At 41.5% G+C, this 110,000-nt stretch overlaps 1 protein-coding gene across 1 annotated transcript; it reads right to left on the reverse strand.

The window, feature by feature from the left end:
* Positions 1 to 41,223: 41,223 nt before the first annotated feature.
* Positions 41,224 to 91,528, reverse strand: LOC122810515 (receptor-type tyrosine-protein phosphatase beta-like). Its single transcript, XM_044082096.1, has 5 exons — positions 91,263 to 91,528; positions 78,312 to 78,578; positions 65,065 to 65,331; positions 48,695 to 48,961; positions 41,224 to 41,504 (listed from the first exon to the last, which is right to left on the reverse strand). Exons 1-5 carry the CDS (start codon positions 91,390 to 91,392, stop codon positions 41,224 to 41,226), a joined length of 1,212 nt encoding a protein of 403 aa, XP_043938031.1. The 5' UTR covers positions 91,393 to 91,528.
* Between the last annotated feature and the right edge of the window lie 18,472 nt (positions 91,529 to 110,000).

Consider the following 110,000-nt stretch of genomic DNA (forward strand, 5'->3'; position numbering starts at 1 on the left):
AAGAGGAACAAACATGTTAGATCTGGTCCTCACTATTATTTATTTATTTTATTTTACATTTGTTAACCGGGAGAGTCCGACTGGATACATGTCCATTTTCAGCGGAGGCCCGGGAGAAAAGCTCCAGGTACATAACAGACATATGAACATTGTTAATGCAAAGGATCGAAGATAGTTGACTTCTAATTACAATATAAGGATACATCACATCTTGGGAAAAAATAACAGCAGCATATAAAAACATAGGTCAGTTACAAAGGTGAGGCGCCTTGTTAAAAAGCGGTTAAGGATAGTGAGGTAAGAGAAGGGTAAATGATAGTGGTTAATCAGGATTGGAACAGGGACATTGCCAGAGAGTATTGAGATGGGGTTTAAGCTTTTGTTTTTAATTGTAGGAGTGAAGGTTCTGAGGTGATCATGGTCGGTAGGGAGTTCCACATTTTACCTACAAAGTTTGAGAATAGAGAATCCCAGCAGAATTATTGGCTTTGGTAGTTTGAGCTAAGATCTTATTGGAGGAGCGTAAAGATAGCAGGTTAATATAGGGGTGAATGATGTTTTTCAGAGCTGGTGTTTTCTCTGGGTGATACAGTATCTGGTGAGCCATTTTGAGTTGGTTGAAATGGAGTTGGCTGGAAAACTCTAACCACCCTAGTTGCTTCAAGTTAGTGCAGTGGTGCGTTCTAAAGGTGGAATTTGTGGCAAATCTAGCTATGTGATTGTAACAAGAAGCAAGTTTGTTAAGGGTTGTCTTGTTTAGGTTTGTAAAAAGGGGGGAGGCATAGAAAAGAGTTGATAGTAGGTGTGTGCTGGCAATTGTAATTTTAGCGTGAGGAGTGAGAAAGTGTTTTACTTTATAGAGAGAGCCAAGCTTTTTATTGACTGTTTTGATGGTTAGATTGAAATTGGTGTCATATTTAAGGGAGTTATCAATGGTAACACCTAATAGCTTTGTGTGAGCTTCTGGTGATATAGTGATTCCATTGGAGGATGTAATAGACAAGGTGGGGGGAAGAGTCTTGTTAGTGGGTGGGAAAGTAAGTAGTTTTGTTTTGTTGGGGTTGAGAACCAGTTGACGCAGGGGCGGCTCGTGGCATCGGGCTGCCGGACTGCAGCCCCCTCAAAATAAAAAAGAGAAAGAAAAATGAAAAAAAAATTATTTTTCGAAATTCGCGGACTTCGCGCATGCGCAGTAGTCCCGACTACTGTCGGTCTATGCGCATGCTCAAGGCAGTCCGGCCGTCCCCATAGGGGACACAGGAGACGTCTGTGCACTTTTACAGTGCACAGACTCACCAGGATTATGGGTCGCATCCGGACTGCAAGAGCAGCAGCAGGACTCGGGACAGAGCATTAGGGATCTCGTTGGGAAGGAGCATTAGGATCTCGCGGGTCTTTCAGTATTGCGCGGGAAGGATGTACGTTAGCTGGATATATTCAGGTAAGGTGCTTTTTAATTTACAATGTTTATTTGTGTGTGTGTATGGTGCTTATACTTTACTGGAGTTTGTGTATGGTGCTTATGCTTTACGTGTGTGTGTGTGTGTGTGTGTGTGTGTAAATGCCCCAGGTGCTTATGGTGGTGTGGTAGGGAATGCCTCAGGCTTGAACCCTGTACCCTGTATGCAGGTGTTAAAGACTTGAGTTCCCTACCCACCACCATTTGTAAAAAAATTTCAGATTTTTGCCTCATATTCGATCTGATCTGTTCCTCATAATATCTGTGGTTTGTAAATGTTGCAATGCTTGATATTTGATGGTGTAGTAGTAGCATTGTTGCCTCACAGCTGCAGGTTCTTGGGTTTGATTCTTGGCTGGGGTTCCTTCTTTGTGGGGTCTGTATCTTCTCCCTGTGTTTGTGTGGGTTTGCTTTTGTGTCCTCCCATGTTACAAAGACATGTCTGCATTATTTCTTCCTGGGCCTCTGCTGAAAATTGTTTATTTGTTCCAAGTCAGACTGTCCTGATTAAAAATGTTAAATAAAATTGACAGGCATTTGAATTTCAGACTTAAGGGTTTCTGAATGTTTAATTCCTTGCATATTTGATGGTGCAGTGGTAGTATTGTTGCCTCACAGCTATAGGTTTTCTGGTTTGATTCTTGGTTGGGGTGGCTTCTGTGTGAGTCTGCATCTCCTCCATGTGTTTGTGTGGATTTGCTCTGGTGCCCTGCCATTTTACAAAGACGTGTCTGCAGTTTTAATCCCTGCTGAAAATTGGTTTTGTTCTGTCCGCAGTAAAATTGACAGGCATTTGAATTTCAGACTTCAGGTTTCTGAATGTTTAATTCCTTGCATAATTGATGGTGCGGTGGTAGTATTGTTGCCTCACAGCTATAGGTTTTCTGGTTTGATTCTTGGTTGGGGTGGCTTCTGTGGAGTCTGCATCTCCTGCCTGTGTTTGTGTGGATTTGCTCTGGTGCCCTGCCATTTTACAAAGATGTGTCTGCAGTTTTAATCCCTCGTCTCTGCTGAAAATTGTTTTTGTTCTGTCCGCAGTAAAATTGACAGGCATTTGAATTTCAGACTTCAGGTTTCTGAATGTTTAATTCCTTGCATAACTGATGGTGCAGTGATAGTATTGTTGCCTCACAGCTATAGGTTTTCTGGTTTGATTCTTGGTTGGGGTGGCTTCTGTCTGCATCTCCTCCCTGTATTTGTGTGGATTTGCTCTGGTGCCCTGCCATTTTACAAAGACGTGTCTGCAGTATTAATCCCTACGTCTCTGCTGAAAATTGTTCTTGTTCTGTCCGCAGTAAAATTGACAGGCATTTGAATTTCAGACTTCAGGTTTCTGAATGTTTAATTCCTTGCATAATTGATGGTGCGGTGGTAGTATTGTTGCCTCACAGCTATAGGTTTTCTGGTTTGATTCTTGGTTGGGGTGGTTTCTGTGTGGAGTGTGCATCTCCTGCCTGTGTTTGTGTGGATTTGCTCTGGTGCCCTGCCATTTTAAAAAGATGTGTCTGCAGTTTTAATCCCTGCGTCTCTGCTGAAAATTGTTTTTGTTCTGTCCGCAGTAAAATTGACCGGCATTTGAATTTCCAACTTCATGTTCTTCAGAATACATAGTAGCACAACCTTTTTTTTTTTTTTTTAGCAATTTTCGAAGTTTATAAGATGGATATTTTAAATTTGTCCCTATTTTTGGGACTGCATTCCCCCATTATTGGCTTTGTCCAGGTTTTTGTGCTAAGGTTGACAGCTATGGCAAGAACTGAATTCACTGAATATGTTTGAGGGCTGTATTCCCTCATTACTGGGTTTGTCCAGGTGTTTTGTACTAAGAGGTTGACAGCTATGGTGAGAACTGAATTCACTAAATGATAGCCATTTAAGTTTCAGTGTTCCTCTCTTTACAAAGCAGCTGATGTGGCGTAGTGGTATGTTACTCTGACTGTTTTTGCTCAGGGACCTTGGCAGTAAAATATATGGTGGCAACACAACATTTTATTCTAGCAACATTCCAAGATTATACAAGCAATGTTTAATGTGTCCCTGTTTTTGGGCTTTGACCCCCAATACATTTTGGCTTTTTCCAGTTTTCTTGAGCTGCTAAGTTGAGATGCAGTTGAGTATTGAGTAGATTTTACAAGGAACTGAGAGCTGCAGGGGAATAGAAGTTTAGTGCTTTGCCAAGTTAATACTATAGAACAACAGGCTGTGTACTTGCTTTTGATGCAGAAGGTTGTGGGTTCTACTCCCACAAGGGGTAGATGCTGCCGCACTGAGAATGTTCTCCTTGGTGAAGATACTAACTATGAGTTCGTTATCAGTTTGCCATCCATTTCCTCTTGCAATATTATCACTAGCTTATCATTTTTTAATGTAATATAGACAATTTATTCCTGAGGGGCAACAGACACTTTATTTTTCGATGAAACCATGAAATATAAAGGTGATTGCTAGCAGCAACCACTTCATTAGTTACAGATTTCTTTAATGTGGAATTATTTAGATGACTGACTTCAGAGATTGTGCATATTTACTGATAATGGACTGTAGAATTGTGCATATTTACTGATAAAGGTGGACTGTAGAATTGTGCATATTTACTGATAATGGTGGACTGTGGAATTGTGCATATTTACTGATAATGGTGGACTGTGGAATTGTGCATATTTACTAATAATGGTGGACTGTGGAATTGTGTATATTTACTAATAATGGTGGACTGTGGAAGTCTGAGTAGACTTGTTTTATGATAAATGTTCTCAACTGGGCAGTTTTGCCATTATGGGTGCATATGGTTTGTTTCATTGCTTACTGGAAAAAATGTTCAAAACAAATTTAAAACATCCTGTAACAAGTGTACTGTATTGTACAAGGAATATAATTTTAGTACAATGAGGAAGGTGTATCAAAGAGCACATGTATGTTTCATATGCAAGGAGCCTATGATTCAAAACAGCCCAAAATTAATCTTTATCTGCCACTGGCAAAATGTATTTTCTTTGAATGTGGGTTTCAATGCTGTTTCAATGAATGTGAGTTTCAAGGGCAGAGAAGTTTTAATGCTAAGTTTTCATTGTGAGACTGCATTGCTTTGTTTAACAGATGACTTAGTGTTTGTGCTGTAAAATACAAAATAAAACTTTCAAAGGAAGTCCAACTCATCATAGAAGTAAAGCAGTATGCACATTAGTGTTTATGGTAAATGGAATGAAATAGCCAAGTATAATGGTTCATTGGAATGGCTGCAGAGGCTCCATTCAACCATTATTTTGTCAGGGGGGGGGGGAAGGGCAGCAAACTCAGACAGGCCCAGCTGAACTATACCTCCCAACTGTCCAGATTTTCAAAGAATGAATAGATTTTTGCTTCTTATTTTTGGTTTGTTCATAAAATTTGTAGTTTTAATTCCTAAATGATTTGCCAGAAGTCACTCTAAGTTTCAGACTTCATAACCTTCAGAAAAATGCATGTTAAAGTAAGAGCTGTTCTATCAACTGTCTCAATTTATACAAGAGCAATTTTTAGTACTGTTTATATGTGCCCCCAATATATTTGGCCTTGTTCAGATTTACTGCATTAACAGGTTGAGAGGTACATGCAAATAAATTGCTTTATAGAATTAGGCATAGCCAACCTCTCAACTGTCCCCAATTATTGGCACAAAATGTTGCTCTTCCACCTTATAATCTCTCCGCAAAATAGCAATTTTGGAAGAAAACATGGAGGGTTTACAATTAAGAAATAACTGTAATAATCAAAGTTATAGATCACTTGAAATGCATGTAGATTCTTTTATATTTTGTCAGCTGCTCAAGGTAGCAGTACTAATATTAAAGTGTCCCTTCTTTGACAGGTAGCAGCTGTATTGTGTGTCTATTTTATATTTTTGCATCACGCTTTTGTCCATTTTTCATAAAATTGTGTTTTTGGCAAATTAGTGACATCACTAAAGACTGAAGTTAGAAAATGACAGACATTTGAGTTTCAGATTTTATACCCTTCAGAAAATTCATACTAATGCAAGACCTATTCTATTATCTTTCTAAGTTTATTAGAGCAATATTTAAAAATTGTCCTTATTGTTGGGCCTTTGTCCCACTTCTGTGTATGGCTTTGTCCAGATTTCTTGCTCTTGAGGTTGAAAGGTATGACAAATGTGTCAGGGCCATCACAGTCAGCCAGAGAGATTTCAAATTGTGACATGCTTGTTGCAACCCACTCCCCCATGTAGTGACTCTGGATGTGTCCAAGCAAGGCAAGGAGTAGTTGTATCTACCTTGGATGGGGAGGACACACTGCATAAGTACTACAGTGGCTTTTCATCTGTCCTTGATTTTGCAGAATGGTCTGGTTTCTGTCATATTTTGTACTGTTGATTTATGCTTATTACTCAAAGTGCCTGTTGCTCTGTGTTTTTAAGTAGCAATGCTTTAATGACCATAAGGTAAGCTTGTCTGAGATCGTAAGATGCAAGTAAGCTTTAATAAGCATACTGTTAAAGAATTGCCAACATTGAAAGCCTTTCTGTTGTTGCCATGCAGAGAATACTTGACTAGATAATGTATAAGCCTTGGGTATTAAAGGACAGAATTCCATTATTTTAAAAAGCTCATTACACTTGTTGGAGACTTCCAGTCATCTCTACAGACTTTACCCGTAAACTAAACAGAATGCAAATCAAGTGTGGTCCATAACCTGTACAGTAATCCTTTAAGCAATGTATCTTGAGCTTGTTTCTTGTTTGCTTTTCATTTTTTACTTTTATCATGTTTTCCCCATGAAACAAGTTGTCAGGCAGCAGGTCTTTTTTGGATAAGAAACATTTTTACAAGTGGGGGCATCACATAGATTTCTACTTTCAGCATGTTACTTGGTACTTTAATAAAGCTGAATATATTATAATTAGGACTGCAGTGCAAGGAGAAGTGGTTTGAGCTGAGTGCTTCTGGTTTTTCTTATACTTGATTTTGACTGGCATTCCAGTAATGTATTTAAAAGTAATTTATTTTTTCATGCCTCACAACCTTTTGTTTCCATCTAGATTTTAAGTAAGCTGTCATGCAGCCAATGCATTGAAATATTTTTATTCTTCTACACTTATTTTTGTCTTGATTGGACTTTCATAATGATGGTTTGCCACCCAGGGCAGCGTATTTAATTAAAGTTAGTTTTTTGTGGTTTTGTGCATAGCTCCTCCCCTTTCTGGTTGACCACACCCCCTCCCCTTGACCCCACCCATTCAGCTGTCTCCTGCAGCCCCCCTGTGATTTGAAGTCACCAGCCGCCACTGGCGACTTGAGAACCATTTTTCTATTAGGTTGAAGGTGTCTTGGGTTGAAGCAGTGAGGTCTGCCAGGTTGGAGGCAGTGCTGATGATAGTTGAATCATCTGCATATTGAATGAATGTGGCATGGGGGTGATTGTGGGCAGGTCATTAACAAAGATGGTGAAGAGAAGAGGGCCAAGAATAGATCCTTGGGGAACTCCAAGTGTAACAGGTAGGCATGTGGATAATTTGTCCTGCCATAGAACAGCCTGTTGCCTATTGGACAGGTAGGATTGGAACCATTTCAGTGTGGAATTGCTGAGTGATAGTTTTTTTAATGTATGGAGGAGTTGAATGTGGTTCACCATATCAAAGGCCTTGGAGAGGTCTAAGAAAAGAGCAGATGATAGTTTATTATTGTTTCTGAAGTTATTGATGGTATTAGAAAAGGATAGTAGGGCTGATGTGGTACTGTGATTTGGCCTGAAGCCATATTGGGAGATGGCTAGAATTTTATTTTTGGTGAGGTGTTCCATCAGTTGTTTGTGGACACACTTTTCCATAATTTTGGCCAGGAGTGAGAGTATAGCTATAGGTCTGTAGTTGGTTAGCTCTAGTGAGCTACCACCTTTATGGAGAGGAATAATGTGGGACATTTTCCATATGGAGGGGATGAAGGCTTCTGACAAGGTACGGTTTATGATTATGGAGACGGGATAGGAAATGGCCTCAGCTGCTTTTTGCAGAACCTCAGCTGGGAGAAGGTCAGTTGCTAGCTTAGTGGGTTTTAGTTTTTTAAGAAGAGATGTTATAGAGGATATGGGTACTGGATCGAAGGTAAATAGATGATCTGATGTAGTTGTAGTATTTTGCTGGCATGGGTAGTGGAGTGGGCTGGTTGTTTGTTTGAATTGTGTGGCCAGGGATTGTATAGTTTCTGTGAAGAAACTATTGAATGTGTTATCAATGTTTACAGGGCACTGTTGTTTGCAATATGTTGGAGTGGGGGTGGTTGCCTGGCCTGGGTGCAGGAACTTGTTTAAACCTGCCCAGAATTTTTGTGGATTATTAAGGTGTTTGTGTTGGAGGTGGAGGAAGAAGTTTTTTTTATCATTTAAGATCATTCTTTTAGTTTCATTTCTAAGTTGCCGGAAGGTTTGGTGGGAGTGTGGGTCTTTAGAAGTACGCCATGTGACCCACATCTTGTTTCTAGATAAGATTTTGGATTTTGTTTCCTTAGAGAGCCATGGTGCAGTTTTAGTTTTAGTTCTAATGGACCGTATTGGAGCATGGGAATCTAGAATCTTGAGGAAGATGGTGTTGAAGTAGATAACTGCCTCTTCAAGAGGAAGAGACTTGAGTATTGTCCAGTTGTGGGCTTTAAGTTCAGTTTGAAAAATGGAGGCGTTGAATTTATTATTGTTCCTGATTTTTTTTATGGTTGTAAGAAGGGGGGTGATTTTCATGAATTTGATAACATAGGTGAGTAAGTGATCACTCATGTCCTCTGGGTGAGTACCTGCTGAGTACTGGTCAGGATCTTTATTAGTAAGGATCCAGTCCAGGATGTTGTCTTTGTTTTGGGGTTTACCTAGTCTGGTAGGAGTGGATATGAGCTGAGAAAAGCCATGTAGATTTATGCTGCTAGATGGGGAGCTAGATGAGAAGGAATTCCAATCGATGTTGAAGTCAGCTAACACTATGGATTCTTTGGGTGAGTTTGAGTTAACCAGTGGAGAAAGTCCTCTAAGGTTTTGTTATTATTGTTGCTTGGGGGGATGTAAATACATGCTATATTTATGCTTTTATGTTTGTTTGGTTGACGTTTTACAAGTAGAATTTCGGCATTGTTTGTTAGGAGGGGTTGTGGAGAGGCAAGGGAGATTTGTAATGTATTTTTGTAGAGTATGGCTACACCGCCAACTTTACGAGTTATTCGGTCTGCTCTTAGTATATCATACCCTGGTGGGATTATCTGTGTGTCTTTCGTACTTGGTTTAAGCCAGGTTTATGTGAGACATAGTAGGTCTGGGGAACAAGTAGCTAAAAGGGCATGTAGGTTATAAATCTTATTGTTTACACTTCTGATGTTTAGATGACAGGTCAGAAGAGAGTTAAAGGGTCTAGAGTTTAGATTGAGAAGTGGAGGGGAGGATAGGGTGGAATTAGAATTGAGTGGAGGGGAAGGGCCAGGGTTGGGGTGGATATCACCATCTGTGGCTAGTCTGTGATTCAGAGTGGTAATGAATTTGAGGGCTTTGAGTAGAATTTTGTAGTAATGTTTATCATTTGGCCTAATATTGGTAGGTTTGATAATTACATAGCGTTCGAGTTCTAACAAGGAGGGTGAGTAGGGAGTTGAGTCATGGCCCCTGTTGTTAATTATGGGGGCGGGTTTGGTTTGGTAGCCTGGGTGGTGGAAGCCTATGTAAGACCAGGTTTCATATAGGGTAGCTAGGTAAGGGACAAGTAGGAGGGGAAAAAGAGTTAGTATGATAAGCTTCCTGGGTGGTGTCATATTCCGTTTGATCTTAGAGGGCGGTAGTGAGGTACAGGAAGTCAGTGGACAGTAGGGGGAGTGGTTTGAGGTTATAAAAGTACGAGTACTGGGGGCGGGTGGAAATAGGGGGCAGGGCGGGGAGCGGAGCGAGCACTCGCTTCGCTCGTGCTCGCGGAGCGGGGTTTACACTAAGCCACTAGAGCCCAGGTTTCAAGATGTAACTCCTGAATAATTAACTTGCAGGTGAGTAATCTCGTCTAAACAAACATCAAGTTCAATTCCTATGCTTTGGGAGCTTGTTTTTAAAATTTTATAGCTGTTTGCCTTAGGGTTGCACTAACATGTCAAATGGATGCATTACAGCAACTATCGTACCCTCATTAGTCAAAGTGACCACAAGTCAGTCACCTTCGAGCTAACACTAACACCAGAACTCAAAAAGGGTGAAATCAGACAAAAAACTTTATCAAGGCAAACTTTACTATCCTAGGTTCATAGGTTGGTACTAGGCTATCAGCCCTAGGGCCTATATAAGCCTAGCCATAACAATTCCCTGGCTATTTCTTCCCACATTATTTACTTTCCTGGACCCCTGTCTAGCAGAGCGACTGACGTGATCCCTGGGGTGAATTTCCTTTCTCCCATCCAATCATCAAGGTTCCTCTTGAAGAGGTCCAAAGAGGCACTCTGCTTGACATGTATGGGCAATCTATTCCAGAGTCTGGGGAGTCTCTGGGTCAGGAACCTATCCCTCCAGCATGTTTTGTTTATTGTGATGACAAGGTTTAGATCCCTGGAGCGTGTAGCTCTGAGGGATTGGGATTTCTTTAAGTGTAGCATGTCCAACAGCTCTGGGTTTGACATGGCTTTGTATGTTATGCAGAGATCGCCTCTGAGTAGACGATATGCGACAGAGTATAGCTGGAGTTTTTTAAGGCAGTCAGTGTAGGGCATCTGCTTTAGGCCTGTGATTCTTTTAGTGAGGTATTTCTGAGGCCTTTCCAGTTGTTGCAGATGTCTTGAGAGGTACATACCAAATAGGGTATTGTATTCTATTAAGGGGCTAATGAGGGATGAGTACAGTGGGACAATGACCTCCTTTTTCCTTTTTTTCTGGATGAAAAGCCCTTCGTGATGAGGTGTGCCACATAGAAGGATTTCCTGACTGTTGTGGCGATGTGGTTATCGAAGGTGAGACCACTGTCCACCTGTGTCCCTAAGTCTCTTATCACACTTTCTGTGTTTAGTGTACTGCCACCTATATGGTAATTCATGGATACATGTTTTTTCCCAAACGGGATAACAATACATTTCTTGGCATTGAGCTTGAGCCCATGGCTCTGGCACCAAGCATCTGTTTCTGTAAGGCCCTTTTGTAGAGTATCCACATCATTTGGAGATTCAATAATGGCTCCCAGTTTGCAGTCATCTGCAAACTTTGTTAGCCAGAGTCCCTTAATGTTGACCTGTACTTCAGAGAAGTAGATGCCAAACAAGAGCGGCCCCAGGACTGAATCCTGAGGTACTCCACTTGTCACTTGTCTGGAGCTGGATTTGGAGTCGGCTACTTTTACAGTGTGGGGTCTATCAGTAAGCCATTTAGCAACCCATTGGGTGACATAGGGATTAATGCCCAACTTAGTAAGTTTATCTGTGATTCCAGAGTGGGGGATGGTGTCAAAGGCCTTGGCAAGGTCTAGATAGGCTGTGTGGACTACCTTACCCTTGTCCATGGCTCTGGAGACTGATTCAAAGAAGTCAATCAGGTTCAGGAGACAAGATCGGCCCTTCACAAACCCAAACTGGGTGGGGTCCAGTGTTTGAAGGTTGCCAATGTCTTTGTTTATAAGTTCCATGATAATACGCTCCATGGCCTTGCAGATAAGGCTTGTCAGACTGATGGGACGGTAGTTTCCGGGATCCAAGGTGGATCCCCCCTTGTGGATTGGGATAACTGTATCTCTGCGCCACTCAGTGGGCATGAAACCTGAGGTGAGGCTATGATTAAACATGACACTTAGGTAAGGTGCCAGTTCATGTTGTAGTTCATGTAGTACACAGCCCGGGATGTCATCTGGTCCCATGGATGCTGTATTCTTGGCTTTAGAGAGTGCCTTTTGTACCTGTGTAGCCGTTATTACTGGAATTTGGCAATCTTCCGGTATTGAGATGGGCCATTTAGGGGGTGAGAGGGGGGTGAAGTTGGCACTGAATCGATCTGCCAGGATATTGGCAATATCCTTCAGATCAGTATATTTAATGCCATTCTGTTTTAGCTCAGAGCAGATCTGAGCATTGCCATTTAGATTCTTGACATAGTTATAGAATGCTTTCTCGTTGTCTTTGGAATCTTTGGCAATTTTATTTTCCTAACTAGCTTTGGAGGATTTTATGAGGCATCTCAGTTTCTTACTGAGGCTAGTAAGGGAGTTTTTTGCATCCTGGGATTTTCCTCTTTTCTGCAAAAGTATCTTCCTTTTGTTGTAAAGTTTGTTTATGGCAGGGGACCACCAGATTGGCTTCCTTATTTTGGATGAGAGCATTTTGGTTCTATTTGGGATGGCATGATTCATGCATGAGTGGATGTGCTCGTACAGTGCCTTAGTGTAGGATTCAGCAGTTGAACTTTCAGTTCCTGTATGCGTGGGTGTCATGAAGTTTGTCACTTCTGACTTGAGTAGCATGAAGTTGGCTTTGGAGAAGTTTTTTATGGTGGTTTCTTTACTGGGGGGTGGGGGTGGGATGTGGATGTTAAGGGTGATTAGCTTATGGTCAGACCTGACTAACGAGGGGGTGACCATAGGTATGGAGCATTGATTTCCCATGTTGGTAATGACCAGGTCTAGGATATTGGAGCCCCTGGTGGCACTATGGATTAGTTGATCCAGGGCGTTGAAATTTATGAATTCCAAGAACCGTTGCGCAAAGGTGTTGGGACATGAGTAGTTTTCCCAGTTAATGGCAAGGTTGTTAAAATCACCCAGTATTAGGGTGTTTGGTTCTATCTTAATATTTTCCAGTATGTTTAGAAAGGTGTAGTGAGAATCTTGGGGTATGGTGGGGGATCTGTAGCAAGCTACAATTTGGATTGCAGTCTTACCTAGTGTTAGTTGCACTTGGAGAATTTCAGACACATTGTGTTGGCCAACTAGCCTGGTGGTGTGAATATCCTTGGTGAATTTTGACACTCCTCCACCTTCAGTGTTTCGGTCCTGGTTTGGTGACCGAAAAGTGTGGTAAGAGTTGTAGCCTGGTATTGCAGGGGTGCTCTCTGGAGCCTTGAACCAGGTCTCAGTTACTGCACAGATATCGATGTTCTCCATTTTTAGGAGTGCCTCGAGAGAGTGCATTTTGAGGTTTAGACTTCTAGCATTGAGTAGCATTACCTTCAGATTTTGCATGCTTGTACCTGTTACGGTGGTGGTTTTGCCCTTTGAAGTTTGCCTAAAAAAGGCACTATAGGGGTGGCAAGAGCCTTAGCCAGTAACCTGAATCCGAGGGGTGAGAGGTGCAGACCATCTCTGGCAAAGCATCGTGGTCTGTCAATCATGTCATCCCAGGCAGACAGATACTGGATCCCCTTTGAACGACACCATAAGCTTAGCCAATTGTTGAAGTCAATCATTTTATCCTTATATTGTGGTATCATTCTGGGCGAAGGCAGGATGCTACTCAGGGCTAGGGTCATACCTGCCTGGCCACATGATCCGAGAGCTCTTCCATGTCTCTTTTCATGTAGTCCAGGGAGGTACGTCTCAAGTCATTCACTCCAACATGGACAATGACAGAGTCATATTTGTACTTGTTGTGGAGTGACTTGAGTGCATGCATTATGTGGCGGATCCTGGCACCCGACAGGAAGCTGACTGAAATTTTCTCCTTATTCAACCTGGTGAGAGGGACATCAGTGTGCCGGACTATAGAGTCACCTATGACTAAAGTGTTAGGTACATTGTCTTGCCTTAGGGGCTGTTGCTGGGTGGCACACTGGTGTTGTGAACTATGTGACACATTGGTTGTGATTGGTGTTTGTTTGCGGTTCAGCTTCAGAGGTCTTTGTTGCTTGGGCAGGTTACAGTTAAGGGCCTCTGCATATGTGGATTTAGTGTTGCTATATGTGGGTGTTGGTGGTGCGGGTTTAGAAGGGCTATGTGTTGCTTGAGGTGTAGTGTGGGTGTTAACCTTCTCCTCTTGACTCTTTAGCACAATCTTGGGTGGAGAGAGCTTTGCTTCCATTTTGGCTATGTAAGTGCATCTCTCACAGGTTGTAGTGTTGGGTGGTAGGAGGAGAGGGTTGTCTGTGTACATGAGGCAATTGCTGCATTGCCCCAGTATGCCCAGATTCACCAGGTGGACAGGAGAAATCACCGGAAGCTGACCCTTCGACATGCCTGGTTTGGGGATTTTTTTTTTCTTTGTAAAGTATATGAGCTGTTTCCTTAGCAAGGTACTTTGCAATTATAGGCTGTTTAGTGCCTACTATTAATTTCTCCTTGTTAACAAGGAGAGTTCAGTGTTTGTATGAGTTTAAGGCTTCCTAGTGCTTTCCAGCAGGTATTAGAGAAAGTGCTAGTCACAGGGATGCTTAAAGGTAAGATTGAAAAGAATGCACTCTGCAGTGTGCACTAGAGAAGTTAGATGTGAAAGTAGGTAACTTGAGTTTTACCTGTTTAAAAAGTTAATGTTTAGTGGAGAGTTACTATTTTTAAAACAGCAAGATGGACTGAAAGGGGTGGTCACTTTTGTATTTTTGTACTATGAAATACTGTAGGATGGCCAATAAATTTAAATAATTGAAGGGGTGGGATTTCAAAAATGATGATTTTGTGATTACTCACATAAGCCAGTGAAAGTAGAGAGAAATGAGATATGTGGTCAGATTAACATAAGAGGCGGGCAACTAGAAAGACAGTGGTATTTAACAAGACAACTTAAACGGGTGGGAGGGTAGGAAAAAATTCTGCCTGACTCTGAACAGAGAAAGCTGTGGTCTCTTTTGAAGTTTTAATATGATGTTAAAACAGAATGCAAGCAAAACACAAGGTAAAGAAAACAAACTACAGTATTCAAAATATAGAAAGGCAATACAGTAATACAAAAAATAAAAGCAAACTAACCTTTCCTTCACAGCAAAGTGTACCAGAGTCTGGATGAGGTATAAATGCATTCTGAGACCCACCCCAAGCTGGAAGTGGTAACTTCACAGAAGGCTGCACTAAAGCCCTGTAGAATCAATTGCATAAGTGTATAGACTCAGCTGTACCAGAAAGAATAAAGCCAGAGCCCCAAATAAAAACAAGCTGCTATGGTATAAATCCACACACTTTACAATAAATTCAAAAAGTTGCTGTCCATGAAAACAAAGGCGGGACCCCCAACATTGGTAGAGCACCCTCCTCAGCCTCAACCGGCAAATAAGGCAACTTTTCAAATCCCTTAAAGGCCTCTTTGAGAAAAACTTAGCTAGCACAGTCAAGGATAACCATAAGGCCTTTTACAGCTACATACATAGCCTAAAAGGTAGAACCAAAGCATGTGCAGAACTAGTGACCGACGGTATCACACACACAGACCCCACAGAGATAGCAAACCTGCTACCAGATAGGTTTGGTGAAAATTTCACCCTCTCTATCCCATCCAAATCTATCACAAAAATTGCCCCAACTACCCCACCCTACATATCTGAAGAGCAGGTCATCAAAGCCTTGTCCAAGGCAAAAACCATGGCTAGTCTGCAGAGAGGGAATGAGTGGGTTCCCCCCTGCTTGCTTATGTACCACATAACAGTGGTGTTGTCCGTCTTTACCAATAGTTGTCATGGAAGAATGTAATCCTTGAAGGCTGTCAGAGCATTCTGTACAGCTAACATTTCTTTCTGATTGATATGCAGGTGCATTTGACTCGGGTTCCATTTGCCCTGAATGCACTGCCATGCCAAGTGAGCACCCCATGCATAGTCTTATGCATCTGTTGTTAGGGGGTAGAGTGAATGGCAGACCCTTGTTGTGGTGGCAGGCCTCTGCCCAACAAAGGAACTCTGTCTGTAGACAAGGAATGATAGGAATCATTGATTCTAGGTCCTGAGATGGTTGACACCATAGGTTTTTTAGATACCATTGTAGTTTCCTCATATGCAGTCTTGCATATGGAATTAGTAGAATGCAAGAGGCCATGAACCCCAGGGCTTGCAGTATTTTCCTTGCAGATAGCTGGGTCATTGGGGCCAGTAGTTTGAAGTAGACTGTCAAATAAACTTGTTTCTCTGGCATGAGGTTGGCCATCTGGGAAGTTGTATTCAAGCTTGCTCCCAGGAATACAATTTGTTGGCAGGGTACTAATGTGATTTCATTTCATTTATGGTGTCCCCAAGAGAAGTTAGTAATTTCTTTACAAATGCCAGATGATTTAATAGTATGTCCTGGCTTTCTGCCTGAGTTAGGCAATCGTCCAGGTATGGATATATCTGAATATTTCTTTGCCTGCAGTATGCAATGACTGGAGCTAGACACGTTGTGAATACCCTGGGTGCAGTAGATAAGCCAAAGGGCAGTGCAGAGAACTGACAGTGCATGTAACCTACTCTGAAGCGCAGGTATTTTCTGCAAGATTCCCTTATTGGGATGTGCAGGTACGCTTCCTTTAAATCTAGTGTTGCCAAACAGGTATTTTTGCCTAGCATGGGAATCAGCTTTTGAAGAGCTAGCATTTTTAATTTTGGGATTACCAAAAAGGTGTATAGGATAGGCAGGCAAGGATAGGATGCCAGGAATTGTCTTTTCTGGGTACCAGGAAAAGTCTTGAGTAAAAACCTTGTCCCCGTTCCTCTTCTGGAACAGGATGAATAGCTCTGATACTTAGAAGAGAGAGAACCTGCTTTTGAGCCTCTGCCCACTGATTTGGGGGGTAGGTCTGGCCAACAGGTTGGGGTTGGTAAGGAGTGGAAGTGGAATCTTTATCCTTGGGAAACTATATTTAAAATCCATTTGTCTTGGGTAATGAGTTGCCAGTTTTTTGCATCCAGAGCAATCCTTCCCCCTTAAGGAACAGTCAGTTGAGCAGGGCTTGGAAGGTTTAAAGTTAAGTCATTGTGACAGTTTACCATAGGGGTGTGTATTACTACTTCCAGCTTTGGAAGTGGGAGCCCCCCACTGCTTAGACCTGTGAATACCTTGAGACTGAAGCCTGGGTGGTCTGCTGGTCCTGAGTTTCGACTGAGAAGGCCTGGAAGAGGCAGGAAAGGACCAATTCTTAGAAGGTCAGTGCCTACTAAAGCTGGGAGGCTGTACTTGCAGGAAATCTTTAACAGTTTTCATAGATTTATCTTTTTCCTCCATCCTTTTAAGTACTACTTCTGCTTTGTTGCCAAACAGGCGGTCTTGGTTTAAGGGAGCATCCAGTAATTTGACTTTAACATGATCTGGCAGTGTTTGTTCCTTAAGCCAAGCATGCCTTCTAAGTACAGACCCAGATACAGCAGCCCTGCAAGATGCCACTAATGAATCAAAACCACATTGCAAAGTATGTTTTCCAACTTGTTCAGCAGAAATCATTAAATCCTGTAATTCTATATTTTCAGAACAGTCAGGAATCAACATTATTTTCTGTTTAAGCAATCCAATAATATGCTGCTGATACTTGAACATATGAAACTGGCAGTTTAAGGCCCTAATGGCCGAAGTAGCAGAAGTGTATACTTTCTTACTCCATCTGTCCAGGGCCCTGGAATCTCTATCAGAGGGGGTAGGGTTTTTGGCAGTAGTAGCCTTAATGCTATTGGGTCCCTGTGAATGGTCTCAGGATCTGCAGTCGGAGAAACTTGTGAAAGTCAGGTACTCTGTAATACCCATCAGATTTTCTGGGAACAGGAGGTAAAGTGTCAGGGGCCGGGCTAGATTCCAAGAAGGCATCATTTACAATGTCCAGTACAGGAGGATAGCTAAAGGCCTGTTTTGAGGTAGGAGTAAGAATTCCCTAAGCCTCTTTTTGGAGTCAGAGTAATCCTGGCTTTTCCAGTGGAAATGCTCCCTAAGCGTATGCAAAGTTTCACCAAAAGAGAAATCCTCTTAAGGGGAAGCAGAGGGAATGGAGTCCTCTACATCAGAATCCTCATAGGTAGATAAAGGCAACTCCTGGTCATCTGAGACAACAGAAGTTTCAGAATCCTGATTAAAAGAATCAGAAGTTAAATCAGTTCTAGGTCTCTTAGATGGAGAATGGTGGCTTCCCGTCATTAGAGTAATAAGGTCTTCAACCATTTTTATCATTTGTTATGTAGGCACAGGGGCCTGACCATGCTTTCTGGGCATGGATCGAGTTTTAGGCCTTGATGAAGAAGATGGCATTGGTTTAATATCCAGATCAGTAGGCCAAAACACTTTCAGAAGCCATTGCCTGTACAGCGGCTCCGGACCCATCCAAGGTAGAGACATCTGCAGGTTCCATAGTCGAAGAAGCATGCAAAGGCATAACGGACTCCAAATGGGCCTAAGTAGAGGCCTGCGAATCTGAAGTAGTGGGTATTAGGGGCTGCGAAAGCGCCTCACTGAGTACCAGCGAACTGAAGACTAACTTAACAGAAGCATCGTCGGCAGCCTTGGATCTATGAGGTCTGTCTCTGTCTTTATCTTTGCACTTTTTCAAAATGTCCGTAGTTGGGTGGCTTACCAAAGCCACTTCTGGATAACTGAAACGAGTACCAAAAAATTTAGATGCGAAAATGAGCCGATAATGAATAGTTCAAGGTTTGAATAAGGCACAAAACTGACAGTGAGGGATGTTGTGGTCTAGGCCTCAGCAAGGTATGCAGTACAAATGAAAATCTTTATGAGGTATTTGCTTTCCACAAGAAATACAATTAACTTTTACTGACATCAGTTAAAAGCAAGAAAAAGGATCTCCAATGGTGTTGAAGACTTCGGATCTGAAACTCGAAAACGAAAATATTAGGAGTCGGACGACCGGCACTTAGGAACTGCTTCTGCTTCGGGCACCGCACGGCAAGAAAGACTGATGTAATGGTGTCGGCTGCATACTTTATACCCGTGACTACCTGACGTCATGGAAGATGAGACAGCAACCGACGCAGGACCCAAGACTTTGATAATCAGGCTGACTGAGGGCTACTTGCAAGCAGATAACCCAAATGTAATGACTGCAACAGTGAAACATGAAGAACATCGTGATATTATCAGAATTAAAAAAAAGATATGCACATTTTACTAAGCAAGTAAATGCTTTTCTCAATTCCAATTGGAAATAAACAACCTTATGAAAGTTCACCGTGCAAGATTGTAAGGTTTTCCTGCATATCAGTCTAAAAAAAGAAAACGAAAACATTGTGAGATCCTTAATAGATCAAGTCTGGAAAGATGAGGTAGAAGCTCCAAACATACATCAAGAATATGCTGTTATAAGATTTCTCAGAACGATCAGTTTTATTCATTACTGATATTGTCACAAAATAACAAGTCATGATCAGTCTACTTGAAGATGATCAAAGTTATATGACATACTGAAGTTCACAGAGAGCTTTGGACCTTTTCAAGGAAATAGTAAAAAAACACATTTCCGTCCAGTAATAATCAATAAATAGAGGCATGAAATTGTTTCTGGTGTAGTTACATACTGTTAGCTTCATTGTATTTCACTGTGCAGTCAGTGCAATGAAGAATATATTCTACTACACTTGTCTTTTAATGAGTCCAGCAAAATGACATATAAGATTGTAGTTCGTGAACAAAAAAAAATATGTTAGAAAGTTTCAGAGCAGAAAACAGAAATGATCAACATATTGTTTGTATCAAATTAATGAGGTTTTGACTGCAAAATGCAGCGTAGCATTTGAGAGGCAAGGAGGATGAGGAGGAAGAAGAGCAAATGGGTGTTCCAGGACAAGGACCACCAGAAATGCTTTTTACATGCAGAGCAGTTGGTTTGTATAAACAGACCTAGTACTGGGAAAACTGGTATTAGAAAGAGGTGATGAGGAAGCTAAAAAGATGAAGGCTTAGTTTCCAACTAGTCTGAGCTCATTTGTTATATGCCTTACAGCATGAAAAACTGTGAAATGATTTTTAAGATAATTCTCATTGGTAAGACCACTGTCAAAGACTAGTAATTCCAATGTGAGCTGATATTACTGTCTCTTCGGGTACTAAATAACATTTCCACTAGGAAAAAATGTATTAATTTCTGAATCAAGAATATGAAAGACATTAATGAATTTTATCAGTTATTTTACTGCTGTGCTGATCTTATACCAACCACCTTTTCTATACAAATAATGATATTTGCACTGAAACCCTGATGTACAATGAAACAATAGAAAGCCTACAGCAACATCATTCCTCAGAAAGTGTTTTATTCTCCTGGGGAAGCCCACATTCATTAAACATTTAAAACGCATTTTGAGCACTTACTATAGAAGTACAGTATTACTAAAAAGTGTTTTAGTACACAGGGGCTAGCTGACGTTCATTAAATGTTTAAGTTAAATGCTTAGCTTAGGTCACTTACTCTGTAGTGCAAAATGTATATATAATCTCTTTCATCAGAACTGTGTTACATATACATGAGGCATTCTGGATAGTATGATATCAGGAAACAACACTGCTTTATGTTTAAGTGAAAAGTTTAAATACCTAGAATGCTGAATGTTACTCAGACTGATATCAGAAAAGGTAGCACACAGAAGTCAAAATTAGTACTACTGTAAGTAAGCTTTTGTTGCAGACATCATGAAGAATTAGAAGTTATGTACTTACCATAACGTTCCATCTGAGTAGGTGGATTCATTTGTCTACAACCTGTCGGTATGGATCCGATATCAGATCCGAACCGGCATGGTTTATCCAGCTATGGATCCGAGCTGGATATAATGCCCTGCTCTCCCTACATGACCTCAGATCGAGTTTGCCCTGTACCAAATACCCTAACCAAAGGGTAACACACATTCTATGCAGGAAACTGACAAGGCGAGGGGGATAGGAGGGCGGGATGGTTGCAGACAAATGAATCCACCTACTCAGATGGAACGTTATGGTAAGTACATAACTTCTAAATCTGAAGTAGGAGAATTCATTTGTCAGCAACCTGTGGGACAGAGTCCCCAGCTACCTGAGTCTTGGGCGGCCATCATGGAAGGATATTCCGGAGCACTGAACGAAAAACGCATGTCTGAGCGTTTTACGATATTTGTTTCGTTTTTGTCCTTTGGTGTGGCTACTATTAAACTACTGGATTTTACTTTACAAAAGTTAGAACAGCGTGGTTTATCATCACAGTGTTTGCTGAGTTTACTTCCGTATTCGCATTGGCGTACTTGTTGGAAAGCCGTCATCCAGAATACTATTGTGGCATCTACTCTTGTTTTTTAGTGTTGTTTTGCTACATATTTTGTGTTTCCAGTTTCTAGCTTGTCTAAAAGAGTCGGTGTCTACGTATTGAGGATGGCGAACATACAGGAAGGGGAATACCTTTCCCAAGGTAATCTTACCCAACTTTTGGAACTTATCAACACACGCTTGGATCGTTTATCGGAAAAGGTGGATAGTGTCACTTTTTCCGGTCAGCAAGGACAGAACATAGTTACGAACTTAGTACGGAGTCCAGTTCAAACCCAAGGTAGTTCTAATTATCAAACTGGAACGCAAGCCCGTGGCGCTACTGGGGGAGTTATTCCGAGACCTGAAACAAGGCATAGCAACAATTTTGACCCACGGAATTGGTTAAGTGACGAGCTCAATATGGAAAATTTGGACAATGTTGCCCAGGATCAGAATGAAACAGTAAGTGACACTTCATTGGCTGAAAAATTAAAAATTTTTGACAACAAACTTTTCAGAATTAAGAAAAAGCAATTAGAACTTAATTATCTTAATAAGTGCATAAAGGAAAAAATAGTCCCTAAGGGCTTGAGACTGTTTGTATACCCGAATGGATTAGAACTTGGTTCTGACTTTCACAATGAGTTGATTGGCCTGTTTAACAACCACGGGCTAGCTATTTTAAAATGTATGGTTAAACATTATCAAATCGAACTCGACAACTTGACTATTGAGACTACAGCACTGGAAAGGGAGATAAAGGGTGACTTGAACTTTCACAGATATGAGTTCGAGTTTAACCGTACTCTATCTAGTATTGCCCAACAGATGACAAAATTAAAAGCAACTAAAATAAAAAAACTTAACAGGGACTTAAAGGCCTACGATGAGGGGCTAGCGTTCCCAAACCCTGCTGGTGCACAACCACGACCAAGACAACGTAACCATACTTTTGTAAAACAAAGAAACCAACCGATGGGCCACCAGACTAGACAGGGTAACAACAGACAGGGTAATAATAGACTTGGTCAAAACACAGACGAATATACTACCAATGAGGAACATGTTATGGGGGCGGAAGGTTTAAACGAACCTGACCCTACTGCAGATGTCTTTGAAGACGACGATTGGGCTACCCAAAGTCAACAACAAAAAAACTACAGAAGGGGGAGGGGGACGAGTTGGAAACAGAAACGACCAGTGGCCCCGGGGAGACGATACAACACGCGGAGCAACAACCAACAGTGGGATTGACCCTGTTTGAGGTTGTGACTAATAAGGATGCTGACTTTAAAATCTATAATTATACAGAGTGTCATGTTGACAGTGGGCTTGTTGAACTTTTTGCAAAGGGACTAACTTTTGTGCCTTCACAGGCTTGTAACATTGTGAATCTGTTATTAGATTTTAAAATGTTCATTAGGAAGCTCAATCTCAACATGATTTTTAGTAACCCTGACCCTAACTTTTTAGTTGACCCATTACGTGTCCCCAGTAGTTTCAATCCACCCCTAAACAACTCACTTTATTTATTTGAGCAACTTTGTGAGTTAGAATTTAGGGAAATAACTTCTAGAACAAATAACATCCATCAATATAACATTTCTAAGGATGAACAAGAGTTGTTGACCATGTTTAGAAAATTACCGGTGAGATTGATGAAACCGGACAAGGGGGGTGGACTAGCAATAGTTTACAATGTAGACTACGTGAACATCATGCTTGCGCTACTGGAAAGGGACACCTATGAAGTGGTCAGTAGGAACCAGCTTAACCAAGCACATCATCATATTAAGTCACACATGAATGACCTTTTTATTGACAGGTTAATTACAGGTGAACAAAGTCAATATTTAACAATGCTTGCCCCTAGAATCCCAAAAATTTTTGGGATTCCAAAACTTCATAAAAACTTGGGGAACCCACCGTTCCGCACACTTGTCGATGCCCGTCAGTCAATAACTTATCCCGCTGCCAAATTAGTTGATTCAATCCTTAAAAAGTATGTGGAAGGCGAGGACCAAATTCTCAAAGACTCATGGTCTTTTCTCGAAAGTTTACGAGATGTGGCATTCGACCGTTCTTTGAATTTTTTAACAGTCGATGTATGCGACCTTTACTCTAGTATTCCCCAAGACCTGGGAATCGAGTGGGTAGTAGAATTTATAGGGTCAAGAGGGGCTTCTAGTGACCAATGCAACTTAGTTGAGCAATTATTAGACATCATTTTGAAAGACAACTTTGTCTCTTTTGGAGACAAGTTGTTTTTACAAAAAATCGGAGTAGCCATGGGGTCACCAGTGGGCGCAAGTTTTGCAAACTTAGTCATGGCCCACTGGGAGACTACTCATGTGTTTTCCAATGCTTGGAAATCAAGCATTTGCCTGTATAAAAGATATCTGGACGACATCTTCATTCTTTTGAAAGGAGATGAGACAGATGCAAGGGAACTAGTGAAATTCTTGAACTCTACTACAGGCTTTCTTAAATTCACTATGAATTTTAAAACAAATGATATCTGTTTCCTGGACATTCTCCTTAGTAAAAAGCAGGACCAATACATATCCCAAATATATAGGAAGAGCACATTCTCAAACACATATTTACATTTCTCAAGCTCTCATCCCCACTACCAAAAGAAATCGGTAGTAAAAGGCCAATTGGTTAGGCTAGCGAGGATGACTACACTTGAGGAGGACTTCACTAGAGAATGTGATAATTTATACCAGATGTTTAGGCATAGGGGTTATCCAAGTTCATTCTTGGACAACATCTTTGGTGAAGTCATGTCAAAAAGAGAACATGGGGTCTATGAAGCAATATTGGGAATTCAGGATAGAGCTGATCAATTGACTGAACATAATGAAATAGAACTTTCTATAAAAAATCCTAATACAGTTAATAGCCCTGAGACTGCTAGGGTTGAAACGCTAGGGAGGCAGACTAACTATGTAAATTCATTTGTTTTTGTCTATTGCCCTGAGGCTATTGAGATTTCCAAGGTAGTGAGGAAATATTGGTTTTGTTTATCTTTAGAGAAAGACTTAACAAAAATTATTGGTGTTGAACCTACTATTACCTTTAAGAGGGGTAACAACATGAAAGATCTGCTCAAAAGGAAACCTCTAGGAGCAAGTATCAAGGGGGGTACCCTAAAATGCGGGGCATGCAGGCAGTGCACATATATTAATACTGCTGACTCATTTACGGTAGGTCATGACACCTTTAGAGTCTGGAAACGCTTTAATTGTAATAGTAAACGTGTAGTTTACTTGGCACAGTGCAAACAATGCCCCGCATTTTACATAGGAAAGACGGATAGACATCTGAGAGATAGGGTACACGAGCATGGGTATGCGATCAATAACAGCAAGGATGAAAATGCCCTGGCAAAGCACTGCACTCAAAATGTAGACCATGTGTTTGATTTTATGGTCATCGACCAAGTCTTCCCTGACAACACTAACTTGGCCAACGAAAATTTTCTAAAGTTACAGTTAGAAAAGAAAGAGTTATGTTGGCAGTTACGTTTGGCAGCACATAAAGCGCCTGGACTTAATGAATACTGTTCAATTATGTGTGTTCTTAAATTGAACAGTCTATTCAGATAGGGATTTTGTATTATGGTATAATGAACCTATTCTGAGTAGTGAAGATCTTAACTTAACTGTTATAGCATGTTTCCTACTTTTTAGTCTTGTCAGGAGATTTAGATTTACATTTATTTGGACCCATGACTTGTGGGGTACTTAATGATATAAATACATTCATATATACACATCCGTTGCTTAAATTTACGTAGGGTAGGAATTTTTAGGAAACATCAATGCCCACCGTTATAAATTGGTATTAATGTCTGATTTTTTTTATATTTATATTCAATACACATGAACATACATTATATATTTAATATATACATTTTTTAATTCTTGTTTGTTAGATGTGTTTGATTGAATATTTCATATTCTACAATTAATTTAATTTTTAGACTGTTTTTATTAATGTCACCGTTGGTGTCTTTTATTATTTATACCCTGTTTGTTATGCCGACAAAATTTATCTATATGTAGCAGTTTGGCTGGACGCTTATTGTATGCTGCATTAATTAATTAATTAATTAAGTTAGAAGGATTTTTAAATTGAGAGTGTTTGCAGCACTGTTGTAAGTCTGATGAAGTTCAGGCAGGGACCTGAACGAAAAACGCATGTCTGAGCGTTTTACGATATTTGTTTCGTTTTTGTCCTTTGGTGTGGCTACTATTAAACTACTGGATTTTACTTTACAAAAGTTAGAACAGCGTGGTTTATCATCACAGTGTTTGCTGAGTTTACTTCCGTATTCGCATTGGCGTACTTGTTGGAAAGCCGTCATCCAGGATACTATTGTGGCATCTACTCTTGTTGTTTTTTTGTTGTTGTTTTTTAGTGTTGTTTTGCTACATATTTTGTGTTTCCAGTTTCTGACTGAAAAGTTAGCCGAGGTACTTTGTTTCCTGACAGTAATCTGTAGATACTATGCCTGGGAAGCCAGGTCGACAAACTTCTCTGCTTTTCCAAAGACGGTTTGCACCTGTCCCCTCTAGGCTTTCGGCTGCTGGCAAAGGCTCTTGCCTCACCATAGTGCCTTAAATCTCTTTTAAAGTTTTTTTGTCTAGTCCTTCTAGCATGTTGAGGGATCAGTTGCTAGTGTCCTCTCCTGCTCAGCTGGTGAACCTGGGAATATTGAGGCAATGTTACAATTGCCTCATGTACACAGACAACCCTCTCCTCCTCCCACAAAACACAAATACATGCGAGAGATGCAACTATACGGCCAAACTGGAGGCTGAGCTCTCTCAACATAGGACTGGCAAGACCAGTCAGGAGGAAAAGGTTACCACACACACTATAGACCCAGTCTCACATAGTACCATCTCAACCTCAAATCATACACATAAACACACAAAGACATACTCGGAGGCTCTGATCAAAAATCTACCAAAACAGCAGAGGCCACCAAAGCAGACACCCAAACAACCACCACCTCAGAACACAACACCTGCAACACATAGACCTCACAGTCACAGTGTCAAACAGTCACAGCCCTTAAGGCCAAACACAATGCCAGACACACTAGTCATTGGTGACTCCATAGTCAGACACACTGACGTCCCGCTCACCAGACTGAGTTAGGAGAAGGTCACAGTAAGCTGCCTGTCGGGCGCTAGAATCCGCCACATAACGCATGCACTCAGGTCTCTCAACAGCAGGTACAAATATGACTCAGTCATTGTCCACGCTGGTGTAAACGACCTGAGACGTACCTCCTTGGACTACATGAAAAGAGACATTGAGGAGCTCTCTGATTATGTAGCCCAGGCAGGTATGACCCTGACCCTGAGCAGTATCCTACCTTCACCAAGATTGATGCCACAATACAGAGATAAGATGATCAGCTTTAACAATTGGCTTAAACTCTGGTGTCATTCAAAGGGGATCCAGTGTCTGTCTGCCTGGGATGACATGCTGGACAAGCCACGCTGCTTCTCAAGGGACGGCTTGCACCTGTCACCCCTGGGATTCCGAATATTGGCAAAGGCTCTTGCCACCCCCATAGTGCCTTTTTTAGGCAAGGCTCAACTTCTAAACCTACCACACTAGAACACAAAAAAGGAAAAAAACTAAGGGTAATGCTGCTCAATGCCAGAAGTCTAAATCTCAAAATGCACGCACTCGAGGCCCTTCTCAGTATGGAGAACATCGATGTCTGTGCTGTAACAGAAACCTGGTTCAAGGCTCCTGAGAGCACCCCAGCACTATCAGGTTTTACCTCATATCATGCATTCCGGCCCCAAAATCCGGAAAATACCAAGAAAGGAGGGGGGGTATCCATATTCATCAAGGACACCCACACCTCCAGACTGGTGGCAACGCACGATGCATCGGAAACCATCCAGGTGCAATTAACCATAGGCAAGACTGCTCTGCAAATTGTAGCATGTTACAGGCCACCCTCACAAACTCAGGAACCTCACATGGCCTTCCTGAAAACACTAGAGGGGATAAATGTATCACCAAACACCATCATACTAGGTGACTTCAATTACCCTAATATAGACCGAGTACACTACTCAAGCCCAAACACCCTAGCCCAAAAGTTCCTGGAATTCATAAACTCAAATGCCATGGAACAACTAGTCACCATCCCCACAAGAGGAGAAAACATACTTGATCTCATCATCACGAACATGGGAGCACAATGTTCAACACCGGAAGTATACCCCTCACTGGTGAGATCAGATCACAAACTAATCTCGCTGGAGGTCCTCATCCCACCCCCACCTGGAATAAAAAAGACCACAGTAAAGAACTTCTCGAAAGCCGACTTCACACTTCTACAGACTAGTGGGGTCGCCTTTAAGGCCGCCGAGCGGAAAACAGTACTCAAGCTGCTGAATCACTTACAAATGCCTTCTACCAGCACCTGCAGGACTGCATGGATAAGGCAATCCCAAGCAAAACAAAGACTCTTTGTACCAAAGGCAAGCGTCCAGTCTGGTGGACCCCAGCCATAAACAAACTCTACAACAAAAGGAGGAAGCTACTACAAGATAGAGCAAAATCCTTAAAAGGTAAGACACCCTTGATCACTATAAGTAAAAACTAAGAGCTCTCATAAAATCATCCAAAGCAAATTTTGAGAGAAAAATAGCTAAAGACTCAAAAGACAATCATAAGGCCTTCTTTAGCTATGTTAGAAACCTGGGAGGAAACTCCCAGATATGTTCAGAACTAGTTCAAAATGATGTGAAGATTACTGATCCTACAGACATTGCCAACATACTGGCTGACAGGTTCAGTGCAAACTTCTCCCTCCCCCAAAAGGAGAGATTTCTATACCAAGCGATTGCAGCCCCCCAAACATCTCCAACGCCCAAGTGAGAACTGCTCTCTCCAAAGCAAAAAACACAGCATCCATGGGACCTGATGGTGTCCCCGGCTGCGTGCTCCACGAACTCAATGAGGAATTAAACCCACAGCTAGGACAGCTGTTTGATCATAGTCTTACCACTGGATACGTACCCAGGGAGTGGCGCACTGCAACTGTGGTCCCACTTCACAAAGGCGGTGCCTCCACCGACCCTGGAAATTACCGGCCCATTAGCTTGACAAGCCTTATCTGCAAAGCCATGGAGAGGATCATAATGGACCTCATAAATAAAGACATAGGGAATTTGCAGACTTTGGATCCATCCCAGTTTGGCTTTGTCAAAGGCAGATCATGCCTTCTAAACTTGGTTGACTTTTTCGAAACAGTCACCAAAGCCATTGATGAGGGAAAGGCAGTCCATACAGCCTACCTCGATCTGGCGAAGGCCTTCGATACAATAACCCACTCGGGTATCATTGAAAAACTCATCAGCTTAAATGTTAACCCATACATTACAAGATGGGTTGCAAACTGGCGGAGTGACAGAACACACAGGGTCAGAGTTGCTGGCGCCATGTCAGACTCAAAGCCTGTCACAAGTGGTGTACCACAGGGCTCAGTCCTGGGCCCACTCTTGTTTGGCATCTACCTTTCCGAAGTACAAGCAAACACAGGAGGGTTATGGCTGACAAAGTTCGCAGATGACTGCAAACTGGGCGCCATAGTAGAAAACACATCTGACACAGATATCCTTCAGAAGGGTCTCACAGAAACGGATAACTGGTGCCAGAGCCATGGCCTAAAGTTAAATGCCAAAAAATGCATAGTCATACCCTTCGGGAAAAACAAGGTGGCAATCCACTGAGCACAGAAGAAGTTATCAGGGACCTGGGGACCCAAGTTGATAGTAGTCTATCATTCGACACCCATGTAGCCAAAGTAGTTAGGAAAACCTTCTACATTGCCCACCTTATCATGAAGGGATTCTCATCTAGATCAAGGGAGGTCCTAGTCTCCCTATACTCATCACTCATCAGACCAATGATTAAGTACAATGCCCCATTCTGAATGTATCTGACCCGACACTTGCAGCAGCTTGAGAGGCCACAAAAGTTCCTCACCAAAAGGATAAAGGGTCTCAAACATCTGTCCTATGCTGCCCGACTGAAGGAACTCCAACTCTATTCAGTCGCTTACCGCCTGCTCAGAGGTGACCTTTGCCTAACATACAAGGCCATGTCAAACCCAGATTTGATGAATATGCTTCACCTCAAAAAATCTAGATCCGTCAGAGCCACAAGGGCGGGAGACTTAAACCTTGACACGGCTATTAATAGGGCGTGCTGGAGGGATAGATTCATCACCCAAAGACTCCCTATGCTGTGGAACAAAATCCCGGTATATGTGAGGCAGAGCACCTCGCTGGCCTTGTTCAAGAGAAATCTTGACCAATGGATGGGAGATCGCAGATATACCCCAGGGATTACCTCAGTGTCACTGCTCGACAGAGGCACAGCAAAATAATGGGTATAGTTCCCCATACTAAAGGGGTGGCGTAAGCCACAAAACTATGGGCTAGGCTTGTAAATGCCCTCAGGCAGATAGCCTAGTATGAACCTATGAACCTATGAACACACACAGTGAAATCAGCAAGTCATAACAAAATACACTAAATGCTAGAAGCTTAAACCAAAAACTGAAAACCCTGAAAGCAATTCTGTCACTGGAAGAAGCAGATTTTTGTGCAGTCACAGAAACCTGGTTCAAGGCTTCAAAATACCCCAGCCTTGCAAGGCTACAATGGCTTCCACACTTTCAGTGTGTGCAATGAAAATGTGAGAACCAAAGGAGACAGTGTTTCTATCTATAGTAGAGATAAATTCACCTCCTGTCTAGCAGACTGGACAACTCCATGGAGTTACTCCAAGTTCAGGTTACGGTAGGTAAGACCCCCATTAAAGTCATAGCCAGTTACAGATCCCACTTCCATGGGTAATGACACACATGAAACCTACTTGACCAAACTGAATAGAATCTAAATAGTACCAAAAACTCTGGTTATGGGGGATTTCAATTGTCTCACCATTACATAGGAAACCTACGCTAGCCCTAGCTTAACCCGAACTGATTAGGGCAAAAGTTCCTTGAATTGGTTAACTCAAAATGCCCTGGTATAAATTGTTGATTCCCTGACAAGAGGAACAAACATGTTAGATCTGGTCCTCACTAACATGTCAAATGGATGCATTACAGCAACTATCGTACCCTCATTAGTCAAAGTGACCACAAGTCAGTCACCTTCGAGCTAACATTAACACCAGAACTCAAAAAGGGTGAAATCAGACAAAAAACTTCATCAAGGCAAACTTTACTATCCTAGGTGAAGGTATAAATGCATTCTAAGACCCACTCCAAGATGGAAGTGGTAACTACACAGATGGTTACACTAAAGCCCTGTAGAATCAATTGCATAAGTGTATAGACTCAGCTGTACCAGAAAGAATCAAAGCCAGAGCCCCAAATAAAAACAAGCCGCTATAATATAAATCCAGCATCAACATACTTTACAATAGATGCAAAAAGTTGCTGTCCATGAAAACAAAGACGGGACCCGCAACAATGGTAGAGTACAGCACCCTCCTCAGCCTCAACTGGCAAATAAGGCAACTTTTCAAATCCCTTAAAGGCCTCTTTGAGAAAAACTTAGCTAGCACAGCCAAGGATAACCATAAGGCCTTTTACAGCTACATACGTAGCCTAAAAGGTAGAACCCAAGCATGTGCAGAACTAGTGACCGACGGTATCACACACACATACCCCACAGAGATAGCAATCCTGCTACCAGATAGGTTTGGTGAAAATTTCACCCTCTCTATCCCATCCAAATCTATCACAAACCTTGCCCCAACTACCGCACCCTACATATCTGAAGAGCAGGTCATCAAAGCCTTGTCCAAGGCAACACCATGGCTAGTCTGCAGAGAGGGTATGAGTGGGTGCCCCCCTGCTTGCTTATCTACCACATAACAGTGGTGTTGTCCGTCTTTACCAATAGATGTCCTGGAAGAATGTAATCCTTGAAGGCTGTCAGAGCATTCTTTACAGCTAACATTTCTTTTTGATTGATATGCAGGTGCATTTGACTCGGGTTCCATTTGCCCTGAATGCACTTGCAAGCCAAGTGAGCCCCCCATGCAGTCTGATGCACCTGTTGTTAGGGTTTGGGCAGCAGGGGGTAGAGTGAATGGCAGACCCTTGTTGTGGTGGCAGGCCTCTGCCCAACAAAGGAACTCTGTCTGTAGACAAGAGATGATAGGAATCATTGATTCTAGGTCCTGAGAATGTTGAAACTATAGGCTTTTTAGATAACACTGTAGTTTCGTCATGTGCAGTCTTGCATATGGAATTAGTAGAATGCAAGAGGCCATGAACTCCAGGGCTTGCAGTATTTTCCTTGCAGATAGCTGGGTCTTTGTGGCCAGTAGTTTGAAGTAGGCTGTCAAATAAACCTGTTTCTCTGGCATGAGGTAGGCCATCTGGGAAGTTGTATTCAAGCTTGCTCCCAGGAATACAATTTGTTGGCAGGGTACTAATGTGATTTCTTTTCATTTATGGTGTACCCCAGAGAAGCTAGTAATTTCTTTACAAATGCCAAATGATTTAATAGTATGTCCTGGCTTTCTGCCTGAATTAGACAATCGTCCAGGTATGGATATATCTGAATATTTCTTTACCTGCAGTATGCAATGACTGGAGCTAGACACGTTGTGAATACCCTGGGTGCAGTAGATAAGCCAAAGGGCAGGGCAGAGAACTGACGGTGCATGTAACCTGCTCTGAAGCGTAGGTATTTTCTGAAAGATTCCCTTACTGAGATGTGCAGGTAGGCTTCCTTTAAATCCAGTATTACCAACCAGGCATTTTTGCCTAGCATGGGAATCAGCTGTTGAAGAGCTAGCATTCTGAATTTTGGGATTACCAAAAAGGTGTTTAGGATAGACAGGCCAGGATAGGATGCCAGGAATTGTCTTTTCTCGGTACCAGGAAAAGTCTTGAGTAAAAACCTTGCCCCCCTTCCTCTTCTGGAACAGGCTGAATAGCTCTGATACTTAGAAGAGAGAGAACCTGCTTTTTAGCCTCTGCCCACTGATTTGGGGGTTAGGTATGGCCAACCGGTTGGGGCTGGTAAGGAGTGGAAGTGGAATCTGTATCCTTGGGAAAGTTTATTTAAAACCCATTTGTCTTGGGTATTGAGTTGCCAGTTTTTTGAATGCAGAGCAATCCTTCCACCTTAAGGAACAGTCAGTTGAGCAGGGCTTGGAATGTTTAGTTAAGTCATTGTGACAGTTTACCATAGGGGGGGTGTATTACTACTTCCAGCTTTGGAAGTGGGAGCCCCCCCACTGCTTAGGCCTGTGAGTACCTTGAGACTGAAGCCTGGGTGGTCTGCTGGTCCTGGGTTTCGACTGAGAAGGCCTGGAAGAGGCAGGAAAGGACCAATTCTTAGAAGTTCAGTGCCTACTTAAATCTGGGAGGCTGTACTTGCAGGAAATCTTTAACAGTTTTCATGGATTTAGCTTTTTCCTCCATCTTTTTAAGTACTTCTTCTGCTCTGTTGCCAAACAGGCAGTCTTGGTTTAAGGGAGCATCCAGTAATTTAGCTTTAACATGATCTGGAAAAGTTTGCTCCTTAAGCCAAGCATGCCTTCTACATACAGACCCAGATACAGCAGCCCTGCAAGATGCCTCTAATGAATTAAAACCACATTGGAAAGTATGTTTTCCAACTTGTTCAGCAGAATGCAATAAATCCTGTAATTCTTTATTTTCAGCACAGTCAGGAATCAACATTATTTTCTGTTTAAGCAATCCAATAATATGCTGCTGATACTTGAACATATGAAACTGGCAGTTTAAGGCCCTAATGGCCAAAGTAGAAGAAGTGTATACTTTCTTACCCCATCTGTCCAGGTCACTGGAATCTCTATCAGAGGGGGTAGGGTTTTTGGCAGTAGTAGCCTTAATGCTATTGGGTCCCTGTGAATGGTCTCAGGATCCGCAGTCGGAGGAACTTGTCAAAGTCAGGTACTCTGTAATACCTGTCAGATTTTCTGGGAGCAGGAAGCAAAGTGTCAGGGGCCAGGCTAGATTCCAGGAAGGCATCATCTACAATTCCCAGTACAGGAGGGATAGCTAAAGGCCTGTGTTGAGGTAGGAGTAAGAATTCCCTAAGCCTCTTTTTGGAGTCAGAGTAATCCCGGCTTTTTCAGGGGAAATGCTCCCTAAGAGTATGCAAAGTTTCACCAAAAGAGAAATCCTCTTAAGGGGAAGCAGAGGGAATTGAGTCCTCTGCAACAGAATCCTCATAGGTAGATAAAGGCAAGTCCTGGTCATCAAAGAAAACAGAAGTTTCAGAATCCTGATTAAAAGAATCAGAAGTTAAATCAGTTCTAGGTCTCTTAGAAGAAGAATGGTGGCTTCCCCTGATTAGAGTAATAAGGTCTTCAGCCATTTTTATCATTTGTTATTTACGCACAGGGACCTGACCATGCTTTCTGGGCATGGATCGAGTTTTAGGCCTTGAAGAAGAAGATGGCATCGGTTTAATATGAAAGTCAGTCGGCCTGAATACACCCTCAGAAACCGTTGCCTATACAGCGGCTCCGGACCCATCCAAGGTAGAGACATCCACAGGTTCCACAGTCGAAGAAGCATCTTGCGGCATACCAGACTCCGAATGGGTCTCAGTAGAGGCCTGCGAATCTGAAGTAGTGGGTATCAGGGGCTGTGAAAGCACCTCATCGAGTACCGGCAAACTGAAGACTAGCTTAACAGAAGCATCGTCGGCAGCTTTGGACCTATGCAGTCTGTCTCTGTCTTTATCTTTGCACTTTTTCGAAATGTCGGTAGTCGGGAGGCTTACCGAAGCCACTTCTGGATAATTCAAACCGAGTACCAAAAAATTTAGATGCGAAAATGAGCCAATAACGATTAATTCAACGTTTGAATAAGGCAGAAAACCAACAGTGAGGGATGTCGTAGTCTGGGCCTAAGCAATGTATGCAGTACAAATTAAAATCTTTATGAGGTATTTACTTTCCACAAGAAATACAATTAACTTTTACTGACATCAGTTAAAAGCAAGAAAAAGCATCCCCAACGGGGTACTTAGCTTTGATGAAGACTTCGGATCTGAAACTCGAAAACGAAAATTTCAGGAGTCGGATGACCGGCACTTGGGAACTGCTTCTGCTTCGGGCACCGCACAGCAAGAAAGGCTGATGTAATGGTGTCGACTGCATGCTTTATACCCCTGACTACCTGACGTCATGGAAGATGAGACAGCAACCCACGCAGGACCTAATACTTTGATAATCAGGCAGACTGAGGGCTACCTGCAAGCAGATAACCCAAATGTAATGACTGCAACAGTGAAACATGAAGAACATCGTGATATTATCAGAATTAAAAAAAAGATATGCACATTTTACTAAGCAAGGGAATGCTTTTCTCAATTCCAACTGGAAATAAACAACCTTATGAAAGTTTACTGTGCAAGATTGTAAGGTTTTCCTGCATATCAGTTTAAATAAAGAAAATGAAAACATTGTGAGATCCTTAATAGATCAAGTCTGGAAAGATGAGGTAGAAGCTCCAAACATACATCAAGAATATGTTTTTATAAGATTTCTCTGAACGATCAGTTTTATTCATTACTGATATTGTCACAAAATAAGAAGTCATGGTCAGTCTACTTGAAGATGACCAAAGGAATTTGACATACTGAAGTTCAGAGAGACATGAAATCCTTTCCGGTGTAGTTACATACGGTTAGCTTCATTGTATTTCACTGTGCAGTCAGTGCAATGAAGAATATATTCTACTACACTTAAGCCTTTTAATGAGTCCAGCAAAATGAGATACAAGATTGTAGTTCCTGAACAAAAAACATATGTTAGAAAGTTTCAGAGGAGAAAACAGGAATCATCAACATATTGTTTGTATCAAATGAATGAGGTTTTGCCTGCAAAATGCAGCGTAGCATTTGAGAGGCAAGGAGGATGAGGAGGAAGAAGAGCAAATGGGTGTTCCAGGACAAGGACCACCAGAAATGCTTTTTACATGCAGAGCAGTTGGTTTGTATAAACAGACCTAGGACTGGGAAAACTGGTATTAGAAAGAGGTGATGAGGAAGTTAAAAAGATGAAGGCTTAGTTTTCAACTAGTCTGAGCTCATTTGTTATATGCCTTACAGCAAGAAAATCTGTGAAATGATTTTTAAGATAATTCTCACTGGTAAGACCACTGTCAAAGACTAGTAATTCCAATGTGAGCTGATATTATTGTCTCTTTGGGTACTAATTAACATTTCCATTAGGAAAAAATTGATTCATTTCTGAATCAAAGAATCTGAAAGTCATTAATGAATTTTATCAGTTATTTTACTGCTGTGCTGGTCTTATACCAACTACCTTCTTTATACAAATAATGATATTTGCGCTAAAACCCTGAAGTACACTGAAACAATACAAAGCCTACAACAACATCATTCCTCAGAAAGTATTTTATTCTCCTGGGTAAGCCCACATTCATTAAACATTTAAAATACATGTTAAGCACTTACTATAGAAGTACAGTATTACTAAAAGTGTTTTAGGACACAGGGGCTAGCTGATGTTCAATCCTGAGCTAAAGTCACTTCTTCTGTAGTGCAAGTTGTATATATAATCTCTTTCATCAGAACTGTGTTACATATACATGAGGCACTCTGGATAGTATGATATCAGGAAAAGTACAGTTGCGTACCTACCATAAATGTAGATGTTTGAGTGTATTCACTATTGCAGTCATTACACTTGGATTATCCTGCCGGCAGGCTACCCACAGTCAGCCTGAATTCCAAATTCTTGGTCCGGCGTTGGTTGCTGTCACCTCTTCCCTGACGTTAGTGCGCCAGGGGTATAAAAGATGCAGCTGACGCCGTTTTCTTCAGTTTTTCTTGCCCCAGATGTCAGGTGCCCCCAAAAGGTAGGTTAAAAATTATGCTAATAAAAAAGCATGCACTAAAATATAACATTACCTTCATCTACAAGCAAATACACCACATAGGTTGCATAGAATAGAGAAGTACAGATAAGTCTCAGCAAAGAAAGGGGGATGGTGGGTGGGTAACCTGGACTGCAACAGTGAGTACACTCTAACATCTACATTTATGGTAGGTACACAACTGTACTATGTTCATCGTGTTTCACTTTTGCAGTCATTACACTTGGGTTGAATCCCAAAGCTGAGGTTGGGTGGCTGGGCCTAAATAGAATTAGGAGTGGCTATGAGGCCCTGCAGAACTGCAGTGGCAAAGCCTGCTCTGGATTTAGAGTAGAGAGGTAAGTGGTAGTGCTTGGTAAAAGTGTGCACTGAACTCCAAGTTGCAGCCTCTAAAATGTCTTTGGTTGGTACTCCTCTGAGGAAGGCTGCTGAAGTGGCTGCTGCTCTGGTTGAATGTGGCCTAATGCCCTTAGGCACTGAATTGCCATGTTGTGCATAGCAGAAACGAATGCAGTGATCTATCCATTTTGAAATAGTCTGCTTAGAGATAGCTTTTCCTTGTGATCCTGCAGCATATGCCACTAAGAGCTGCTCAGTCTTTCTGGAAGATTTAGTTCTATCCAAGTAGAAGCATAGCTGCCTGTGTATGTCCAAAGAATGTAGGAGTCTCTCACCCTTATTCTGTGGGTTTGTATAAAAGGTAGGCAAATGAATGGTTTGTTTAAGGGCCACACTGGACACTACCTTAGGCATAAATGTCGGGTTCATCCTCAGAGAAACCCTGTCTGGATGGAAAATGATAAAAGGTTCCACAGCCATGAGTGCCTGTAACTCTGAGATTCATCTTGCAGAGGTTATTGCTAGGAGCAGAGCTGTTTTCCATGATAAAAACATTATCTCAGCTGTATTGGCTGGCTCAAATGGTGGCAGTATGAGTTTTTCCAAGACATAGCTGAGGTCCCATGCAGATACTGGTGCTCTCCTTGGGGGTCTTAAAATTTGGGCCCCTCTGAGGTACTGCCTTAGCAATGGATGAGAAAAAAGAGGTGGTTCCGTATTGTAATGAGCTGAAATGGCAGAGGCATGGATTTTAATTGATGAAAACGACAGGCCTTTGTCCAGCATCTCAGTTAGGTATTGCAAAATCTGAGGAATATTTGGTACAACCGTGTTAATTCCTTGTGCCTGGTTCCAAACGCAGAATCTCTTCCATTTTTCTGCATAAGATTTTCTGGTACTGGACCTCCTGGCTTCCAAAATAACATCCATCACTGCTTGAGAGAGAGGTGTGTTCTGAATGGCTACATTATCCACCATGCTGCCAGATTTAGGGTCCTGAGTTGGCTGTGCAGGATCCGATTGTTTTGTTGGGTCAGTAAGTGAGGAATTAGAGGTAATGTCCAGGCTAGGCCTTGAGACAAGCTCTTTAGGATTGGGTACCAGTGCTGGCGGGGCCAGTCTGGGGCAATCAAAATCATTTTTGGCTTCTCTTGTCTGACCTTTAGGAGTACCTTGGGGAGGAGAGGCAGAGGAGGAAAGGCATAAACTGTTAGGGTTTCCCAGCTGAATGATAGAGCATCCACTTTCCATGCTTGCTTGTGATAAGTCCTTGTGCAGAACCTAAGTAGTTGGCAGTTGTGGGGGGAGGCAAATAGATCTATGTCCGGGCATCCCCATTCCTTTGTTATCATGCTGAAGACTTGTGGATCCAGTTTCCACTCGTGGGGATCAGTGAGGTTTCTGCTTAATTCGTCTGCCAGAGTATTTATCTTTCCTGGCAGGAATTGCGCTTGCAGGTGTAGTTGATAAGTCAATGCTGTGTCCCACAAAGTCATGGCTTGTCTGCAGAGGGGGTAGGATTGTGTGCCTCCCTGCTTGTTTATGTACCACATGACTGTAGTATTGTCCGTCCTTATCAGTAGTTGTCCTGGATGAAGTAGATCCTTGAAAGCTGTCAGGGCATTCTGAACAGCTAGCATCTCTTTCTGATTGATATAAAGATGCCTTTGGCTTGTGGGCCATGTGCCCTGAATACATTTTCCTGCCATGTTGGTTCCCCAGGCATAATCTGATGCATCTGTTTTTACTGACTGTCTGGCTGTGGGTTGGTTGAATGGCTTCCCTTGTTGTGGTGACAGGCCTGTGTTCACCATCGAAACTCCTGTTGCAGGCAAGGAAGGAGGGTAATTAATGTTTCCAGGCTGTGGCAATGTTGAGTCCAAACACTTTTTAGATACCATTGTAGTTTCCTCATATGCAGTCTGGCATATGGAATTAGTAGAATGCAGGATGCCATGAAGCCCAAAGATGCAGAATTTTTCTTGCAGATAACTGTGTCTTTGTTGCCAACATTTCTGTTGCCAACATTTTGAAGTAAGAAGTCAGTTGCCTTTGTTTGTCTGGCGTGAGATAAGCCATCTGGGCAATTGTATTTCATCTGGGCAATTGTATTTAAGCTTGCACCCAGGAATATTATCTCTTGAGGGGGTACTAGTTTTGATTTCTTTTCGTTTACTGTGTACCCTAGACAAATTAATAATCTTTTTACTAACGCCAGATGTTTTAGTAAAATGTCCTTGTTTTTTGCTTGAATAAGGCAGTCGTCCAAATAAGGATATATTTGAATTCCTCTTTGTCTGCAAAATGCAATTACTGCTGCCAGGCATTTTGTGAAGACCCTGGGCACAGCAGATAAGCCAAAGGGCTGTGCAGAGAACTGGTAGTGCATTGAGCCAGCTATGAATTGGAGGTATCTTCTGCAAGATTGTCTGATTGGTACATGTAGGTATGCCTCTTTTAGGTCCAAAGCTACAAGCCAAGCCTTCTTGCCCAGCATGGGCAGAAGCTGCTGCAGAGTCAACATTTTGAATTTTGGAATGTCCAGAAAAGTATTTAGAATAGACAGGTCCAGTATCGGTCTCCAGGCTTTGTCCTTTCTGGATACCAAGAAAAGTCTTGAGTAAAATCCTTGTCCCTGCTCTTGCTGTGGTACTTGCTGAATGGCCCTCATGTCCATGAGGGATGAAACTTGTTTTTGCGCCTCTGCCCGCTGATTGTGTGGCAGTTCTGGCATACCTTTTGCCCTTGGCAGGGTGTGAAAGTGGAACCTGTAGCCCTGGGACACTATATTCAAGACCCATTTGTCCTGGGTGATCCTGTGCCAATTCTGAGAAAAAAGTGCTAGTTTTCCCATCCAAGGGGGCTACCAAAGAATAAGTGCTTGGTGCTGGCAGAGGAAAGTTATTGGGACTGCTTCCTGTATGACTGTGATTTGTCTTCTCCGCTTTTGGAGGTAGAAGCGCCCCACTGTTTAGGCCTGTATGAGCCCTGGGGCTGGGGTCTGCCTCTGGGACGTCTGTACCTTCCTCTTTGTGGCCTGTCTGATACTGGAAAGGACCAATTCTTTGTAGGCCAGTTCCTGCTAAATCTTGGTGGCTGAACCTGTAAAAATTCCTTTACTGTTTGCATAGATGTTGCTTTGTCCTCCATTTTCTTCAAAACCTCCTCTGCTTTAACACTAAATAAAGTATCATGCTGCAATGGAGCATCTAATAATTTTGCTTTAACATGATCAGGCAGATTCTGTTCCTTTAACCAAGCATGCCTCCTAATGACAGAACCCATAACTGCGGCCCTGCAAGAGGCCTCCAGAGAATCAAAACCACATGGCAATGTATGCTTTCCCACTTGTACAGTTGCATGCAATAAATCCTGCATTTCCTTATTTTCTGCACAATCAGAATTAGTCAACATTTTCTGTTTAAGTAGTGAGATTAAGTATTGCTGATAATTAAGCATATGAAATTGACAGGTTAATGCCCTCACAGCCAAAGTAGCAGAAGTGTAAACCTTTTCCCCCATCTGTCTAGTGCTCTTGAATCCCTATCAGAGGGAATAGGATTTTTTTGCAGTGGAAGCCTTGACCCCTTTGGGACCCAGAGAAATGGTTTCTGGGTAAGCAGCAGGGTTTTTATAAAGAAATCTATGTGAATCCGGAACCCTGTAGTATCTGTCTGGTTTAACAGGGGCAGGGGGTAAAGAGTCAGGAGAAAGGCCAGACTCTGAAAATACATCATCCACAATGTCTAACACAGGGGGAATAGCAAGAGGCCTGTGCTGAGGTAGTAAAAGGAAATCTCTAAGCCTTTTCTTTGAATTCTGAGTAGTCTTGGCTCTCTCAGTGGAAGTGCTCCCTCATGGTATGCAGGGTTTCCCCAAAAGAATAATCCTCAGGAGGAGAGGCTGAAGGGATAGATGTTTCAGCATCAGAATCCTCATAGGAAGGAAGAGAGTATTCCTGCTCAGAGGAGGAGTCAGAGGAAATGGAAACCTGATCTGAAGATTAATATTCTGTCTCTTGCCTAGGCCTCTTATCAGGAGGGGGATGGGAACCCCTGATCAAGGTAATTAGGTCTTCGGCCATTTTGACCATCGGTTTCTTAGGCATGGAAGTCTGTCCAGGAGAATGCTGTACTTGTTTCTTTGTCTTTAGTGCTTTAGTCTTTGCGTTTGAAGCTGTGGTTGGCTTAACATATAACTGTGTAGGTCTGAAAACACCCTCAGAAGCCGATGCCTACTCAGCGGCTCTGGACTCATCTGAGGGGATAGTTTCCGAGTGTCCAATACCTTGAGAATCCAGAGGCCTAGTTGGCTCCACGTGGGAGTCGGCAATGGCCTGTGGCTCTGAGGCAGCGGGCATCAGGGGCTGCAAAAGCGCCTCACTGAAAACCGACGACTGGCTTAGCGGTAGCCTCATCGGTTTTGGACCTTGGATGCCTGTCCTTTTCTTTTTCCATGCGCTTTTTGTAAACTCCAGTCATCGGCTGTTCCGATGGCATTATATAATTGAATCTTCGGCCAAAGTAATGAAAGGCAAAATCGTACCGACACTTAATAGTGCATTAGTTAAATCTAGCGCAAAAACGACAGCTAGCAACGTTGTGATCAGGGCTTATGCAAGGAATACAGTAAAAATGAAAATCTTTATGAGGTATTTGCTTCCCACAAGAAATACAATTGTTAACTTTTACTGACATCGGTCTGGAGCAAGAAAAAAGTTTCCCCAATGAGGTACTTAGCTTTAATGAAGACTTCGGATCTGAAATTCATCTTTGAAAATCTCAGGAGTCGGCCGACCGGCACTTACGAACTGATTTTGCTTCGGGCACCGAGCGGCAAGAAAGATTGAAGAAAATGGCATCGGCTGCATCTTTTATACCCCAGGCACACTGATGTTAGGGAAAAGGCGACGGCAACCGACGCCGGACCAAGACTTTGGAATTCAGGCCGACTGCGGGTAGCCTGCCAGCAGGATAACCCAAGTGTAATGACTGCAACAGTGAAACATGATGAACATCAACACTGCTTTATGTTTAAGTGAAAAGTTTATCTACCTAGAATGCTGAATGTTACTTATGCTGATATCAGAAAAGGTAGCACATAAGTCAGAATTAGTAACACTGTAAGCAAGCTTTTGTTTACAGATGTCATAAAGAACTATATGTTAACTTAAGGAATTACTTTTTAAAGTAAAAGAAAAGAAATAACATGTAGATTAATTGAGTGAAGTACTGGAAAGGAACATGATACTAATAGAGGAGTCTGACATGTCGTGCATGGGTAAAAACAAATTAATCTCACGTCACTGTATTAAGGGAGTCATCCTACAAGAACTGGACAAATGTTTCTAACTCAAACCATGAAGAGAAAATCAGACTCAGCAATTCAAAAGCACTTACTTGTAGAACTACTGGTTACTACACTGTCCCCTGTAGTTGTGTTGTCCCATGAAACTGCTGAAATGCTGACATTGTAGGATCCACCAGGAGTCAGTCCAGTTATGGTTGCAGAGTCAGTCATTACACTCATATTTGACAATGAACTTCCATTAATGTTAACAGCATTAAGAATGTAGTAGTTGTGCAGTCCAGAAGGAGCAGTCCATGTCAAGAATAAAGTATTTGTTGAATTATTTCTGACAGAGAGATTAGTTATTTTCTCAGGTCCTGGTACAAGAGAAAAAGAGTTGATTACAAGGCCATCCTTTGTACAATCTCCTTCTGAAATAATGAATAAATTACAGTTGTGTAGTTACTGGTTATGTAATATTTTATGGTAAATTATCACATTAGTTAGTAAGCTTAAGGTATTTAACATGAAATTTGACCCAAAAAAAAATATAGAGCGAGTTAAATTTCTATGTGGTGATACAATGAATATTTTTCCCATGGTCAGTGTCTATGAATGTGAGTATTCCGTTCTCAGTCGATATATTGCAGAAGTATATACATATATAGTATTGTATTATATGCAATAATCGGAAGGCCATATTCTAGTCTGGGAAACAGGACATTTAGAGCAGTGGACCTTCTGCTTTCTGTGTGAGACAGTACTACAATTTACAAGAAGTTTTTTGATTAAGCACTTTGTATGACTGTCGTTTTATGTGAGCATTAAAAGAGACTGCTTGACGTTAGCCGAGGTACTTTGTTCCCTGACGATAATCTGTAGATGCTAAGCCTGGGAAACCAAGGTCTACAATTTTCTCTGCTTTTCCAAAGACGGTTTGCACCTGGCACCACTAGGCTTTCAGCTGCTGGCAAAGGCTCTTGCCTCACCATAGTGTATTTTTTAGGCAAGGTCTTGAAAACACACTTAGTGAAATCTGCAAGTCATAACAACATACACTAAACGCTAGGAGCTTAAACCAAAAACTGCAAACCCTGAAAGCCGTTCTGTCACTGGAAGAAGCAGATTTTTGTGCAGTCACAGAAACCTGCTTCAAGGCCTCAAAGAATACTCCAGCCTTGCAAGGCTGCAATGGCTTCCACACTTTCAGGGTGTGCAATGAACATGTGAGAACCAAATGAGACAGTGTTTCTATCTACAGTAAAGATAAATTCACCTCTTGTTTAGTTAGACTGGACAACTCCATGGAGTTACTCCAAGTTCAGGTTACGGTGGGTAAGACCCCCATTCAAGTCATGGCCAGTTACAAATCCCATCTCCATGGGTCATGACACACATGAAGCCTACTTGATCAAACTGAATACAATCTAAATATTACCAAACACTCTGGTTATGGGGGATTTCAATTGTCTCACCATTAAATAGGAAACCTACGCTAGCCCTAGCCTAACCCAGACCCACTAGGGCAAAAGTTCCTTAAATTGGTTAACTCAAATGCCCTGGTATAAATTGTTCATTCCCTGACAAGAGGAACAAACATGTTAGATCTGGTCCTTAATAACATGTCAAACGGATGCATTACAGCAACTATCGGACCCTCATTAGTCAAATCTGACCACAAGTCAGTCACCTTCGAGCTAACACTAACACCAGAACTCAAAAAGGGTGAAATCAGACAAAAAACTTCATCAAGGCAAACTATACCATCCTAGGTGAAGGTATAAATGCATTCTGAGACCCACCCCAAGCTGGAAGTGGTAGCTACACAGAAGGTTACACTAAAGCCCTGTAGAATCAATTGCATAAGTGTATAGACTCAGCTGTACCAGAAAGAATCAAAGCCAGAGCCCCATATTAAAAAAAAGCTGCTATGGTATAAATCCAACGTCAACATACTTTACAATGAATGCAAAAAGTTGCTGTCCATGAAAACAAAGGCGAGACCCCCAACAATGGTAGAGCACCCTCCTCAGCCTCAACAGGCAAATAAGGCAACTTTTCAAATCCCTTAAAGGCCTCTTTGAGAAAAACTTAGCTAGCACAGCCAAGGATAACCATAAGGCCTTTTACAGCTACATACGTAGCCTAAAAGGTAGAACCCAAGTATGTGCAGAACTAGTTACCGAAGGTATCACACACGCGGACCCCACAGAGATAGCAAACCTGCTGCCAGATAGGTTTGGTGAAAATTTCACCCTCTCTATCCCATCCAAATCTATCACAAAGCTTGCCGCAACTACCCCACCCTACATATCTTTAGAGCAGGTCATCAAAGCCGTGTCCAAGGCAAAAACCATGGCTAGTCTGCAGAGAGGGTATGAGTGGGTTCCCCCCTGCTTGCTTATGTACCACATAACAGTGGTGATGTCAGTCTTTACCAATAGTTGTTCTGGAAGAATGTGGTCCTTGAAGGCTGTCAGATAATTCTGTACAGCTAACATTTCCTTTTGATTGATATGCAGGTGCATTTCACTAGGGTTCCATTTGCCATGAATGCACTGCCCTGCCAAGTGAGCCCCCCATGCATAGTCTGATGCACCTGTTGTTAGGGTTTGGACGGCAGGAGGTAGAGTGAATGCCAGTCCCTTGCTGTGGAGGCAGGCCTCTTCCCACCAAAGAACTCTGTCTGTAGACAAGGGATGATAGAAATAATTGATTCTAGGTCCTGAGAATGTTGACACCATGGGCTTTTTAGATACCATTGTAGTTTCCTCATATGCAGTCTTGCATATGGAATTAGTAGAATGTAAGAGGCCATGAACTCCAGGGCTTGCAGCATTTTCCTTGCAGATAGCTGGGTCTTTGGGGCCAGTACTTTGAAGTAGACTGTCAAATAAACTTGTTTCTCTGGCATGAGGTAGGCCATCTGGGAAGTTGTATTCAAGCTTGCTCCCAGGAATACAATTTGTTGGCAGGGTACTAATGTGATTTCTTTTCATTTATGGTGTACCCCAGAGAAGTTAGTAATTTCTTTACAAATGCCAGATGATTTAATAGTATGTCCTGGCTTTCTGCCTGAATTAGACAATCGTCCAGGTATGGATATATCTGAATATTTCTTTGCCTGCAGTATGCAATGACTGGAGCTAGACACGTTGTGAATACCCTGGGTGCAGTAGATAAGCCATAGGGCAGTGCAGAGAACTGACAGTGCATGTAACCTGCTCTGAAGCGTAGGTAATTTCTGAAAGATTCATTTACTGAAATGTGCAGGTAGGCTTCCTTTAAATCCAGTGTTACCAACCAGGCATTTTTGCGTAGCATGGGAATCAGCTGTTAAAGAGCTAGCATTTTGAATTTTGGGATTACCAAAAAAGTGTTTAGGATAGACAGGCCACGATAGGATGCCAGGAATTGTCTTTTCTGGGTACCAGGAAAAGTCTTGAGTAAAAAACCTTGCCCCCATTCCTCATCTGGAACAGGATGAATAGCTCTGATACTTAGAAGAGAGAGAACCTGCTTTTGAGCCTCTGCCCACTGATTTGGGGGGGGGGGGGGACTGGCCAACAGGTTGGGGTTGGTAAGGAGTGGAAGTGGAATCTGTATCCTTGGGAAAATATATTTAAAACCCATTTGTCTTGGGTAATGAGTTGCCAGTTTATTGCATCCAGAGCAATCCTTCCCCCTTAAGGAACAGTCAGTTGAGCAGGGCTTGGTAGGTTTAAAGTTAAGTCATTGTGACAGTTTACCATAGGGGTGTGTATTACTACTTCCAGCTTTGGAAGTGGGAGCCCCCCACTGCTTAGACCTGTGAATACCTTGAGACTGAAGCCTGGGTGGTCTGCTGGTCCTGAGTTTCGAATGAGAAGGCTTGGAAGAGGCAGGAAAGGACCAATTCTTAGAAGGTCAGTGCCTACTAAAGCTGGGAGGCTGTACTTGCAGGAAATCTTTAACAGTTTTCATAGATTTATCTTTTTCCTCCATCTTTTTAAGTACTTCTTCTGCTTTGTTGCCAAACAGGCGGTCTTGGTTTAAGGGAGCATCCAGTAATTTGACTTTAACATGATCTGGCAGTGTTTGTTCCTTAAGCCAAGCATGCCTTCTAAGTACAGACCCAGATACAGCAGCCCTGCAAGATGCCTCTAATGAATCAAAACCACATTGCAAAGTATGTTTTCCAACTTGTTCAGCAGAAATCATTAAACCCTGTAATTCTTTATTTTCAGCACAATCAAGAATCAACATTATTTTCTGTTTAAGCAATCCAATAATATGCTGCTGATACTTGAACATATGAAACTGGCAGTTTAAGGCCCTAATGGCCAAAGTAGCAGAAGTGTATACTTTCTTAATCCATCTGTCCAGGGCCCTGGAATCTCTATCAGAGGGGGTAGGGTTTTTGGCAGTAGTAGCCTTAATGCTATTGGGTCCTTGTGAATGGTCTCAGGATCCGCAGTCGGAGAAACTTGTGAAAGTCAGGTACTCTGTAATACCTGTCAGATTTTCTGGGAGCAGGAGGTAAAGTGTCAGGGGCCAGGCTAGATTCCAAGAAGGCATCATTTACAATGTCCAGTACAGGAGGGATAGCTAAAGGCCTGTTTTGAGGTAGGAGTAAGAATTCCCTAAGCCTCTTTTTGGAGTCAGCGTAATCCTGGCTTTTCCAGTGGAAATGCTCCCTAAGCGTATGCAAAGTTTCACCAAAAGAGAAATCCTCTTAAGGGGAAGTAGAGGGAATGGAGTCCTCTACATCAGAATCCTCATAGGTAGATAAAGGCAACTCCTGGTCATCTGAGACAACAGAAGTTTCAGAATCCTGATTAAAAGAATCAGAAGTTAAATCAGTTCTAGGTCTCTTAGATGGAGAATGGTGGCTTCCCATCATTAGAGTAATAAGGTCTTCAACCATTTTTATCATTTGTCTTGTAGGCACAGGGGCCTGACCATGCTTTCTGAGCATGGATCGAGTTTTAGGCCTTGATGAAGAAGATGGCATTGGTTTAATATGCAAATCAGTAGGCCAAAACACCTTCAGAAGCCACTGCCTGTACAGCGGCTCCGGACCCATCCAAGGTAGAGACATCTGCAGGTTCCACAGTCGAAGAAGCATCCAAAGGCATAACAGACTCCAAATGGGCCTCAGTAGAGGCCTGTGAATCTGAAGTAGCGGGTATCAGGGGCTGCAAAAGCGCCTCACTGAGTACCAGCGAACTGAAGACTAACTTAACAGAAGCATCGTCGGCAGCTTTGGATCTATGCGGTCTGTCTCTGTCTTTATCTTTGCACTTTTTCGAAATGTCTGTAGTCGGGTGGCTTACCGAAGCCACTTCTGGATAACTGAAACGAGTACCAAAAATTTTAGATGCGAAAATGAGCCGATAACGAATAGTTCAAGGTTTGAATAAGGCGCAAAACCGACAGTGAGGGATGTTGTGGTCTGGGCCTAAGCAAGGTATGCAGTACGAATGAAAATCTTTATGAGGTATTTGCTTTCCACAAGAAATACAATTAACTTTTACTGACATCAGTTAAAAGCAATAAAAAGGATCTCCAATGGTGTTGAATACTTCGGATCTGAAACTCGAAAACGAAAATATTAGGAGTCGGACGACCGGCACTTAGGAACTGCTTCTGCTTCGGGCACCGCATGGCAAGAAAGACTGATGTAATGGTGTCAGCTGCATACTTTATACCCCTGACTACCTGACGTCATGGAAGATGAGACAGCAACTGACACAGGACCCAACACTTTGATAATCAGGCTGACTGAGGGCTACCTGCAAGCAGATAACCCAAATGTAATGACTGCAACAGTGAAACATGAAGAACATCGTGATATCAGAATTAAAAAAAAAATATGCACATTTTACTAAGCAAGTAAATGCTTTTCTCAATTCCATCTGGAAATAAACAACCTTATGAAAGTTCACTGTGCAAGATTGTAAGGTTTTCCTGCATATCAGTTTAAATAAAGAAAACGAAAACATTGTGAGATCCTTAATAGATCAAGTCTGGAAAGATGAGGTAGAAGCTCCAAACATACATCAAGAATATGTTGTTATAAGATTTCTCTGAACGATCAGTTTTATTCATTACTGATACTGTCACAAAATAAGAAGTCACGATCAGTCTACTTGAAGATGACCAAAGGAATTTGACATACTGAAGTTCAGAGAGACATGAAATCCTTTCAGGTGTAGTTACATACTGTTAGCTTCATTGTATTTCACTGTGCAGTCAGTGCAATGAAGAATATATTCTACTACACTTAAGCCTTTTAATGAGTCCAGCAAAATGAGATATAAGATTGTAGTTACTGAACAAAAAACATATGTTAGAAAGTTTCAGAGGAGAAAACAGGAATCATCAACATATTGTTTGTATCAAATTAATGAGGTTTTGACTGCAAAATGCAGCGTAGCATTTGAGAGGCAAGGAGGATGAGGAGGAAGAAGAGCAAATGGGTGTTCCAGGACAAGGACCACCAGAAATGCTTTTTACATGCAGAGCAGCTGGTTGGATTAAACAGACCTAGCACTGGGAAAACTGGTATTAGAAAGAGGTTATGAGGAAGTTAAAATGATGAAGGCTTAGTTTTCAACTAGTCTGAGCTCATTTGTTATATGCCTTACAGCAAGAAAATTTGTGAAATGATTTTTAAGATAATTCTCACTGGTAAGACCCCTGTCAAAGACTAGTAATTCCAATGTGAGCTGATTTTATTGTCTATTCGGGTACTAATTAACATTTCCATTAGGAAAAAATTGATTAATTTCTGAATCAAGAATTTGAAAGTCATTAATGAATTTTATCAGTTATTTTACTGCTGTGCTGGTCTTATACCAACTACCTTCTTTATACAACTAATGATATTTGCGCTGAAACCCTGAAGTACACTGAAACAATACAAAGCCTACAACAACATCATTCCTCAGAAAGTGTTTTATTCTCCTGGGGAAGCCCACATTGATTAAACATTTAAAATACATTTTAAGCACTTACTACAGAAGTACAGTATTACTAAAAAGTGTTTTAGTACACAGGGGCTAGCTGACGATTATTAAATGTTTAAGTTAAATGCTGAGCTAAGGTCATTTACTCTGAAGTGCAAAATGTATATATAATCTCTTTCATCAGAACTGTGTTACATATACATAAGGCATTCTGGATAGTATGATATCAGGAAACAACACTGCTTTAAGTTTAAGTGAAAAGTTTATCTACCTAGAATGCTGAATGTTACTCATACGGATATCAGAAAAGGTAGCACAGAAAACTCAGAATTAGTAGCACTGTACGTAAGCTTTTGTTACAGACGTCATGAAGAACTATATGTTAATTTAAGGAATTACTTCTTAAAGTAATAGAAAAGAAATAACATGTAGATTAATTGAGTGAAGTACTGGAAAGGAACATGATACTAATAGAGGAGTCTGACATGTCGTGCATGGGTAAAAACAAATTAATCTCATGTCACTGTATTAAGGGAGTCATCCTACAAGAACTGGACAAATGTTTCTAACTCAAACCATGAAGAGAAAATTAGACTCGGCAATTCAAAAGCACTTACTTGTAGAACTACTGGTTACTACACTGTCCCCTGTAGTTGTGTTGTCCCATGAAACTGCTGAAATGCTGACATTGTAGTATCCACCAGCAGTCAGTCCAGTTATGGTTGCAGAGTCAGACATTACAGTCATATTTGTCAACAAATTTCCACTAATGTTAACAGCATTAACAATGTAGTAGCTGTGCAGTCCGGAAGGAGCAGTCCATGTCAGGAATAAAGTATTTGTTGAATTATTTCTGACAGAGAGATTAGTTATTTTCTCAGGTCCTGGTACAAGAGAAAAAGAGTTAATTACAAGGCCATCCTCTGTACAATCTCCTTCTGAAATAATGAATAAATTACAGTTGTGTAGTTACTGGTTATGTAATATTTTATGGTAAATTATCACATGAGTTAGTAAGCTTAAGGTATTTAACATGAAATTTGATCCAAGAAAATATAGAGAGAATTAAATTTCAATGTGGTGATACAATGAATATTTTCCCATCGTCAGTGTGTCTATGAATGTGAGTATTCTGTTCTCAGTTGATATATTACATAAGTATATACATATATAGTATTGTATTATATGCAAAAATTGGAAGGCCATATTCTAGTCTGGGAAACAGGACATTTAGAGCAGTGGACCTTCTGGCTTTCTGTGTGAGACAGTACTAAAATTTACAAGAAGTTTTTTTGATTAAGCACTTTGTAAGACTGTTGTTTTATGTGAGCATTAAAAGAGACTGGCGACTGTAAGGTAAAATATTATAATTCATTAATTTATGTTTGCTTAACAGAGTTATATATTTCTGTAAGGTATATTTCTGTAGGGAAGCCTTGTAGGGAACTTCATTTTATTTTATTTTATTTTATTTTATTCTATTTAATTCATTTCATCATATCCAAAGTATTTTTAAGACTGTTTTTCATTGGAATATATGTGTATACATATTTTTAAAATACTTATAAATTGATGTTTACTAATATTTTTAGGAGTGAGGTTGTGCTTCAAACTTAATTGATTAATTGATCAATTGGTTCTAATTACACACAGTTCATTTATTGACGTTGCACTTGTACGAATGTTTCTAATTTTCTCTGAAGAAGTTGGAGCTTGGGCTCTAACGAAAAGTGTACGGAATAAAACGCACTTCAGTTTGAATAAATCTATCTATTTTAAAGGCTCAGTGGTTTACTGGTGACGGTTTGGATCCATTGCTTGTTTCATTAAAAGAGACTGCTTGACTGAAAAGTTAGCCGAGGTACTTTGTTTCCTGACAGTAATCTGTAGATACTATGCCTGGGAAGCCAAGGTCGACAAACTTCTCTGCTTTTCCAAAGACGGTTTGCACCTGTCCCCTCTAGGCTTTCGGCTGCTGGCAAAGGCTCTTGCCTCACCATAGTGCCTTTTTTTGGCAAAGTCTTGAAAACACACACAGTGAAATCTGCAAGTCATAAGAAAATACACTAAATGCTAGGAGCTTAAACCAAAAACTGCAAACCCTGAAAGCAATTCTGTCACTGGAAGAAGCAGAATTTTGTGCAGTCACAGACACCTGGTTCAAGGCCTCATAGAATACCCCAGCCTTGCAAGGCTACAATGGCTTCCACACTTTCAGGGTGTGCAATGAAAACGTGAGAACCAAAGGAGACAGTGTTTCTATCTAAAGTAGAGATAAATTCACCTCCTGTCTAGTAGACTGGACTACTCCATGGAGTTACTCCAAGTTCAGGTTACGGTGGGTAAGACCCCCATTCAAGTCATAGCCAGTTACAGATCCCACTTCCATGACACACATGAAGCCTACTTGACCAAACTGAATAGAATCTAAATAGTACCAAACACTCTGGTTATGGGGGATTTCAATTGTCGCACCATTACATAGGAAACCTACGCTAGCCCTAGCCTAACCCGAACCCACTAGGGCAAAAGTTCCTTGAATTGGTTAACTCAAATGCCCTGGTATAAATTGTTCATTCCCTGACAAGAGGAACAAACATGTTAGATCTGGTCCTCACTATTATTTCTTTATTTTATTTTACATTTGTTAACCGGGAGAGTCCGACTGGATACATGTCCATTTTCAGCAGAGGCCCGGGGAGAAAAGCTCCAGGTACATAACAGACATATGAACATTGTTAATGCAAAAAAGGAAGATAGTTGAGTTCTCAATACAATATAAAGATACATCACATCTTGGGAAAAAAATAACAGCAGCATATAAAAAAAAACATAGGTCAGTTACAAAGGCGAGGCGCCTTGTTAAATAGCGGTTAAGGATAGTGAGGTAAGAGAAGGGTAAATGATAGTGGTTAATCAGGTTTGGAACAGGGACATTGCCAGAGAGTATTGAGATGGGGTTTAAGCTTTTTTTTGAATTGTAGGAGTGAAGGCTCTGAGGTGAGCATGGTCGGTAGGGAGTTCCACATTTTACCTACAAAGTTTGAGAATAGAGAATCCCCAGCAGAATTATTGGCTTTGGCAGTTTGAGCTAAAATCTTATTGGAGGAACGTAAAGATTGCAGGTTAATATAGGGGTGAATGATGTTTTTCAGAGCTGGTGTTTTCTCTGGGTGATACAGTATCTGGTGAGCCATTTTGAGTTGGTTGAAATGGAGTTGGCTGGAAAACTCTAACCACCCTAGTTGCTTCAAGTTAGTGCAGTGGTGCGTTCTAAAGGTGGAATTTGTGGCAAATCTAGCTATGTGATTGTAACAAGAAGCAAGTTTGTTAAGGGTTGTCTTGTTTACATTTGTAAAAAGGGGGGAGGCATAGAAAAGAGTTGATAGTAGGTGTGTGCTGGCAATTGTAATTTTAGCATGAGGAGTGAGAAAGTGTTTTACTTTATAGAGAGCCAAGCTTTTTATTGACTGTTTTGATGGTTAGATTGAAATGGGTGTCAAATTTAAGGGAGTTATCAATGGTAACACCTAATAGCTTTGTGTGAGCTTCTGGTGATATAGTGATTCCATTGGAGGATGTAATAGAGAAGGTGGGGGGAAGAGTCTTGTTAGTGGGTGGGAAAGTAAGTAGTTTTGTTTTGTTGGGGTTGAGAACCAGTTGACGACTTGAGAACCATTTTCTATTAGGTTGAAGGTGTCTTGGGTTGAAGCAGTGAGGTCTGCCAGGTTGGAGGCAGTGCTGATGATAGTCGAATCATCTGCATATTGAATGCATGTGGCATGGGGGTGATTGTGGGCAGGTCATTAACAAAGATGGTGAAGAGAAGAGGGCCAAGAATAGATCCTTGGGGAACTCCAAGTGTAACAGGTAGGCATGTGGATAATTTGTCCTGCCATAGAACAGCCTGTTGCCTATTGGACAGGTAGGATTGGAACCATTTCAGCTTGGAATTGCTGAGTGATAGTTTTTTTAATGTATGGAGGAGTTGAATGTGGTTCACCATATCAAAGGCCTTGGAGAGGTCTAAGAAAAGAGCAGATGATAGTTTATTATTGTTTCTGAAGTTATTGATGGTATTAGAAAAGGATAGTAGGGCTGATGTGGTACTGTGATTTGGCCTGAAGCCATGTTGGGAGATGGCTAGAATTTTATTTTTGGTGAGGTGTTCCATCAGTTGTTTGTGGACACACTTTTCCATAATTTTGGCCAGGAGTGAGAGTATAGCTATAGGTCTGTAGTTGGTTAGCTCTAGTGAGCTACCACCTTTATGGAGAGGAATAATGTGGGACATTTTCCATATGGAGGGGATGAAGGCTTCTGACAAGGTACGGTTTATGATTATGGAGACGGGATAGGAAATGGCCTCAGCTGCTTTTTGCAGAACCTCAGCTGGGAGAAGGTCAGCTGCTAGCTTAGTGGGTTTTAGTTTTTTAAGAAGAGATGTTATAGAGGATATGGGTACTGGATCGAAGGTAAATAGATGATCTGATGTAGTTGTAGTATTCTGCTGGCATGGGTAGTGGAGTGGGCTGGTTGTTTGTTTGAATTGTGTGATCAGGGATTGTATAGTTTCTGTGAAGAAACTATTGAATGTGTTATCAATGTTTACAGGGCACTGTTGTTTGCAAGATGTTGGAGTGGGGGTGGTTGCCTGGTCTGGGTGCAGGAACTTGTTTAAACCTGCCCAGAATTTTTGTGGATTATTAAGGTGTTTGTGTTGGAGGTGGAGGAAGAATTTTTTTTTATCATTTAAGATCATTCTTTTAGTTTCATTTCTAAGTTTCCGGAAGGTTTGGTGGGAGTGTGGGTCTTTAGAGGTACGCCATGTGACCCACATCTTGTTTCTAGATAGGATTTTGGATTTTGTTTCCTTAGAGAGCCATGGTGCGGTTTTGGTTTTAGTTCTAATGGACCGTATTGGAGCATGGGAATCTAGAATCCTGAGGAAGATGGTGTTGAAGTAGATAACTGCCTCTTCAAGAGGAAGAGACTTGAGTATTGTCCAGTTGTGGGCTTTAAGTTCAGTTTGAAAAATGGAGGCGTTGAATTTATTATTGTTCCCGATTTTTTTTATGGTTGTAAGAAGGGGGGTGATTTTCATGAATTTGATAACATAGGTGAGTAAGTGATCACTCATGTCCTCTGGGTGAGTACCTGCTGAGTATTGGTCAGGATCTTTATTAGTAAGGATCCAGTCCAGGATGTTGTCTTTGTTTTGGGGTTTACCTAGTCTGGTAGGAGTGGATATGAGCTGAGAAAAGCCATGTAGATTTATGCTGCTAGATGAGGAGCTAGATGAGAAGGAATTCCAATCGATGTTGAAGTCACCTAACACTATGGATTCTTGGGGGTGAGTGAGTTAACCAGTGGAGAAAGTCCTCTAAGGTTTTGTTATTATTGTTGCCTGGGGGGATGTAAATATATGCTATATTTATGCGTTTATGTTTGTTTGGTTGACGTTTTACAAGTAGAATTTCGGCATTGTTTGTTAGGAGGGGTTGTGGAGAGGCAAGGGAGATTTGTAATGTATTTTTGTACAGTATGGCTACACCGCCACCTTTACGAGTTATTCGGTCTGCTCTTAGTATATCATACCCTGGTGGGATTATCTGTGTGTCTTTCATACTTGGTTTAAGCCCGGTTTCTGTGAGACATAGTAGGTCTGGGGAACAAGTAGCTAAAAGGGCATGCAGGTTGTGAATCTTATTGTTTACACTTCTGATGTTTAGATGACAGGTCAGAAGAGAGTTAAAGGGTCTAGAGTTTAGATTGAGAAGTGGAGGGGAGGATAGGGTGGAATTAGAATTGAGTGGAGAGGAAGGGCCAGGGTTGGGGTGGATATCACCATCTGTGGCTAGTCTGTGATTCAGAGTGGTAATGAATTTGAGGGCTTTGAGTATTATTATGTAGGAATGTTTATCATTTGGCCTAATATTGGTAGGTTTGATAATTACATAGCGTTCGAATTCTAACAAGGAGGGTGAGTAGGGAGTTGAGTCATGGCCTCTGTTGTTAATTATGGGGGAGGGTTTGGTTTGGTAGCCTGGGTGGTGGAAGCCTATGTAAGACCAGGTTTCATATAGGGTAGCTAGGTAAGGGACAAGTAGGAGGGGAAAAAGAGTTAGTATGATACGCTTCCTGGGTGGTGTCATATTCCGTTTGATCTTAGAGGGTGGTAGTGAGGTACAGGAAGTTAGTGGACAGTAGGGGGAGTGGTTTGAGGTTATAAAAGTACGAGTACTGGGGGCGGGTGGGAATAGGGGGCAGGGCGGGGAGCAGAGCGAGCACTCGCTTCGCTCGTGCTCGTGGAGTGGGGTTTACACTAAGCCACTAGAGCCCAGGTTTCAAGATGTAACTCCTGAATAATTAACTTGCAGGTGAGTAATCTCGTCTAAACAAACATCAAGTTCAATTCCTATGCTTTGGGAGCTTGTTTTTAAAAATTTATAGCTGTTTGCCTTAGGGTTGCACTAACATGTCAAATGGATGCATTACAGCAACTATCGTACCCTCATTAGTCAAAGTGACCACAAGTCAGTCACCTTCGAGCTAACACTAACACCAGAACTCAAAAAGGGTGAAATCAGACAAAAAACTTTATCAAGGAAAACTTTACTATCCTAGGTTCATAGGTTGGTACTAGGCTATCAGCCCTAGGGCCTATATAAGCCTAGCCATAACAATTCCCTGCTATTTCTTCCCACATTATTTACTTTCCTGGACCCCTGTCTAGCAGAGCGACTGACGTGATCCCTGGGGTGAATTTCCTTTCTCCCATCCAGTCGTCAAGGTTCCTCTTGAAGAGGTCCAAAGAGGCACTCTGATTGACATGTATGGGCAATCTATTCCAGAGTCTGGGGAGTCTCTGGGTCAGGAACCTATCCCTCCAGCATGTTTTGTTTATTGTGATGACAAGGTTTAGATCCCTGGAGCATGTAGCTCTGAGGGATTGGGATTTCTTTAAGTGTAGCATGTCCAACAGCTCTGGGTTTGACATGGCTTTGTATGTTATGTATGTTATGCAGAGATCACCTCTGAGTAGACGATATGCGACAGAATATAGCTGGAGATTTTTAAGGCGGTCAGCATAGGGCATCTGCTTTAGGCCTGGTGAGGTATTTCTGAGGCCTTTCCAGTTGTTGCAGATGTCTTGAGAGGTACATACCAAATGGGGCATTGTATTCTATAATGGGTCTAATGAGGGATGAGTACAGTAGGACAATGACCTCCTTTTTTTCTGGATGAAAAGCCCTTCGTGATGAGGTGTGCCACATAGAAGGATTTCCTGACTGTTGTGGCGATGTGGTTATCGAAGGTGAGACCACTGTCCACCTGTGTCCCTAAGTCTCTTATCACACTTTCTGTGTTTAGTGTACTGCCACCTATATGGTAATTCATGGATACATGTTTTTTTCCCAAACGGGATAACAATACATTTCTTGGCATTGAGCTTGAGCCCATGGCTCTGGCACCAAGCATCTGTTTCTGTAAGGCCCTTTTGTAGAGTATCCACATCATTTGGGGATTCAATAATGGCTCCCAGTTTGCAGTCATCTGCAAACTTTGTTAGCCAGAGTCCCTTAGTGTTGACCTGTACTTCAGAGAAGTAGATGCCAAACAAGAGCGGCCCCAGGACTGAACCCTGAGGTACTCCACTTGTCACTTGTCTGGAGCTGGATTTGGAGTCGGCTACTTTTACAGTGTGGGTTCTATCAGTAAGCCATTTAGCAACCCATTGGGTGACATAGGGATTAATGCCCAACTTAGTAAGTTTATCTATGATTCCAGAGTGGGGGATGGTGTCAAAGGCCTTGGCAAGGTCTAGATAGGCTGTGTGGACCATCTTACCCTTGTCTATGGCTCTGGAGACTGATTCAAAGAAGTCAATCAAGTTCAGGAGACAAGATCGGCCCTTCACAAACCCAAACTGGGTGGGGTCCAGTGTTTGAAGGTTGCCAATGTCTTTGTTTATAAGTTCCATGATAATACGCTCCATGGCCTTGCAGATAAGGCATGTCAGACTGATGGGATGGTAGTTTCCAGGATCCAAGGTGGATCCCCCCTTGTGGATTGGGATAACTGTAGCTCTGCGCCACTCAGTGGGCACGAAACCTGAGGTGAGGCTATGATTAAACATGACACTTAGGTGAGGTGCCAGTTCATATTGTAGTTCATGTAGTACACAGCCTGGGATGTCATCTGGTCCCATGGATGCTGTATTTTTGGCTTTAGAGAGTGCCTTTTGTACCTGTGTGGCCGTTATTACTGGAATTTGGCAATCTTCTGGAATTGAGATGGGCCATTTAGGGGGTGAGAGGGGGGTGAAGTTGGCACTGAATCGATCTGCCAGGATATTGGCAATATCCTTCAGATCAGTATATTTAATGCCATTCTGTTTTAGCTCAGAGCAGATCTGAGCATTGCCATTTAGATTCTTGACATAGTTATAGAATCCTTTCTGGTTGTCTTTGGAATCTTTGGCAATTTTATTTTCGTAACTAGCTTTGGAGGATTTTATGAGGCATCTCAGTTTCTTACTGAGGCTAGTAAGGGAGTTCTTTTGCATCCTGGGATTTTCCTCTTTTCTGCAAAAGTATCTTCCTTTTGTTGTAAAGTTTGTTTATGGCAGGAGACCACCAGATTGGCTTCCTTTTTTTGGATGAGAGCATTTTGGTTCTATTTGGGATGGCATGATTCATGCATGAGTGGATGTGCTCGTACAGTGCCTTAGTGTATGATTCACCAGTTGAACTTTCAGTTCCCGTATGCGTGGGTGTCATGAAGTTTGCCACTTCTGACTTGAGTAGCATGAAGTTGGCTTTGGAGAAGTTTTTTATGGTGGTTTCTTTACTGGGGGGTGGGGGTGGGATGTGGATGTTAAGGGTGATTAGCTTATGTTCAGACCTGACTAACAAGGGGGTGACCATAGGTATGGAGCATTGATTTCCCATGTTGGTAATGACCAGGTCTAGGATATTGGAGCCCCTGGTGGGACTATGGATTAGTTGATCCGGGGCGTTGGAATTTATGAATTCCAAGAACTGTTGCGCAAAGGTGTTGGGACATGAGTAGTTTTCCCAGTTAATGGCAAGGTCATTAAAATCACCCAGTATTAGGGTGTTTGGTTCTATCTTAATATTTTCCAGTATGTTTAGAAAGGTGTAGTGAGAATCTTGGGGTATGGTGGGGGATCTGTAGCAAGCTACAATTTGGATTGCAGTCTTACCTAGTGTTAGTCACACTTGGAGAATTTCAGACACATTGTGTTGGCCAATTAGCCTGGTGGTGTGAATATCCTTGGTGAATTTTGACACTCCCCCACCTTTAGTGTTTCGGTCCTGGTTTGGTGGCCGAAAAGTGTGGTAAGAGTTGTAGCCTGGTATTGCAGGGGTGCTCTCTGGAGCCTTGAACCAGGTCTCAGTTACTGCACAGATATCGATGTTCTCCATTTTTAGGAGTGCCTCGAGAGAGTGCATTTTGAGGTTTAGACTTCTAGCATTGAGTAGCATTACCTTCAGATTTTGCATGCTTGTACCTGTTACGGTGGTGGTTTTGCCCTTTGAAGTTTGCCTAAAAAAGGCACTATAGGGGTGGCAAGAGCCTTAGCCAGTAACCTGAATCTGAGGGGCGACAGGTGCAGACCATCTCTGGCAAAGCATCGTGGTCTGTCAATCATGTCATCCCAGGCAGACAGATACTGGATCCCCTTTGAACGACACCATAAGCTTAGCCAATTGTTGAAGTCAATCATTTTATCCTTATATTGTGGTATCATTCTGGGCGAAGGCAGGATGCTACTCAGGGCTAGGGTCATACCTGCCTGGCCACATGATCCGAGAGCTCTTCCATGTCTCTTTTCATGTAGTCCAGGGAGGTACATCTCAAGTCATTCACTCCAACATGGACAATGACAGAGTCATATTTGTACTTGTTGTGGAGTGACTTGAGTGCATGCGTTATGTGGCGGTTCCTGGCACCCGACAGGAAGCTGACTGAAATTTTCTCCTTATTCAACCTGGTGAGAGGGACATCAGTGTGCCGGACTATAGAGTCACCTATGACTAAAGTGTTAGGTACATTGTCTTGCCTTAGGGGCTGTTGCTGGGTTGCACACTGGTGTTGTGAACTATGCGGCACATTGGTTGTGATTGGTGTTTGTTTGCGTTTCAGCTTCAGAGGTCTTTGTTGCTTGGGCAGGTTACAGTTAAGGGCCTCTGCATATGTGGATTTAGTGTTGCTATATGTGGGTGTTAGTGGTGCGGGTTTAGAAGGGCTATGTGTTGCTTGAGGTGTAGTGTGGGTGTTAACCTTCTCCTCTTGACTGTTTAGCACAATCTTGGGTGGAGAGAGCTTTGCTTCCATTTTGGCTATGTAAGTGCATCTCTCACAGGTTGTAGTGTTGGGTGGTAGGAGGAGAGGGTTGTCTGTGTACATGAGGCAATTGCTGCATTGCCCCAGTATGCCCAGATTCACCAGGTGGACAGGAGAAATCACCGGAAGCTAACCCTTGGACATGCCTGGTTTGGGGCTTTTTTTTTCTTTGTAAAGTATGCAATTATAGGCTTAGTGCCTACTATTAATTTCTCCTTGTTAACAAGGAGAGTTCAGTCTTTGTATGAGTTTAAGGCTTCCTAGTGCTTTCCAGCAGGTATTAGAGAAAGTGCTAGTCACAGGGATGCTTAAAGGTAAGATTGAAAAGAATGCACTCTGCAGTGTGCACTAGAGAAGTTAGATGTGAAAGTAGGTAACTTGAGTTTTACCTGTTTAAAAAGTTAATGTTTAGTGGAGAGTTACTATTTTTAAAACAGCAAGATGGACTGAAAGGGGTGGTCAATTTTGTATTTTGGTACTATGAAATACTGTAGGATGGCCAATAAATTTAAATAATTGAAGGGGTGGGATTTCAAAAATGATGATTTTGTGATTACTCACATAAGCCAGTGAAAGTAGAGAGAAATGAGATATATGGTCAGATTAACATAAGAGGCGGGCAACTAGAAAGACAGTGGTATTTAACAAGACAACTTAAATGGGTGGGAGGGTAGGAAAAAATTCTGCCTGACTCAGAACAGAGAGAGCTGTGGTCTCTTTTGAAGTTTTAATATGATGTTAAAACAGAATGCAAGCAAAACACAAGGTAAAGAAAACAAACTACAGTATTCAAAATATAGAAAGGCAATACAGTAATACAAAAAATAAAAGCAAACTAACCTTTCCTTCACATCAAAGTGTAACAGAGTCTGGATGAGGTATAAATGCATTCTGAGACCCACCCCAAGCTGGAAGTGGTAACTTCACAGAAGGCTGCACTAAAGCCCTGTAGAATCAATTGCATAAGTGTACAGACTCAGCTGTACCAGAAAGAATCAAAGCCAGAGCCCCAAATAAAAACAAGCTGCTATGGTATAAATCCACACACTTTACAATAAATTCAAAAAGTTGCTGTACATGAAAACAAAGGCGGGACCCCCAACAATGGTAGAGCACCCTCCTCAGCCTCAACCGGCAAATAAGGCAACTTTTCAAATCCCTTAAAGGCCTCTTTGAGAAAAACTTAGCTAGCACACTCAAGGATAATCATAAGGCCTTTTACAGCTACATACATAGCCTAAAAGGTAGAACCCAAGCATGTGCAGAACTAGTGACCGACGGTATCACACACACAGACCCCACAGAGATAGCAAACCTGCTACCAGATAGGTTTGGTGAAAATTTCACCCTCTCTATCCCATCCAAATCTATCACAAAAATTGCCCCAACTACCCCACCCTACATATCTGAAGAGCAGGTCATCAAAGCCTTGTCCAAGGCAAAAACCATGGCTAGTCTGCAGAGAGGGTATGAGTGGGTTCCCCCCTGCTTGCTTATGTACCACATAACAGTGGTGTTGTCCGTCTTTACCAATAGTTGTCATGGAAGAATGTAATCCTTGAAGGCTGTCAGAGCATTCTGTACAGCTAACATTTCTTTCTGATTGATATGCTGGTGCATTTGACTCGGGTTCCATTTGCCCTGAATGCACTGCCATGCCAAGTGAGCCCCCCATGCATAGTCTTATGCACCTGTTGTTAGGGGGTAGAGTAAATGGCAGACCCTTGTTGTGGTGGCAGGCCTCTGCCCAACAAAGGAACTCTGTCTGTAGACAAGGAATGATAGGAATCATTGATTCTAGGTCCTGAGAAGGTTGACACCATAGGCTTTTTAGATACCATTGTAGTTTCCTCATATGCAGTCTTGCATATGGAATTAGTAGAATGCAAGAGGCCATGAACCCCAGGGCTTGCAGTATTTTCCTTGCAGATAGCTGGGTCATTGGGGCCAGTAGTTTGAAGTAGACTGTCAAATAAACTTGTTTCTCTGGCGTGAGGTAGGCCATCTGGGAAGTTGTATTCAAGCTTGCTCCCAGGAATACAATTTGTTGGCAGGGTACTAATGTGATTTCATTTCATTTATGGTGTCCCCAAGAGAAGGTAGTAATTTCTTTACAAATGCCAGAAGATTTAATAGTATGTCCTGGCTTTCTGCCTGAATTAGGCAATCGTCCAGGTATGGATATATCTGAATATTTCTTTGCCTGCAGTATGCAATGACTGGAGCTAGACACATTGTGAATACCCTGGGTGCAGTAGATAAGCCAAAGGGCAGTGCAGAGAACTGCATGTAGCCTACACTGAAGCGTAGGTATTTTCTGCAAGATTCCCTTATTGGGATGTGCAGGTACGCTTCCTTTAAATCTAGTGTTGCCAACCAGGTATTTTTGCCTAGCATGGGAATCAGCTGTTGAAGAGCTAGCATTTTGAATTTTGGGATTACCAAAAAGGTGTTTAGGATAGACAGGCAAGGATAGGATGCCAGGAATTGTCATTTCTGGGTACCAGGAAAAGTCTTGAGTAAAAACCTTGCCCCCATTCCTCTTCTGGAACAGGATGAATAGCTCTGATACTTAGAAGAGAGAGAACCTGCTTTTGAGCCTCTGCCCACTGATTTGGGGGGTAGGTCTGGCCAACAGGTTGGGGTTGGTAAGGAGTGGAAGTGGAATCTTTATCCTTGGGAAACTATATTTAAAACCCATTTGTCTTGGGTAATGAGTTGCCAGTTTTTTGCATCCAGAGCAATCCTTCCCCCTTAAGGAACAGTCAGTTGAGCAGGGCTTGGAAGGTTTAAAGTTAAGTCATTGTGACAGTTTACCATAGGGGTGTGTATTACTACTTCCAGCTTTGGAAGTGGGAGCCCCCCACTGCTTAGACCTGTGAATACCTTGAGACTGAAGCCTGGGTGGTCTGCTGGTCCTGAGGCAGGAAAGGACCAATTCTTAGAAGGTCACTGCCTACTAAAGCTGGGAGGCTGTACTTGCAGGAAATCTTTAACAGTTTTCATAGATTTATCTTTTTCCTCCATCCTTTTAAGTACTACTTCTGCTTTGTTGCCAAACAGGCGGTCTTGGTTTAAGGGAGCATCCAGTAATTTGACTTTAACATGATCTGGCAGTGTTTGTTCCTTAAGCCAAGCATGCCTTCTAAGTACAGACCCAGATACAGCAGCCCTGCAAGAAGCCACTAATGAATCAAAACCACATTGCAAAGTATGTTTTCCAACTTGTTCAGCAGAAATCATTAAATCCTGTAATTCTTTATTTTCAGCACAGTCAGGAATCAACATTATTTTCTGTTTAAGCAATCCAATAATATGCTGCTGATACTTGAAAATATGAAACTGGCAGTTTAAGGCCCTAATGGCCAAAGTAGCAGAAGTGTATACTTTCTTACTCCATCTGTCCAGGGCCCTGGAATCTCTATCAGAGGGGGTAGGGTTTTTGGCAGTAGTAGCCTTAATGCTATTGGGTCCCTGTGAATGGTCTCAGGATCCGCAGTCGGAGAAACTTGTGAAAGTCAGGTACTCTGTAATACCCGTCAGATTTTCTGGGAGCAGGAGGTAAAGTGTCAGGGGCCAGGCTAGATTCCAAGAAGGCATCATTTACAATGTCCAGTACAGGAGGGATAGCTAAAGGCCTGTTTTGAGGTAGGAGTAAGAATTCCCTAAGCCTCTTTTTGGAGTCAGAGTAATCCTGGCTTTTCCAGTGGAAATGCTCCCTAAGCGTATGCAAAGTTTCACCAAAAGAGAAATCCTCTTAAGGGGAAGCAGAGGGAATGGAGTCCTCTACATCAGAATCCTCATAGGTAGATAAAGGCAACTCCTGGTCATCTGAGACAACAGAAGTTTCAGAATCCTGATTAAAAGAATCAGAAGTTAAATCAGTTCTAGGTCTCTTAGATGGAGAATGGTGGCTTCCCGTCATTAGAGTAATAAGGTCTTCAACCATTTTTATCATTTGTTATGTAGGCACAGGGGCCTGACCATGCTTTCTGGGCATGGATCGAGTTTTAGGCCTTGATGAAGAAGATGGCATTGGTTTAATATCCAAATCAGTAGGCCAAAACACCTTCAGAAGCCATTGCCTGTACAGCGGCTCCGGACCCACCCAAGGTAGAGACTTCTGCAGGTTCCACAGTCGAAGAAGCATCCAAAGGCATAACGGACTCCAAATGGGCCTCAGTAGAGGCCTGCAAATCTGAAGTAGTGGGTATCAGGGGCTGCGAAAGCGCCTCACTGAGTACCAGCGAAATGAAGACTAACTTAACAGAAGCATCGTCGGCAGCTTTGGATCTATGAGGTCTGTCTCTGTCTTTATCTTTGCACTTTTTCAAAATGTCCGTAGTTGGGTGGCTTACCAAAGCCACTTCTGGATAACTGAACAGAGTACCAAAAAATTTAGATGCGAAAATGAGCCGATAATGAATAGTTCAAGGTTTGAATAAGGCACAAAACCGACAGTGAGGGATGTTGTGGTCTAGGCCTAAGCAAGGTATGCAGTACGAATGAAAATCTTTATGCGGTATTTGCTTTCCACAAGAAATACCATTAACTTTTACCGACATCAGTTAAAAGCAATAAAAAGGATCTCCAATGGTGTTGAAGACTTCAGATCTGAAACTCGAAAACGAAAATATTAGGAGTCGGACGACTGGCACTTAGGAACTGCTTCTGCTTCGGGAACCGCACGGCAAGAAAGACTGATGTAATGGTGTCGGCTGCATTCTTTATACCCCTGACTACCTGACGTCATGGAAGATGAGACAGCAACCGACACAGGACCCAACACTTTGATAATCAGGCTGACTGAGGGCAACTTGCAAGCAGATAACCCAAATGTAATGACTGCAACAGTGAAACATGAAGATCATCGTGATATTATCAGAATTAAAAAAAAGATATGCACATTTTACTAAGCAAGGGAATGCTTTTCTCAATTCCAACTGGAAATAAACAACCTTATGAAAGTTCACTGTGCAAGATTGTAAGGTTTTCCTGCATATCAGTTTAAATAAAGAAAACAAAAACATTGTGAGATCCTTAATAGATCAAGTCTGGAAAGATGAAGTAGAAGCTCCAAACATACATCAAGAATATGTTGTTATAAGATTTCTCTGAACGATCAGTTTTATTCATTACTGATATTGTCACAAAATAAGAAGTCACGATCAGTCTACTTGAAGATGACCAAAGGAATTTGACATACTGAAGTTCAGAGAGACATGAAATCCTTTCAGGTGTAGTTACATACGGTTAGCTTCATTGTATTTCACTGTGCAGTCAGTGCAATGAAGAATATATTCTACTACACTTAAGCCTTTTAATGAGTCCAGCAAAATGAGATATAAGATTGTAGTTCCTGAACAAAAAACATATGTTAGAAAGTTTCAGAGGAGAAAACAGGAATCATCAACATATTGTTTGTATCAAATTAATGAGGTTTTGACTGCAAAATGCAGCGTAGCATTTGAGAGGCAAGGAGGATGAGGAGGAAGAAGAGCAAATGGGTGTTCCAGGACAAGGACCACCAGAAATGCTTTTTACATGCAGAGCAGCTGGTTGGATTAAACAGACCTAGCACTGGGAATACTGGTATTAGAAAGAGGTTATGAGGAAGTTAAAAAGATGAAGGCTTAGTTTTCAACTAATCTGAGCTCATTTGTTATCTGCCTTACAGCAAGAAAATCTGTGAAATGATTTTTAAGATAATTCTCACTGGTAAGACCACTGTCAAAGACTAGTAATTCCAATGTGAGCTGATTTTATTGTCTCTTCGGGTACTAATTAACATTTCCATTAGGAAAAAATTGATTAATTTCTGAATCAAGAATCTGAAAGTCATTAATGAATTTTATCAGTTATTTTACTGCTGTGCTGGTCTTATACCAACTACCTTCTTTATACAACTAAAGATATTTGCACTGAAACCCTGAAGTACACTGAAACAATACAAAGCCTACAACAACATCATTCCTCAGAAAGTGTTTTATTCTCCCGGGGAAGCCCACATTCATTAAACATTTAAAATACATTTTAAGCACTTACTACAGAAGTACAGTATTACTAAAAAGTGTTTTAGTACACAGGGGCTAGCTGACGATTATTAAATGTTTAAGTTAAATGCTGAGCTAAGGTCACTTACTCTGAAGTGCAAAATGTATATATAATCTCTTTCATCAGAACTGTGTTACATATACATAAGGCATTCTGGATAGTATGATATCAGGAAACAACACTGCTTTATGTTTAAGTGAAAAGTTTATCTACCTAGAATGCTGAATGTTACTCATACGGATATCAGAAAAGGTAGCACAGAAAAGTCAGAATTAGTAGCACTGTAAGTAAGCTTTTGTTACAGACGTCATGAAGAACTATATGTTAACTTAAGGAATTACTTCTTAAAGTAATAGAAAAGAAATAACATGTAGATTAATTGAGTGAAGTACTGGAAAGGAACATGATACTAATAGAGGAGTCTGACATGTCGTGCATGGGTAAAAACAAATTAATCTCATGTCACTGTATTAAGGGAGTCATCCTACAAGAACTGGACAAATGTTTCTAACTGAAACCATGAAGAGAAAATTAGACTCGGCAATTCAAAAGCACTTACTTGTAGAACTACTGGTTACTACACTGTCCCCTGTAGTTGTGTTGTCCCATGAAACTGCTGAAACGCTGACATTGTAGGATCCACCAGGAGTCAGTCCAGTTATGGTTGCAGAGTCAGTCATTACAATCATATTTGTCAACAAATTTCCACTAATGTTAACAGCATTAACAATGTAGTAGCTTTGCAGTCCGGAAGGAGCAGTCCATGTCAGGAATAAAGTATTTGTTGAATTATTTCTGACAGAGAGATTAGTTATTTTCTCAGGTCCTGGTACAAGAGAAAAAGAGTTGATTACAAGGCCATCCTCTGTACAATCTCCTTCTGAAATAATGAATAAATTACAGTTGAGTAGTTACTGGTTATGTAATATTTTATGGTAAATGATCATATGAGTTAGTAAGCTTAAGGTATTTAACATGAACTTTGATCCAAGAAAATATAGAGAGAATTAAATTTCAATGTGGTGATACAATGAATATTTTCCCATCGTCAGTGTGTCTATGAATGTGAGTATTCTGTTCTCAGTTGATATATTACATAAGTATATACATATATAGTATTGTATTATATGCAAAAATCGGAAGACCATATTCTAGTCTGGAAAACAGGACATTTAGAGCAGTGGACCTTCTGGCTTTCTGTGCGAGACAGTACTAAAATTTACAAGAAGTTTTTTTGATTAAGCACTTTGTAAGACTGTTGTTTTATGTGAGCATTAAAAGAGACTGCTTGACTGAAAAGTTAGCCGAAGTACTTTGTTCCCTGACGGTAATCTGTAGATACTACGCCTGGGAAACCAAGGTCGACAATTTTCTCTGCTTTTCCAAAGACGGTTTGCACCTTGCACTGGCACCTCTAGGCTTTCAGCTGCTGACAAAGGCTCTTGCCTCACCATAATGCATTTTTTAGGCAAAGTCTTGAAAACACACTTAGTGAAATCTGCAAGTCATAACAAAATACACTAAACGCTAGGAGCTTAAACCAAAAACTGCAAACCCTGAAAGCCATTCTGTCACTGGAAGAAGCAGATTTTTGTGCAGTCACAGAAACCTGGTTCAAGGCCTCAAAGAATACTCCAGCCTTGCAAAGCTACAATGGCTTCCACACTTTCAGGGTGTGCAATGAACATGTGAGAACCAAAAGAGACAGTGTTTCTATCTATAGTAAAGATAAATTCACCTCCTCTCTAGTTAGACTGAACAACTCCATGGAGTTGCTCCAAGTTCAGGTTACGGTGGGTAAGACCCCCATTCAAGTCATAGCCAGTTACAAATCCCACCTCCATGGGTCATAACACACATGAAGCCTACTTGATCAAACTGAATACAATCTAAATATTACCAAATACTCTGGTTATGGGGGATTTCAATTGTCTCACCATTACATAGGAAACCTACGCTAGGCCTAGCCTAACCCGAACCCACTAGGGCAAAAGTTCCTTAAATTGGTTAACTCAAATGCCCTGGTATAAATTGTTCATTCCCTGACAAGAGGAACAAACATGTTAGATCTGGTCCTTACTAACATGCCAAACGGATGCATTACAGCAACTATTGGACCCTCATTAGTCATATCTGACCACAAGTCAGTCACCTTCGAGCTAACACTAACACCAGAACTCAAACAGGGTGTAATCAGACAAAAAACTTCATCAAGGCAAACTATACCATCCTAGGTGAAGGTATAAATGCATTCCGAGACCCACCCCAAGCTGGAAGTGGTAACTACACTGAAGGTTACACTAAAGCCCTCTAGAATCAATTGCATAAGTGTATAGACTCAGCTGTACCAGAAAGAATCAAAGCCAGAGCCCCATATAAAAAAAGCCGCTATGGTATAAATCCAACCAATGGCGGATTTAGGCTTTGGCGCAGGGGCGCACGCCCTCACCCTTTTTTGAGAACCCATTGTACAACCTTGAGTAAAAAAAATAAATAAATAATAAAATAAAAATAAAAAAGTTATTTTAACTGTCTCGATTGAAATTGGAAAATGTACTACCAAAGCAGTGCACAGTTGAGAGATTAACACTTTCCACAGTATGTTTTCCCATTTCAACTCACAGATATTTTACTGTATTGTACGCAATGTATTTGTTTGCTGTTTGCGTCGCAAGTCCCAGTGGAAGACCCAATTGGAGGAGACAGTCAGGCGATCTGACCATCCAAAGATCTTGAGTGGCTCTTCCAACTGCATCTCACATCTTGATTGAGAAAGCACTCAAGAAGAGGAACTTGTCTAAATAAGACGCAGGGTAAAGAAGACGGAGGTATTTAAAGCTATTGGTTTACTGCTGCTACAGTTTGTATACTGTCATCATTTTTAACTATAGGTTCATATGTTCATTTCTTGTACAAAAAAACCCACGTTACTACACCTTGAAGTCCCACTATTTCATTTGCTATACTTTTAAATGTGATAGCGCTAGCCATTTTTGATTTGCGGTTATTTGCAAAAACTGCGGTCGCGCCTAATGCCAAGTGAATTCGCCTATGCATTTATTTAGTTTTTCCATAGCTATTCAGCCCAGCCTTTCACTTCACTTTTCAGCCCAAATAAAGAAACATGCATGAAGACTTAGGAAAGTATTTAATTTTATGATGGAGTGAAGCATGCACACGTTACATTCGCATTTCTTTATTTTACTCAGAAAAAGCTGTTCAGGAATTTCTTGTATTTTTTTTCAAGCATTTCTAAAAGTGCAATAAGTCAGGAAATGGAGGAACTCTGCAGCTAGTGGGAAGTTTTGTGGATTTAATTTTTCAGGTACAAGAAATCATCTAGTTAACCAATTAATAAAGTGTAAGTGCCTTTATTGAATTATTTCAGATTTTGCTTGGTAACCACATATTAAATGTAAACAGCATACACAGCTTAAAAGGGCATTCAAGTTGAGTACTTTCATTCTAAAATTGTGTTTATGTTATCTACAAAAAAACAGTCAGAAATCGTGCAGGCATAGTATTCTCCTTGACTGGCACAACAGACTAACTAGGTGCCGATTTGTGACATATTTTGTAGAATAAAAATATGCATTATTCTCTGTTTTATTTCATACTTGTGACAGTGCATTTCAGGCATGGATCTTGCATGTAAAGTGTGAAACTTATTTTGTGTTACCTTTGATATACAATATGAATGATTGTTTGTCAGGAATAAGTCATTGGTCTATTGCTCAACCTTGCCTCTTGAATTTTTAAATTCAGTAAGTCAACTTTTCTGATGCTAACTGTTGTCTCTGTTGTAGACTTGCTAGGTAACAGTATCTGTTATTTTTTTTTCACCCAAGAGGCTTGATTTGTATTCAGCCAGGATGAAATTCCTCTACATCTAAATCTTTTCAGTCTTTCTAATTTCCTGTGGGTAAATCTAGCAAAGGAAATTAATTTCCTGTAACATGTTATGTGGCTAACAGCATAACAGTAATTAAGTTACTTAGGTGTATAATGGAATGCTATTTTTGAGTCAATTTATTTTTGCCAAGTATATTTTGAGCATTCTGATTTGCTGCCTTTACAATATATGGTGTATGCAGTTTGTATTAGTTTTATAATATATTATATATAATATAGGGATGTGTTTCTGATTTGCCATGCACTAATGTTATTTTGATTTAAAATTGTATTGTTTATACATATGTTAACCAGACAAGCCACCAAACACAATTATCCTTATTCTGGGATGACCCAGGAGAATGGCTTGGGTAAGTGATTTGCTCATAGTCAAATGGCAGGGGAATTGAAGGTAGAAGGAATGATTTCTTGTACCTCTGGTTACAGGAAGTAACACATTAACAGTTCAGACTCTATCCTTTGTGCTGACAGATTTTACTCCCTTTCAATGGTATTATATAATATACAGCTTTGTTTTCTTTTCACACCACCAACTTTACATGTAGTATTAACGTCCCCAGAGTTTGCAGACTTGCCTTGATTTTGTCTCATATCATTTGCCTTGTTTCTTGTAAAGTTCTGCTTTTCTGGTAAATCACTGAGGATTACAGCCAGTCAATAATGCCAGATGTTAGAGCTTCATACTTCTTACTGTTTACAAAATGCACGTTGATGCAAAACCTGCTGTTCTTGTAATTGTTTTATGTGAATTAGAGTAATATTTGGAAATTGATCCTAATGTTTTGCCTTTGTCCCCCCATTATTTTTGTTTTTGTCCATGCATTATGAGGAATGAAGTTAAATATGAAGGTCTTGTGACTGTATCCATCTTAAGACTCTTTCCCTGGTCTTAACTGCTTGTTGGGTAAATTTGCAAATTTATCATATAAAATAATTTCCTTTAACTTAATGTGTAATAGCATAACTTATACATCATCATCATCATCTTCTTTCAGCTGTTCCCATTAGGGGGTCGCCACAGCGGACCATCTGTTTCCATTTCTTCCTGTCCTCTGCATCTTGCTCTGTCACACCAACCACCTGCATGTCTTCTGTCACCACGTCCATAAACCTTATCTTAGGCCTTCCTCTTTTCCTGTTACCTGGTAGCTTCATCCTCAGCATCTTTTTTCCCAATATACTCCGCATCCCTTCTCAGCACATGTCCAAACCACCATAATCTTGCCTCTTTGGCTTTGTCTCCAAACCTTCCAACCTGGGCTGACCCTCTAATATACTTATTCCTAATCCAGTCCACCCTCATCACACCCAGTGTAAATCTTAACATCTTTAACTCTGCCACATCCAGCTCAAACTCCTGCCTTTTTTGTCATGCCACGGTCTCCAACCCATATAACATAGCTGGTCTCACCACCCTCTTGTAGACCTTCCCTTTCACTCTTACAGGTACTCGTCTGTCACAAATCACTCCTGACACTCTTCTCCACCTACTCCATCCTGCCAGTATTCTCTTCTTCACCTCTCTTCCACACTCATCGTTACTCTGAACTATTGACCCCAAGTATTTAAACTCATCCACCTTCGCCACCTCTACTCATAGGTTCATAGGTAGGTTCATAGGTAGGTACTAGGCTATCGGCCTTAGGGCCCATACAAGCCTAGCCAAAAAATGTACCCTGGCTTTCGCCACCCAAGAAAATTATTTTCCTGTGCCCCTGCATCCTCACCATTCCTCTATCCTCCCACTCATTCACACACATATATTCTGTCTTAGTCCTGCTGACCTTCATTCCTCTTCTCTCTAGAGCATATCTCCATATCTCCAGGGTCTCCTCCACCTGTTCCCTACTCTCACTACAGATCACAATGTCATCTGCAAACATCATAGTCCATGGGGACTCCTGTCTGATCTCGTCTGTCAAACTGTCCATCACCATTGCAAATAAGAAAGGGCTCAGAGCTGATCCTTGATGTAACCCCACCTCCACCTTAAACGCATCCGTCACTCCCACTGGAGACCTCACTGCTGTCACACTACCATTGTACATATCGTGTACCACTCTTACATACTTCCCTGATGGTCCTGACTTCCTCATAAAATACCACAACTCCTCTCTAGGCACCCTGTCATATGCTTTCTCCAAGTCTACAAAAACACAATGCAACTCCTTCCGACATTCTCTGTACTTCTCCATCAACACTCTCAGAGCAAAATGCTAGATGAGGTCTGTTTTCAGGTAGTCATGTTTTTTTCTAAGTGTATTTTAGGTATTCAGATTTGCTGCTTCTGTAGTGCTCTCTGTATGCAGTTATTTTATTATGCATAACTTATTTGAGGGTTTGTTTCTGCTTTCCATTTTATTAATTTTACTGACACTTCAACTGATTTTAATTTATATCCTATATCATTTTCTAAACACCTTCCTACTTGAAAAAAAAAAGCAAAGGTGAAGACCAATGGATGGGAAACTGGAAATTCAATCCTGGTCTGGCCCCCATGTCTTTGATAGGCAGAGGCAGGCAGTGATATGCAAAGTAACATACCCCACCACATAGCTTTTAGAAACTTCCTAACATACCCCCTCTTAATAAATGCACATGATACATGAGAACACAAATGGATTGGAGTGGATAGGATTGGATTATGTGGCTAGGCTTATAAGGGCCCTAGTCATTAGCTTAGTATATACCTGTGACTGTATTTACAGATGCTGTTTGTTTAATATTATTTATGTCAAGTCATTTGCACAGCAGAGGCTCCTCATTTAATATAAATACATTTCTGGACATCATATAGTGAAGACTTGTTTAACTGATTTAGTAATTAAGTAATTACACTGTAATATCACTGATGACATATGCTAAAGACTACCTCCATGAACTTTAGGAAAGTAACCGAAGCAACACTGACTGAAACACAGTGCAAAAAAAAAGTAATGTTTGTGTGTGGTACAGCTGTAATTATTATTGCAAATTTCCGGGACATAGTACATGGAATTAAATATGGGAGTGATGCCAGATACTTGTGTGAATGTTATGTTACAGTGAATGTACCACATGCACTTGACAGACTTGTATGTTATATTGAGGTGTTCATCTTGATCTGCCAAACAATTGTGCAGATGACATACTGTATTGTTCATAGCACATGCATACATTTAACAGCCCTGCATATCACAGCAGGATGATCTTGTATTTCACATATATGCAGCCTCTCAATTGCTTGGCATGAAGGGAGACATCATAATCCATCCATCATGTGTCTGCAGCACCTAAAGATGCAATGTGAAAAGCTGCAGATGAGTGGAATAAAGATACAAAATGTTCCATCAGCCATCCAAATCTCTATACCTCTACAGTATTTCATTCTTTCTTTTCAGTAAAACAGTTTGCATAATCCAGGTAGCTAAATCCAGGACATTACGACTTCCACATGTGTGCATGTGTGTGTGTGTGGGGGGGGGGCTTGCAGACCGATGGAGCAGCAGTAGAATATATACAGTATTACCTGCAGGGGTATTGTTCCAGGATCAATTAACTCTCTGGACACCAGCAGTCAGGAAGAGAAAAAAATGAACATGGTTTATATAGTTGGAAGGAGTATGCTTTTTACTATAATTCTGCCATATGCAACTTGCACAAAAGCCCATAATCTAGGTAGACAGTAAAAGGTGAAAAGCTAGAGTGCCCCTGATCATTGTGGGAACAGAATGGCATCACTGCCACTAGTATGAAAAGAGGATGACAACATTGTCTCCAGAGTGACCTACAGATGGCAGGATGCCACAAACTGTGATGCCAAAATGTCTGGAGTCAATGTGGTTTGAATCCCAGTACTGCCAACCAGCGGTGAAGTAATAGCAAGAAAGGGCACGCAAGTGCAGCTCAAAGCAACATGGCTGAAACAGCAAAAAATACATAGATGTCCTTTTCATATATTCTGTCAGAGCATTTCAAAGTGGCCTTTTAACAGCCCACTAAATCCCAGTGTTTTACTTACCAGCCCTTTCTCACTGGCCTACGTAAATTCCTGGATCTGCCACTGCCAACGTCAACATACTTTACAATAAACGCAAAAAAGTTGCTGTCCATGAAAACAAAGGCGAGACCCCAAACAATGGTACAGCACCCTCCTCAGCCTCAACAGGCAAATAAGGCAACTTTTCAAATCCCTTAAAGGCCTCTTTGAGAAAAACTTAGCTAGCACAGCCAAGGATAACCATAAAGCCTTTTACAGCTACATACGTAGCCTAAAAGGTAGAACCCAAGCATGTGCAGAACTAGTGACCGACGGTATCACACACACAGACCCCACAGAGATAGCAAACCTGCTACCAGATAGATTTGGTGAAAATTTCACCCTCTCTATCCCATCCAAATCTATCACAAACTTTGCCGCAACTACCCCACCCTACATATCTGAAGAGCAGGTCATCAAAGCCTTGTCCAAGGCAAAAACCATGGCTAGTCTGCAGAGAGGGTATGAGTGGGTTCCCCCCTGTTTGCTTATGTACCACATAACAGGGGTGCTGTCGGTCTTTACCAATAGTTGTCCTGGAAGAATGTGGTCCTTGAAGGCTGTCAGAGAATTCTGTACAGCTAACATTTCTTTTTGATTGATATGCAGGTGCATTTGACTCGGGACCCATTTGCCCTGAATGCACTGCCCTGTCAAGTGAGCCCCCCATGCATAGTCTGATGCACCTGTTGTTAGGGTTTGGGTGGCAGGAAGTATAGTGAATGGCAGTCCCTTGCTGTGGTGGCAGGCCTCTGCCCACCAAAGGAATTCTGTCTGTAGAGAACGGATGATAGGAATCATTGATTCTAAGTCCTGAGAATATTGACACCATAGGCTTTTTAGATACCATTGTAGTTTCCTCATATGCAGTCTTGCATATGGAATTAGTAGAATGCAAGAGGCCATGAACCCCAGGGCTTGCAGTATTTTCCTTGCAGATAGCTGGGTCTTTGTGGCCAGTAGTTTGAAGTAGGCTGTCAAATAAACTTGTTTCTCTGGAGTGAGGTAGGCCATCTGGGAAGTTGTATTCAAGCTTGCTCCCAGGAATACAATTTGTTGGCAGGGTACTAATGTGATTTCTTTTTGTTTATGGTGCACCCCAGAGAAGTTAGTAATTTCTTTACAAATGCCAGATGATTTAATAGTATGTCCTGGCTTTCTGCCTGAATTAGACAATCGTCCAGGTATGGATATATCTGAATATTTCTTTGCCTGCAGTATGCAATGACTGGAACTATAGATGCTGTGAATACCCTGGGTGCAGTAGATAAGCCAAAGAGCAGTGCAGAGAACTGACAGTGCATGTAACTTGTTCTGAAGTGTAGGTATTTTCTGCAAGATTCCCTTATTGGTATGTGCAGGTAGGCTTCCTTTAAATCCAGTGTTGCCAACCAGGCATTTTTGCCTAGCATGGGAATCAGCTGTTGAAGAGCTAGCATTTTGAATTTTGGGATTACCAAAAAGGTGTTTAGGATAGACAGGCCAGGAGAGGATGCCAGGAATTCTCTTTTCTGGGTACCAGGAAAAGTCTTGAGTAAAAACCTTGCCTGCATTCCTCTTCTGGAACAGTATGAATAGCTCTGATACTTAGAAGAGAGAGAACCTGCTTTTGAGCCTCTGCCCACTGATTTTGGGGGTAGGTCTGGCCAACCGGTTGGGGTTGGTAAGGAGTGGAAGTGGAATCTGTATGCTTGGGAAACTCTATTTAAAACCCATTTGCCTTGAGTAATGAGTTGCCAGTTTTTTGCTTCCAGAGCAATCCTTCCCCCTTAAGGAACAGTCAGTTGAGCAGGGCTTGGAAGGTTTAAAGTTAAGTCATTGTGACAGTTTACCATAGGGGTGGGTGTGTATTACTACTTTCAGCTTTGGAAGTGAGAGCCGCCCACTGCTTGGGCCTGTGAGTACCTTGAGACTGAAGCCTGGGTGGTCTGCTGGTCCTGGGTTTCGACTGAGAAGGCCTGGAAGAGGCAGGAAAGGACCAATTCTTAGAAGGCCAGTGCCTACTAAAGCTGGGAGGCTGTACTTACAGGAAATCTTTAATAGTTTTCATAGATTTAGCTTTTTCCTCCCTCTTTTTAAGTAATTCTTCTGCTTTGTTGCCAAACAGGTGGTCTTGTTTAACGGAGCATCCAGTAATTTGGCTTTAACATGATCTGGCAACGTTTGTTCCTTAAGCCAAGCATGCCTTCTAAGTACAGACCTAGATACAGCAGCCCTGCAAGATGCCTCTAATGAATCAAAACCACATTGCAAAGTATGTTTTCCAACTTGTTCAGCAGAATGCATTAAATCCTGCAATTCTTTATTTTCATCACAGTCAGGAATCAACATTATTTTCTGTTTAAGCAATCCAATAATATGCTGCTGCTACTTTAACATATGAAACTGGCAGTGTAAGGACCTAATGGCCAAAGTAGAAGGAGTGTACACTTTCTTACCCCATCTGTCCAGGGCCCTGGAATCTCTATCAGAGGGGGTAGGGTTTTTGGCAGTAGTAGCCTTAATGCTATTGGGTCCCTGTGAATGGTCTCAGGATCCGCAGTCGGAGAAACTCATGAAAGTCAGGTACTCTGTAATACCTGTCAGATTTTCTGGCAGCAGGAGGTAAAGTGTCAGGGGCCAGGCTAGATTCCAAGAAGGCATCATCTACAATGTACAGTACAGGAGGGATAGCTAAAGGCCTGTGGTGAGGTAGGAGTAAGAATTCCCTAAGCCTCTTTTTGGAGTCAAGAGTAATCCTGGCTTTTCCAGCGGAAATGCTCCCTAAGAGTATGCAAAGTTTCACCAAAAGAGAAATCCTCTTAAGGGGAAGCAGAGGGAATGGAGTCCTCTGTATCAGAATCCTGGTAGATAAAGGCAACTCCTTGTCATCAGAGAAAACAGAAGTTTCAGAATCCTGATTAAAACAATCAGAAGTTAAATCAGTTCTAGGTCTCTTAGAGGGAGAATGGTGGCTTCCCCTGATTCGAGTAATAAGGTCTTCAACCATTTTTATCATCTGTTATTTAGGCACAGGGGTCTGACCATGCGTTCTGGGCGTGGATCGAGTTTTAGGCCTTGAAGAAGAAGATGGCATCGGTTTAATATGCAAGTCAGCAGGCCTGAATACACCCTCAGAAGCCGTTGCCTGTACAGCGGCTCCGGACCCATCCAAGATAGAGACATTTGCAAGTTCCACAGTTGAAGAAGCGTCTCACGAAATACTGGATTCCGAATGGGCCTCAGTAGAGGCCTGCGAATCTGAACTAGCAGGTATCAGGGGCTGCAAAAGCACCTCAGTAAGTACCAGCGAACTGATGACTAACTTAACATAAGCATCGTTGGCAGCTTTGGATCTATGTGGTCTGTCTCTGTCTTAATCTTTGCACTTTTTCAAAATGCCGGTAGTCGGGTAGCTTACCGAAGCCACTTCTGGATAACTGAACCGAGTACCAAAAAATTTAGATGAGAAAATGAGCTGATAAAGAATAGTTCAAGGTTTGAATAAGGCACAAAACCGACAGTGAGGGATATCGTGGTCTGGGCCTAAGCAAGGTATGCAGTACGAATGAAAATCTATATGAGGTATTTGCTTTCCACAAGAAATACAATTAACTTTTACTGATATCAGTTAAAAGCAAGAAAAAGGCTCGCCAACGGGGTACTTAGCTTTGTTGAAGACTTCGGATCTGAAACTAGAAAAAGAAAATTTTAGGAGTCGGACGACCGGCACTGAGCAACTGCTTCTGCTTCGGGCACAGCACGGCAAGAAAGACTGATGTAATGGTGTCGGCTGCATGCTTTATACCCCTGATGTCATGGAAGATGAGACAGCAACCCACGCAGGACCCAAGACTTTGATAATCAGGCTGACTGAGGGCTACCTGCAAGCAGATAACCCAAATGTAATGACTGCAACAGTGAAACATGAAGAACATCGTGATATTATCAGAATTAAAAAAAAAAGATATGCACATTTTACTAAGCAAGTAAATGCTTTTCTCAATTCCAACTGGAAATAAACAACCTTATGAAAGTTCACTGTGCAAGATTGTAAGGTTTTCCTGCATATCAGTTTAAATAAAGAAAACGAAAACATTGTGAGATCCTTAATAGATCAAGTCTGGAAAGATGAGGTAGAAGCTCCAAACATACATCAAGAATATGTTGTTATAAGATTTCTCTGAACGATCAGTTTTATTCATTACTGATATTGTCACAAAATAAGAAGTCACGATCAGTCTACTTGAAGATGACCAAAGGAATTTGACATACTGAAGTTCACAGAGAAATGAAATCCTTTCAGGTGTAGTTACATACTGTTAGCTTCATTGTATTTCACTGTGCAGTCAGTGCAATGAAGAATATATTCTACTACACTTAAGCCTTTTAATGAGTCCAGCAAAATGAGATATAAGATTGTAGTTCCTGAACAAAAAACATATGTTAGAAAGTTTCAGAGGAGAAAACAGGAATCATCAACATATTGTTTGTATCAAATTAATGAGGTTTTGACTGCAAAATGCAGCGTAGCATTTGAGAGGCAAGGAGGATGAGGAGGAAGAAGAGCAAATGGGTGTTCCAGGACAAGGACCACCAGAAATGCTTTTTACATGCAGAGCAGCTGGATGGATTAAACAGACCTAGCACTGGGAAAACTGGTATTAGAAAGAGGTGATTTTGTGTCTTTCGGCTATTCGCAGTTAGCGGTCGCCACAGTGGAACTCCGGTCCGCTAATGATTGGCAGTTGATTTTTACATACCGGCTTGCCAGGCATGATGCACAACGTTCAATGAAGGTATGCCCATTCATGCATGTCTCCACATAGAAGACGCTCTAGATGAGAATGGAACCGGACAGCATCTTACTGTGAGGCCACAATGCTAGAAACAGGTGATGAGGAAGTTAAAAAGATAAAGGCTTAGTTTTCAACTAGTCTGAGCTCATTTGTTATATGCCTTATAGCAAGAAAATCTGTGAAATGATTTTTAAGATAATTCTCACTGGTAAGACCACTGTCAAAGACTAGTAATTCCAAAGTGAGCTGATATTATTGTCTCTTCGGGTACTAATTAACATTTCCATTAGGAAAAAATTGATTAATTTCTGAATTAAGAATCTGAAGGTCATTAATGAATTTTATCAGTTATTTTACTGCTGTGCTGGTCTTATACCAACTACCTTCTTTAAACAACTAATGATATTTGCGCTGAAACCCTGAAGTACACTGAAACAATACAAAGCCTACAACATCATTTATCAGAAAGTGTTTTATTCTCCTGGGGAAGCCCACATTCATTAAACATTTAAAATAAATTTTAAGCAATTACTATAGAAGTACAGTATTACTAAAACGTGTTTTAGGACACGGGCTAGCTGACGATTATTAAATGTTTTAGTGAAATGCTGAGCTAAGGTCACTTACTCTGTAGTGCAAAATGTATATATAATCTCTTCCATCAGAACTGTGTTACATATACATACGGCATATTCTGGATAGTATGATATCAGGAAACAACACTGCTTTATGTTTAAGTGAAAAGTTTATCTACCTAGAATGTTAAATGATACTCGTACAGATATCAGAAAAGGTAGCACACAGAAGTCAGAATTAGTAACACTGTAAGTAAGCTTTTGTTACAGACGTCATGAAGAACTATATGTTAACTTAAGGAATTACTTCTTAAGGTAATAGAAAAGAAATAACGTAGATTAATTGAGTGAAGTACTGGAAAGGAACATGATACCAATAAAAGAGTCTGACATGTCGTGCATGGGTAAAAACAAATTAATCTCACGTCACTGTATTAAGGGAGTCATTCTACAAGAACTGGACAAATGTTTCTAACTCAAACCATGAAGAGAAAATCAGACTCAGCAATTCAAAAGCACTTACGTGTAAATCTGCTGGTTACTACACTGTCCCCTGTAGTTGTGTTGTCCAATGAAACTGCTGAAATGCTGACATTGTAGGATCCACCAGGAGTCAGTCCAGTTATGATTGCAGATTCACTCATTACACTCATATTTGTCAATGAATTTCCACTAATGTTAACAGCATTAACAATGTAGTAACTGTGCAGTCCGGAAGGAGCAGTCCATGTCAGGAATAAAGTATTTGTTGAATTATTTGTGACAGAGAGATTAGTTATTTTCTCAGGTCCTGGTACAAGAGAAAAAGAGTTGATTACAAGGCCATCCTCTGTACAATCTCCTTCTGAAAAAATTAATAAATTACAGTTGTGTAGTTACTGGTATGTAATGTGTTATGGTAAATTATCACATGAGTTAGTAAGCTTAAGGTATTTAACATCAAATTTGATCCAAGAAAATATAGAGAGAGTTAAATTTCAATGTGGTGATACAATGAATATTTTCCCATGGTCAGTGTGTCTATGAATGTGAGTATTCTGTTCTCAGTTGATATATTGCATAAGTATATACATATATAGTATTGTAATATATGCAAAAATCGGAAGGCCATATTCTAGTCTGGGAAACAGGACATTTAGTGCAGTGGACCTTCTGGCCTTCTGTGTGAGACAGTACTAAAATTTACAAGAAGTTTTTTTGATTAAGCACTTTGTAAGACTGTTGTTTTATGTGAGCATTAAAAGAGACTGCTTGACTGAAAAGTTAGCCAAGGTACTTTGTTTCCTGACAGTAATCTGTAGATACTATGCTTGGGAAGCTAAGGTCGACAAACTTCTCTGCTTTTCAAAAGACGGTTTACACCTGGCACCACTAGGCTTTCGGCTGCTGGCAAAGGCTCTTGCCTCACCATAGTGCCTTTTTTAGGCAACGTCTTGAAAACACACACAGTGAAATCTGCAAGTCATAACAAAATACACTAAACACTAGGAGCTTAAACCAAAAACTGCAAACCCTGAAAGCAATTCTGTCACTGGAAGAAGCAGATTTTTCTGCAGTCACAGAAACCTGGTTCAAGTCCTCATAGAATACCCCAGCCTTGCAAGGCTACAATGGCTTCCACACTTTCAGGGTGTGCGATGAACATGTGAGAACCAAAGGAGACAGTGTTTCTATCTATAGTAGAGATAAATTCACCTCCTGTCTAGTTAGATTGGACAACTCCATGGAGTTAATCCAAGTTCAGGTTACAGTGGGTAAGACCGCCATTCAAGTCATAGCCAGTTACAGATCCCACTTCCATGGGTCATGACACACATGAAGCCTACTTGACCAAACTGAATAGAATCTAAATATTACCAAACACTCTGGTTATGGGGGATTTCAATTGTCTCACCATTACATAGGAAACCTACACCAGCCCTAGCCTAACCCGAACCCACTAGGGCAAAAGTTCCTTGAATTGGTTAACTCAAATGCCCTGGTATAAATTGTTCATTCCCTGACAAGAGGAACAAATATGTTAGATCTGGTCCTTACTAACATGTCAAACAGATGCATTACAGCAACTATCGGACCCTCATTAATCAAACTGACCACAAGTCAGTCATCTTCAAGCTAACACTAACACCAGAACTCAAAAAGGGTGAAATCAGAAAAAAACTTCATCAAGGCAAACTTTACTATCCTAGGAGAAGGTATAAATGCATTCTGAGACCCACCCCAAGCTGGAAGTGGTAACTTCACAGAAGGCTGCACTAAAGCCCTGTAGAATCAATTGCATAAGTGTATAGACTCAGCTGTACCAGAAAGAATCAAAGCCAGAGCCCCAAATAAAAACAAGCCGCTATGGTATAAATCCACACACTTTACAATAAATGCAAAAAGTTGCTGTCCATGAAAACAAAGGCGGGACCCCCAACAATGGTAGAGCACCCTCCTCAGCCTCAACCGGCAAATAAGGCAACTTTTCAATACCCTTAAAGGCCTCTGAGAAAAACTTAGCTAGCACAGCCAAGGATAACCATAAGGCCTTTTACAGCTACATACGTAGCCTAAAAGGTAGAACCCAAACATGTGCAGAAATAGTGACAGACGGTATCACACACACAGACCCTACAGAGAGAGCAAACCTGCTACCAGATAGGTTTGGTGAAAATTTCACCCTCTCTATCCCATCCAAATCTATCACAAACATTGCCCCAACTACCCCACCCTACATAACTGAAGAGCAGGTCATCAAAGCCTTGTCCAAGGCAAAAACCATGGCTAGTCTGCAGAGAGGGTATGAGTGGGTTCCCCCCTGCTTGCTTATGTACCACATAACAGTGGTGTTGTCCGTCTTCACCAATAGTTGTCCTGGAAGAATGTGGTCCTTGAAGGCTGTCAGAGCATTCTGTACAGCTAACATTTCTTTCTGATTGATATGCAGGTGCATTTGACTCGGGTTCCATTTGCCCTGAATGCACTGCCCTGCCAAGTGAGCCCCCCATGCATAGTCTGATGCACCTGTTGTTAGGGTTTGGGCGGCAGGGGGTAGAGTGAATGGCAGTCCCTTGTTGTGGTGGCAGGCCTCTGCCCAACAAAGGAACTCTGTCTGTAGACAAGGGATGATAGGAATCATTGATTCTAGGTCCTGAGAATGCTGACACCATAGGCTTTTTAGATACCATTGTAGTTTCCTCATATGCAGTCTTGCATATGGAATTAGTAGAATGCAAGAGGCCATGAACCCCAGGGCTTGCAGTATTTTCCTTGCAGATAGTTGGGTCTTTGTGGGCAGTAGTTTGAAGTAGGCTGTCAAATAAACCTGTTTCTCTGGCATGAGGTAGGCCATCTGGGAAGTTGTATTCAAGCTTGCTCACAGGAATACAGTTTGATGGCAGGGTACTAATGTGATTTCTTTTCGTTTATGGTGTACCCCAGAGAAGCTAGTAATTTCTTTACAAATGCCAGATGATTTAATAGTATGCCCTGGCTCTCTGCCTGAATTAGACAATCATCCAGGTATGGATATATCTGAATATTTCTTTGCCTGCAGTATGCAATGACTGGAGCTAGACACATTGTGAATACCCTGGGTGCAGTAGATAAGCCAAAGGGCAGGGCAGAGAACTGACAGTGCATGTAACCTGCTCTAAAGCGTAGGGATTTTCTGCAAGATTCCCTTACTGGGATGTGCAGGTAGGCTTCCTTTAAATACAGTGTTACCAACAAGGCATTTTTGCCTAGCATGGGAATCAGCTGTTGAAGAGCTAGCATTTTGAATTTTGGGATTACCAAAAAGGTGTTTAGGATAGACAGGCCAGTATAGGATGTCAGGAATTGTCTTTTCTGGGTACCAGGAAAAGTCTTGAGTAAAAACCTTGCCCTCATTCCTCTTTTGGAACAGGTTGAATAGCTCTGATACTTAGAAGAGAGAGAACCTGCTTTTGAGCCTCTGCCCACTGATTTGGGGGGTAGGTCTGGCCAACCGGTTGGGGTTGATAAGGAGTGGAAGTTGAATCTGTATCCTTGGGAAAGTATATTTAAAACCCATTTGTCTTGGGGAATGAGTTGCCAGTTTTTTGAATGCAGAGCAATCCTTCCCCCTTAAGGAACAGTCAGTTGAGCAGGGCTTGGAAGGTTTAAAGTTAAGTCATTGTGACATTTTACCATAGGGGGGTGTATTACTACTTCCAGCTTTGGAAGTGGGAGTCCCCCACTGCTTAGGCCTGTGAGTACCTTGAGACTGAAGCCTGGGTGGTCTGCTGGTCCTGGGTTTCGACTGAGAAGGCCTGGAAGAGGCAGGAAAGGACCAATTCTTAGAAGGCCAGTGCCTACTAAATATGGGAGGCTGTACTTGTAGGAAATATTTAACAGTTTAAATAGATTTAGCTTTTTCCTCCATCTTTTTAAGTACTTCTTCTGCTTTCTTGCCAAGGTCTTGGTTTATGGGAGCATCCAGTAATTTAGCTTTAACATGAACTGGCAAAGTTTGCTCCTTAAGCCAAGCGTGCCTTCTAAGTACAGTCCCAGATACAGCAGCCCTGCAAGATGCCTCTAATGAATCAAAACCATATTGCAAAGTTTGTTTTCCAACTTGTTCAGCAGAATGCATTAAACCCGGTAATTCTTTATTTTCAGCGCAGTCAGGAATCAACATTATTTTCTGTTTAAACAATCCAATAATATGCTGCTGACACTTTAACATATGAAACTGGCAGCTTAAGGCCCTAATGGCCAAAGTAGCAGAAGTGTATACTTTCTTACCCCATCTGTCCAAGGCCCTGGAATCTATGTCAGAGTGGATAGGGTTTTTGGCAGTAGTAGCCTTAATGCTATTGGGTCCCTGTGAATGGTCTCAGGATCTGCAGTCGGAGGAACTTGTGAAAGTCAAGTACTCTGTAATGCCTGTCAGATTTTCTGGGAGCAGAAGGTAAAGTGTCGTCAGCCAGGCTAGATTCCAAGAAGGCATCGTCTACAATGTCCAGTACAGGAGGGATAGCTAAAGGTATGTGTTGAGGTAGGAGTAAGAATTCCCTAAGCCTCTTTTTGGAGTCAGAGTAATCCTGGCTTTTCCAGAGGAAATGCTCCCTAAGAGTATGCAAAGTTTCAAAAGAGAAATCCTCTTAAGGGGAAGCAGAGGGAATGGAGTCCTCTGCATCAGCATCCTCATAGGTAGATAAAGGCAACTCCTGGTCATCAGAGAAAACAGAAGTTTCAGAAACCTGATTAAAAGAATCAGACGTTAAATCAGTTCTAGGTCTCTTAGAGGGAGAATGGTGGCTTCCCCTGATTAGAGTAATAAGGTCTTCAACCATTTCTATCATTTATTTAAGCACAGGGGCCTGACCATGTGGACTGGGCGTGGATCGAGTTTTAAGCCTTGAAGAAGAAGATGGCATTGGTTTAATATGCAAGTCAGTAGGCCTGAATACACCCTCATAAGCCATTGCCTGTACAGCAGCTCCGGCCCCATCCAAGGTAGAGACATCCGCAGGTTCCACAGTCGAAGAAGCATCTCGCAGCATACCGGACTCTGAATGGGTCTCAGTAGAGGCCTGCGAATCTGAAGTAGCGGGTATCAGGGGCTGCGAAAGCACCTCACTGAGTACCGGCAAACTGATGACTAGCTTAACAGAAACATCGTCGGCAGCTTTGGACCTATGCGGTGTGTCTCTCTCTTTATCTTTGCACTTTATTTGAAATGTCGGTAGTCGGGTGGCTTACCGAAGCCACTTCTGGATAATTGAACAAAGTACCAAAAAATTTAGATGCGAAAATGACCCGATAAGGACTAATTCAACGTTTGAATAAGGCACAAAACCGACAGTGAGGTATTGGCTTTCCACAAGAATTACAACTAACTTTTACTGACATCAGTTAAAGCAAGAAAAAGGATCCCCAACGGGGTACTTAGCTTTGTTGAAGACTTCGGATCTGAAACTCAAAAATGAAAATTTCAAGAGTCGGACGACCGGCACTTGGGAACTGCTTCTGCTTAGGGCACCACACAGCAAGAAAGACTGATGTAATGGTGTCGGCTGCATGCTTTATACCCCTGACTACCTGACGTCATGGAAGTTGAGACAGCAACCGACGCAGGACCCAAGACTTTGATAATCAGGCCGACTGAGGGCTACCTGCAAGCAGATAACCCAAATCTAATGACTGCAACAGTGAAACATGAAGAACATTGTGATATTATCAGAATTAAAAAAAAAAGATATGCACATTTTACTAAGCAAGTAAATGCTTTTCTCAATTCCAACTGGAAATAAACAACCTTATGAAAGTTCACTGTGCAAGATTGTAAGGTTTTCCTGCATATCAGTTTAAATAAAGAAAACGAAAACATTGTGAGATCCTTAATAGATCAAGTCTGGAAAGATGAGGTAGAAGCTCCAAACAGACATCAAGAATATGTTGTTATAAGATTTCTCTGAACGATCAGTTTTATTCATTACTGATATTGTCACAAAATAAGAAGTCACGATCAGTCTACTTGAAGATGACCAAAGGAATTTGACATACTGAAGTTCAGAGAGACATGAAATCCTTTCAGGTGTAGTTACATACGGTTAGCTTCATTGTATTTCACTGTGCAGTCAGTGCAAAGAAGAATATATTATACTACACTTAAGCCTTTTAATGAGTCCAGCAAAATGAGATATAAGATTGTAGTTCCTGAACAAAAAACATATGTTAGAAAGTTTCAGAGGAGAAAACAGGAATCATCAACATATTGTTTGTATCAAATTAATGAGGTTTTGACTGCAAAATGCAGCGTAGCATTTGAGAGGCGAGGAGGAGGAGGAGAAAGAAGAGCAAATGGGTGTTCCAGGACAAGGACCACCAGAAATGCTTTTTACACGCAGAGCAGCTGGTTGGATTAAACAGACCTAGCACTGGGAAAACTGGTATTAGAAAGAGGTGATGAGGAAGTTAAAAAGATGAAGGCTTAGTTTTCAACTAGTCTGAGCTCATTTGTTATATGCCTTACAGCATGAAAAACTGTGAAATGATTTTTAAGATAATTCTCACTGGTAAGACCACTGTCAAAGACTAGTAATTCCAATGTGAGCTGATATTATTGTCTCTTCGGGTACTAATTAACATTTCCACTAGGAAAAAATTGATTAATTTATGAATCAAGAATATGAAAGACATTAATGAATTTTTATCAGTTATTTTACTGCTGTGCTGGTCTTATACCAACTACCTTCTCTATACAACTAATGATATTTGCGCTGAAACCCTGAAGTACACTGAAACAATACAAAGCGTACAACATCATCATTCCTCAGAAAGTGTTTTATTCTCCGGGGGAAGCCCACATTCATTAAACATTTAAAATACATTTTAAGCACTTACTATAGAAGTACAGTATTACTAAAAGTGTTTTAGGACACAGGGGCTAGCTGACGTTCATTAAATATTTAAGTTAAATGCTGAGCTAAGGTCACTTACTCTGTAGTGCAAGATGTATATATAATCTCTTTCATCAGAACTGTGCTACATATACATGAGGCATTCTGGATAGTATGATATCAGGAAACGTACAGTTGTGTACCTACCATAAATGTAGATGTTCGAGTGTATTCACTGTTGCAGTCATGACACTTGGGTTATCCTGCTGGCAGACTACCCGCAGTTGGCCTGAATTCCAAAGTCTTGGTCCGGCGTCAGTTGCTGTTGCCTCTTCCCTGACATCAGTACGCCATGGGTATAAATGATGACGCCAACGCCATTTTCTTCAGTTTTTCTTGTCCCAGATGTCAGGTGCCCCCAAAAGGATAGGCTAAAAATTATGCTAATAAAAAAGCATGCACTAAAATACAACATTACCTTCATCTACAAGCAGATACACCACATAGGTTGTATAAAATAGAGACGTACAGATAAGTCCCAGCAAAGAAAGGGGGATGGTGGAATACACACGAACATCTGCATTTATGGTAGTTACACAACTGTACTATGTTCATCGTGTTTTACTGTTGCAGTCATTACACTTGGGTTGAATCCCAAAGCTGAGGTTGGGTGGCTGGGCCTGAATAGAATTAGGAGTGTCTATGAGGCCCAGCAGAACTGCAGTGGCAAAGCCTGCTCTGGATTTAGAGTAGAGAGGTAAGTGGTAGTGCTTGGTAAAAGTGTGCACTGAACTCCAAGTTGCAGTCTCTAAAATGTATTTGGTTGGTACTCCTCTGAGGAAGGCTGCTGAAGTGGCTGCTGCTCTGGTTGAATGTGGCCTAATGCCCTTATTGCCATGTTGTGCATAGCGGAAACGAATGCAGTGACCTATCCATTTTGAAAAAGTCTGCTTAGAGATAGCTTTTCCTTGTGATCCTGCAGCATATACCACTAAGAGCTGCTCAGTCTTTCTGAAAGCTTTAGTTCTGTCCTAGGAGAGAGAAGTGTAGCTGCCTGTGTATGTCCAAAGAATGTAGGAGTCTCTCACCCTTATTCTGTGGGTTTGTATAAAAGGTATGCAAATTAATGGTTTGGTTAAGGGCCACACTGGACACTACCTTAGGCATAAATGTCGGGTTCGTCCTCAGAGAAACCCTGTCTGGATGGAAAATGATAAAAGGCTCCACAGCCATGAGTGCCTGTAACTCTGAGACTCATCTTGCAGAGGTTATTGCTAGAAGCAGAGCTGTTTTCCATGATAAAAACATTATCTTAGCTGTATTGGCTGGCTCAAATGGCGGCAGTGTGAGTTTTTCCAAGACATGGTTGAGGTCCCATGCAGATATTGGTGCTCTCCTTGGGGGTCTTAAATTTTGGGCCCCTCTGAGGTACTGTCTTAAGCAATGGATGAGAAAAAAGAGGTGGTTCCGTATTGTAATGAGCTGAAATGGCAGAGGCATGGATTTTAATTGATGAAAAGGATAGGCCTTTGTCCAGCATCTCAGTTAGGTATTGCAAAATCTGAGGATTATTTGGTACAACCGTGTTAATTCCTTGTGCCTGGTTCCAAACACAGAATCTCTTCCATTTTTCTGCATAAGATTTTCTGGTACTGGGCCTTCTGGCCTCCAAAATAACATCCATCACTGCTTTAGAGAGAGGTGTGTTCTGAATGGCTACATTATCCGCCATGCTGCCAGATTTAGGGTCCTGAGTTGGCTGTGCAGGATCCGATTGTTTTGTTGGGTCAGTAAGTAAGGAATTAGAGGTAATGTCCAGGATGGACCTTGAGACAAGCTCTTTAGGATTGGGTACCAGTGCTGGTGGGGCCAGTCTGGGGCAATCAAAATTATTTTTGGCTTCTCTTGTCTGACCTTTAGGAGTACCTTGGGGAGGAGAGGCAGAGGAGGAAAGGCATAAACTGTTAGGGTTTCCCAGCTGAATGATAGAGCATCCACTTTCCATGCTAGCTTGTGATAAATCCTTGTGCAGAACCTCTGCAATTGGTAGTTGTGGGGGGAGGCAAATAGATCTATGTCTGAGCATCCCCATTCCTTTGTTATCATGCTGAAGACTTGTCGATCCAGTTTCCACTCGCGGGGATCCGTGAGGTTTCTGCTTAATTCTTCTGCCAGAGTATTTATCTTTCCTGGCAGGAATTGTGCTTGCAGGTGCAGTTGATAAGTCAATGCTGTGTCCCACAAAGTCATGGCTTGTCTGCAGAGGGGGTAGGATTGTGTGCCTCCCTGCTTGTTTATGTACCACATGACTGTAGTATTGTCCGTCCTTATCAGTAGTTGTCCTGGATGAAGTAGATCCTTGAAAGCTGTCAGGGCATTCTAAACAGCTAGCATCTCTTTTTAATTGATATAAAGATGCCTTTGGCTTGTGGGCCATGTGCCCTGAATACATTTTCCTTCCATGTGGGCTCCCCATGCATAGCCTGATGCATCTGTTGTTATTGACTGTCTGGCTGTGGGTTGGTTGAATGGCTGTCCCTTGTTGTGGTGACAGGCCTGTGCCCACCATCGAAACTCCTGTTGCAGGCAAGGAAGGAGGGTAATTAATGTTTCCAGGCTGTGGCAATGTCGAGTCCAAACACTTTTTAGATACCATTGTAGTTTCCTCATATGCAGTCTGGCATATGGAATTAGTAAAATGCAGGATGCCATGAAGCCCAAAGCCTGCAGACATTTTCTTGCAGATAACTGTGTCTTTGTTGCCAACATTTTGAAGTAAGAAGTCAGTTGCCTTTGTCTGTCTGATGTGAGATAAGCCATCTGGCAATTGTATTTAAGCTTGCACCCAGGAATATTATCTCTTGAGAGGGTACTAGTTTTGATTTATTTTCGTTTACTGTGTACCCTAGGCAAATTAATAATCTTTTTACAAATGCCAGATGTTTTAGTAAAATGTCATTGTTCTCTGCTTGAATAAGGCAGTCGTCCAAATAAGGATATATTTGAATTCCTCTTTGTGTGCAAACTGCAATTATTGGTGCCAGGCATTTTGTGAAGACCCTGGGTGCAGTAGATAAGCCAAAGGGCAGTGGAGAGAATTGGTAGTGCATTGAGCCAGCTATGAATCTGAGGTATCTTCTGCAAGACTGTCTGATTGGTACATGCAGGTATGCCTCTTTTAGGTCCAAAGTTGCAAGTCAAGCCTTCTTGCCCAGCATGGGCAGAAGCTGCTGCAGAGTCAACATTTTGAATTTTGGAACGTCCAGAAAAGTATTTAAAATAGACAGGTCCAGTATTGGTCTCCAGGCTTTGTCCTTTCTGGGTACCAAGAAAAGTCTCGAGTAAAATCCTTGTCCCTGCTCTTGCTGTGGTACTTGCTGAATGGCCCTCATGTCCATGAGGGATGAAACTTGTTTTTGCGCCTCTGCCCATTGGTTGTGTGGCAGGTCTGGCATACCTTTTGCCCTTGGCAGGGTGTGAAAGTGGAACCTGTAGCCCTGGGACACTATATTCAGGACCCATTTGTCCTGGGTGATCCTGTGCCAATTCTGAGAAAAAAGTGCTAGTTTTCCCCCCAAGGGGACTGCCAAAGAATAAGTGTTTGGTGCTGGCAGAGGAAAGTCATTGGGACTGCTTCCTGTATGGCTGCGATTTGTCTTCTCCTCTTTTGGAGGAATAAGCGCCCCACTGTTTAGGCCTGTATGAGCCCTGGGGCTGGGGTCTGCCTCTGGGGCATCTGAACCTTCCTCTTTGTGGCCTGTCTGACACTGGAAAGGACCAGTTCTTTGTGGGACAGTTCCTGCTAAATCTGGGTGGCTGTACCTGTAAGAAATCCTTTACTGTTTGCATAGATTTCGCTTTGTCCTCCATTTTCTTCAACACCTCCTCTGCTTTAACACCAAATAAAGTATTATGCTGTAATGGAGCATCTAATAATTTTGCTTTAACATGATCGGGCAGATTCTGTTCCTTTAACCAAGCATGCCTCCTAATGATAGAACTCGTAACTGCGGCCCTGCAAGAGGCCTCCAGAGAATCAAAACCACAATGCAATGTATGCTTTCCCACTTGTTCAGTTGCATGCAATAAATCCTGCATTTCCTTATTTTCTGCACAATCAGAATTAATCAACATGTTCTGTTTAAGTAGTGACATTAAGTATTGCTGATATTTAAGCATATGAAATTGACAGTTTAATGCCCTCACAGCCAAAGCAGCAGAAGTGTAAACCTTTTCCCCCATCTGTCTAGTGCTCTTGAATCCCTATCAGAGGGAATAGGATTTTTGCAGTGGAAGCCTTGACCCCTTTGGGACCTTGAGAAATGGTTTCTGGGTCAGCAGCAGGGTTTTTATAAAGAAATTAATGTGAATCCGGAACCCTGTAGTATCTGTCTGGTTTAACAGGGGCAGGGGGTAAAGAGTCAGGAGAAAGTCCGGACTCTGAAAATACATCATCCACAATGTCTAACACAGAGGGAATAGCAAGAGGCCTATGCTGAGGTAGTAAAAGGAAATCTCTAAGCCTTTTCTTTGATTCTGAGTAGTCTTGGCTCTCCCAGTGGATGTGCTCCCTCATGGTAAGCAGGGTTTCCCCAAAAGAATAATCCTCAGGAGGAGAGGCTGAAGGGATAGATTCTTCAGCATTAGAATCCTCATAGGGAGGAAGAGAGTATTCCTGCTCAGAGGAGGAGTCAGAGGAAATGGAAACCTGATCTGAAAATTAATATTCTGTCTCTTGCCTAGGCCTCTTATCAGGAGGGGGATGGGAACCCCTGATCAAGGTAATTAGGTCTTCGGCCATTTTGAGCATCTGTTTCTTAGGCATGGAAGTCTGTCCAGGAGAATGCTGTACTTGTTTCTTTGTCTTCAGTGCTTTAGTCTTTGTCTTTGAAGCTGTGGTTGGCTTAACATATAACTGTGTAGGACTGAAAACACCCTCAGAAGCCGATGCCTGCTCAGCAGCTCCGGACCCATCTGAGGGGATAGTTTCCGAGTGTCCAATACCTTGAGTATCCAGAGGCCTAGTTGGCTCCACATGGGAGTCGGCAACGGCCTGTGGCTCTGAGGCAGCAGGCGTTAGGGGCTGCAAAAGCGCCTCACTGAGAACCGGTGAACCGGTGACTGGCTTAGCGGTAGCCTTTTCATCGGTTTTGGACCTCGGATGCCTGTCCTTTTCTTTTTCCTTGCGCTTTTTGTGAACTCCGGTCATTGGCTGTTCTGACGGCATTATATAGTTGAATCTTCGGCCAAAGTAATGAAAGGCAAAATCGTATCGACGCTTAATAGTGCTTTGGTTAAATCTAGTGCAAAACTGACAGCTAGCAACGTTGTGATCAGGGCCTAGGCAAGGAATACAGTAAGAATGAAAATCCTTATGAGGTATTTGCTTCCCACAAGAAATACAATTGTTAACTTTTTCTGACATCGGTCTGGAGCAAGAAAAAAGTTTCCCCAACAGGGTACTTAGCTTTAATGAAGACTTCGGATCTGAAATTCGTCTTTGAAAATCTCAGGAGTCGGCCGACCGGCACTTGCGAACTGCTTTTGCTTCGGCACCGAGCGGCAAGAAAGACTGAAGAAAATGGCATCGGCTGCATCTTTTATACCCCTGGTGCACTGACGTCAGGGAAGAGGTGATAGCAACCGACGCAGGACCAAGACTTTGGAATTCAGGCCGACTGCGGGTAGCCTGCCAGCAGGATAACCAAGTGTAATGAATGCAACAGTGAAACACGATGAACATCAACACTGCTTTATGTTTAAGTGAAAAGTTATCTACTTAGAATGCTGAATGTTACTTACACTGATATCAGAAAAGGTAGCACACAGAAGTCAGAATTAGTAACACTGTAAGTAAGCTTTTGTTACAGACGTCATGAAGAACTATATGTTAACTTAAGGAATTACTTCTTAAGGTAATAGAAAAGAAATAACATGTAGATTAATTGAGTGAAGTACTGGAAAGGAACATGATACTAATAAAGGAGTTTGACATGTCGTGCATGGGTAAAAACAAATTAATCTCACGTCACTGTATTAAGGGAGTCATTCTACAACAACTGGACAAATGCTTCTAACTCAAACCCTGAAGAGAAAATCAGACTCAGCAATTCAAAAGCACTTACTTGTAGAACTACTGGTTACTACACTGTCCCCTGTAGTGATGTTGTCCAATGAAACTGCTGAAATGCTGACATTGTAGGATCCACCAGGAGTCAGTCCAGTTATGGTTGCAGAGTCAGTCATTACACTCATATTTGTCAATGAATTTCCACTAATGTTAAAAGCATTAACAATGTAGTAGCTGTGCTGTCCAGAAGGAGCAGTCCATGTCAGGAATAAAGTATTTGTTGAATTATTTCTGACAGAGAGATTAGTTATTTTCTCAGGTCCTGGTACAAGAGAAAAAGAGTTGATTACAAGGCCATCCTCTGTACAATCTCCTACTGAAATAATGAATAAATTACAGTTGTGTAGTTACTGGTTATGTAATATTTTATGGTAAATTATCACGAGTTAGTAAGCTTAAGGTATTTAACATGAACTTTGATCCAAAAAAATATAGAGAGAGTTACATTTCTATGTGGTGATACAATTAATATTTTTCCCATGGTCAGTGTCTATGAATGTGAGTATTCTGTTCTCAGTTGATATATTGCAGAAGTATATACATATGTAGTATTGTATTATATGCAAAAATCGGAAGGCCATATTCTAGTCTGGGAAACAGGACATTTAGAGCAGTTGACCTTCTGGCTTTCTGTGTGAGATTACTAAAATTTACAAGAAGTTTTTTTTGATTAAGCACTTTGTAAGACTGTTGTTTTATGTGAGCATTAAAAGAGACTGCTTGACTGAAAAGTTAGCCAAGGTACTTTTTTTCCTGACAGCAATCTGTAATCTGTAGATAGTACGCCTGGGAAGCCAATGTCGACAAACTTCTCTGCTTTTCCAAAGACGGTTTGCACCTGGCACCTCTAGGCTTTTGGCTACTTGCAAAGGCTCTTGCCTCACCATAGTGCCTTTTTTAGGCAAAGTCTTGAAAACACACTTAGTGAAATTTGGAAGTCATAACAAAATACACTAAACGCTAGGAGCTTAAACCAGAAACTGCAAACCCTGAAATCCATTCTGTCACTGGAAGAAGCAGATTTTTGTGCAGTCACAGAAACCTGGTTCAAGGCCTCATAGAATACTCCAGCCTTGCAAGGCAACAATGGCTTCCACACTTTCAGGGTGTGCAATGAATATGTGAGAACCAAAGGAGACAGTGTTTCTATCTATAGTAGATGTAAATTCACCTCCTGTCTAGTTAGACTGGACAACTCCATGGAGTTACTCCAAGTTCAGGTTAAGGTGGGTAAGACCCCCCATTCAAGTCATAGCCAGTTACAGATCCTACCTCCATGGGTCATGACACACATGAAGCCTACTTGACCAAACTGAATAGAATCCAAATATTACCAAACACTCTGGTTAAGGGGGATTTCAATTGTCTCACCATTAAATAGGAAACCTATGCTAGCCCTAGCCTAGCCCGAACCCACTAGGGCAAAGTTCCTTGAATTGGTTAACTCAAATGCCCTGGAATAAATTGTTCATTCCCTCACAAGAGGAACAAACATGTTAGATCTAGTCCTCACTAACATGTCAAACGAATGCATTACAGCAACTATCAGACCCTCATTAGTCAAATCTGACCACAAATCAGTCACCTTCGAGCTAACACTAACACCAGAACTCAAAAAGGGTGAAATCAGACAAAAAACTTCATCAAGGCAAACAATACCATCCTAGGTGAAAATATAAATGCATTCTGAGACCCACCCCAAGCTGGAAGTGGTAACTACACAGAAGGTTACACTAAAGCCCTGTAGAATCAATTGCATAAGTGCATAGACTCAGCTGTACCCGAAAGAATCAAAGCCAGAGCCCCAAATAAAAAGAAGCCGCTATGATATAAATCCAGCGTCAACATACTTTAAAATAAACGCAAAAAGCTGCTGTCCATGAAAACAAAGGCAAGACCCCAACAATGGTAGAGCACTCTCTTCAGCCTCAACAGGCAAATAAGGCAACTTTTCAAATCCCTTAAGGGCCTCTTTGAGGAAAAACTTAGCTAGCACAGCCAAGGATAACCATAAGGCCTTTTACAGCTACATACATAGCCTAAAAGATAGAACCCAAGCATGTTCAGAACTAGTGACCAACGGTATAACACACACAGACCCCACAGAGATAGCAAACCTGCTACCAGATAGGTTTGGTGAAAATTTCACCCTCTCTATCCCATCCAAATCTATCACAAACCTTGACCCAACTACCCCACCCTACATATCTGAAGAGCAGGTCATCAAAGCCTTGTACAAGGCAAAAACACAGCCTCTATGGAACCAGACGGCATCCCAGGCTGTCTTCTAAGCTAGCTAAAACATGAAATCGCATCACCATTAAGTACCCTTTTCAGTCATAGTCTAACCACAGGCTTTGTTCCTGCAGAATGGAGAACAGATAGTTATTCCCCTCCCTATCAACAGACCTGGGGAATTACAGACCCATAAGCCTGACCAGCCTCATCTGTAAGGCCATGGAATATATCATTATGTACCTCATAAATAAAAATATAAGCAACAGTCAAACCCTGGATCCTAGCCAATTCAGCTTCATCAAGGGCAGATCCTGCTATTAAATCTTGTGGATTTTTTTTGAAAATGTGACCAGTGCCATTGATGAGTTTAAATATGTGTAAGCAGCACTCGATTTGGCAAAGACTTTTGGCACAATACCACACTCAACCATCACTGATAACCTTAGCAAACTGAAAGTAAACCCCTTAGTTGTAAGACGGTTTGCTAACTGGCTCAGAAACTCCACATCAGCCAGCAGACCTGTTACAGCAGTGTGCCACAGGGGTCGTTGCAGGAGGCCCCTGCTTGGTATATTCTTTACAGAAGTTCAGGTAAAGTCTAAGTTGTTGTTGCTGACCAAGTTTGCAGACAACTACAACTGGGTGCAATTATTAAATCCCAAAATGATGTCAGTATACTCCAGGAGGGTCTTCTACAGATTTATGATTGGTGTCTTAGTCACAGTCTCAAACTGAATGCAAAGAAATGCATCAACATTCCCTTTGGCACAAACTATGTTCCTTCACACTAACAAATCAACAACAATACCCTACGTACCAAAGAAGTGGTAAGGGATTTGGGTTCACAAGTTGACTGTGACCTTACCTTCGACCACCATGTTTCTACTTTAATAAGGAAGGCTTTCTATGTAGCATATTTGATCAGTAAAGACATTGCCTCAACAGGAAAAAGTAGTTATATCCCCTCTATTCTTGTCACTAATCCACCCAATAATGAAGTACAATGCCTCATTCAGCATGTAACGTACAAAGCCCCTGCAGCAACTGGACAGACCTCAGAAGTTTGTAACAAAGAAGATCAAGTGACGCCAGCACATGCCACATGTAGACTGACTAATGTCCCTGTCACTTTACTTTCTATCATACAGACTTCTTAGGGGAGATTTGTACCTGACTTACAGAGCAATCTCATACCCAAACCTAATGAACTTGTTGCATATCCATAAATCAAACAGGACAAGGGCCACCCATTCCAGGGACCTAAATATGGCCTGCAACTTAAACAGGACATCCTGGATGGACAGATTTATTTCCCAGTGACTGCTGTATGGTTAGTATAGGCTACCTATTCATGTGAAACAGAGCACCTCTATGACAGTGTTCAAAAGGAATTTGGATGAGTGGATGGGGCAATATGAATTCTTATCGGAAATAGCACCCACAACCCTCCAGTCTTTACTAAATGCAGTCTTGGGTATTAACTAGCATTTCTATGGCACTACATTGGGATGAAATCACTAGGCTTGAAATGTTCTCTGGGTTGATAGCCTAGTAATCCCCTATGATCCTAAGTGGGGTCTTTAATGAAGTGTACATTGAGTATTAATTTGGAAGTATTATAAACCTTAGGATGTGGTATGTGACAAATGATATAAAAACCACACAAAAAGGGGGTCTCATTCACGTTGTCAAACTTTTACAAGTTTGAACATCATATGGTCGAAACCATATGTTCGAACTTGTAAAACTTTGAACATTTCAACAGAGATCTCCGTAAGTGAAGCTTTCCCTTTCCTGCAATGTAGTGCGATCTCAAAGTTGGTATATTTAAGTACCGGGGGGTGTAGGGGGTGCATCCCCCAATGTGGGGGGTGCAGGGGAGCTTGCCCCCTGTTTATAACCATCAGATAAGTTTTTTTTTTTTTTTTATATTATGTTTCCGAACTTTTAAAGTCCGAACATATGGTGTCGACCATATGGTGTTCGAACTTTTATAAGTTCGACAACGTGATAGAGACACCAAAAAAGGAGGTGAAGGAAATAAACTAAAGGGTAAATGATCACAAAGACGAACAATAAAGGTATTTTTTAAAGTATCAATATTTCAAGCACAGGTGATCACATTTTCAACTGAGCTAAAATGAAAACCCAAAGGGTAATAAAGTATCCACAGGCACATTTCAAAATGGAGCTGAAATGGCTGCTTTTCGTAATGCTAAATACAGTGCTAATTCTCATAATGTTTTATTAAGACATTTCTAAATGTAACTAAAATTTTGCCTGTCAGACAATAATGTTCTGGTATTTCAGGTATGGAGCCTGTTCCCATTGTACCCTTAGGGGAAATTGTGTGTTCTATCCCTTTCAGTGATGTTCCCTTACTAGAGACAGTGTGAATAAGTGAGTGGTGGTGGCAACACTGCTTATTGGGTAGGATGAGTGTGGATATGCTGCCCTGATAAATGTTCATGCTGTGGTTAATAAATTAAAATGTTTCAAGAAAGTTAAAAAGCAAGCGATAGGATGCTGCTTTGATAAGTATAAATAAGTGAGTGGTGGAGATGACACTGCTTAATGGAGAGGATGAGTGGGGATACGCTGCTCTGATGAATGTTCATGTGGTGATTAATAAATTAAAATGTCTCAATAAAGTTATGTCAATGGAAGTTTAATAAAAGGTCATCAAATGCCATTTTGGGTGTGATGTTTTATTGAAGGGGATCGGGACTGATGAAATTTGGGTACAAACCAATTTGTCCAGAGACGTCTTCAGTGTCTTGGAGGCTATGCAGAGATAGGAAAGGGAGTTAGGATGGGTAGAAGTGGGTGGGGGGTGGATATTAAGGCTAGAATGAAAGGGAAAGGGGTCAGGTAGATTTGAAGGTGAAGAAGGGTTAATTTAGCTGGCAGAGTTGGGAGGAAGTGAGGTAGGTGTGGGATGGAGCCAAGAGAATTTTATGTGAGTGTAGCTGGAAAAGGGATCAGATTTAGGTGAGAACTTTTTACCCTCCTTCCCTCTTTTGAGAATATCATGTGTTTTGCTTGCCTTTGTGTTCTGGGTGCTTAGGCAGAGAACAGGGTCAAACTTGTCCCTCTTCTGTTTCCCCTCAGGTTTGAGTGTTTGATGCAAGGAGTTTGGGGGATAAAAGCAAGTGATAGGACAATGCTTTGATAGGTATGAATATGTGACCGGTGGTGGTGATGCTGCTTACTGGACTGGGTGAGTGGGGATACACTGCACTAATGAATGTTCATGTTGTGGTTAATACATTTGAATGTTTCGATAATGTTATGAAGGTAAGCAATAGGATGCTGCTTTGCTAAGTATAGGTTCATAGGTAGGTACTAGGCTATCTGCCCGAAGGCATTTATAAGCCTAGCCGGAATGTGTTGGCTTTTTCTGCCCCCTTAGATTAGTTCCCTGTACCTCTGTCCAGCAAAGCCATAGAAGTGATTCCTGGGGTAAATGTTCTGTTTCCCATCCACTCAAGGTTTCTCTTGAAGAGGGTTAGCGAGGAGCTCTGCCTAATGTAGATTGGAATCTTGTTCCAGGGCATGGGAAGTCTCTGGGACAGGAATCTATCCCTCCAGCACATCCTATTTATTGTTGTGGTGAGGTTTAGATCCCTGGAGTGTGTGGCTTGAGGGGATATGGTTTTCTTTAGGTTGAGCATGTTCATCAATTCTGGGTTGGACATGGCCTTGTACGTCAGGCAGAGAACACCTCTGAGTATGCGGTATGCAATTGAGTACAGCTGAAGTTTCTTTAGTCGAGCTGCATAGGGCATCTGCTTAAGGACAGTGATCCTCTTGGTGAGGTACTTCTGTGGTCTTTCCAGTTGTTGCAGATGTCTTGTAAGGTACATCCCAAATGGGGCACTGTACTCTATGATGGGTCTGATGAGTGATGCGTATAGGGGCCCACTGACATCTTTCGATCTGGATGCAAACCCTTTTGTGATTAGGTGGGCCACATAGAAGGATTTTCTAACCACTTTGGCAATGTGATTATCAAAGGAGAGGTTACTATCTACTTGGATCCCCAGATCCCTTATTACATCTTCTGTATTTAGGAGGCTACCACCTATCTGGTAGTTTTTGGGTACTTTATTTTTTCCAAAGGGGATGACTATGCACTTTTTGGCATTTAGCTTGAGGCCATGGTTTTGACAACAGGTATCTGTCTCAGTGAGACCCTTTTGGAGGATGTTTGTGTCACCTGGAGAGTCAATTACAGACCCTAGTTTGCAGTCGTCTGTGAACTTGGTCAGCCATAGTCCTCCTGTGCTTGCCTGTACCTCTGAGAAGTATATGCCAAACAGGAGGGATCCTAGGACTGAGCCCTGGGGAATGGCACTTGTAACTGGTTTAGAGTCAGACCTAGTGCCCGCATCTCTTACCATGTGGGCTCTGTCTATGAGCCAGTTGGCAACCCATCTCGTGACATAGGGGTTTATGTTCAGGCTGGTGAGCTTGGCTATAATACCTGAGTGGGGAATGGTGTCGAAAGCCTTTGCGAGGTCTAGGTAGGCTGTGTGGACCACGTTTCCCTCGTCTATAGCCTTGGTAACTGTCTCAAAGAAGTCCACCAGGTTTAGGAGGCATGATCTGCCCTTAACAAAGCCGAACTGGGTAGGGTCCAGTGTTTGTAGGTTTCCTATTTCTCTGTTAATGAGATCCATGATGATGCACTCCACAGCTTTGCAGACCAAGCTAGTCAGGCTTATAGGGTGATAGTTCCCGGGATTTGTTGTGGATCCACCTTTGTGGAGCAGAATAATGGTTGCTGTGCACCACTCTGTGGGCACATAGCCTGTGGAGAGACTGAGTTTAAACAGTGTGTTTAGGTGAGGGGTTAGTTCATCTTTGAGCTCATGTAGGATGTAGCCTGGGACACCGTCCGGTCCCACTGATGCTGTGTTTTTGGCTTTGAAGAGGGCTGTTTTTACTTGAGTGCCTGTGATTTCAGGGGCACTATATTCTTCTGGTATAGTTATGGGCCCTTTTGGGGGTGAGAGGGTGGTGAAGTTTGCAATGAACCTGTCTGCCAGGATATTGGCTATATCGGTTGGTTCAGTGTATTTTCTGCCATTCTGCACTAACTCTGAGCAGATCTTTGAATTGCCACTTAGATTCTTGACATAGCTAAAGAATGCCTTGTGGTTATCTTTGGAGTCCATGGCAATTTTTCTTTCGAAGATAGCCTTGGATGATTTTATGAGGGAATGTAGTTTCTTGCTGATACTGATCAGAGATGTCTTCCCTTCTTGGGATTTTACTCTTTTCTGTACTAGTTTCCTCCTTCTATTGTATAGCTTGTTCATGGCAGGGGTCCACCAGACTGGTTTCCTTTTCTTGGAGGAGTGAGTCTTGGTTTTGTTTGGGATAGCACGATCTATGCATTCTTTTAGGTGCTCGTAGAGTGCATTAGTAAAGGATTTTGCAGCTTGGACAGCGTTATCCTTTAGTACGGTGGCTTTGAAACTTCCCACCTCGGTCTTAAGTAATGTGAAATTTGCTTTTGAAAAGTTTTTCACAGAGGTTTCTTTGACCGAGGGTAGTGGCGGAATGTGGATATCCAGAGTGATTAGTTTATGGTCAGATCTAGCCAGCAAGTGGTTGACCTCCAGTGTGGAACACCGGTCACCCATGTTGGCGATGACCAGGTCCAATATGTTGTCACCTCTGGTGGGGGTGTTGACCAGTTGATCCGGGGTGTTTGAGTTTATAAATTCTAGGAAATGTTAGGCAAGGGAGTTTGTACTTGAGTAGTTCTCCCAGTTAATGTTTGGGTAATTGAAATCACCCAATATCAGGGTGTTTGGTAGGACCTTTATGTTTCCCAGTGTTCCCAGGAATGTGGAGTGGGGGTCCTGGGACATGGTGAGTGATCTGTAGCAAGCTATAATTTGAATAGCAGTTTTGCCTGTTGTTAGTTGCACATGGATGATCTCTGAAGCATCGTGCTATGCCACTAACCTGGAGGTGTGGGTATCCTTGATGAATATGGATACTCCCCTAACTTTTGTATTTCGGTCAAGGTTTTGTGGCCAAAATGTATGGTAAGAGTTGTAGCCTGGTACTGCTGGGTTGCTCTCTGCAGCCTTAAACCAGGTTTTTGTTACTGCACATATATCAATTTTCTCCATACTGAAGAGTGCCTCAAGTGCATGCATTTTGAGGTTTAGACTTCTGGCATTGAGTAGCATTACCCTCAGTTTTTTGTTACTTGTGCTATTTACAGTGGTGGGTTTGTCTTTTGAGCCTTGCCTAAAAAAGGAACTATGGGGGTGGCAAGAGCCTTTGCCAGTATTCGAAAGCCTAAGGGTGACAGGTGCAAGCTGTCTCTAGCGAAGCATGAGTATGAATAAGTAAGTGGTAGTAATGATGTTACTTATTGGACAGGATGAGTGGCGATATGCTGTTCTAATGAATATTCATGTGGTGATAAATGAATTAAAATGTTTCAATAAAGTTATGTCAATGGAAGTTTAATAAGAGGCCATCAAATGCAATTTTTGGTGTGGTGTGGCTTTATTGAAGGGGGTCGGGACAAAATACAGTTTTATATTTTCTGCTTATGCAATATTTTTACAGTAAATTATCATGGGTTAGTACATTTAAGGTATTTAACATAAAGTTTGATCCAAGACAAATATAGAGCCATTTTGATTTCTACATGGTTATATAATGAAGATTTTTCCCATGGTCAGTCTCTATGTATCTGAATATTCTGTTTTAATTTCAGTTATTAGAGAAGTATTGTCTTTTTTTAAAAAATGGGAGGGCCATATTTAAGTCTAGTAAAGAGGATATTTAGAGCAATGGACCTTCTGGTTTCCTGTATGAGATGATATGAAAATTTACAAGAAGTTTTTTTTAGTTAAGCACTTTGCGAGACTGATGTTTTATATGAGCATTAAAGGAGATTGCTTGATTGAAAAGTTAGCTGAGGTACTTTTGTTCCCTAACAGTAAAGTGTAGATGCTTAGTGGGATCTTTAATGAAGAGCATGTTGAGTATTAATTTGGATGTATTACAAATCTTAGGATGTGTTAAGTGACAAATAGGTTCATAGGATGATACTAGGCTATTGGCTCAGAGGCTGTTATAATCCCAGTCAAGAATTTCGCCCATGTTCCCTCAAAATCAGAACCTGTTTCCCCTGTCCAGCAGGGACACAGGTAGGATCCCAAGAGTATATTTTTTGTTCCCATCCAGTCATCCAGGTTCCTCTTAAAGAGGGATAGAGAGGTACTCTGCTTGAAAAGGAGAGGGAATATATTCCACAGATGGGGGAGTCTTTGGGACACAAATCTATCCTGCCAAGAAGTTCTATTAATGTCACAGACCAGGCTAAGGCATTGTGTGCAGGTTGTGCGAGTGGAGCTTGTCTTATGGATATGCAGCAACTCTATCAAAGCTGGGTCTGAAATGCCCTTGTATGCCAGACACAGGTCACCTCCGAGCAGTCTGCATGAGACCAAGTAGAGGGACAGGGCTTTCAGCCTATCTGCATAGGATAGGTGTTTGAGACCCTGGATTGCCCTGGTCAAGAACCTCTGTGGTCTCTCCAACTGCTGCATGTGCTTGGCAAGGTATATGCCGAAGGGGCCATTGTATTCGATAATGGGTCTGATAAGGAAGGAGTACAGGGATGTTATGATCTCCTTGTTCCTGGATGAAATACCCTTATTTATGAAGTGGACCATGTAGAAAGCCTTCCGTACAATGGAGGCAATGTGGTGGTTAAAAGTCAGATATGACATATATATATATATATATATATATATATATATATATATATATATTTATGCTTTATATATATAAATGATATATGACCCACAGAAAAAGGGAGGTGGAGGAAATAAACTAAAGGGTAAACAGTCACAAAGAGAAACAATTCAGTAAGGTATTCTTTCAAAGTATCACTATTTCAAGTATAGGTGATGAAATGTACTGAGCTATGATGAAATCCTGAAAGGTAAAACACCATCCACAGGCACATTTTGAAATGGATTCGAAATGGCTACTTCCCTGAATGCTAAATATAGTGCTAATTCTCAATGTTTTATGAAGAAGTTTCTAAAGGAAATTAAGATGGTATTTCACTGGATAGTCTGGCATGCATTGTACTCTATACCTAGTGTGAGTTTTAAAGAACTTTTTACCATGACAAGGAACACATCACATTACAAGCATCTGTCTCTCTCTCTCTCTCTCTCTCTCTTTCATTTGTGTTCCAATTATACCAGAAGGAAATACAAACAATGGTGCAAAAAACAGGGCCAAAACCACTGGCTCAGACCCAAAACACTAATTCTCTAGCACCTCGGTACAAGACCTTCAAGGAGTTATAAAACACATGAAAAATGTACTACCTTTTATACAAAATAAAAAAAAAACAATTATTCAATTATACAATCAGATAATTAAATAAGTAAATAAAATGCATTGTATGTTAAGTTTATTAATTTATTTTCTTCAGAGATATTAAATTATTTGCCAGTATAGGTATGCCATGACCAAATCTCTGTGAAATAACTAGGCTAATACATTGTATTCAGATTCAGTACTGAGCTGCCCTGAAGGGTTGAACTGACATCATAGGTACTTCTTAAATCTGACTAGACAACAACAGTTTTCTGAAAATTTTACAATGAGAGCTCATAGAAGGTTTCAGATATTCCCTAGGATTCATTAACACCTACATTATATGTACACCATTCTGAGTGAACAGACAGCACAAGTTTAACTCATACCATCTTCCTTCTAATTTTGTTTTTTTCTACAGATTTTCTTGCAGTCTTAAATACTGAGGGGGATTAATAAAGGATACCACAAAGTGTACACTACCTTTACACTTACTGTAATCCTTCTGGGTGACTAGAAACCACAAACATGTAGGGATGTTCCTGAATGCATACTGTGTACACTTAGTGCAGGAGTTAACAAATCTGGCTCATATCTATTTAACTGAGGCTTGCAACATTTCTTATGAAAGGCAGTCTGGCATTTGTTATAAATTTTGGATCCAGCAGTACTGCATACTTTTTGCTGGTATGGAAAGTATTATAGGTGAACAATACTTATGTAATCATCTATCATCACATCAGAAGTAAAAAATCCTGAAAACATCCTCAAACATGTAATATTTTGTTACTACAAACATTCTGTGATCAATTTCCTTCTGTTGGTGGGGGAGCAACATGGTGTGGTTAGACAGGACGATGTGGTTAGATTCACCATGAAATCATAAGGGTGTAATGTATACCTTTCAGTGGAATGTACTTGGGTAATTCTTCTGAATATGTATAAAGAACTCTTAAAGGGAATTAGAATTCTGTGTTTAACAGACAGGGACCAAATATAATTATTTCTTTTTTATAGTCTGTCATGTTGTATTGTACAGAATTCAACTGGAGAGAATAAATGATGCATGTGCAAGGCGTAGAAAGCAGAACATAATCAGAACATATCTCCACTGAATTGTCATTACATCAACAGTACAAAATCATGTGTTGTGTATTACTCCACATATGGCAATATTTGACTCTATAGGAATGCCATGAAGAAAACTCCTTGTGTCGAGGGCTGTAACATTCAGTTGCATTCAATATGAAGTTGCTTTGAAAATATTAAGTATAGATATGAAGTCTTATGGGCATTTTTTGTATAGATGATTCATAGATGCATAGATTTAGGTTCATAGATTAGTAACAGACTAACTGTCCTTTTGGGCCATTTGAAGCCTAGCCAATTACCCCATGTGAGAATCAAACCCTGCACCTTGTGTCTTTAAGGTAAACACCTTAACCATTATGTCATCCTCCCACCTATGATCTATTATTGTTCCCTGAAAATCATATTAAGAACTCTGAGAGAGAGAGAGAGAGACAATACGAAACATTTGGGGCATTAAACAAAAAGTTTTCTATATGCATATCAGATTGGCAAGTTGGAAAGTTCCATTATAGTTGACTTTGATGGAAGGTTGTTATAATACTTCTCTCTAGGAAACAGAATATATCACATATCTAGCAAATAGCTGCAGAAATTTGATAAAGTCAGAAATAAAAATTACAAATATTTCAAAACACATAAGACCGCTACACCACCCCCAGTGTGCATCCATCCCTGGTGAGATCTGATCACAAATCAGTCTCCCTAGAAGAAACTATAACATGAGACCCCCCCCCCCTTTAACTACAACTAGACTAAAAAACTTTTCCAAGGCCAATTACAGCCTCTAATGTGATGGCATAAATAGCTTCATAGCCCCTTCCCCCCTGATGGAACAGACGCCAATGTTGAGTTATACACCAATGCTTTATACAAGCACCTGTATATCTGTATTGACTCTGCCGTACCTGATGGAACCAAAGCAAGATCTTCAAGGAAAAACAAACCTGCCTGGTGGACAACTGCATTAATAGGCTATACAATAGGAAAAAGAAATTGCTGTCTAAGAATAGGAAGGTACAGCCTCAAAACTGGAAACACTCCCTCCTCAACTTAAACAAGCAAATAAGAATCCTAGTGAAGTCATCCAAAGCTAACAACAAATACAGACTAGCTTCCCTAACTAAGGATAACCACATCTGTAACCTCAAAGATAAGGCCAAGATCTGCAATTAAGTCATAGTTAATGGTAATACATATGTAGAACCTGTGGCTATAGCAAACTTGCTGGTTGACAGGTTGAGTGAAAACTTCACTCCCCTGTTCCTGCCACATATACCCAAAGGCATCCCTACCACCTGTCCCCCACCTAGTATCTCTGAGAAGCAGGACATAAATGCCCTCACCAAGGACAAAAACACAGCCTCTATGGGACCAGACAACATCCTGGGCTGTGTTCTACATGGGTTAAAGCAGTAATTGGCATTACCAGTGAGCACGCTTTTCAATAACAGCCTAAGCACTGGTTTCATCCCAGTGAAATGGAAAACAGCTACCATCATCTCATTGCACAAAGGGGGCCCAGGAAGTATAGACCCATTAGCCTGACCAGTCTTATCTGCAACGCCATAGAACAAATCATCATGGACCTTATTAACAGAGATACAGAAAATCTCCAAATGCTCAACCCCACCTAGTTTGGCTTCGTCAAGTGGAGATCATGCCTGTTAAACTTGGTAGACATATTTGAGACAGTCAACAAAGCCACTGACGAGGGCAAATCTGTGCATACAGCCTACTTAGACTTATCCAAGGCCTTTGACATAATCCCCAACTCAGGCATCATTGATAAACTCACCTGTCAGGTGGGTTGCAAACTGGCTCACTGATAAAACTTTTACAATCAAAAATAGGGGACCACCTCCTGTAGCAGACCCGTAACCAGTGGTGTTCCACAGGGATTGTTCTGTGACTGTTACTGTTCGGAATTTACATCTCTGAAGTACACGCTGAAACTAAAGGACTGTGGCTGACAAAGTTTGCTGATGACTGCAAACTGGGAGCTATCATTGAAACCCCTAGCGATGTCAACATCCTGCAAGAAGGTCTTACATAGATTAATGACTGGTGCCAAAGTCATGGTCTTAAACTTAATGCAAAAAAATGCATTATCATCCCCTTTGGCAAGGGTGATACTCCTGCAAACTGCCACATCAATAGCAATACCATATGCACACAGTCAGTGGTGAAAGATCTGGACAGACAGGTTGACAGCAACCTAACCTTCGATCACCATATCTCCACAGTCTGGAGTAAGAAGGGCATTTTATATTGCTCATCTCATAAGTACTGGCATTGCCTCCAGAAAAAAAGAGAGGTTATAACTCCCCTGTACTCTTCCCTCATTAGGCTAATAATGGAGTACAATGCTCCCTTTGGTATGTTCCTTTCCACACACCTGCAGCAATTGGAGAAACCATAAATGTTCCTTACAAAGAAAATTCAGGGTCTTCAAGATCTTTCTTATGTGGATAGACTGAAATCATTTTTACTTTACTCTGGGCTGTACAGACTGCTAAGAGGCAACCTGTGCCTTACATATGGAGTAATCTTTGAGCCAGCTGTTATGCAAATGCTGCAGATTCACAACTCAAATGGCACATGGGTCACTCACTCAAAGGACCTTAACCTGGCATGTGACATCAACAGAACTTGCTGGAGGGACAGATTTAAATTGGAGATGTTGACACATCTTTGAATCAAGCTTCCTATTCATGTTAAACAAAGCCTCTTGTTGGCCCTATTTAAGCACAATTTGGATGATTGGATGGGTAACTGCAAATTCACCCTGGGGATTTCACCCATGAGCCTCTTGGACAGGGGCAATAGGTGCTGATTTTAGTGTCTACTTGAACCAGATACTCTTGGGAACATGGGCTGAACTTGGCTAGGCTTGTAAGGGCTCTGAGGCCATTATCCTAGTAACCTCCTATTATCCTATGATTCTATGATCCTACAGGCTAGAAAAGCCTGATCTAGACCTAGAGAAGGAATCAAGAATGTAGTGCTTTGTATAAATGTATTCAGAGTACAAATTTGTTGCTTTTAGAATACTTCTATAATTCAACCCTTTTCAAAATGCAGTAGTTGAAGGTAAGACCCTGGTAGAGTGGGTCTTGACTCTACTTGAAATAGTTTTATTGTGGTGAGTAGAACAACTGACAACATCCTTAGACAACAATATGGAGATAGCCTGCATTGAATCAGGGTGTCCCTTTTTCTTGCCTTCAAAAGAAATGAACAACTGATAGGAAGATCTGAAAGATTTGGGTTCTGTCAAGATAGCATCATAGTTGCCTGTGGACATGCAAGGTATGGCGATCCATTCTCCCTCACTTTTAGATTCAGGAAAGAAGAGTGGGAGATTAATAGTTTAACTCATTCCCTCCAGTACAACTCTTTTGAGTGTGTACCTTTAACTCCTAGTGGATCTGGCCTGAGCCTTTACAAATTAAGTTAGCACCTTACAATTCTAACAAATACTCAATGACAGAGGTCAGATATCAATACAGTTGTGTCTGCCATCATGTATGCTTCAAGATAAAATATTCTGATACCTTGTATATAGCATGATTTTGAAATTATTAATGCAATATGAAGAAGTAATATTTGATGCCTAGAGGAGCAGTAGGAGGTAACTGCATATGCACCTGGAGGCGTCACTCGGATGTAATGAGGTAAAGTAAACTTGGACACCACTTAAGGGATAAAAGAAGGTTTCAGTCTCAAAGAGACCCTGCCCTGTTGAAAATGAGGTCTTGCTGCATCACCATAAGAGCTTGCAACTCAGATATGCTTCTTATAGAGGTCAGAGCCATCAGAAAAATGGCTTTCTATTGTTAAGAACCCAAAGTCATCCAGGGTAGCTGGTTCAAATGGAGCAAGTGTTAGCTTCTCTAACACATAATTAAAGGGCCACTCTGCCAAGGCATGCAGGTGAGGTGCCAGTTCACTCTGTAGTTCATGTAGAACACAACCGGGGATATTGTCAGGTCCCACAGAAGCTGTATTCTTGGCCTTGGACAGTGCTGTTTTAACCTGTGCAGCAGTAATACTGGGTGCCTGGCAATCTACTGGTATTGTGATTGGTCCTTTTGGGGGGGGATAAAGTTAACACTGAATCTGTTGGCAAGTATATTGGCAATATCTGTTGGCTCGGTATAGGAGGTACCATTTTGTAGTAGCTCAAAGCAAATCTGGGTATTGCCGTGGAGATCTTTACATAACTATAGAAGGCCTTGTGGTTGTCTTTACTATCTGCTGAAATTCTGTTTTCATAGCTAGCTTTAGAAGATTTGATGAGGGATCTCAACTTTTTGTGAGGCTGATAAGGGAATTTTTCTAGTCTTGGGACTTCACCTTATTCCGCATCAGTTTCCTCCTTCTGTTGTAGAGTTTGTTTATGGCAGGGGACCACCAGATTGGCTTCCTTTTTTTTGGAGGAGAACATCTTGGTTCTATTGGGTATGGCGAGATCCATAAATTTGTGTATGCGTTTGTACAGTGCAATGGTGTATGATCCTGTGGTCATGCAACTATTTTCCATTTGAATGGCTGCTGTGAAGTTAGCCACCCCTATTTTTAGGAGCCCAAAGTTAGCTTTGGAGAAGTTTTTCATGGTGGTTACCTTTGTGGGGGTGGGGGGTGGGAGGAATGTGGATTTCCAAGGTGATTAGTTTGTGGTCAGATCTAACCAGGGAGGAGTTGACTATTGGTGTAGAGCAATGGTCGCCCATGTTAGTAATGACCAGATCAAGGATGTTGTTACCTCTAGTGGGGGTAAGAAAGAGCTGGTCCAGGGCATTGGAATTAATGAATTCCAGGAAACATTGGGCAAGTGTATTGGTACATGAGTAGCTTTCCCAGTTAATGGAGGGGTAGTTGAAGTCGCCCAGTATTATAGTGTTAGACTGGACCCCAATATTCTCCAGGGTGCTTAGGAATGCAGTGTGTGAGTCTTGGGACATGGTTGGGGAGCTAGAACAGGCTATGACCTGAGTCACTGTCTTACCCAATGTTAGGTGCACCTGAAGTATCTCTCATGCGTTATGTTGGGCTGCCAGTCTGGAAGTGTGCCCATCCTTTATGAATATGGAAACATCACCGCCTTTGGAGCTTTGGTCCAAGTTCTGGGGCCGAAAGGTTAGGAATGAGTTATAGCCTGGTAGTGCAGGGGTGCTTCTGCTGCCTTGAACCAGGTCTCTGTAACAACACAAATGTTGATGTTCTCCATTTTAAGGAGTGCTTCGAGCGAGTGCATTTTGAGAATTAAACTTCTAGTGTTGAGCAGCATGACCCTCAGATTGCATTTGTTTGTAGCTGTTATGGTGGTAATTTGCTCTTTGGAACACCGCCTAAAAAAGGCACTATACAGGTGGCATGAGCCTTGGCCAGTATCTGGAATCCCAGGGGTGACAGATGCAGGCCATCTCTGGCTAAGCATCGAGGTCTGTCAGTCATGTCATCCCAGGCAGACAGATACTGGATCCCTTTAGAATGACACCAGAAACTTACCCAGTTGTTGAAATCAATCATTTTCTGCTTCTAGTGTGGTATCATTCTGGGTGATGGTAGGATGCTGCTCAGGGCTAGGATCATACTCACCTGGGTGACATAATCCAAGAGCTCCACCGTGTCTCTTTTCATGTAGTCCAGGGAGGTACTTCTCAGTTCATTCACACCCACATGTACAATGACAGTCATATTTGTACCTGTTGTTGAGGGACCTGAGTGCGTGCATTATGTGGTGGATCCTGCCACCTGACAGGCAGCTGACTATTACTTTTTCCTTATTGAAAACCTAGTAAGTGGAAAATCAGTGTGCCTCACTACTGAGTCACCTATGACTAGTTTGCTGGGCATGCTGTTTTGCCTTAGGGGCTTTGCTTGAGTGGCACACTGTTTAGGAGAGTTATGTGTCTCATGATTAGTGTTGTGTTGTGGTGATCGAGTGTGTTTCTGCCTTGGAGGTCTCTGCTGTTTGGGGAGATTTTTATTGAGAGCCACTGCGAAGGTGGGTGCGTGGTTTGTGTTTTTATATGAAGGCAGTGCTGGTGTGTGTTCTGGAGGGCTATGTGTTCCATGTGGTGTGGTGCAAGTGCTGACCTTCTAGTCTTGACCAACTATTTCGGTCTTGGCTCTAGAGTGAGTGGCTTCCAAATTGGATATATAAGTGCAGCTCTCGCAAGTCTGAGTGTTAGGAGGTAAGATGAGAGGGTTGTCGGTGTACATAAGGCAGTTGCTACATTGCCTCAGGATACCCAAGTTCACCAGGTTAATAGTAGAAAGCACAGGTCATTGACCATTAGACATGTCTGGAGGGGTTGGCATTAATAATAAGTACTGGAGTGGTTTCCTCATAGAACATTTAGAGTTGGTAGCACTTTGTGTGCTACAATAATTGCTACAAGAAATCTGGTAAGGTAAAGTGCTAAACTAATAAGCTAGTAAAAGTGCAGGAGAGAAGAGAACTAGCAGATCAAAGGGAAAAAAATTGAAGAGCAGATTTTAGCACCTCTCAGAAACTTACAAACAGTCCTTGATACAGCAAATCTGTATCTGGACTACAGTAGTTACAGGAAAGGCAGGAAACAAGCACACACACAGGCTTTTAAACCAGAAAGTTGAAAGTGATGGAAAAACTGCCCAAACAGCCAATAAACTACAAATTCTGGGCCAGAAATCACTCCTTGTGGTAGATAGGCTACCTAGTGCTTACCACTCCCACTGGCAAGCTAGAAGGCTTTCCTCCGACACAGAAGGGCTTGGTGGGCTCAGAAGCTTACAAACAGTCCTGGATACATCAAATATGTATCTGGACTAGACTAGTTATAGTAAAGATGGAAACCAAGCACAAATGCGGGCTTTTAAACAAAAAAATTGAAAGAGATGAAAAAACTGCGCTTACAGGAAAGGCAGGAAAGAAGATTTGATTTTTTTTTTTTTTTTTTTACAGAAAAGCAGCTAAAACAGCACTAAAAATAACTAAGTGAATGCAGTTTATTAAAATTGTATTCTGAACTGAATTCAATTA

The sequence above is a fragment of the Protopterus annectens genome, chromosome 9.part0 (genome assembly GCF_019279795.1).
Source record: "Protopterus annectens isolate FY-2018-M chromosome 9.part0, PAN1.0, whole genome shotgun sequence".
NCBI classification, from domain to species: Eukaryota; Metazoa; Chordata; order Ceratodontiformes; family Protopteridae; genus Protopterus; species Protopterus annectens.

Coding starts and splice junctions, on each gene's coding strand:
- LOC122810515 (XM_044082096.1), bottom strand. CDS start 91,392: ATGAGTGTAATGACTGACTCTGCAACCATAACTGGACTGACTCCTGGT. Junction 65,332..78,311: donor AGTAACCAGCAGATTTACAC/GTAAGTGCTTTT, acceptor CTCTTGTACCAG/GACCTGAGAAAATAACTAAT. Junction 48,962..65,064: donor AGTAACCAGTAGTTCTACAA/GTAAGTGCTTTT, acceptor CTCTTGTACCAG/GACCTGAGAAAATAACTAAT.